At 40.3% G+C, this 144,162-nt stretch overlaps 7 protein-coding genes and 1 non-coding gene across 10 annotated transcripts in view; 4 read left to right on the top strand and 4 right to left on the bottom strand.

Annotated features, from left to right (window-relative positions):
- Positions 1–6,549, bottom strand: part of LOC139444179 (transmembrane protein 179B-like) — a 9,118-nt gene extending 2,569 nt beyond the window's left edge. The window contains exons 1-3 of the mRNA XM_071225076.1: positions 6,445–6,549; positions 2,803–2,996; positions 400–546 (exon numbers count right to left, since the gene is read on the bottom strand). Coding sequence (XP_071081177.1) covers positions 400–546; positions 2,803–2,996; positions 6,445–6,549 — 446 coding nt within the window. The remainder of the gene's footprint in view (positions 1–399; positions 547–2,802; positions 2,997–6,444) is intronic.
- Positions 6,550–25,450: 18,901 nt separating this feature from the next.
- LOC139443786 (gamma-aminobutyric acid type B receptor subunit 1-like) lies at positions 25,451–53,983 on the top strand. The gene is made up of 16 exons (XM_071224703.1): positions 25,451–25,657; positions 32,463–32,600; positions 33,596–33,766; positions 34,623–34,724; positions 35,367–35,432; positions 36,433–36,766; positions 38,034–38,195; positions 38,720–38,815; positions 43,208–43,358; positions 44,357–44,474; positions 45,207–45,314; positions 45,944–46,070; positions 46,764–46,903; positions 51,001–51,189; positions 52,947–53,096; positions 53,430–53,983. Exons 1-16 carry the CDS (start codon positions 25,451–25,453, stop codon positions 53,679–53,681), a joined length of 2,511 nt encoding a protein of 836 aa, XP_071080804.1. The 3' UTR covers positions 53,682–53,983.
- A 6,098-nt stretch (positions 53,984–60,081) lies between these two features.
- On the bottom strand, positions 60,082–61,730 carry LOC139444330 (uncharacterized). Its single transcript, XM_071225267.1, has 3 exons — positions 61,682–61,730; positions 60,761–60,858; positions 60,082–60,522 (listed from the first exon to the last, which is right to left on the bottom strand). Exons 1-3 carry the CDS (start codon positions 61,728–61,730, stop codon positions 60,082–60,084), a joined length of 588 nt encoding a protein of 195 aa, XP_071081368.1.
- Positions 61,731–63,408: 1,678 nt separating this feature from the next.
- Positions 63,409–63,481, top strand: Trnav-aac (transfer RNA valine (anticodon AAC)). Its single transcript has one exon. It is a non-coding gene; the product is annotated as a tRNA-Val (tRNA).
- Positions 63,482–65,134: 1,653 nt separating this feature from the next.
- On the top strand, positions 65,135–71,960 carry LOC139442873 (phosphatidylinositol-glycan biosynthesis class F protein-like). Its single transcript, XM_071223777.1, has 5 exons — positions 65,135–65,368; positions 66,738–66,829; positions 67,502–67,618; positions 68,838–68,946; positions 70,489–71,960. Exons 1-5 carry the CDS (start codon positions 65,135–65,137, stop codon positions 70,603–70,605), a joined length of 669 nt encoding a protein of 222 aa, XP_071079878.1. The 3' UTR covers positions 70,606–71,960.
- A 3,110-nt stretch (positions 71,961–75,070) lies between these two features.
- On the bottom strand, positions 75,071–87,983 carry LOC139442289 (seipin-like). 3 transcript variants are annotated; one of them, XM_071223079.1, is made up of 7 exons: positions 87,724–87,983; positions 85,069–85,144; positions 82,742–82,817; positions 81,333–81,400; positions 79,622–79,854; positions 78,650–78,855; positions 75,071–77,974 (listed from the first exon to the last, which is right to left on the bottom strand). In XM_071223079.1, the coding sequence occupies exons 1-7, from the start codon at positions 87,933–87,935 to the stop codon at positions 77,742–77,744; spliced, it is 1,104 nt and encodes a 367-aa protein (XP_071079180.1). In that variant the 5' UTR covers positions 87,936–87,983; the 3' UTR covers positions 75,071–77,741. The 3 variants fall into 3 exon arrangements, with proteins under 3 accessions (XP_071079180.1, XP_071079181.1, XP_071079182.1); XM_071223080.1 differs by having other exon boundaries at positions 75,071–77,971; XM_071223081.1 differs by having other exon boundaries at positions 82,748–82,817.
- A 227-nt stretch (positions 87,984–88,210) lies between these two features.
- LOC139442262 (poly(A) polymerase type 3-like) lies at positions 88,211–110,796 on the top strand. The gene is made up of 21 exons (XM_071223049.1): positions 88,211–88,327; positions 88,935–89,093; positions 90,057–90,123; positions 91,170–91,254; positions 93,019–93,128; positions 93,899–93,952; positions 94,158–94,269; positions 99,077–99,166; positions 99,609–99,747; positions 100,106–100,181; positions 100,669–100,789; positions 101,080–101,164; positions 102,421–102,474; positions 103,491–103,601; positions 103,913–104,016; positions 104,920–104,989; positions 105,304–105,376; positions 106,068–106,301; positions 106,736–106,855; positions 107,181–107,246; positions 108,617–110,796. Exons 2-21 carry the CDS (start codon positions 88,936–88,938, stop codon positions 108,728–108,730), a joined length of 2,043 nt encoding a protein of 680 aa, XP_071079150.1. The 5' UTR covers positions 88,211–88,327; position 88,935; the 3' UTR covers positions 108,731–110,796.
- A 2,441-nt stretch (positions 110,797–113,237) lies between these two features.
- LOC139444344 (uncharacterized) lies at positions 113,238–116,876 on the bottom strand. Its single transcript, XM_071225280.1, has 2 exons — positions 115,914–116,876; positions 113,238–115,223 (listed from the first exon to the last, which is right to left on the bottom strand). The coding sequence occupies exons 1-2, from the start codon at positions 116,874–116,876 to the stop codon at positions 113,238–113,240; spliced, it is 2,949 nt and encodes a 982-aa protein (XP_071081381.1).
- Positions 116,877–144,162: the final 27,286 nt, after the last annotated feature.

Raw genomic sequence — 144,162 nt, 5'->3', positions numbered from 1 at the left:
CTGTTGTTAGGTGGATGACTGGTGTTGTCGGGATGAGTGTACTGTTGTTAGGTGGATGGCTGCTATTGTCGGGATGAGTGTACTGTTGTTAGGTGGATGGCTGCTGTTGTCGGGATGAGTGAACTGTTGTTAGGTGGATGGCTGCTGTTGTCGGGATGAGTGAACTGTTGTTAGGTGGATGGCTGCTATTGTCGGGATGAGTGTACTGTTGTTAGGTGGATGGCTGCTGTTGTCGGGATGAGTGAACTGTTGTTAGGTGGATGACTGGTGTTGTCGGGATGAGTGTACTGTTGTCGGGATGACTGGTGTTGTCGGGATGGGTGTACTGTTGTTTTCTGGTTGATGCTTATTGTTGAGGATGAACAATTTGTTCACAACACTCTTTATTTCATTGCTTACCTGTTAATATTTCGGCCAAAGTCTCTACCCTTGAGAAAAGAATCGCAGAACATCTTTAACCCAACACTGATCATACAAGAGGCGATGAACGTCACAAAAGTGATGACTGAATTCAGCAGGATGAACAGTATCACCCACATCTTTGACCTGAAACAACAGCCATAGGAGTAGGGTCCACATCTTTGACCTGAAACAACAGCCATATAAGTAGGTTCCACATCTTTGACCTGAAACAACAGCCATAGGAGTAGGGTCCACATCTTTGACCTAAATAGAGCCATAGGAGTAGGTTCCACATCTTTGACCTGAAACAACAGCCATAGGAGTAGGTTCAACATCTTTGACCTGAAATAACAGCCAAGAGGATATTCTTCATATCTTTTACCTCATGAAAAACAGCCAAAAGAGTATCAACCACATTTTCTACATGAACCGCAGCCATAGGTGTATGACTCATATCTTTGATCTGGAACAGCAGCCATAGGAATATCAACCACATGTCTGACCCGAAAAAACAGCAATAGGAGTTGGGCACACATATTTGACCTGAAACAGCTATAGGTGTATCACTCAAATCTCTGACCTGAAACAACATCCATTTGAGTAGGTCCCACAGCTTTGACCTGAAATAATAGCCACAGGAATATCATCCACATCTCTGACCTGACGAAAAACAGAAAAAAGATTATTGCCCATATGTTTTACCTGCAGCCATAGTGTATCACTCACATCTTAGACTTGAAGGTATTTTCGACCTGAAATAACGACCATAATGACATCAGTCACAAAGGACGGTAGTCCCAATTAGAAGATAAACCTACTTACCGAGTTTTGAAATTGGAGGTAGTCAAACTGTAGATTAGATACCTCTTTTATAATTTGGAATAAAACTGTTAAGGGGTCTCTAATCTACATTTAGACTACCTCAAATTTCGAAACAGTAGGTGTATCTTTATTCTACCATGACAACATGAAGGTTTCAGTTCAGTACTCATTTGGAAAGCATAATGACAATTGAATAAAAATTTCGAAAGGGGCCATTGGTAGCGAAAACAGATACTGAACTTAAGTTTAAGATTAAGTACTTAAATTATTGACGTGTTCAAATAATTGTTACAAAATTCATAATTTTGTTCAAACAGAAATAATGAAGTAACCCTCTATAGATGTAGAGTTTCATCGCAACATGTTGCATGTACTGCACTGATTGGACTCAACCAAGTCATTTCTTGGAAATCAACATTACAACCAAGTCATTTCTTGGAAATCAACATTACAACCAAGTCTTTTCTTGGAAATCAACATTACAACCAAGTCATTTCTTGGAAATCAACATTACAACCAAGTCATTTCTTGGAAATCAACATTACAACCAAGTCATTTCTTGGAAATCAACATTACAACCAAGTCATTTCTTGGAAATCAACATCTCCATTGTAGGGGTGACTGGTTGTGGAAATGGTAACTGACAAAATATGTTATTTATTTCTAAAAATAATAAATAAAAGGATTTGGCTTTCTTTCCCAACTCCCTAACAGTAATACATATTCAGAATTACTGTCTCTCCACCCAAAACGTCGATCTGGCTGAACTTGACCTACTTGTTGTTCACTGGGTTGTATGTACTTTTTGCATGAGCCAGAGGTTGCCCTGCGGATTTACTGGTGGAAATGCGCCTGCTCGCGCAACCATCGGGACCAGTCTGAAGTATGTCTGAATATCTTCGGTTTTGAGCTGAGTACGAGCCGTACTTGCGCGACGTGAGAGACTGCTAATTTTTGTTCTACTTAATTGTACGTGATACTGTAAGTTCCGTAAGCTGTTGTGACCAAGTGCTCAGGAGAGTACCGGTAAGTGAAACATCTGATAGTGTTAGGATATCGAACGTATACATATCTAATGGGTTATCGGCAATGCGTGTGTGTGTGTGTGTGTGTGTGTGTGTGTGTGTGCGTGCGTGCGCTTGGGTATGTGGCTGCTTGTACTAGTCCGGAAAGATGCCGATTTATAGTGCAAGCTCATTGAGATACCATGCCACAGTTTAACATGCATACTCCACTCAGACACAGTATACTAACTCCGAGCGGGCCGGTCCTTCTCTTAGACCCATTATGCCGAGCGCCAGACCGGGTAACAACAAGTACCATCTTTTAACGTCTTTTGTTATCGACCCGCGCTCTTCGGGCGGACGCTCTACCACTAGACCACGGAGGCGGTCTGATATTTTCAAGCATTCTTCGGTGTTATGGTAGAATGTTTGATACCTAGCGAAGCCTTGACTTTCAGTTTACCAAAAAATATCATTTCTGAGGAGATGTTTAAACAGCAAAAGTTCAAAAAAACATCAGGTTGAAGTTCCACATTGAAATATGTAAGAGAGATTCGTCATAAACCTTACTTACCCAATTCTTGGATCTTTCCTTGTCAGGACGTACACGTGATAGCTGAGCATACCAAGGCCATAGAGTATACAAAAAGAAACACTGACGGAGATTCCAAACTTGCAGTTGATACCATGTGATAGCAGGTACAACGGCCTAGGCTTTTTAGTCCAATCCATGTCCGCATAGAGAATACAGCCTCCATCAAAATCTCCCTGAAAACATAGATCACTTGATAAATAAACTGCCAGACAAAACAAGTAAATGTCTTTACACATTCACACTTCTCTCTGTTAATTACAATGCACTGTTGACAACCTCCATGTTCCTTGAGATGTCCCGTGCACGTCACCTATTGTGAGATTGAAATGCTGCATGTAATATACCCGTAACAAACACACCACCCTCGTATAACCATTTCTTGTTTGTTTTATTTTTAGCCATTATCATTTTTGGGTGTGTACTTTTGCCCGGTAGTTTGAATATTTTTATTTACAACACCACTGATCTGTGCTGAAAGGGTACACGGACTTTAGTTTCTTCATTTGGGCATAGACCGCCTCCGTGGTCTAGTGGTATATCGTCCGCCAGGAGAGCGTAGGGACCGGGGTTCGACGCAGATAACCTATAATATATAATCCAAATTTATGTTACTGACATTGCTCAGGCAATGTTAACTCGCAAAGATGTTCGCCCAGCGCCAGCCCCGTAGCAGCCCGAATATTTGTTTATGCAAACAGTATTATAAGAGCATGAGTATGCCCGATAAAAGCTAACAGTGTAATTTGATATAGACTGAACTCACACCAAAAACGTTCATTTAGTGCGATGCGTGATGCATGAAATGCCCTTTGTAGAACACTCACGGTCATTGTGACATGACACACAGAGTATAGAAGAAATATTTCATAAACAATCAGTCATGGAATGCACGAAGAAAATATTTAAACATTATTTATTATTCATAGAATCAATGACTCTTTATATCTATCGATAGCATGCGGAAAGGCTACGTTAGTTATCATTACAAGGGCAGACCTTGCCTAACTAACAATAGACGGTGAGTGAGTGAGTGAGTTGTGTTTAACGCCGCTTTTAACAGTATTCCAGTTATATCACGGCGTGTCAGCTTAATGTGGGAGGAAAGCCCAAAGTGATGCAGGTCTCAGATGTTTACCACTTCGGTGAAACCCACGGGCACGGGTATGGTGTTGACAAACCTAGAAACATAATCGGGATTCGAACCTACAATCATAGGTTTCTGGCGTGTCCACGGGACGCAACTCCGCACAGCGAATCGCGGCACCTTAGACGACTGGGCCACCCGTGCCCCCTACAACAGACGGAACACCTAATTCGGCTCATCGGAGCGCATTGCATTTACAGTCCGTTGTGTTGGTATGTGAGGAAAAAATGACGAGTGACGTTGAAGCTAAACACTAGGAACACGTCTATGGATTAACTACACAGACAATATTTTCAATCGGTATATTTGAATAATGTCGCAATCATGTGCAAGAAAATGTGTTATACAAACACACCTGGAGCCATATTATGTTTCTATTTTTTTTCTCTTTCTCCCTGACCTATATTATTTATAACGGTGACATATTCGCCGGGACCGGGACCGCCTCCGCGTCTGCCCGGAGATTATTCTATATTTTACAGCAAATTAATTTCCCTCATTGTCATCATACTACTCAATTGGTGTCATCTATGCGATGTTTTCACTGTCATCGGGTACCTCACATCAGCACGTACACAAGTACTATTGAACTCGCCATAGAAACTCGTTGTTAGCCGAGACAGGACACAAACATATTGTCGCGTCAAACCAGAAGACGTCAAAAGAGGGTTCTTGTTGTTACCCTGTCTGGTGCTCGGTATTAAGGAGCCAAAACAAGGTCACCTCGCAGTCAGTCTGAGTGGGGTATTCATGTTAAACTGCGGCATGGTATCTCAGTGAGCTAGCACTCTAAGTCGGCATCAGTCAACACGCACGCGTGTCGCTTTTTACTGCAATAATCTTGGACGCGACGCGAAAGCACATTTCACCCTCTCACTATGATATGACCATCTCCATGTTTGGCTCTATTGCATATGTAAAATACCAATATTTATAGGGATTTGATAAATGATATTAAGAACCGGGAAATGTTTGATTGACATTCGAGAAGTTGTTGAAGTGTTGGTTTACTGCGTATAGCAACATTTCGATGTAGATCCTTACACCCTTACCAAGCTGGAGTGGCAAATGCATCAAAACAGAAGTTGTTACCCATGAAGTTGTACCTTTTCTTGTTTACCCGGGAAAAGATTTAGAGTACCTTACACTTATCACGTCTCACTATTTGAGTGGGTGTGAGTGAGCTTGATTTTAGGCCGCTTTTAGCAATGTTCCAGCAATATCACAGCGGGGGACACCAGAAATGGGCTTCAGACATTGTACCCATGTCGTCTCACTATTTGACGTAACACACAGAGTTGCACAAGTCTTCACTTTGAAAGGGTATGGTTTGTAGAAATCTCATTAAAATCAGATCTAAGTTCTCGCTGTCGCTAAACAAAGATCTGAGGACATCCCATTACGGGTCACGTCAGAACGACATTCGCGAACTTTGACCGACCACTGAAATGACTAAGAAGAAGTCGACATCAACCAATCAGAAAGCAGCTTTCTCAAGCTTTACGGCACTCGTTTCAACCTGGCGACTCCCATTTCAGACTACGCTTGAAAAATATCTTGACACAGTTCCCGATTAAGATTTTGAAAACTGAACAAACGAACATTCCGGAATGTCTAATATGTGATTGAGATTGTATGGCAGTGCTTCCCTCGTACTGTGCAACGCCTCCTTCGTTCACATGTTTATCTTACGGAAGCGAGAGATAGAAGACAATTGTGACGGAATCAATCGTACGTGTCGTTCGGAATACACCGTGTTAACGTTTTCGAGGTTGCATAATTATGATTATGACACATTCCGATTGTCACTTTCATGATCTGGTAAGCGACGCTTTGATTGCATGGTCGCATGAAAGGTTGATCTGATCTATGAGATTGGGGTTGTAACAGAGAGTTTATAGATTTATATATTTCCTGGGTCAAATAAGTTGAATAATTCTAAATAATCACAGTGTAGTTAATACAAATCACATAAAAAAACATCTGCACTACTGTTATCGTTGCCATCAGCTCTGAGCCGTGTCCAGGTCATGTGTCTGTCATCAAAGTTACAGAATCACCTGTTGGTCACTGAAGCATGACTTTGGAAATGAGATCCGGGGAGAACTAGAATCACGAGACAAGTGTCTTAACACGACACAGCAGTCGGAAATTCGCCTTGAGGGAGGCTGAATGTGGTATGCTTTGCGTTCAGCGTGTCTGACACTACGCTTGACTGCACTTGTGTTACAGGGTAAATATAATGCATTGGGTTTATTGAAACATTAGAAATATTTTTATCATCTACCCGTATATTAAAAGGAAATTAACGCGTTACTCATTTAACAGCATGATATTGAAAGTTGCAGGTAGGTTGTTTAGAATGTATCACAAATACAATGGGGCTGTCACAATGGGGCTGTCGCAATGGCAGTGTTGTAACACATGGGAATATATTCATGCAATTTACAAAGGAACACACGGATACCAATACCTACCGTGGTAATCCCGAGGGGTACGGCGACAGCAAACCCCAGCACAACGTTAGCAGCGTATAGGAATGTCTGTAGGAGAAGCTGAACGTCCATAATTATACACGGCATTTTGTGTTGTGGGCTGGCGGAGCTCTTCCTTGCGCAGTGGCAGCTCGCAAGCTCGCAAGGTCAAGGACGACTTACTGCCCGATGGATTTCTGTATTGAACTCAGCTGATACCGGATAACTGCAATTGTGCATACATGTAAGCTGTCAACCACTGGATTACTGGTGTATACATGTAGTCTAACCCTCTAGTGGACAACTGGTGTATACATGTAGGTTTCTCGCTGTGCAGAATTGCGTCCCTTGGGCACGCCAGAAACCTATGATTGTGGGTTCGAATCCCGGTTCGCCCCGATTATGTTTCTAGGTTTGTCAGCACCATACCCGTGCTGATGGGTTTCACCGAAGTGGTAAACGTCAAAGACCTGCATCACTTCGGGTTTTCCTCCCACATTAAGCTGACACGCCGTGATATAACTGGAATACTGTTAAAAGCGGCGTTAAAACCAACTCACTCACTCATACAGCACACGACTACGTTCATATATGTTGTATACATGTAGTCTGACCCTCTACTGGACTACTGGTGTATACATGTAGGTTTCCCCTCTACTGGACTACTGGTGTATACATGTAGAGTTCCCCTCTACTGGACTACTGGTGTATACATGTAGTCTGACCTTCTACTGGACTACTGGTGTATACATGTAGGTTTCCCCTCTACTGGACTACTGGTGTATACATGTAGTCTGACCTTCTACTGGACTACTGGTGTATACATGTAGGTTTCCCCTCTACTGGACTACTGGTGTATACATGTAGAGTTCCCCTCTACTGGACTACTGGTGTATACATGTAGGTTTCCCCTCTACTGGACTACTGGTGTATACATGTAGAGTTCCCCTCTACTGGACTACTGGTGTATACATGTAGAGTTCCCCTCTACTGGACTACTGGTGTATACATGTAGAGTTCCCTTCTACTGGACTACTGGTGTATACATGTAGGTTTCCCCTCTACTGGACTACTGGTGTATACATGTAGTCTGACCTTCTACTGGACTACTGGTGTATACATGTAGGTTTCCCCTCTACTGGACTACTGGTGTATACATGTAGAGTTCCCCTCTACTGGACTACTGGTGTATACATGTAGGTTTCCCCTCTACTGGACTACTGGTGTATACATGTAGAGTTCCCCTCTACTGGACTACTGGTGTATACATGTAGAGTTCCCCTCTACTGGACTACTGGTGTATACATGTAGGTTTCCCCTCTACTGGACTACTGGTGTATACATGTAGAGTTCCCCTCTACTGGACTACTGGTGTATACATGTAGAGTTCCCCTCTACTGGACTACTGGTGTATACATGTAGGTTTCTCCTCTACTGGACTACTGGTATATACATGTAGTCTGACCCTCTACTGGACTACTGGTGTATACATGTAGGTTTCCCCTCTACTGGACTACTGGTATATACATGTAGTCTGACCCTCTACTGGACTACTGGTGTATACATGTAGTCTGACCCTCTACTGGACTACTGGTGTATACATGTAGGTTTCCCCTCTACTGGACTACTGGTATATACATGTAGTCTGACCCTCTACTGGACTACTGGTATATACATGTAGTCTGACCCTCTACTGGACTACTGGTGTATACATGTAGGTTTCCCCTCTACTGGACTACTGGTGTATACATGTAGAGTTTCCCTCTACTGGACTACTGGTGTATACATGTAGAGTTCCCCTCTACTGGACTACTGGTGTATACATGTAGAGTTCCCCTCTACTGGACTACTGGTGTATACATGTAGAGTTCCCCTCTACTGGACTACTGGTGTATACATGTAGAGTTCCCCTCTACTGGACTACTGTTGTATACATGTAGGTTTCCCCTCTACTGGACTACTGGTGTATACATGTAGGTTTCCCCTCTACTGGACTACTGGTGTATACATGTAGGTTTCCCCTCTACTGGACTACTGGTGTATACATGTAGAGTTTCCCTCTACTGGACTACTGGTGTATACATGTAGAGTTCCCCTCTACTGGACTACTGGTGTATACATGTAGAGTTCCCCTCTACTGGACTACTGTTGTATACATGTAGAGTTCCCCTCTACTGGACTACTGGTGTATACATGTAGTCTGACCCTTTACTGGACTACTGGTGTATACATGTAGTCTGACCCTTTACTGGACTACTGGTGTATATATGTAGATTTCCCCTCTACTGGACTACTGGTGTATACATGTAGTCTGACCAAACTCATAAGAAATCTCTTCCAAAAGTACAATTGTACCATTCCGACTATAGCTACCATATCAGTAATTGAAACATTGAATCACTTTAAAAATAAAACTTGTGATGATACCAGGTGTTCGCGAAAAGATGAGCGTTCCCTGTCCTACCGGCGGCACCCGTCAAGGGGAAACAGGAGGAATCCGGGGGTCGAACACAAGATCATTTAACTCTGGCACGGCTTAGGGGCGCACTTTATTGCTGTTCCTTAGACGTGTCCCCTAACTAGGTAAACCATTACAGGCCAAACGAATATTTTGGTATAGGTACACCAATACCCTGCATTGTACTCTTTGAAAAGACCGACCAGTATGAAATGATTAGAGAATAAGCAAAAAGCTACGAGGAATTACGGATTATCTGCCCCCTGTGATTAAAGGGTGAACATCAGTCAATCCCGACAGGCAGGTAATCCGAAATTCCGAGTTTCGAGTAGGTTAACCTGTGTTTTACTCATTGACATTTTAAGACAGTAAGTGAATAAAACTGTATGAAATGTCAACCCTACAGATAAAATTCACTGAAGGCAGTCTATTTTTCAGATAACGTTATGATCATTGGATGAGGCCATACGGCGTCCAGGCTTTCCAGTCCAGAGTTTTCGGAATTTCAAATCTGGTCTGTTGCCCGACGCTCGGGATTGCGGGCTGTAGGTTGCGGAGGATCCCCAGGACAGCCTGGAGCGTCCAGATGAAGAAAGATGCCCAGGACGATGTCTGGAAACACATTGTGAAACACATATGACAAATATATTATACGTTCATTTTACAGTTCTTGAAAATATCTTATAAGTTTCCTCGATTGTCCAGTGTGTTATATCTTCATTCTACATGTATATTGATAAATACCCTGGGCCCATTTGCAACAATAGCTTTGTTGGGCCGGATATGAAAGGTGTGACACTAAAAATCAAGTTACTATCATGAACGAAAGACATCATGTCTTGAGTTAGTGAAAGGATCGATAGTGGTAATGACGTCACTTCCGAAACGAAGCTATGGTGTAGAATTGGTCTTCTGCAACTCATGCTTGTCGTAAGAGGCAACTAACGGGATCGGGTGGTCAGGCCCATTGACTTGCCTGATGCATGTCATCGTATCCAAATTGCGTAGACAGATGCTCATGATGTCAATCACTGTATTGCCTGGCCCAGACTCGATTTTTACAGACCGCCGTCATATAGCTTGACTATTTCTGAGTGCGTCGTTAAACAACAAATAAACAATTTCAAATATTCAAGGACGCCAGATTTTGCTTAGGCAATCACCGAAGCAGGCTTAACCTTGCTCGTAAACTAGGTCGATAGCAATGTTGAAATTGACGGATAGCTCTGTAAATACCAACCTGGGCAACCGCCAGATATTCCTGGAAGTTCGATGCAGACACGTTCCAGGTCCATCGCTGGTTCTCTTCATCAATACAACTGAAAGGATCTATGATTTCTGATAAATTCAAAATAAATATCAGCGTCTTCGGTTGGTGTTAAAGGATTTATGTTTACAACGTATCGTCTGAAGATTTAATGAGACATGTGTCAACTATCTTAGGCATAGAACCAGATCCTGCAGTCACGTTCCGTGATATAACTCTCTAATGGGTTAAGTGAGTGAGTGAGTGAGTGAGTATGGTTTTACGCCGCTTTTAGCAATATTCCAGCAATATCACGGCGGGGGACACCAGAAATGGGCTTCACACATTGTACCCATGTCGGGAATCGAACCCGGATCTTCGGCGTGACGAGCGAACGCTTTAACCACCAGGCTACCCGACCGCCCCTAATGGGTTAAGTGGATGGTGTATAAGTTCAGGAACAAGACCGTTATGTGAAGTTTACACGTTATACCGCTTTTCCACTGTACGAAATGCCGTTCACGTGACCCCGAAACTACGTTCCTAAACGACACATTTTGACGTTCATAGGTTTATCAAGCGGCTGTATTCTTGAAATGACGAAAGCACTGACTGACTATTTCCACATTCCCGAGGAAAGGCATGGGGATTTCCTGGTACGAATGAATACAAAGGCGTTGATCCTGATCATTTAGACCTCTTAATCGTGAACTTAACGTATTAGCAAATATCGTGACTGCATGCCCGTGTACGAATATCCTCACCACACCTACTACAGTGAACAAAACAAAGAAATGCACAGCTCCACTATCGAGTCAGTCCGTTCCTAGACTGATAGTGACAGTTTACAGCAATATTTCAATTTACCTCAGTATCTATATCACACGTCTATATGATCACCTTCCACTTGTAATCGCCACAGGTTTATTACAAACATTGATTGTGTCGGCCATTTTGACGTCCTGAACTTTGATGTAGATTATCACGACGCACTGTCTCTGTGATTGCGGTACTGAGATAGTTCTTAAAGACTTTTCTCATCTCATGATAATATTATTTGCATCTTTTTGTTCTAACCAAACTGGAACATATTTGAGCATACATACGCTCACGTCACCTCTGTCCTTTACAGGAACTATTTTATTGCGCGATGCACCTGGTTAATGTGTGGCATTCAGAGTAAACATATACTACATGTAAGTATGTATACATGATTCAAGGAATAAATAGTGATTTAGAAAGATATAAGAATTGACTTTAACTATGTGCGAGTTGTATGAACGTAGTCGTGTGCTGTGTGAGTGAGTTGGGTTTAACACCGCTTTTAACAATATTCCACTTATATCGCGGCCTGTCAGCTTAATGTGGGAGGAAAGCCCAACGTGATGCAGGTCTCAGACGTTTACCACTTCGGTGAAACCCACGAGCACGGGTATGGTGCTGACACACCTAGAAACATAATCGGGGCGAACCGGGATTCGAACCCACAATTATAGGTTTCTGGCGTGCCCAAGGGACGCAACTCTGCACAGCGAATCGCGGCGCCTTAGACGACTGGGCCACCCGTGCCCCCGTTTGCTGTATGAAGGTTCAGACTTAAATAAACTCACATAAAGTAAAAGTCAGTTCTGAATTTAACACCCTTTCAAGTCTATTAAGTACGTCAGACCTAGGGGTTTTCATATTTGTCACCAAAAGAAACAAAACATTGTCGTGCAAACACAATTGTGGAGGAATCAAAATTCAAAATACATGTAAATGAACATTTTAAAATAAAAACCCACTGGTAAATACTGATATTCCTAGTGGTTTATATTTTTCTACAAGATATGTAAGCAAAAAAAATATATTCCGATCATGGCATGAAATCCAGTGCAGACCAGTAAGTGTGTGAGTAGAATGCCACAACGTGAAGGCACAGAATACTGATTACATTTAAAGTCAGGTGATTGGTGCTGGCAGAGTAAAGATCAAATCGAACTACAGTCCATGTCACCATAGCCTTTGGAACGTTAGAGAGAGAGTGGGTGAGTGGGTTGTGCTTAACGCCAATTTGAACAGTACTTATACACTGCCGGGCAAAAGAAAGCATACACCCATGTTCGATGCTGGCTGAAATGAAACAAATAAGAAATGGGTATTCGATGGGGATGTATTTGACAAGGTATCATTGTTGTGTTTTGGACCTTAAGTTGCAGTATTTCGGCGACTGTTTTCGGACTAGAACGTTTTGATAACGTTTGTAATTTTGCAAAATCTAATTTCCAAGTAGACAGAATTTATGGATAACAACTTCTTTAATACTGTAAAAAGCGACGTTTGGGTATAGATTCGTATACCGTTGTCAAGCAAGACTGAATCAGGGACATTAACTCTAGATGATTAACAGTAACAACAACTGCATGCATGAGTGGGATAACATGAGTAAGTAATAACAACAGAAGGATAATACTGTCACAACATGATGGACAGAGAACACATGGGGTGCCAATGGGACATGAAGCCAATTAAACAGGATAAGTGATTATTGCTTAATGAGTTCATAGTAGGCGGATGGGATGAAATAGCCTTGATCTCTGTTGATTGATGGCTTGTGGCGGCAAATGTGGACTGCTTCTGATAGTTTTCTTTTAGTCAAATCATGGGGTTTGTTGGGGAGGATTTGGACGTTGTTCATCTTCCCGAGGCAAGGGAGTTAACTGACTTTAAAAGTGAAGTTTCCATCCTTGCCGAACTAGGCTGGAATTCCTCGGCTCGATCGTAGCGCCACCAGTGGCTATTACGAGTTATGTCCCTTCTAAGTCTCTCCTATGGGCCAATCAGATTCCACCTCTCGTATCACTTACATTTGTTTCAAACAAAACGGTGGCGCCCAGTCAAGACGATCTGATTGATAATCAAGATCTATATTGTGATAAAACGGGTCTTTCGTTACGAAGTACATCAAATAACATGAGCACCTTGATCAAAAACATGAAAAGACTTGTAAAATTTCTGTTGACAACGAGTTAGCGGTGCACATGCTTTACAAATCCTGCACGGCACTTTACTAACCGGATTTCGATTTCGTTGCGCGACTTTGATTGGACTATGCATAGACTCGTTAGTCCAGCCAAAATGTAACTCCATAACACCAGCCTAGTTCGGCAAGAGTGCCTCATGAAGATGGACGTTGTCCCAGTTGATGTTGTGATTAGGACAGTTGCTGACATGGTCCGAGATGGCTGATTTACTGTCAGATTTGATGGTTGAGGTTTTGTGCTCTTTGATTCTGGTGTTGATGGGGCGGGATGTTTCACCTACGTAAGATTGTCCACAGCTGCAGTCAATTTCGTAAACTACACCTTGGGGTTTGGTTGTGTGGACAATCTTACCTAGGTGAAACATCAGTCACGGTCAAGCAGGAAGTAGGAATGTTTAAATAAGACAAAACAAACAACGTTCGCTGTCAAAGTCAATATTTCCTTCGGGAACAAATATGTCAACCAAACTACAGTGGAAAGGTAGACTGGAGAACATATACGGTGCCATGCATGAGATATGCTACAATCAGACATCGCATGGTGTACACTGAGATCATGTCAGTGGTGCTATCCTGTAGCATATTGGTCGGCGTCCTGTAGACAATTCAACTTTCCATCTTACTATCAGACAAAAACATGTAAAGCTCGAAAGTTGAACAATCATCCCATAATCCAGCAGCTGAACTGTTTTTTCGAAGAAGAAAAGCTAAAAAGTTCAAAATCGTTGTCGTATTCTGTGTGAGGAAACTTAAAGCTCAAAATGCCGTTATTTCCTGTTGTTGAAATGTAGGATAATAAGACCAATGCATTGTCAGGTCATCTGTCTCTCCTCTCATAGACAACATTTCCTGCTATGTAGCTCTTTTAGAAAGGCGAAGAGCTCAAAAGCTGAAAGTAGTTTTAGGGTTTATGTTTAACAACTCAGATTTGAAGATGAAAAGTTCGAATTCTCATTTCATGTTGAAATTCAGACCACAAGACACATTTACAGGCAAGTATCGCCCTGGTAAAATATTGTTCTTTCACTTTTACGGCATTCATTCAAAATGATAAATGTTATTGTTTGAGAAAATATTAAACATAAATAATTTGGCCTCGAGGTTACTTCTGTAGTTTCGAAAGTAGTTATACAAAGTGCCATATGTCCTCAGACAGGTCTGGGTCACCGCGAAGTTGACTTTACCCCGTCATTGTTCGGTTATACGTGCAGGCTGGTTGTGTGTAACAGAGAAGGAGGAAGTAAATTACGTAGTGTCAAATTTCAGTTCTGTGCGTCCATCTTGTGTTTACCTGTCAAATATTTGTAAGTCAAGACAAATAGCAAAAAAAGTGATTTGGGTACAAAGTGACAAGGGGATCTGTTTGTTCCTTTTGATATATTAGATCGTCCAAGGTTCCGACTGGCCAAGAACGCGACTGAGGAAGTCAGGTTTTTGGTGAGTGAATATGGTTTTACGCCGCTTTCAGGAATATTCCAACAATTTCACGGCGGGGGACACCAGGAATAGGCTTCACACATTGTACCCAGGAGGGGAATCGAGCTGGGGACATCGGCGTGACGAGCGCACGCTTTAACCACAAGGCTACCCCACCTCCCCGTCTGGTATTAACGAAAATTGTAACTGGTTGTCAGCACATGTGTCACATGTTTTGGCCGAGACATTTAAAACTATTTCAAAACGTCACAAACTCTTACCCTTTAAAAGAAAATTGCGTGAGTCGCGCGTGCTACTGGTATAAGTGACATGTCAAATAAGGCCACATATAAGGCCAGTATGTTAACTGAGGAAGAAACCTGTCAACCAGTACTATAATAATCTTTCTACTGTCAAACGATTTGAGTTTTCAATGTTATAAATCGATCTTTGTGAAACGTCGCGAATTCTTTCGAAAACAATTCGCAACCATCGATTTCGCCATCGATTCTCACCGACGGTCAAATCGATCTCCAACGAAAACTTGTAATCTTTTTGATTTGTAATTTCGGGCTTGTTTCACGGAGAAATGGTACCTTTTCCTTCACGTGAATTGTATGGGTTGTTTTATACGCGAAAATATTTCGTAAATCACCCGAATCCGACAAACAGTAATATTAGGGAAGAATTTTCATTTATTGATCCATGCGGCATCTGGTATTAAACGCGGACACCATTAGTTACATATCTATCTTCAGAGTTTCAGGACATTTTGTCAAAAATATACAATATGTGAAATGCTGCAATGCCTCATTGATAACATCTATGTATAATTTGGGGTAAGACATTTAGGCAAGACGTGGGCATCCCCATTGGAACCAGTTGTGGTCCCCTCCCTGCTTGGTCCACAGTTACATACAAGAACGAATAACAGTATCGAACATAACTGGCATTGTAATGACATTCAGTACAGTGTACGCGGCAAGATAGATTCTTGGGTTATTCATTACAAGGACAAAAACAGGCTAGATGAAGAGGTCGATTTATGGACGTCCTTAACAAGAAAGAGTGCCTCGGGATGCGACAGTTAATAAGTACCATTACTGATCTTTACCTCATGCAACGATGGTTGATATTGACTATTACCATTATATTCTTTTAATAACTTGGCTGCCATGATTATTGTTCCTGGTGCATGTGGATAATATGCATATGTTGTTTTTGTAAGGCATAAGACCAAAAATATCTGAACTGATTGAATGGTTTGCATTACACTGAAACACTGCAATCACAAACATGTCAATGAAGCAGTGTTATTGTCATCGTGTTCAGTTACTTAAGCCTTCAATTACTCTCTGTTGCATAGTTGGCCCAGTCGTCATAGGCGCCACAATTCCCTGTGCAGAGTTGCGTCACTTAAGCGTGCCAGAATCCTATGAATGTAGGTTCGAATACCACATTCGACCTGTTGTGATTGTTGGTTTGTCAGCACCATACCCGTGCTAGCGGTTTTCATCAAAGGGTGAATGTCTAAGACATGCATGTTGTGATTGCTGGTTTGCCAGCACCATACCCGTGCTAGCGGTTTTCATCAAAGCAGTGAATGTCTAATACATAATGTCATGCATAAATTTGTGTTTTCCTCAAAGCTGACGCTACGGGACATACCATAGTCACTCACCTCGTCAAAGCCACTTTGCACGAAATAATGACACGTGTCACACTCGTCTATACCTCTCATACAAACCCACGGCTCTGTAGCTCACTTCCCAGATACCAGTTTACACTTCATATGAACTAAATGACACTGTTGGTACGGGTTGCCCAGAGGTTGATTCTTGGTTTATCGGTTGGATGCGAATGCGTGCCCTCCGTGACCGGAAACCAGCCTCATAGAGTAGAAACGTTAACGCTACTGGCGTTCCGCGGGTCATTTAGGAGTGTGGTGGCAGTCACGAAGTCATGTCGTTTTGCTGCAGTCAGGAGAAACCTGTCTTCACACTGTGAGGTGGAATGCTGTCGATCACCTGCATGTCGCTGGGTAGCTGATCCAAACGATTAGATGCCCTGCTTGCGGACGCCAAAGACGTTTGCAACGTCACGCTCGGCACCGAGCTTCAAGCATGCATCTGTCTAATTCTTCGGTCGTCACATGATTTCTTTCACGCTGAGGGGCTATTCAGTTGTGCAGTCTGTATAGCAAAATTGTTGTGGTTTCTGATAATGATGTGCAACGATTCTGTCCAAACACAGGTTCATAAGGACCTCGTACACATCTTACCAATGACCGCATGCCTCTGTGCACTAATCGTGAAATTGAAGTACTATAGGTGTTCCCCAAACATGTTGTCAATTTTTATTTGTGTGATGATTTTTTCATATCTTTAAAACCTGATCTTCCACAAACTTTGTGTAAGAAAGAAAGGTTATGGATGGCAACTTCTTTATTATTGTCATAGCGACTGATTTACGACAACCATTATCTGAAGAACATTTGATTTAAGAGGCTAATTACCCTGTAGCCATGACACGTGCATGTCTCCATAACATAATGTCATGTATTAGGCGCTAATCCCCGTTGTTAATCCTCACCACCATTTCATTGTATATTGACTGTCAGCCGACCTTGGCTACTATATCTCTTCCCGTAAATTACTGTTATTTATAGTATGATATTTACTGCCTTAATTGTTCATCCCCTGAGCAATGTCGGGTCATCGCCCCCAGAAGTCCCATGTCCAGAGCAACGTCATTGTCTGTCCATTATTGTTCATTACTATACATGTGTTACCATTACACGGTGTTAGAAAAGCTTGGTATTCCGAGCGCTGGTGTAGGGACGACCTCGAGCAGGATGTGCCGCTCGTAGGAAACGCCCTGAGGTTGAGCTGGAGCTCCGCTCACCTCTTGTACGTCTGAGCTGGAAGGTCCGCTCATCTCTGTGTTTGTGTTGTCAGAGCAGGTATTCCGCTCATTGTGCAATTGTTGTTTATTGTTAACGTGTTGTGCATAAAGCGTTCCAGGAGTGATGTCGATTTTGTCCTTTATTCTCCCAAGAGCTAATTCCCCGTCAACATCCGCGTTGACTTTATGAAGAACACGTCTTTTGGGGTATAACTTATGCCTTCATTAGTTGAATACATGCTGTATAGCAGAGAAAATATAGATGTACCTGTAAGAAGAAGAAAGTAATAAGATAACAAAAGTGGAAACCTAACAAGGGAAGCCAACAGTTAACTGGCGCAGATAGGTGATTGGTAAAGGACAAATGGAAGCCAACACTTAACAGTTAATTTGCGCTTATAGGTGACATCGATGGGCAACTGTCAACAAACTAGACCTGAAACCTCTGTCAACAAACTAGACCTGAAACCTCTGTCAACAAACTAGACCTGAAACCTATGTCAACAAATTGGACCTGAAACCTCTGTCAACAAAATAGACCTGAAACCTCTGTCAACAAACTAGACCCGAAACCTCTGTCAACAAACTAGACCTGAAAACCCTGTCAACAAACTAGACCTGAAACATCTGTCAACAAACTAGACCTGAGACATCTGTCAACACGATATTGGAATCCAAACCAAATAGGATCAGGCTAATTGGCAGTGCTAGCTTCTGTGGTTATGGTGTAGTAAAGCAAGCAGTTTAAGAATAACCTAATTACAGAATGACAGTTGACAATGGCAAAGTATCTTACATGGCCCTAATATCAACATTGGGCAGGGACAGGAGGTAAGTATCAGTGTCATGGGGGCATAGAGACCTCTTCAAAAGTCTCACCGCCATACTGACACTATATATTGTCTTGGAAACAGTGAGAGAGTGAGTATTGTTCACGCCGTTTTAAGCAATATGTCAGCAATATCACGGCGAAGGATACCATCGATGGGCTACACTCATTGTACCCATGTTGGGAATCGAAGGACGTCCTGCTATTACTACAATATGGATGCATTGGACGAATATCTCATCTCATCAGCGAAGATCCTAGTTCAGTCCTTGATACTCTCTAGACTGGATTATGCCAACATTTTACTTATGGAATCAATACATCTTCACTTCAAAAGCTTCAGCAGGTACACAATACTGCAGCTCGTATTGTATCCAGATCTTCCAAATTCTCACACATTACGCCAGTACACATAGCTCTGCACTGGCTGCCTATTGAATTCTGAAGTAATCTGCCTCACATACAATTGTCTGGCATAGCTAAGCACCAAAGCAACTTTGGAAACATCTTCCTCTTCAAATAAGACTCCCCCAGTGTTGACACTTTCAGATCTAATCTTAAGACATACGTATTCAGAGAAGCTTTTGTTGCGCTTTGAGCGTGCTCTTAGTGCCTGGAGGCTGGACCGGAACAAGTACACTTTACTATAATTAATCTTATTATACCATTCTAATATCAAGAGTTGACTTTAGGTTTTTAACCAAACACGTCTCTCTGATTTGTACAATCTAAAAGGTAAGGTGATAGAATGTTATGCCAGAAGTACCAATGTAGCAGTCTTAATTTGCTAAATGTGAATTGCAATATGTGTTATAATAGGAAAGTATTTAGGTTTGAGCGAACTACTTGATTGGCAACCAAGGGGTCTCGATTATCGGGCAAGTTTTACTGTCGCTACTAGTATCCTCACCTGTTTACATCGTCTTCTTTAGCCCTTTGATCCCAGTTTTACGATCTTGTTTTGGTTTAGTAGTTGGTTTGGTGATCTCATTTACATATTTATCGGATCATAATACCAAATGTATCGGATTGGTTTATCGCATCTATAACACAATCTTTATATGATGAAAATCATTAAACAATCAAAACAGAAAAAAACAACCAAAATGTTATGCCGCAAAATCTGTGCTCAGAATACACGTAATGTAAGGAGGTGACATTTTGTAAAAAATAATGTGTTGTGTGTTAAGAGAATCGTATGGCTTCTACGTATAGATGATATGTTTTGAAACGCTGCAGAAACAATATCACCAACACCCCCAACACAAACACACACGACCGCCCGTATGCACACACACGCCCGCACGCACGTACCGACGCACGCACCCCCCACCCCACCCCCACCCCCACCCCTTAACAAAAGAAAAAGAAAATATAAGAAAAGGAAAATAAGGAAAAAGAAGCTAGCCCCTCCTTGAAAAAAACTTGTCCGGTCCCAAAGTTTCTTTTCAAGAAGAAGACAAACAATCTGAGTCTGTAAGTACTTTGGGACAGTTTTATTCTGTAATCAATGTTTCAATGTATTCATCTCGAGATAACATTTTACTGATGATATTCCCACAAACTAATTCCAGCTGATCCTTTGTTACCTGTCCATCTGGAGAATGATTGTGTGTATGTGAATAGTTTTTGATAACACTTTGCGTCTTTCATGATGCAGTAATAACCAAGTGGTAAGCGTCGGCCTATAGATAATCCATAGTATAGCCTGTAGGTTTTGTAACAAAATCTGTATTCTTGTTTATCTTGAATCTGTAACCATACGTCAGACTACATGCGACCATGTTTATTGTAAGGGCATATGTTGGGCGCGTGGTGATTCATGGCGGTTTCTAGCCTTGACTAGCTACCTTTTATTGATCTGTTAATGGACCTACAGAACTGACTGTTGTCGTTGCGAGACAAGTCCTCTTACATTTTGTTGCTTTCATGTAAGAGTCAATAATGTGGCGTGAAGGGGCAGCTAGCCTTGACGGCAGGATACGGTGCCCCGTGCCCCTACTATAAATGAAAACAATTCTAAAAAATCTATATCTACAAAAAACTACTTTAAATAAAACAACCTCAGTGCATCAAACCACAGTCAAACACCTTCGTGTCGAAGTTGAAGGGACCTAAATATTTCCTAGGTTCGACACAACCGAAAATGATGATTAAACCTGATAAGAATCATCTTACATGATAATTGTAACATGAGGATCATCTTGTAAAATGATTATGTGATAAAAAATGACTAGATTTTTATTTGAGCTCGCAAAAATGTCCCTTTTAAGCTGCCATATACAACTCTGTGCGCTACGGTTTTCCTGTTACCAATACGTACCTAGATACTGGATACTGACTTGGATGTTTACGACACACGTAATCGTTAAAACCTGAAATCCACAATGCAATCCAATCACATGAGGGGTGAGGGAACAAACTTAACTATGCTTATTGCTTTTGCACAAGGAAGTTTGCCAGCCCCTATCGCATGTTTCATACAGGTATGACAATTGCATTGGCATGTTGGTCTCCTATATCAGGGTGACCTGTATTGGTGACAGGAAACAGGTCACGTGTTCGCCGCTGATGGGGTAACAAAGAAAGAAGAGAATAACAAAGACTGAAATCAAAGTCTCTCTAGTAATATTTTTCCTGAACCGAACACACCCAGTGTTTTTTACAATTCAAGTAGAATGTAGATAGCTGACATTTCAGGGTTCGATTAAAATACATAAAACCTGCACTTGTGCAACCTGATATTGACAAATGCAACCTATTATTTATTACAACATGCCCCCGGTGTATGTCAAAGTTTTGCAAATTTGATATTGACTTTCTGAACAAGTTGTCTACTCAACATCCATTTAAACTCAATACTCTTCATTTACCAAACTACGCAATTATTCCCAGTGTTGTGTGGAATTTGTTTTCAAACTGTGGTCACTACACAATAATGTATTCCGAAGTGGCTGTAAATAGCTTGATTAAACAGTGTTGAAGTTCATGAAAAAAGTGACATTCACAGATTATCTTAAAATGCTAGTATTATTGCAGATACTGGATATAAATTCCGGTCAATCTGAAACGGATAATGACAAGAAAGCAAGGGAATGTATTGGATGTTTATGTGATTCCATTCAAAGTGATCTTGTCAGTGAACTGAAAACTTCAGAATAATACTGACACTGATCTGGGATCTGAGATTATATTGTTTTCTAATTATATACATCTATAGGGAATAGGTACCTTTATGAGTGCAACCTGGTTTAGTCTGGCGCGACAAGGTTTTGATGTCAACATGTACCAGGTGCAAGCTATGTATAATTCCTTCAATCGAACACCGTGTTTACATACATGCCTGGTGCTAGTTTAAACATGGTTTTATGTAGACAGGTCGAGGGCATTTCCAAAAGTGAGCAATGTCGGGTCATCGCCCCAAGAAGTCCCATGTTCAGAGCAACGTCATTGTCAGTCCATTATTGTTCATTACTATACATGTGTTACCATTACACGGTGTTAGAAAAGCTTGGTATTCCGAGCGCTGGTGTAGGGACGACCTCGAGCAGGATGTGCCGCTCGTAGGAAACGTCCTGAGATTGAGCTGGAGCTCCGCTCACCTCATGTATGCCTGAGCTGGAAGGTCCGCTCATCTCTGTGTTTGTGTTGTCAGAGTAGGTATTCCGCTCATTGTGCAATTGTTGTTTATTGTTAACATGTTGTGCATAAAGCGTTCCGGGACAGTGATGTCGATTTTGTGATATACAATCCGATCGGTGATCCTATTTCGAATGACTTCACAAATATGATTCCAATAGTAGATGACCTGGTCGATTAGATAATTGAAAGATTTGACATTTCATCCTTGACAGACAAACAGGATGACAGAATACCACAGTAAAGATGTCTATTTCTGTCACAAATAGTGGCATACAGACTACACAGTATCAAGTAAAACTGTGCATCATGGTAACACGAAACGCTAAGATGAGGATCGTCTAAAGATAGCCTGCATCTCAGTCACTGCCATAAGCGTCCTGACGTTTGAGTGAAAAAAAACCAATGAAGTTTAAGACTCAAATATATGAAAGTACTTGGGCGAGTTGGCTGAAAATTTTGAGCCACTTTGAAAATGTTTGTCTTTTCTTAATTGGTAAAGTTCGAAACTAGACTTAGGCTACTAATATATAGGCTACTGGACACGCTTGCCTCGGGAAGATGTATGTTGTCGTGTTTGTTCAGTCAGATGAACACTTGACTTACCTTTGCATGTGTTTGTAACGGTTGCCACCACTGAGATACGCTCATCTTTTCGCGAACACCTGGTATCATTAGTATTTGATTCATGAACACAGGTGTATGATAAGCTCGGAATCGTTCAATGAACTCTACTTTTAGCAGAAATTTCTAAAGATTATGAAAAATGAATTATCCCCTTAATAGTATAGGTAATTGAATATTAGCTTTCATTTAAGAAACAATAACTGTTTTATGGTGAGTCAAAACCACATGTTTATGGATGTATCAAAATGTAAAGGTTTGTGTGCGAAATAACGGTACTGTGTCTGACACATTTGAAAGCAAAATTGGAGTTAAGCAAGGGTGCATTTTAAGTCCGTTTTTGTTCTCCTTCTTTATTAATGAATTAGCTCAACAAAATCAGCAGAAGTGTTCTGATGGCATCCAGTTTCACTATAAAGCATAAACTATATAATTATTTCTTCTCTTGTTTGCCGATGATATAGTAATGTTTTCAAGAACAATACCTGAACTACAAAACAAATTAATCAGCTGGAATGTTATTGTTAAAGAATGGAATTTATCTGTCAACAAGAATAAGACAAAATTATTGTTTTTAAAAATGTTGGTACTCTACCTAGAAGGGAGAAATGGTTTTATCAAGGACATTCATTAGATGTTGTATCGTTTGATTAGTACTTAGGTGTATATTTTACAAACAGATTGTCATTGAAGATGCATATGCATGCTAACCAAGGTTCTGTACAAGCTAAGAAGATCCTAATTGGAATTCAAAGACAAAGTATAATTTTTTTTCGATGAAGTCTATCTAAAACACATTACCTAAATACAACAATAGTGTATGCAGAAAATGTTAATCGTCTGTTACATGTTTGCGAGATAACACGCGAAAAAGTGAAAAACACGCGCACCCCGGACAACTGCAAATGCACGAGCGGGTAAGGGTATAAAACAATTGCAACGGCAAGTCAGACATCCACAGTGATAAAGAAACACAAAAGAAATGCCACGACTCACAGTCGAACAACGTGAACGAGCCTTGGCTATGGTACAGATGGGAGCCACCCACGCCCGTATTGCACGAACCTTCGGTTGCTCTCGTGTTGCCGTTACCAACTTGATGCAACGTTACAGACAGACAGGGTGGACCGCTGACAGGCCAAGAACAGGCAGACCTAGGGTGACCACGCCCCATGATGACCGGTACTTGCGTACCTTGCACCTCCAAAATCACTTCCTGACAGTGACGTCATCGGCGACAAATACCTTAGGTCACAGGGTTAGTCGACAGTCGGTGGCCAGGAGACTCAGGGCTCATAGAATCAGGGCTTTTAGACCATACAGAGGACCGCTATTGACAGCGCAACATCATCGTCTGCGATTGAGATGGGCCCGGACTGTACGACGTTGGCAACGACGTGACTGGAAGAAGGTTGTCTTCACTGACGAAAGTCGGTTCTGTATGTTTAGGGCTGATGGAAGAAAACGTGTTTACCGCCGAAGGCGTGAACGAACGGCGGCGTGTTGCATGCAGGAGGTCGTACCATATGGTGGAGGGAGTGCCATGGTGTGGGGAGGGATCTGTGGGCAGGAGAAGACACCACTGGTCATCGTTGACGGAAACTTGCCAGCTCAGCGTTACACAGATAACATTCTTCGTCCAGTTGTCCTACCATTTCTCCAACAGCAGCCACGAGGTGTCATTTATCAGCACGACAACGCTAGAGCCCATGCAGCCAGAATTGTCACTAACTTCCTCGCAGCCAACAACGTCAACGTCCTGCCGTGGCCTGCACGTTCACCCGACATGTCCCCTATAGAACACCTCTGGGACTTGATGGATCGACAACGACCACACTCTCCAGCCAACCGGCAAGAACTGATCTTGGCCCTCCAAGAAGAATGGCGTCAAATCCCGCAAATCAAATCAAATATATATATATATATATATATATATATATATATATATATATATATATATATATATATATATATATATACTTTTTCTGTGCGTATATATATATATATATATATATATATATATATATATATATATATATATATATATATATATATATATATATATATATATATATATATACGCACAGAAAAAGTATATATATATACGTGTAGGAACACCAATTTCCATATATTAGTTTTAAAGTCTTAAGGTTTTAACTGTCTTGATCTCATTGTAATGTTGTATTGACTGATTCGGATTCCTGTTTAATAAAATCGTAACATAATTCGTAGTAATAGTAATAATTACGGCAGTAATGTTCACGATATAACATTTAATACTTTCTTTGGTAAATTTATGTGTTGCATGATTAAGTGTGACAATTCTCTGTGTCTGTCGTGACCAATTACAAGATCCGTCAGCATATACTGTAACTAACCCATCCATGTGAATTATGCCTGGTCAAATACTACATGCTTCATTATCTCACGACACTGACAACACTTCAATTGATTTTCTTCAACAAACAGCTCCTTAAGACACTACGACGAGATTTTATGACACTAGAAACATAACCTTAAATTGTTGTCGATATTGTCTGTAATAACGTTCTTTTTCCAACATGTCAAATATTCTTCATATTCAAGGTTTTCCGTTCCCACCTGTTTTGAAGACAGGGCCAAGTCAAACGCTATTGGTGGAAGCGATGACGGACAAAATCAATAAACGAATCGGGAACTGATCAGCCTGTGTTTGAGAACAATAACAAAGAGTTGGAACTCACCTGAGGTACTGGGGTGATGCTTTCACTGGTATAATATTGCAAATATTTGATATTCATAATAGGTATTGATTGTATAACCATTAGCACCGGTATTATCAAAGTTTCAGAGCGTGGTGGAGTTTTCCTGGATTACCAACTGTCGGTGTACATGTTGGGTGTGGCGTGGATTCTGTCGACCCTGGGGATGGTTGCAGGTGTCAATGACCTGTACCTTCTAGGGCTCTTCCCCCTAGAGGGGGCCTGGAGGGGAGGGGCGGGGCAGGTGGTGGCTGTAGACATGGCGCTGGCAGAGGTGAACGCTAGGGAGGATATTCTACCTGGGTACAGACTCAATCTCATCTGGAACAATACCAAGGTAGGATTACTATTCTGTACTTTCTGACGTTCAGCTTTTAGACAATATGTCGACCATTGCTAACGTGAGAGTTCCTACTTGTCCCTTGATAAACGTTCAGTTTCCTGTCGATCAGTGCTAGCCTAAGACTTACCATTTCATTTTCCCTTGATAAACGTTCAGTTTCATGTAGACCAGTGCTAGCCTAAGACTTACCATTTCATTTTCCCTTGATAAACGTTTAGTTTCATGTAGACCAGTGCTAACCTAAGACTTACAATTTAATGTCCCTTGATAAAAGTTCAGTTTCATGTCGACCAGTGCTAGCCTAAGACTTACAATTTAATGTCCCTTGATAAACGTTCAGTTTCATGTCGACCAGCGCTTGCTTGAGACTTACAATTTGTCTTTAAATAATCATTGAATTTCATGTCGACCTGTGCCAGACCAAGACTTTCTACTTGTCCCAGATAAACGTTAGATTGCATATCGACTAGTGCTAGTCCTGGATTAAGCTTAGATGCTAACGTCAGTGCTAAGGTAAGACATATTTTTGACTGCATCTTTGCCAGTGCTAAAAGTGAAATATCCAGTCCGAGTTATTAAGTCTTGTGTTAACGCTTTAATCACTATGTCACACCAACATACACGGACACACGGTTATTCTCCTGGTAAGTTCAGAAATGTTCCAACACATAACATACCATTCCTATGTGTTTGGTGCGCTTTGTACATGTTAACATAATGATTATGAATGAAAATATCTTAATGTTATTTATCATACCGAAAGATAATATATAAATCATTCTGAACATGCTTTGCCTATTTGACAGATTAAAAGTGGAAGTATTTTAAGAATGTTTTAATGTAAATCAATAACGTCTAAATGCTTTTGTTTCCGCGGTATTGAATACAACATTCGCAACTTAATTTTATTCATTTATTTATTTATCCACAGCAAAGGTTTTGAAAATTTATATAGGAGCGATATCTTATTGTTCATCAGTGTAATTTGACTTTGACAGATTAGTGTGAGAGAGTGAGTATAGTTTTACGCCGCTTTTAGCACTATTCAAGCAATATCACTGCAGGGGACGCCACAAATGGACTTTACGCATTGAGCCCATGTTGGGAATCGAAACCAGGTCTGCGGTGTGACGAGCGAACGCCACCCTCTTATGATAAGAACAACAGAAAAAAATCAGAACCCAACAACATATATACACAAAAATACCCACCCCCATCCACCCCTTAAAAAATTAAGATTAACAAATATACGAAACGAAGCCAAAAGACAGATTAAACACCAAATAAATCAAACTTCATGATAACCGAAACAACAAAGAATCTAACTACATCATTAAATAATACCCTGGAACATATTCAAGCATCCATCGTGTGTATACAAGTATATATTCAAGAGTACTGATAGTTGCTGTGACAACTGCACCGCGAGTAAACATGCGATCACTTTCTGTGAAAGGTGAAACAAAACCCTTTCAATAAGAAATGTCATAAGAGAGTCTACTGTCCGAGTCCGACTATATCATCAGCATGTGTTTATGATATCATGTGTTCCCGGAAAGTTGAGCGCATCCTTCCCCTCCAATTTTACCCGTCACAAACTCATGCAAAGTAGGGAATTGCATCGGACATCATATTTGTCACAGATGCGTCAAATTTCTAAATGCCCTTGACATATCTACCATAAAACTTTTTGAAAGCTTAACTGGGGCTTTGAATGTTGTAACCCTTATCAAACAGCTTTTGCGCAAGAGTCGTATGCTGTTCTATGAATTCTGTGTGTGAAAGGGCAAGTTCGATTGTGCCTCAAAAGTTCTTAAATGTAAACACCAAAAGCTGGAACTGCTGAAACATTATTCTACATAAAGAGGAAATGATTATTGGAAAGTTGAAGTCACCTCTCTTGTCATTAAGTCCTAGTGATATATTTTGTCACCCTGAATCATTATGCATAGACCTAAATATGAAATAGGTCATGCAGTTTTTTCTCTGAGTGCAACAGTTTAAGCAAAGCCTTGTAGATTTTGAGAATCCACATGATATTAATTCCATTTGTCTCAAACACCCATGGATATATAAAGAAAGCTTTTAGGAGAATAGGGTAATGAAACTGTTGGTGGTTCTTGAAGTTTTATATATCTTGGGGTATTTAGGTAAACATTTTTTTGATTTGAGAATGTTCCTTCAGTTTATAGCATAACTTTTCTTGCAAATTTCAATGTAATTAACATGCGGTCTTTTTCTTTTTAGGGGAATGTGCTGGAATAGCATATTTTGTATCCTTATCTTAATTAGGATGATCGTAATGTCGGGATGAACACAAAGGCTGGCAATTAGAATATCTAACTAACGAGGTGTCATTCCTCCTTATCACACGAATCTAATGAATCCAACTATCTATAACAGTCAATACCTGTCAGTCCCTTGAAGATCGGGGTTGGAATTGATATTCAGTAACCCATGCTTGTTGCAAGAGGCGACAAAGAAAAGAACCTTTAATACCTGGTATCTTCACTATTGATAAGGTTCATTAACAGATGCTTATGATATAATTGTGGTTGGAATTGTACAAAGGACTCTGCCATTATAGCAGAGGTTTCTTATGATCATGGAAAGGGGTTTGTCGCTTCTACTTAACTACTTGACAGGCAATTCGTTTTAAAAGATAGCAATATTTCGACTCCTGGCCTATTGTACAGCAACGAAAACAAAAGTATAATTTGATATCACCTTAGCATCCAAATGAAACGGGATTCACACATTGGAAAAATAAGCATACTGAATATTACGATAACAAACACTGATATTGTTAAATCAGTGAGAGGAATTCGAACCCACAATCAGCGGATCCTGACACGACTATGGGACACAACACCTACATTGAGAATGGCGGCGAGTGCTATGCAATCCGGTTCTACGTTTACTATTTTGTCCCCAAATCTTCATCCATCTTGTCAAACCAGCAGACATTAACAGTCCTCGTGTATGATTGTTTCAAGCTGAGCGACTTATCAAATACAGTTCGCCAATGCATCTGTCTATTTTTAACACATTTATGTGATTATTATCGATATCTCTGCACCACGCCATTTCTTAATATAATAGACGTAAGATTGTGTAGTCAACTCACAAAGGGCGTAGTTTCTGTACGAAAATATCAATTTGGTCATTCGACAGCTTACTCATCAAATCAATTTATTTGCGGGGGACTTTTGAGGGATGTTGGTCTTGCATCTGATCCACCAGAACATTAAACTGTTTTTTATTACCGTGGTAGGAGCTGGTATAGTGGATCTGTCAGGCACAATAACATTCTTGTATTTCATCTTGTAGATGCATTGCGCGGAAACACTAGAGAATTTGATACCCAAACACTGTAACTTAAGGTCCAAAACACAGCTGTGATACGCGTATCAAATACAACAACATCGAATAACCATTTCTTGTTGATTTGATTTATAGCTACCATCAAACATGGGTGTGTACGTTCTTAGCGTGTTTAATTTGTGCAAATCCCGTAACATTCATATTTATGCAGTACCTAATTGGGGATATATAGTTAATAAATAACAGCTGTTGATATGTAGTGTACATTAACACAAGTCACCCATCTGGATGTGTAGCGTACATTAACACAAGTCACCCATCTGGATATGTAGTGTACATAACACAAGTCACCCATCTGGATATGTAGTGTACATTAACACAAGTCACCCATCTGGATGTGTAGTGTACATTAACACAGGTCACCCATCTGGATATGTAGTGTACATTAACACAAGTCACCCATCTGGATATGTAGTGTACATTAACACAGGTCACCCATCTGGATATGTAGTGTACATTAACACAAGTCACCCATCTGGATGTGTAGTGTACATTAACACAAGTCACCCATCTGGATATGTAGTGTACATTAACACAAGTCACCCATCTGGATATGTAGTGTACATTAACACAAGTCACCCATCTGGATATGTAGTGTACATTAACACAAGTCACCCATCTAGATATGTAGTGTACATTAACACAAGTCACCCATCTGGATGTGTAGTGTACATTAACACAAGTCACCCATCTGGATATGTAGTGTACATTAACACAAGTCACCCATCTGAATGTGTAGTGTACATTAACACAAGTCACCCATCTGGATATGTAGTGTACATTAACACAAGTCACCCATCTGAATATGTAGTGTACATTAACACAGGTCACCCATCTGGATGTGTAGTGTACATTAACACAAGTCACCCATCTGGATATGTAGTGTACATTAACACAAGTCACCCATCTGGATGTGTAGTGTACATTAACACAGGTCACCCATCTGGATATGTAGTGTACATTAACACAAGTCACCCATCTGGATATGTAGTGTACATTAACACAGGTCACCCATCTGGATATGTAGTGTACATTAACACAAGTCACCAATCTGGATGTGTAGTGTACATTAACACAAGTCACCCATCTGGATATGTAGTGTACATTAACACAAGTCACCCATCTGGATATGTAGTGTACATTAACACAGGTCACCCATCTGGATATGTAGTGTACATTAACACAAGTCACCCATCTAGATATGTAGTGTACATTAACACAAGTCACCCATCTGGATGTGTAGTGTACATTAACACAAGTCACCCATCTGGATATGTAGTGTACATTAACACAAGTCACCCATCTGAATGTGTAGTGTACATTAACACAAGTCACCCATCTGGATATGTAGTGTACATTAACACAAGTCACCCATCTGAATATGTAGTGTACATTAACACAGGTCACCCATCTGGATGTGTAGTGTACATTAACACAAGTCACCCATCTGGATATGTAGTGTACATTAACACAAGTCACCCATCTGAATATGTAGTGTACATTAACACAAGTCACCCATCTGGATGTGTAGTGTACATTAACACAAGTCACCCATCTGGGAACCAATCTCATTAAAATCACATCTTAGTTCCCGCTATCGCAAAACAAAGATCTGAGGACAGCCCATTAAGGGTCACAGCTGACACGCCGTGATATAACTGGAATAATTTTCAAAGTTGCCCTCAACAACTTATTGACATGACAAGAGCCATAAAATATTGGACTAAACTACTTCACCTCAACAGTGATAGACTACCATATCAGGCTTACATTGTGCTTAGCTCCACTGATGGATGCTGGCACACAAGGGCTACTTTGATAAAGAATGTGTTATTTCGCCGAGGATTTGGTATAGTCATCAGAATAGAGGAGATGCTGACATGTCTGTTATGCGAATATAAGCAAAGGCTTCCGACAATTTATATCAAGACTGCCACTCATCCTCGGTTCATCAAAGTCTAGTTTTATATAACAATACACATACAGTAAACGGGGGCACGGGTGGCGCTGCGATTCGCTGTGCAGAGTTGCGTCCCTTGGGCACGCCAGAATATGATTGTGGGTTCGAATCCCGGTTCGCCCCGATTATGTTTCTAGGTTTGTCAGCACCATACCCGTGCTCATGGGTTTCACCGAAGTAGTAAACGTCTGAGACCTGCATCACTTCGGGCTTTCCTCCCACATTAAGCTGGCACAGCGATATAACTGGAATATTGTTAAAAGGGCGTTAAACCCAACTCACTCACTCAACATACAGTAAACTACGGTTATAACGAACTCAAAGGGACCACTAACTTTAGTTTGTTTTAACCGTAGTTCGTTAAAAGCATATATACAGCATAACTACAGCAAATAGTCAGGACAAAAAAATCAGTTCGTTATATCCGTCAGTTTGTTATAAGCGTGTTCGTTATAAACGTACTTTCCTGTAAATATATCATATCTAACAATAAATATACCTCAATATATTAAATGGCAGGTATCAAAATTTAGATGTAATAATTTTGGATAATTTGTTGAGATTGGAAGACACTATAATATTCCTCATGATGAAAGATATTGAGAATTTTGTTTGAAAAAAAATAAGAAGATTGTAGAAGATGAATACCATGTGATGATGATATGTTAAGGCTACTCCCAACTGAGAAAGCAATATATACATCCATTTTAAACAGATTATCCAACAACTGAAAACAATATCTACCTTACGAATTCTACCGAGAGACTTGCGATATTTAACAGTGATCTGTTCGTTTACAATGACAAATGAGAAAAACAGTTGTTTAATAATACCCTTGTATGCAGGATATTACTATTTAATTATTGTATTGTAGGCCGATAGCCTATATTAATGAATGGATGTCTGTTCAAAGTGGCTTTAAACCAAGTTCATTCACTCACTTTTAGCCTACTCCACACATTTCACTACTCCCATCACGTCACGTCATATCCTCATTATTAGGGATATATGTTAGCTTCGTAATTTGTTGGGTTCACTGTATTCAGCATTGAGGGCATAAAAATAAAGTTGATACAAACCACATTAGCGTTAGTGAGTGAGTGAGTATTATTTTACGCATATTTAGCACATTTACCCAAGATTCATTAAAAAGGCGAGGTCTAAGAGATAGGGGTAGGGCTAAAATATATTCAGATAAATATTCTGGCACAACATACGTTTTATATAAATGTCAGTTTGTAATAGTATATCATTTACAGAACTTTTATATTCATAGTCAGCACTTTATGGTTGCTAATCAATCAAAATACATTCTTATACCACTATTGTTATACCATTACTGTTACACATAAATTATTATTAAACCATACTGCAAGTTTATGGTTGAATTGCTCATCATGATGGATGGTATGTAACTGATCCTATGAACTGAACGCCTATGCGTGTTGTGGCCAGTGTGATCCTGGGATCGGTGTGGACATCATGTACAAGAACCTCATCTCCCCACCCACCAAGGTGATGATCATCGGGGCCGCATGCTCCATCGTCAGTCAGGCCACGGCGCAAGCATCCCACCTCTGGAACATGGTCCAGGTAGGTTATATACATGGAAAGACAATCCCAGGCGAGTTCTGCGATTCCGCAGAAATTTTAACTTCCGCAGAAATGCAGAAAAACGCGGAATTTGTCATTTGTGTCCATCTATACTCTATTTTTCATTATGTTTTTCTATGGAATTTTGCACTCAAATGATACCAAACATTTACATGCGATTCAAACATACAAACTATAACACTCACTTTTAATGTTCTTACGACTACATAAATTATGTTAACATCTAACCATAAATAGATATCAGAAACCATGCATATGTAATTGCATAATTTCATGACTTTAAATGCAAAAATGTAAAATATAAAACAATCTAAACAAGAATTTTGAGTTTGAGGGGAATAAGGTTATGCTTTTATCGCAGAATTTAGTAATTTTAGTCGCGGAATGTTCGCACTTTTCTCGCAGAATTCGTCTGGGACTGAAATGACACATTTTGCTCAATGCTAAGCTTTTCAATCAAGTCTTCTACACAAAAAACCTGATCAGATCATTCGAAAAGAATTATTACACTGCTTGTCAACACAATGCGCGACGTTTTTACACCTCTCTACTTTAATGGATCGGTAACCTGGTTAACAGCTTGTTGTGAAAGATAACGAATAGTGGATACAGTCATCTCTCTCCGCTTTTGAAGCAATTCATTGCATTTGGCTTTCATTTTTCCTTACAATTTATAACAAAGAAAACCTTCCTTTGATAAAGTTACTTCAAACAGTCATTAGCAAACTCTCGCATTGCTGCTTGAATTTGTTTCCCGTCGCTAATGTGTCTTTACGAATTCATCAATGGAACTCTATTTATTTAGTATTAGTCCATTAAGTATGACAGGTAAATATACATTCCTTCGGTTTCCAAAACAGTGTTTCATGTACCTAACATACTGTAAAATATTTATATCATTTCAAAACTTTATTTGTCTTTTGCAACTTCATCCCCAGTGAAATATCATTTGCCGTATAATTTCATCTTTCTAGATGTCCTACATATCAGTATCACCGGCTCTATCAGACAAATCACGCTTTCCACGTTTCTTCCGTGCAAATACCCCGGATGTAGATGTCAATCCTGCCATTGTCGACATTTTCAAGCAGTTTGGTTGGTCGAGTATTGCAACCATTCACCAGTCGTATGAGCTGTTCTCGGCGGTGAGTTTTCAACATTTAAAGAGGTGCATTGTAATAATTATATATTATGTTTTGAACGGTGTGAACAGTAAAGAATAATGTTGGAATTTAAAACAAAACACATACATAAACTGCAAAAGGATTTATTATGAAAAATGTTACGTTACTCGAACGTCCTTTTGATCTAACTGTAACTCTCACATTGTTCTTTGCTGATCCTTGATAATCATTCACTTCACAAACAACGAACTTATCCCATACATAATCTGCAAGGCAAAAGAAAGTATACACTTGAAAACGATATTTTGTAGAAAAAATCCAAACGTTATCCAAACGTGATTAAGCTCAAAACAGTCATCGAAACACTGCAAAGCAAAGGTCCAAAACACAGGTATGATACCCACATCAAATCATAGCTTTTTCGTTCTTTTTCCCTTTCAGCCACTATGGGTGTAGATTTTATTTTGTTTATTTTTAAAATGTAAAGAAATGAAGTGTTTACCGACATCCCCTTTTTAAACATATGAACTTGTTATAAATAGAACAAGGTGCAGTTCTATGCTCCATTTACAAATATTCCGTCAATATAACGACGATCGACATCAAGAATGGCCTTGACAAATGGTACCTATGTTAGGGAACGCTTTAACCACTTGGCTATATCACCGATTTACCATTTACAGTCAGATATTTCTCCTGATATTGTGCTTCAGTGTGGCCGGAAACTTGTTCGTTATAGTGTGGGACTCTTGGGTTGTTTGGACCTCATTACATAGGAAACCTGACTATCCGGACGATAATGCCAGGAACTAATTTTCTTACCTCAGTTTCCATGTTGTTTATAGGATGTTATCTTTATGTTATGTATCCGATCCAGCCAATAGCTGACCTGATCAAGCGCATGAAGGAGGCCAACATCACCATCGTAAGGTCAGAGATCATCAGCAGTACCCCCCAGATACAGGTGGAAAACCTCAAGGTACCCACCCCGGTGCTGCGTTCTACATCTCCTATACCATTTAATTACAGTCATGTCCCGTTAATCCGACATTGTTGGTTGCATATGATTATGTCGGATTAACGAGTATGTCGGATAAACGAAATTAGGTAGTATCAACGTTCGTGATCGAAAATCGGACAACTACACGATAGATAAAGATACAAACACGTAATAAAAAAATATAAATGAAATATTCCTATTGTTGTGTCTCGGATTAACGAGACTGATTAATGAGTGATTTCAGTATTTCGTTGAAAGTTAGGTGTGTCGGAGTCGGAGTGCGAGACTGTCGGATTAACAGGTCTAAATAGCACTGATTTAATCGGTTCCTATCATTAGTGTCGGATAAAGCCGATTGTCTGATTAACGAGACTTGACTGTATTCAGCGAGATGTATGCATGAAATGCAGTAATGTATCCTCATTGGCAATGTCTTGATTCTTGTTCAACACTGAAATGCGAACACCTGGTATCATCACTATTTGATAGTGAATCACAAACATTTGCTTATGATATAGTCGGAATCGTACAATCTGATTTATGCCGAGATATGTTATGAATATAGAAAGGGTTTTGTCGCTTTTATTTACTATTTTCAAATGTATCGTTTTCAAATTTCAGACCAATGACGTCCGAATAATCGTTGGAAGTTTTTATGCTGATATGGCTCAGCAAGTGTTTTGTCATGTGAGTAAATCTGTACTGTCCGACATTGTGGCTTTAACAAATCGTTCTGATAAATAAGTGATACACTTACCTCATTCGTGAAATGTGGGACACGGTTTAAGCAAAGTGGGAAACGTCTAGGACCTGCATCACTTCTGGCTTTCCTTCCACATCAAGCTGAATACTGGAATACTGTTCAGAGCGGCCTTTAACCCCATTCACTTGTTCATGAATGAAAACATGTCCAGTTAAGGGTAATGCTCAGTGTGTTACACAAAGAAACCCAGGAGGGCTCTCGCTATTAGATCGAACACCCCGCCTTTCTGACTGCTGGAAACTTTACACATATGAGATGTGACATCACTTCCAACACATGGTTGGCTCTTGCGGGCATTTGTCAGTGCAGAGGATTTCGTTCATTCATTTGTTATTGAACGCCGCACAGAGCAACATTGCAGCGTCATGACGGCGGTCTATATATAATCCAATCTTGACCAGACAATCCAGCATCATGAGCATCGGTCCACGCAACTGGGACACGATGACATACAATCACCTTAGTCACCGAGCCTGGCTGAATGAATTTAGTCGCCCCTTACGACAAACTTTGCATGCTGGAATCTGCACTGATGCACGGAGTCCTCACGAGTCCTGGGCGGTCGGAACATTACTGTCCGGATTAACGAGGCTCCGTGTTCGTTTAGGGTCCGGTCAATCACAGCAGGTTTTGAATCGAAACATATCCCATAATTTGGGGGCCCGCAGTTACTCTCCTGGGTTTGGTTATGCAAAGCGACTGTAGACTTACGACCGTCTTTTCAAGAATGGGAGTTGGTGGTACGGTCGCTTTTTGCAAGTGCGCCCTCAATATCACGTTCGGCTATTTCCGTAAAGCCTGGCCAGCGTCCTTTGTTGGCAGACTGGTAGTCCCTGATATGCAAAGGTGAGATCCATCTGTCCATTTGAACAGAAGTTGACGTAACGTTGAAATAACATACAACCACATTTTCCCTTTTCACAGGCCTACAAGGTGGGGCTGTACGGCCCCAAGGTCGTATGGGTGATTAACGGGTGGTACGAGACAGCATGGTGGAAGGTGGCCAACCCATTGATGGACTGCACGGAGGAACAGTTGGCTGAAGCTATAGAAGGGTATTGGGCTGTTGACAGAATCTACCAGAACCCCCGGGGAGAGAAAGCGTTGTCTGGCCTTACCCCTGCGGAGTTTCTGGACCAGTTTGCTGCCAGGACGACCCCTGACATGCCGGGTCTGCGCTTTGGTCCAATGACGTACGATACAACCTGGGCGATATGTCTGGCACTGAATGGCACTCTCACGGATCTCATGAATAACGGTCTGTATAGCACAAGTAGTCGATAACTGCAGGGTGCTCTCTTTTGAAAGAGTAATTTGATTGGAACAATTTTGGAGCTGATATCAGTTAGATATGACATTAACTTCTGATCTGTCAATATGTCCCAAATAAAGGCAAACAGAAGGGGAAATTATTCACTGTTACCCACCGCGATATACTATATCTTGCTATGTTCGTGTGATAATCATTTAGTTGAGGTGCCCATGTAAAACATAGATAAAATGTCCCATCTTACTATACCCAGGCGTGATATTGTTTTAAAGATTGACTGTGTATTTTTTTCGGTTCTTTGAGGTATGAATCGAAAAACCGATGTGCAAACTGTATGAGTCCGCGTAGCGGATTCTTACAAAAGTTTGCACATCGGTTTTTCGATTCATACCTCAATGAACCGAAAAAAATATACAGTCAATGCTTATAATTAAATTCGACAATGTAAAACATGTTTTATCTACAATAGTTTAACCCCAAACAGTTGCATATATCAAAACAGACAAAAATGACGACATTGATAAACATTCCAGGTGTAGGAAAACATACTGTGGCGTGACATGAATCAGGTGATCGTTTAATTTATGCACATAACTTGACACGCCTACACAGTCAGTAGCCAATCAACGGAGAGCAGGATCAAAACAATGTTCATTGGACCTGTCAATTAAGACAAAGAGGCGAAAAGAACTGCAACAGTCAAACTGTAATGAACCAGAAGAAATATGTCCGGGAGAGGGCGGCTGTTTCAAATTGCATGGTCAGTTACCGTCAGATTCAAACATTACTTCCCTGATTATGGTAAAACAGAGTTTGTAAAATGCTAGTTAGAAATGAAACCCGATGACATGAAAGTTGAACCGAGGCGAGCCGAAAAAAAACAGGGCAGCGAGCCTGCACGTTTGCGGTTTCATTCATTCTCGGCCTTCGGTTTCAAAGGTATGTTTAGACAATGAACATGCATGAAAGTCGCTAAATGTCCTGTGCATGACGATAAACGTGAGCAGATAGGGAATTCCCTCGGCTGTAATATTGGGATTCCCCGACATTCCGAAGTAATAAAAGTAGTGCGCCTCGGTGGGCGTGGCTTAATTTTTTACATTCATTGGGAAATGAATGCAATAACACGTGACCAATTCAGCTAATCAGATCACAGGAATTTTAATGAACACAACGAAAATTTAATTATTATAACAATGATATCCATTCCTAAATGACACTGCACGTCAAGGCCATCTGCTACGTTGTGCTTCAGGCAGCAGCAAGGGCCTGGAGGACTTTGACTACTCTGACGACGACCTGGGAATGCTTCTTCTGGACAACACGAGGAGGGTCAATTTCTTGGGGATCAGAGGGCAGTTCAGATTCAACGAAAAGGGGGACATGGTGTCACTGTACCGCGTAGACAGGCTGCAGAGTAAGTTGCGAACATATCCAGTATGACACAACCTTGATGGTTATCTAGACCTTCCTTCGTGACGTATACCTATTGGACAAACCATATGCGTTTTTGAGCTTGCAAGTACGCAGCATCATGGGGTTCAGAGAAGGAGTTTAACTTGGCGGCGTGTCTTATTGTGTCCATTTAAGTATGAAACAACAGTAAATTTCACTGTTACATATTTCTAAAGAACGGTTGCATTTTACATCTTTTCGGTGGCTGACCGTCAATGCGGCATTACAACCTTTTTCCGCAAGTTTAAGGTGTCCATTTAATTTTGAATCAACATTAAATTTTATTGTTACATAAAACTAAGGATGGCTGCATTGGCATCTTTTCCGTACCTGACCGCCAACCCGAAATTACAGCCTTTCTCATATTGACTGCTTCTCGGATCTCTGTCCCATTTAATGGTTGATTCTTCTCGAGATCTGTTGGAATAATCTGTGTAAGCAGACTTCCGTCAGATGAGTGTCCTCAAAGCACGTTTCATGTTTCAGACAGTAAGATCGACATGGTGGGGTTGTACGACGCCAACCTCCAGACTGACGTCAAGATCGAGTGGCTGGTCGACTCCGCCCCCGTCGTCTGGAATGGTCAGTCTCTCCATCGCTATCCATTGTTTGTGACTTATCCAATTTAGCTTCTTCAAGATCGCCTCTGTCGTGTAGTGGATGGAGTGGCCTCCCGGAGAGCGGAAGGTCCGGGGTTCGATGTACGACCGCGTCATACCAAAGGACGTTAGAAGATGGTACTTAATGTTACCCCGCCTTACGCTCGGCACTAAGGATATAAAATAAGGACTGGTCGGTTCATAGTCAGTATACTGTCTGAGAGGTTATCTAGATTCAACTGCAGTATGGTATCTCACATGTTCAAGCAAGTCGCTATACAAGTGCAATAATCTTGAACGCAATGTTAAACCCCATTCACCTCACCCAACCTCACCTCACCTCACCTCATTCAACGTATTTTCGTTTCCTTTTTAAGAGAAGGGATATTCCGCGTCTTTGTCCAAACATGACGTTAGCTATGCATGTTGTTTCCTAATTCGAGAAACAAAAGCTTGGGAAAAGTTGGCTTAAATCGCAAGAAATCTATGAAAATATTGCTGGAAGCAGCTTAAACCACAATTTACACACTCTTGATTGTGTCTCTTAAATACGCCATTGGTCTTTTCCTTTCTTGGATTAGCAGTGAATAGACAACCTTAGGACATTTAAATTTGGACAGCTGCTAACTAGGTCAAATACTGCAAATGCGTAAATACAAGCGACACAACTCTTACCATAAACAATAGAAATCTCTGAAGACATTTCAGATTTACGCTTACTTCACACAGCAAACCTGATATTAATATAAGGTTACTCGTGTAATCTGACCCGACCTGTTTCATTTGAATATGCCCTATTTGGAATTTCCTACTGTTTATTTCATGGAAGTTAAGGGGGCACGGATGGCCCAGTCGTCTAAGGCGCCGCGATTCGCTGTGCAGAGTTGCGTCCCTTGGGCACGCCAGAAAACTATGATTGTGGGTTCGAATCCCGGTTCGCCCCAGTTATGTTTCTAGGTTTGTCAGCGCCATACCCGTGCTCTTGGGTTTCACCGAAGTAGTAAACGTCTGAGACCTGCATCACTTCGGTCTTTCCTCCCACATTAAGCTGACACGCCGTGATATAACTGGAATATTGTTAAAAGCGGCGTTAAACCCAACTCACTCACTCACTCACTCATGGAAGTTAGATCACATGTCAAGCAGTTGAAGTTAAGTCTGTGAAGTCAGCAAATGATATTTATCAATCGAACTGCTATCACCCCATACTGCATCATGGCGTTACAAGTCTACAGTCTTGGTGCTATCGTTTACTGATAAGTGATGACTTTTAGCCTTGAAAAGCAGGCCTATTTGCATTAATTTAATGATGCGTTTTAGACCAGGAGTTGATATTAGCATTAATTTGGTGATGCATTAATTTCATGATTTACAGACAACTAAATTGTAAATATACTATTTATTATTTACACTATTGTACACTTGTCAGTAATGGTTGGGTAATTTTTAACCCAGAACAATAGGTGCCGGCAAACCGAGGTGTCCCCTTTTATATATGTGTTTAGACATTCATTGTTCATGGAGATACAAGATAAATGGATACCTGTATTTTTATATACAATTTTTCGAGGTACTTTTGTACACATGATATAGGGGCCAGAAGTAGCCTAGAAACTTTGTGTATAAAACAGACTTTGAAATCCATATGCCATGTTTTCCTATGACAGGGGTTAAAGTTTCCTCATAAAACGTTCGCCATCAGTGTCCTCTTACAGAATGTGATATGTTAGAAACTTTACAACAGTTTTATAGTGTTCAGTTTGCGTTTCGCACATCCGTAAAGGGTGAGAATTTCAGCAGCAACGTATAAAACCTGAAACAACTGTAGTCTTGTTTAAACAGAATTTCTGGCTTCTTTGTCGTTGCGGGTTAATGATTTTTTATTTTAAAACAACAAAAGTTGATTTTGACATTTTGAACGCATATTAATGCTATCTAAATTCGTTTTGAATTTTTGAAAAATGTGCTTTAATAAAGGTATAGGAATGACACTCCGCCGAATTTACATGAAGTGGGAGGGGCCCACGTGCTGAGTATGGTGCATGTGCGTGTGTGTGTCCTTACTTTTGAATCATTAAGCATAACTGTACTACACAGCTGTGAAAGAGTGCACAGAAAGTATGTGACATAGCGGAAAGGCTACATAGAAAGACGAAAGAAGAAATAAACACAGAGAAAAAAACCCATGAATGGTAGCCACCAATAGGAGAGTTGCCTTTATACTATCATATGGATATATACATCAAGCCTCTGTTTCATTACTCCTTCAGAGTCACCTGCAGGCTGTGGTTGACATTGAGTGAGTGGGTGAGTGAGTGAGTGAGTGAGTGAGTGAGTTGTGTTTAACGCCGCTTTTAACAGTATTCCAGTTATATCGCGGCGTGTCAGCTTAATGTGGGAGGAAAGCCCGAAGTGATGCAGGAGTAAGACGTTTACCACTTCGGTGAAACCCACGAGCACGGTTATGGTGCTGACAAATCTAGAAACGTAATCGGGGCGAAACAGGGTTCGACCCCACAATCATAGGGCAAGAGGTTCTTATTCGCCCAGTTATAATGGATTTTCTTAATCTGTAATCCTAAATTACGGATCGACCTTATCGAGAACTTCTTACTGTCAGCACCCTGTTTCATATAAGGAACGCTTATTGCAAAGAGCGGAACTGTGAGAACACTTCAGTTACTGTGTCTTTGAGGTCTTCACATGTTGGTCATCTTCTCGAGGCAAGAGAGTTAACTTCCCCCTAGCCTCCGGAAAATGCATGTTGGTGGGATTAGCTCAGTTGGTAAACGCACCAGTGACCAAAATGATGTCCCATGCAATTCTCTATTTTGACTTATAAAGACTTACGTTATGTTCCCGTGTTTGATCAGGTGAATAATTGCCTTGCCTTTGCATGTATTTGTGCGGTTGCCACCGGTTAGACAGGACACGCCATCCTTTTCGCGAACACCTGGTATCGTCACTTATTGACAGTATTTCATAAACAACTGCTAATAATATAGTCGGAATCATACAACGGACTCTGCTTTAAGCAGAATTTTCGTATGGTTATGGAAAATATATGTGGCTCTATTCTCATAATTTGCAAAGTACCCGACATATAACATCCTTACCAAAACTATTCAGCTTCTGCCTCCCCCCACTTTTGCTGTTCATGCTATCCCTGTTATTTTGATTTGTTACATTTAATACTTGATACTTATCACTGATAACTGTCGTCAAAAATACTTTTTAATATTTTATGATATATTACGTAAGATGTTATATGAATAATCATAGCTTATTTTATGAACTACATAGAAATGGAAAACCCGTAATTGACTGCTTTGGACCGTTCCTCGATGTAACCTTAAGAGAACCATATTGTGAATTTCATGTCTTGTTTCAAATATGAACAAGGAGTAAGTAACCAAACAGTAGCTTCAGGAACACAGACTGAAAGAAATCCATTCATAATGAATGAATGCACGGATCTTTCGGAACGTGGATGAAACATGTATTTCGATTAAACGCACTAATCAATTACAGCGCAAATACACAATACGCGTTCTTAGTGGTATAACTATTTATTTCTGTAGCATGTGGGCTTTAAAAATAACCCACCCACACTTGCTGACAAAGTGGAGTAGTGGGAACGTGGCACCTCGTCCCGTACAACAGCCGGGTTCAGTCCCATTCGCATGACACAATATGTGACACATAGATCATTGCTGATGAGAATGCCATTAAAAACATGTATTGCTGTATCAGCGCAATACGCTTCTTACTCACCCACACTTCTAGGTGCACCAGAGTGAGTGAGTGAGTGAATATGGTTTTTCCAGCAATATCACGGCGGGGGATACCAGAAATGGGCTTCACACATTGTACCCATGTCGGGAATCGAACCCGGGTCTTCGGCGTGACGAGCGAACGCTTTAACCACTAGGCTACCCGACCGCCCCTAGGTGCACCAGAAGCTTGCCCTCTGTGTAGCTTCTAGTCAATTCAAAAGGATTGGACACAGTTAAAATGCTTCCAGATTCCTCTTCTTATATTTACAATTATACATGTAAACTGTCGGACAAAAGAAAGCCCATGTTTGACGGTAGCTAAAAGCAAACAAGAAATGGTTATCCGATGGGGATGTATTTGATACGGGTATCATAATTGTGGTTTGTACGGAAACTCAGTGATTCTGCGACTGTTTTCATCCTTTTGATAACGTTTGCATGTTTTGTCAAATTCAATTTTCAAGTTTATGGTTTCTTTTGATATATATACATTTCTTGCAAATAGCATAAATGTTATACCCGTAAGGGGTTTGTATAAACAAGAAACGATCTATGAGTAACTTGCATTGTGTGATAATATTGTGTGATATATCCCATAGGTGACAAGGTACCCAAGGACTCGGTACAGGTCATAAGGAAGCTGGAACGTCTCCCCCTCCCCATGTACATCTGTATTTGCGCTCTGGCCGGGCTGGGCATCGTTCTCAGCTGCCTCTTTTTGGCATTCAACGTGCTCTTCCGGAAAATTAAGTTAGTATCATTAATCATATCTGACAGAAAAATTGAACATTTTTTTAAACTTGATTATTGTCTAGAGAGCAATTAGTCTTGCTGGTTGAACAACACCATAAAGTTTTTATCACATAATGGATTGTGTTATGGATGCAATAAACATGTTCGATAAACTCGGTATCACGGTCCGATAAATATACAAATGAGGCCCCCTGACACGAACTACTTTCAAGCATTTTTTGGGACAATATATGTTTTTCGATAAAAGGTCGGTCCGTAAGACGTCAATGAAATACTAGTACGCTATGTCAGCGTTATACGCTTTTCACCCATCCCACGCCCAGGTGGATTTGAAACTGTCCTTGAATCTGTGTAGTTTCTAGTCGGGTTTTTGATTTAAATAATCTAAAAGGATTGGACAAAATTTGCTCGCGTAATAAAAATCTATTCCTGATATTTGACATTTGCGATACAGAAAGTTATACACTGAGAGACAAAAGAAACCATACCGAGTTTGTTGTTTATGTAATTGAAACTTGAAAAAAGACCCTGTTGATACATTTGATTATGTCTATTGAACCATAATTCATTCCTGAAACAGTTTGGTAAAAAGTAATCTGTGAATTTTGTATAAAAATATTTTGCTCAATGAATAATGGGGTAAGAAATGAATTTGCAACCACATGACCCCTAACGTGTTTCAAATGTTGTAAATTTGTTCCGAAAATTTATTGATTTTCAAAGATAACATGTCTGAGAAACCCATCAGCAGTTGTGTATTATACAAATTATTTTTTAAACTTTAAAACGTTTGAAATAAACTTAATATTTAAAAAACTAAAACCATGTGGAAGTATTATTATTATGACTTAGCGCCAGTGCAATTGATTTTTTTAATATAATATCACTAACTTAGATATTTCCATTTCCAAATCAAACATATGATAAAATCAGCTGAGAGGTGTGGTTTCTTTGGCCCCTCAGTGTATGTGTTCATTGTCCATCTATATTGCCAGAATCGTGAAGATGTCGTCCCCGCGTCTAAACAACCTCATCCTCATTGGCTGTCTCCTTCTCTACTCCACCGTCTTCCTGCACGACATGACATCGACTGTCGTCAGTGCCATCTGCAAGGCATGTGACTGTTTTCAGATGCGGTTTTAAAGACAAAGATATCACTCAAAATACACTGTCTCATTAAAGCTTAATCAGAATAGGGATTGATCCCCCGTGGTCAGGCTCGGTGACTTGGTTGATAGCGTGTCCCAATCTAGCTAAAATCAGATCTTAGCGCTCGTTACCGCTACACAAAGATCTGGGGACACTACATTAACTAGGCATAAAACTGTCACACGCACAACTTGTACAAAATAAAACATCAAACAAAAAAGAGTGTGAAGTGCGTTTAGCCAGACATGGGCTTATGAGACACTTTATACAATAAAAAAAGTATCTACCTATAATGTGAGACGTGGGGAGTTTAGATAAGAATTCTGAAGACTCATAGGAAACAACAACAAACTCGTCGATTCAACAACGGAAGAAAGGGAAGAGAGGGAAAGATGGAGAAAACGTTGTAATTAAAGAATCGTGACAACTGTCGTCTCTTAAACATTTCAAAAAGCGCTGAGGCAAGCATTTCTTTCTAAAACGTTATAATAATCAAGTGATAAATGCATTTTCCTTATAGATTTTGGAAATGGTAAAATCGCTTCTCTTTTTTTCTCAAAATAATTCTCGGAACCTTTTTTTATGACGGGGGGTCACACACGTCGACATCTTTTTATCTGTTTAATCCTTCAAAGAATACACATATATACATATATAATATAATCATTCATGCCAGTGCTATTTTCTACAACCCAGGCTAAAGTTCTCTTCTTGGTCATCGGGTTCTCCATGGCGTTCGGGGCCCTGTTTGCTAAAACCTGGCGGGTGCATTATATCTTCACGAACGCCACCAAGCAGAAGAAGGTAAAACAGTTATTTACACTCAGGTGATGGGGAGACATCCTCGAATTTCAAGGGTAGTTAAATGGCGGTATGGACTCCCTTTGAATTAGTCAGACAGGCCCCTTCGTGTGACAAGGAGATGGCGAAATGACAATTTAGGAAATGGAATGAATTGTGGCAATATGTAAAGAAGTGCAATAAGGCAAGATGGCAAAATGCAATGCTATGTTAGCGAGTCCTCAACTGATAGACCATATTAGTAATTTCTAATCCAAGAACCAAATACATGTACGGTTTAAATGCATATACCCTCTTGCACCGTATAAAAAAAACATCCAATTTTATGCCAGATGTGATATACCCGGAACATACCCGAAAGGATGAGTCTGATAACTTAAAGCATTAGAGTGAGTGAGTGAGTGAGTGAGTGAGCAAGTATTGTTTTACGCCGTTTAGCAACATTATAGCAATTTCACGGCACCAGATATGTACTTCACACATTGTACTCATTTGGGGAATCAAAACCCGGGCCTCAGGCGTGTCGAGCGAGCACTTCAACCACTAGGCCACCCCACCGTCCCTTTAAGAATGAGAAGAGTATCTTTCGGGGTTAGTGATACTGTACTTGAACAGCCATCGTATCCCGCCAGATACTGACCGACACTCAGCTGTTCGTGATGGTAGGCGCACTCGTGGGTCTCAACTCCACTGTGGTCGTCGTGTGGAACCTCGTCGATCCTGTCGTCGTCGTCAATAAGGACCTCATACCCCAGGTAGGTATATTCCTGACCACTAAATCATGCACTCCTTAAAAAATACTTTTTTTCAGGCTGGTTACTTTAATATGGGTTTTACTGATGTTCAAGGTTATGAAATGGTAAGGGTAGCTGAAAACTTCCTTTGCTTTCTTTGGACAAGTCAATACACTTTTGCAAACTTCTTCCCGAATTTCAATCACCGGTCTACATCAAGACACACTGAAAACCAATATGTCCTTGTTATTCAACGAACACCCTTTAACTGAGATGTTAAAAAATTCAGGCGATTAAAGAAGGTAAAGCTTCAAGTTTTTCGAAAATATCGGTCTGAAGCTTCAGTAATCTGCACGAAATTGTTGGGTTCCAACATGATCAAGACTGTTTTAACGGATAATCGCCTTCTATAGAATGTCACATGACCAGCACTAAGCGAAACGATAACTTCTGATGCAAAAGAATTCAAACATTTCTAAAGTATCTTGAAATCTCTGGGTTAGGCAAAAAAAGCCAGCCACAGTGTCGCCTGAGAGTTGACTTCTTGGGTACAAGTTGCTCTTAGCACGATTATGAATTCATGTTGAGCCTTTCTTTTAGCTGAGTGTTTAAGGATTATAAAAACATCTCTAAAATATGTTTCGAATCTTTCTGAATACGGACCCAAGTCGTTGAGAATAGCAAGGTTCCACTGTACAGCACATGTTGTTGCAGCGAGACGAGGCGCATGACCGGGAGACCCGGGGGTACGTGGAGACATGCGAGTCCCCCAACCAGATGTACTTCCTCGCCACGCTGTTCGGTATCCAGGGCATTCTGCTGCTGCTGGGGACGTTCCTGGCCTGGGAGACGCGGAAGGTAGACCAACTTTGATAGACTGATGGGAAGAAGATAGATGACAGCTTCACTTGGATGACTAGAGACTGTGCATGTAGTTAAGACACCAGATACTTGTATTCCCGATAAACATGTGTTACCTTATGTTTTCCAAGAAAAAATATTTATGTGACTAGATCCGGTCTGAATGAATTTTAGTGATGCTTTATATGCACTTTGGTTAAGCATTGGAGTATCAGTTATATTAGTGTCTACAAAACAACCAATCCTACACACATACTGTACAAGGCTTGCAGATTTTTACGATCTTAGTCTTGGAAATTAATTATTAACCTCATAAAAATTGATTATTTTTACAACAATCGTGACATTGTGTCCCTTCCTATATCCATATCTCCGGGTCAGAAAAGGTTTCTATACTACTACTTCTTCTTCTTAGAAGATACAGTTACATATCTATCTTCAGAAGTGCAAGGCAATGAAATCAAATGCCATCTGAAGTTTACTGAGAAATCAATATGTGACATGCCGGACTTCCTCATTTATTAAATTAATTAAATTACGCATTTATATAGCGCTACTTATCCAGACAACTGCCTGCTCAAGAGCGCTCAGTCGTATGCTCTTTTGAAGAGGATGGTCTTGAGTTTTGATCTAAAGGTGTTGACATCTTCAGATCCCCTGACATCAATGGGCAGTGCATTCCATAGAGTTGCACCTGCTTTTCGGAAGGTTCTGTCGCCATATGTTGTTCTGCCGGTTGGTGGAACAGCAAGCTGTAGTTGGTTTGCAGATCTCAGTGTTCGGCCAGGTTGGTAAAGGGCAGTGAGTTCATGGAGGTATACTGGGGATAGCCCATGGATCGATTTGTAGACAAACATGATCAGCTTGAACACGATCCTGAGTCTCACAGGTAGCCAGTACAGCTCTTTCAGGACGGGTGTAATGTGTTCACGCATTGATAACATGTATGTAACATTTGGGCAGGAAGTAGGCATGAGTACTAATTGTGCTCCCCTTCTTGCGGATCTGGTTTTTTAATGCATATTAGTCGGAAAGTCTGCTCTCCACTATCCACAAGACTGTATGACTGTATGACTGTATGACAAAAAGATGTTTCCCACTTTCCAATAATCAACTTTTCCTTTGTGTCGAGCAATATTCCTGCAGCTCCAGCCATTACTGTCTACATTTCACAACTTTTGAGGTACAATCGGGCATGCTCTTTCTACCAAGAGCTTTCGGGGAGTTTAATGGAGGACATTTCCAGATTTAAGTGACGAAAATGATGTCCGATGCAATTCCCTATTTAGATTTGTGCCATGTGTTCCGTGTTTTTTTTGGGTGAGCGGTAGACTTGCCTTTGCATGTGTTTGTGACGGGTGCCACCGGAGGGGCAGGATACGATCACCTTTCCGCGAACGCCTAGTATCATCACTATTTGACAGGGATTCAATAAATACATGCTCATGATGTTTTCGGAATACTCCAGGTAATTCCCACAGTAGTTTAAGTATTGTCCTTATATGGGACATACCAAAACTATATCTGACGTCACTATTGTTGGCAGGTATGGTAGTCAAGAAATTAGCGCAATAAGATCGTAACGCCGAAGTCCCGGGTGATCTGATAATCAGCAGTTGTATGTAAAACATACTCATTGTGCGATCATGTCGGCTTCTTAACTAACCTGTCTGGCAAAAATGTGTATACACTTTATAATTGGATTTGACCGAAAACTTACAAACTTTATCAGCACGTAATAAGAATGAAAACAGTCGTCACAACACTGCAGACGTAAGGCCCCAAACACAACTATGATACCCATATCATATTCACAACTATCGCTATCGAATAACCATTTCTTGTTGGTTTTATGTAGAACGAACAGTATATATTTTCTTTTGGCCGGCAGATTATAAAGTGACCTTTACCATTTTCTCAGAAATATTGATTAAGTACCCCCCTGAAGCGCAAATGGCGCCCAGATGAATGGACAGAGGAAAGCATAAAAACACTCACGCATATGGGTCTCAGGAAAAAACCCATGAATATTTGTGAAAACAATTACGTGAGATCCCTGGTAATGGAACGCCTGTTATCAAAACGACTTTATCGGGGAAAGTAAGTAGCGTCTGGTTGAAGGGAACAGCTGTGTCATCATGTATTTGCGACTAACATGGGAATAAAACAATTAGAAGCGATGGATCATTAAAGCTTTGAAGTTAAGATCAATACAAGCACTTACTACCGAGTGATAGAAAGATGACGTATGTTAAAGAAATGGGCCAATTATGTTGTGACGTGTCGTAATGGATCCGTACTCAGTGAACGGAAAAATTACATTATAATTTCGTAAATGTTTTGATTGAAATCTGAACCATCATTAAGCATCCATTTGACAATCACGCAAGGAACTATTTTTAACCAAAGTTAGAATATATCTAAAGTACTTTGAATATATCTGACAAGCGGCATTCTTTAAAACCATTGTTGGTGAGGTGGGGTGAGGTGAGGTGAGGTGAGGTGAGGTGAGGTGAGGTGAGGTGAGGTGGGGTGAGGTGGGGTGAGTGTCACATGTGCCACAGTGTAACATGAATACCCAACTCAGACAAACTATACTGACTTCGAGCCGACCAGTCCCCTCCTTAGCCCCTTAATGCCGAGCGCCAGGCAGGGTAACAGCAAGTATAATCTTTTCACGTCTTTTGGTATGGCGCGGCCGGGGATTGAAACCCCGACCTTCCGCCTTCCGGGCAGACGCTCTATCCTCTAGACCACGGAGACGGTCAAAACCATAAGGGACATTAACACAGCGCCTCGGATGTTAATAACATAAGGGTAAACAGCATACAGAACATTTATTTATATACACATATATTCCTTGGGTTATTGTGTCCATGGACCAATTTGGGGCGGTGGGGTGATCTTGTGCTTAAAATCCGAGATCGATTCTCCACATTTTCGCACGCAAAGCGGTGTAAATCCATTCTCATTCATTCGCATATAACTATCCTGGATCTATCGGGACATAGTTTCCCGACCAACTGTACCGTGACCTTCACTTACAACGGCTGCTACCCGTGTTCTGGGTTCTCGGTTTGTCATTACTGTAACGTTACAGTTATGTATTAGTTGAGGTGGCTTCTACTTGGGCTGTCTTGCTCTCATGTTTGATAGAGACACCAGTATTAACATGGAAATTACTATAATTTTGCAAAGTAAAACCTCGTTTATCCAGCATGGACGCTGATGTACCCAGTAAAACCTCGTTTATCCAGACGTGACGAAGGTGTACCCAGTAAAACCACGTTAACCCATACGGACGCTGATGTTACCAAATGAAACCTCGTTAATCTATGTGAGGTGAGGTGAAATTGGGTTTAACGTCGCGTCCAAGATTATTGCACTTATATAGCGACGTGCATGTACGTGTATGTGTGTGTGTGTGTGTGGCTGCTTGTACTAGTCCGGACTGATGCCGATTTATAGTGCTAGCTCACTGAGATACCATGCCGCAGTTTAACATGAATACCCCACTCAGACACAGTATACTGACTCCGAGCCGACCAGTCCTTGTTTTAGCCCCTTAATGCCGAGCGCCAGACAGGGTAACAACAAGTACAATCTTTTAACGTTTTTTTGTATGACGCGTCCCGGGATCGAACCCCGGACCTTCCGCTCTCCGGGCGGACGCTCTACCATAAGACCACAGAGGCGGTCCGTTAATCTAGACGGGACGCTGATGTACCCATTGAAACCTCGTTTATCCAGACGCAACGCTGATGTACCCAATGAAACCTCGTTAATCCAGACGTGACGCTGATGTACCATTTGAAACCTTGTTAGGCCAGTGAAAGGAATAATAGATCTCTATATTCACACATCATGTCACTTGAATAGGTTGAACTGTACATTTGTATATATAAAGTAGATAATTTCATACAGGTTACACATATAGTAAGGACTTATTCGATCAGCGTGTGAAAATACATAGTTAAATATACTAGTAACTACTTATTAATTCATTGAACTGTAATTGTTTTCTTTCTTAAAGGCAAGCATAAGTAACCAAATAAATACCTGTCACATACGGTGTTTTCATTCCTTTACCCAAGGTGAAGGTTGAAGGACTGAACGACTCCAAGATGATCGGCGTCTGCATCTACAACGTAGTCGTCCTCAGCGTTCTGGGTGTGACTGTTTCCATGGCAATGGGGGACAAGATCAGCCTCAACTACTGTCTCTCCTCCCTCGTCGTCATCACCGCCACCACCGTCACACAGTGCCTCATCATTGTCCCCAAGGTATAGCAGGAGTGGCTGGGCACCGTGTTCACTGTGGTTTGCGCACTGGTTCGTTCTCTCGATCGTTTTGTGTCAAGTCCAGATTCCATTCCGAAAAGGGGCCAAATATAAAAAAAACCCCATTAAACTGAAACCATTAAACAATAAGGAAACGTTAAAAAAAATGGCTTTTTCGAAGGCGTTCTTAAATTGCATGTGTCAAAAAGGTCAGTTTAGGTCGAGGCATTTATTCATTATTTCAACGGGAACATTTTTTTACAAGTTATGATTTACTAAAGAATGGTAAGAAAGTTTCGATGATGTTCGATGATTATATTATCCGGTTTGCCCATCGTTACATTTCTCCAGAAGATCAGACTTATTCAAACATTTTAGTCCCATCTCTACACGTGTGTTATACGTTTGTGATTTAAAACAAGAAGTGTTATTGAATAGGTTTTACTCAGCTTACAAAAATGCACATTCCTGTTGGCCATATGCTTTATGATTACTCATCGACCCGTGAAGATCAGTGGTAGAATAGATCTTCAGCAACCCATGCTTGCCGTAAAAGGCGACTATGCTTGTCGTAAGAGGCGACTAACGGGATCGGGTGGTCAGGCTCGCTGACTTGGTTGATGCACGTCCTCGATCCCAATTGCGTGGATCAATGCTCATGATGTCAATCACTGGATTGTCTGGTCCAGACTCAATTATTTACAGACGCCGTCATATAGCTGGAATATTGCTGAGTGCGGCGATAAACAACATACAAACAAACAAACAAATAGCATTACTCATCAAATTGTTTGTTCAGGGCGTCTCTTCAAGAGAAAATCCAAATGGGATTACTCTTTGAACAAGATAAAAAGATATGTCTCAAATAGAGCAGCAAAAAGTCCCCTAGTGATCCAGATCGCTGATCGTGGTTGAGAGATAACGTGTTATCTACAGTCCCTCTTTGATATCTATAAAATGACGAGCGAAAGCTTTAACCACCAGGCTACCCGACCGCCCCTCCTTATGTTCAGATGTAATCCATTAGTTTGGAGAGGGGTTATGACATTTGAGTTATTTCTTGTCGGCGGAATAAATACAACAGTGCTTTTCATTTTTAAAATTTGTTTTTCACATTTCAATGTTTTTGTGTCGGTGGATTCGTAGTCTGCCCTAAGCGGATTGAATTACTGGTGTTGGACAGTAATGTTTGAATCTTTAATTGTGCATTTACATGGTAACAAACTCAATTAACTGAATTATATTTAATTATCCCATGAAATTCTCCATCATCTTAAGGTAATATAAATGTATCTTAATTATTTAACTCCGCCTTCAGTAACATTCCAGATATATTACGTCGGTCTGTAAATAATCCAGTGATTGATATTGTGAACAACGATCCTCGCGATCTGGATATCTGGGGTTACCATTATCGAATAGTGATTATTGATGATCCCGGTGATAGCACCTCATTGTCTTGGAGGTACAGTAAGCTAAGGTTATAACGAACTCAAAGGGACCACTAATTTTAGTTCGTTATAACCGTAGTTCGTTATAAGCATATATACAGCATAATACAGCAGATAGTCGGGACAAAATGGTGAGTTCGTTATTTCTGTCAGTTCGTTATAAGCGTGTTCGTTATAAACGTAGTTTACTGTACAACCTATCATACATAATGAAATATTTAGCCTCCAGTGCAAGATAATAGTTCAGGACTTTCAGTTCGACAATAGAAAACAATGCAAATCTGACTCTAAATACATAATCTGTTCCAGATAACAGCATACAAACAGAACAAGACGAAAGTCGGGGACGATGATGTGGGCACCGGGACAACACGAGCCCCCACTACAGTCAACACCCACCTCGCTCCACCCACAGCCACAGACGCCAGGGTGGCTGCTCTACAGGCACAAGTGCAGGAGGTGGGTAGAGGTATCAAGTATCTTGGGATTTCATGTGGCAGTATACCTACTTCATTATGATCAGATGTTAAACTGCGGCATGGTATCTCAGTGAGCTAGCACTATAAATCGGCATCAGTCCGGACTAGTACAAGCAGCCACACAAACACACACACGTACATGCACGTCGCTACATAAGTGCAATAATCTTGGACGCGACGTTTTACCCCATTTCACCTCACCTCACCTCTGAGAATAGTGTTTCACACAGCGTATCATGTACACTGGACACAGGTCTGTTGGCCTCGAGGATACGTCGTGTATTCGGTCACATGTTGTTATTGCTATTTTCAGCGAGACAAGATGATACTGGTTCTCAATACCGAAGTAAGACAACTGAAAGGACAACTAGAGGAAGCTAACACTATGAACAAGACAGATTCAACAACGAATGACCCAACGGATGTACACGCGTCACAGGTCAGATTGGATTCCAAACCAGCGGAAGAAATGAATAACACGGGAGCGGTGACAGACACGATCAAAGCTGATACACAAGTTGACCCAGACACTGAGAACAAAACTACGACCAACGTAATTGACTAGCACTCTGTTCCCCTGGCATGGCCTAGGTAGTGGGCATGGTTTTGTAGAACACGGTAAACCGTTGTTATGACTACGATTCCCATGTGGAAAAAACGACGTAGATGGGATCGTTAATATTACTTGCTTTTTTGTCAAAGATTCAGTGACAATACGCTCTTCACAAGAATGTATGGCAAGAATGACAAGAGGGATGACTTCAACTTTCCAATGGTCAACTTCCCCTTAAAGCCGAACAATATTCCTGCAGCTCGTCCTACATTTTACAACTTACAAGGCATGCTTTTACCACTAAGATTTCACAAAACGTCCTACAATTCCAGCTTAGAAGTTGTTTGGTCAAGCTTACAATATTCAAAGCCTCAGTAAAGCTTTAAACAAGTTTTATGGTAGACATGTGGAGGACATTTCCAAATTTGGCGCATCAGTAACAAGAATGATGTTCTATGTAATTCCCTATTTAGTACCATATCTTCCCGTGGTTTTTTTAGGTAAACAACTTACTTGCCTTGTGTGAGTTTGTGACGGGTGCCACCGGTAGGGCGGGATACGTGTCGTAGAACGCAGACAGCTTACGAGATATGAGTACATCTATGAGTCTCAGTTGAAATGTTTCGCTTGTTGTTGGGCTGTTGGACATGTAAAGTATGAAACATCCAATAAAACCGTCCTTGTCCGTATACACTCACTGGCTGATACGGAATGTGTGGCCAATTTTAAACTCATCCGATTTAATACAGATAAATTCGTATGAAGGTCAATAAAAAAAATTCTGTTTCAGCTTATTCTCACCAGTAAATTGAGATCGGATACGGGGCGGTTGTATACATCTGAACATTATTTAAAACATCGTGTTTGTTCGCAATTTGTATTAAGAACAAACTTAATAACTGAAAATATTAAATGCCACATGTTTATAGATTAGTATAGTCCTGTATATTAAAAACCCTAAATAACAGAACTATAAACATACATTTGTATAAACTTAAATTTTATTTTCGAAGCGTGAGGGTAAAGTGAAGAAGTCGTGCATAATTGATACAAGGTGATTTCAAGAAAGATACAATGATACCGATTAGCTATAGCTGGTGTGATGAAGTTTTCGGTGGATGAAGCTCTATAGGCTGTGCCTCATGTTTAAAACTAATTCAGCTTTTGGTGGTTTCTATGCGTTGTTCTTTTCGTATTACCGCGTGCATTGTCTTTATAGTGGTCTATATCACAGTTTGAGCTCATCAATAAGTCTCTTCCGAATCTGCCTCAGGGGCGAGCCGAGATCAGAACCGGAACCGGAATCTGAATCTGAATCGGAATCGGAATCATCATTAATATCCAGGAACAAAGTTGGCGGTGGCAGAGTGTAGCTGTCGTTTCTGACAAATAACTGACTCGGTGTTGCTGGGGTGATGGGGTACGGCGAGGGGACAAGTGAGTCTGCACCGTAGAGCCACGTGATGTCTGACCGGGAGGGGGTCCCCGGGGTCACGGCAGCAGGAGTGGGGAGAAGAGAGTCGGTGGCGGAAGACCAATTTGCCTGACATGCAGGGGAGCGTTCATTTTCTGGGATGATGGCGCAAGGCGAAGAGAGGGGTGAGTCTGTGACAGTGGACCACGTGGGCTGGGACTCTGGGGTTGGAGAGACCGGAAGTCGTGGTGTTGTCAGGGTCGTGTGGTAGGGTGAGTTGGGTAGGTACGACCGCAGCTCCTCTTCTGATGAGGAATCGAGAGAGACGAGCTTGGGCATGTACGGAGATCGGGGTGTCGTCGATGGAGGTAGGGGAAGAGGGGAATCCTCCAGGTACAACACGCTGATCTGGTCCTCGAGTGTCACCTCCGCTGATGCTGATCTCGATGACGCAGACGATGGTGATACAACCAGCCACAGAGGCACCCCGTCGTCATCAGATGACTTTGGACCGTCGCTATGTTGATCTGCCGTTGGTTCTTGTGCAGTGGAGTGGACGATAGAGATCACCAAGTCGTCCGGTTGGACGGTAGCAGATGCTGTTGCTGTGCTGACGAAGGTGCTGCCATCTTCTCGCGTCGTCTCTGACGTTACCTCATTTAGTGGTGTGATTGCGGTTGTGGGAAGATGTTCTGTCAACCTGCACACATAGCATGGCCAGTTGTCAAGAGTTGTCTCCCCTTTCACCAACTGCCGGTAGAACGCCTGAGTCAAACCTGCAAACGTAAAACGTGAATATTCATACGATGTATCTACATCCTTTAAACAAGGGATCTACAATCCTTATCAACATACAGTCGATCATTTGCATGACCAAATTACAGGCACAAATCACGACAAAAGAATTGCAGCATTTTATATATAAAGAGAGCAATCAATATATTATGAATACAAATTGTATTGTAATATATATAATATATTCCTGTTTTAGCCTGTAGAAGACATTTACAATACGGACAAACCACGATGGTAATAACCTGTTTATCATATATTCTTAAAGGTCTTGTAGTTAAAGATGTATTTTCACTCAACGAAGTAGCCTTAAAAACCTGGTATGAATACACTGTTTAAGCTAACCGCCGATTATATAGTGCCAACTGACTTGCAGCTATTTTTTTTAATACGGCTGCACATTGGGAAACCCCTATCTGGGCTTAGTGGGAACGTAATGCAATAATCTTGAGAAAGAAGGCATTGGATCGATGTGTTTGCCTTGAAAGTAGTTCCTGCTCATTTGCATAGTAATTGAATAGTGATATAATGTGTATCGGATTGGTTTATCGCATTTATAGCCTTTATATGATAAACCTTATTAGGCGTTGCTTACCTGTCTCGCATGTGCGATGTTGCCAGTGGAAGCAGAAGTCGCACTGGAGGCACTGTTGTCGAGGACGACACACCTTGCGACAGAAGACGCACAGATCTTGGGGTGGGGCGAGAGATTCCATGATGAGAGATAGCAAGTGATGATGTGGGTTGCTGTCCATCGATATATATCTCGTATCACTGACATCTTCTCAGTACATGGAGACGGTATCAACGTCTCCGCCACATGGAGGCCAGTAGATAGTTGAATTAGATTTATCATGAGAAAGGGTGTCCATTATTCACGGCTAGTTGTTAAAACAACAACTACCGGAAAACAACTGGACCTAGATCTTTTTGTAATCTACACTTATTGTTTCCAAGTTACGGCTTGAATACGGCGTGGACGGCCATCTTGGATCTCCACAAAAGAGATTAATCGAATGGATCGTAAAGGAGATTACGATTACCTGTCTTTAAAACAACACTTTTTGTCATTCGTGACCACATTGTTTATTTTATCGCCCTGTAAACAGGAACACCATGAAGCTGAAAGAGCATCAGTCATGTTACAGAAATTGGATTCAGTGTTAGGGAGTCTTCCAATTCTCCGAAAAGTTTTCTGTGGGTTTGACTAGGAAGGGCTTCCTGGGAGAAGTCCCATTCGCTGCATTGATGCATGTCATCGATCCCAATTGCGTGGATCGATGCTCATGATATCAATCACTGGATTGTCTAGTCCAGACTCGATTATTTAAAGGCCGCCGTCATTTAGCTGGAATATTGCTAAGTGCGGCGTTAAACAAAAAAAAACAAACAAAAAAACATTTGATTTATGATCAACTTGTATTGTGTCTCTCGTCTTGTGCAAATCTACAAATATATGTACTTGCATATAGTAATTTGGTAAACACCGCTGTGAGTGAGTATGGTTTTACTTCGCTTTTAACAATATTCCAGCAATATCACGGCGGGCGACGCCAGAAATGGGCTCCACACATTGTACGCATGTGGGGAATCGAACCTGGGCGTTTGGCGTGACTAGCGAACGCTTTAACCAATAGGTTACCCCACTGCCGCCATAGCTGTGACAATAGTTTTATCACAGTTGATATGTGTACTGGGGAAAACTACACACATCCTAATTAGTGTGGCCACACAGTTAGCGTTGATAACAATATGAAGTGCATTACTATTAATATCTATAACATATGTTAAATCAGCTATCATTCTAATATTTTATGTATATTTTATGTAAAGTTTTGTCAAAACTATGTATGTGGATGGGTAGGTTGTGTTGTCTTTCTCCATCCGTCAAGCTGTGTGTGTGTGTGTGCGTGCGTGTTTGTGTGTGTGTGTGCGTGCGTGCGTGCGTGCGTGCGTGCGTGCGTGCGTGCGTGTGTGTGTGTGTGTGTGTGTGTGTGTGTGTGTGTGTGTAATTACATAACTCACATCAGAACGCACAATTGATAACAACCATACAGTTCAATAAATAGAGAATTGTTACATGAATCTTAATTACAACAATTGGGAGCGACGTTTCGGTGTAGGTTCTAACACCGTTTTCAAGCAAGTGATGTGCTGAGTATAAGTTACGTTGACAAGTATATATACTTGTAGGAGGCAATAGTTATACAGTAGAGTAGATAAAGATGTAGTTACACTAATATTGACCAATGAAGCCAGCAACATAAACAAAAGGTGAAGCCTCTTTTATGATTAAAACGCGACTATGCTTGTCGTAAGTGGCGACTAACGGGATCAGGTGATCAGGCTCGCTGACTTGGTTGATGCATGTCATCGTATCCCAATTGTGTAGATCGATGCTCATGATGTCAGTCACGGGACTGTCTGGTTCAGACTCGATTATTTACAGACCGCCGTCATATAGCTGGAATATTGCTGAGTGCGGCGTTAAACAACAAACAAACACTAAACAATATAGGAAAGAATGCAAATGTATGATCTGATACCGCTTAAGCATCAAAATTTAGCAATTACAAATTGTACCCATTATAGGGAATCAATATTTTGGCTTTAACCACGAGACTACATCTTCCTTCGATCTTTCATATTACATCTTAATTTCATTAAAAATACTACGCACGTGTATTTTTTCAATGACAAAAGCAATCCCTGTGATCTTTCATGTTCAAAATTGGTTTCATAGTGTCTGAAAATATCGGATCGAGTTCTATTATGTGTTTTGACAAAATTCATTTATGAGTGTGATTTTAAATAATCTGATAAAAGACATACATGTATTGCCCCTCACAGACTAATATAACAATATAAACCCAAATCCGTGTGAAACTATGTATCACGAACCAATGCTACGCGTTTATAATAACCAATACTGTCATGATACATCAACATATTATGAATTTATTTAGGCTTTTGCTGTCGTGAAAAATATTACAAGTTACAAATAAATGAACGAAATATTTCTTCTGATGCCGCAAACGCAAGCCGCAGAAACAATTCCCAGTATCTTTGAACACGTGATTTTAAAGTAAGGAATGTAGCCCTGAACATCAACTTCAAACGTTTTGCAAACACTTGCTAGTTCTTTAAATCTGGTAGGCGTTGTTCCAGGCTGTTCATCATACATATAAGGTTCATTCAAACACAGATCACCAAATATTCACGCGTGTGCGTGCGTGTGTGCTTGCATGCGTGTCTCTCCTAAAATGTGTTAAGCAAAACGGAAGGGCTATTAAAAAATGAATTACAAATGTTCTAATAGGATTACCGGAGTTTTCGTCATTCACTTTTCGGGATTTTTCATGGCCGTAGTCATGTTGTAGAAACAACGACTGTTCGCGGATGTAGCTTGGACCATTACGGATTTGATAATTAGTACTATCGATAAACTAAACAGCTACACAGTACATATGTTGCTAGTCTGATTCGCGCAGCCAAATCTCGGCGGGAGCTGACTACAATCCAAATAAACAAAGACATCGCCATGAATCTATTATATGAATATATATATATATATCTGTATTGTACTCCAGCATGCGTGATTTAACATCCTATATTAATGTATTATGGGCCGGTGTGCTGTCATTGAAATAAATTGTCTGTCTGTATGTCTATCTTCGTCCAATTCTGCATCTTCTACAAAGACATTCAGGTACTTACTATATATGGCACCATCCCACCTATAGCATATCTTTCCTCTAAGCAGCTACGACCACACTAACAATCGTTTATGTAACACACATAGGTACAGAAATACTTTTTCTATTGCATGCAGATAAGACGCCAGTCTCTGAACAAGACACAGTTTAATAGTGGACGGAATCTCCACACACGGCTATCTGACTGTGCATGCCAAGGAAGACAGACAACAAACCACCTCACGTTTCATTCATTCCATTTAATGTCTGCATATACCAAACTGGCAATATCAGACTTCGGTTATCAGAATGATGAAATAGTATTACTTTGGAGAATTTTCATTTTACAAATAAAAGAGGATTTACAGAAATTGTATATTTTTTTCCAGGTAATGAATTACAACATCATGATTTACAAAGAAGTATAACGTCAGACAATATGTACAATTTCAAACAAATCAAATTAGATATACAGAAATTCCAATAGGTTTTACAATACATGTGTATGTTTTCACACAGGGAGAACCTGGTTCTTGCTGCTGGCGATATTCCTGATACACTGCACAACACGACCAAAGACAGAGTTGTGGCCAGGTGTGTCTTTGACATGTGATGTGGCAGCAGAAACGTCTGTGGGTTTCACCTTGTTTTTGGATGCGATAGATGCCAGTCTAGTACGGACACTTGTGATGAAACGCCTGAGCTTCCCGGCTTTTGGGGGCAGGGTCGGGGGGACAAGTTCTCCCTGGACGAAGATGGGTGGCGGGAGAAGTCGCGAAAGCCTGTAGTGAACGGCGGCCGATGTGACGGCGTTGTGGATTTCGATGAGTGAGTTGCGCACGCTTGAGTGGCGATCATTGCTGAGGAAAAGTTTGGACATCTGTGTCCAGCCACAATCAACCTCTCTCTGTAACATCCACAGATGTCGCTTGCCTCTCTTGTTCTCAGTCACCTGTTATAAAGAAATAAACACACACATTGCACAGATCCATACAGTAAACCGTGTTCGATGACAAGAATTAACTTGACATATTTATGATGACGAATGGTATTCTAAAAACATACTTGACAAAATAAGTTTAAACCGTTAGGTACAATGAAATATGTTACACAACACAATGAACAGGATCCTGGTTTCCCTACGATGCAGTTTTATTCCGGTCAAAACATCCTCATGTCGTAGTACTCACCTCATTTTCCTGGAGAATGGCAGTCCGGATCAGATGGAGCCAAAGGCGGATGGCGTCAAACTCATCCAGAAGTTCACTGGTGAACAGATGCTGCAGGTCTGGGAGATGAAATAAGTCTACAGTCTTAAATTACATCCCTTTACATTCAAACCCGCTGTCATAAAGTCACAAATCACAATACAATTCAAATGTATTACTATTACATTGGAATAAGTTTGAATAATGAGACGTTCGTTTTAATTCTGTTTGCCTTCAAGCTTGTCACACTCCTATTTAACATTTGCTTTACGATTCCATGGAATCTGTTTCGGGAGATAATCAAGACTGATTATTCTTAGGCGTGGCTATAATATAGTTATTAAAACATCTTTCATTTTGACAGACCGCCTCCGTGGTCTTGTGGTAGAGCGTCCGCCCGGAGAGCGGAAGGTCCGGGGTTCGATCCCGGGCCGCGTCATACAAAAAGACGTTAAAAGATTGTACTTGTTGTTACCCTGTCTGGCGCTCGGCATTAAGGGGCTAAAACAAGGACTGGTCGGCTCGGAGTCAGTATACTGTGTCTGAGTGGGGTATTCATGTTAAACTGCGGCATGGTATCTCAGTGAGCTAGCACTATAAATCGGCATCAGTCCGGACTAGTACAAGCAGCCACACACACACATACACGTGCATGCACGTCGCTATATAAGTGCAATAATCTTGGACGCGACGTTAAACCCCATTTCACCTCACCTCACCTTCATTTTGACAACCTCAAGCTAAACTATCCTCTATGAGATTTCAATTAAATATATACATAAACACTCTTGTGACTTATCTGATTAATTATTGCTTTTTGGAAGACCAAAAATATAGATGAGTTCAATCGTGAAATAAGTTTCTCGTTTTAAAAAATCACATTAACTGTAAAATGAAACTAACCTGGAGCTGCTCTTGCTCCTCGGAGCCAGTCGCGGCCACAATACGTCATTTTCAACAATTGCTTCAAGTAAAGATTCGCAAATATTCACTGAGCAAAACTGGAGCGTGTTGACATTACCGAATCAATATCGGAGTGATTGTCGATGACGTCATGTCATTGTGACGTCACGTAATTGTGACGTCATAGTACCACGGGAGGTAATTGGATTCATTAAAGACACGAGTACCGCTAAATAAAACCTTGTACAAGATGAAACACTGGCAGTTCCTTCATATTACAGGCAGTGGTTTTTTTAGGATAACTGAATCCAAGTTTCCGTGAACAAGACACAGAAACTGTTCCACTTAAAATGAGCCTGTATATTGGACATAAGGGTGCAGGTGGCATTGTGTAGTTACTAGCGACCACTGTTGTTCTTTTCAGGCACACCCACTTCACACAGATGATAAATATCATGGACTCATTCGCCAGTATAGTTTTGTTACGAAAGTGATGTCACCACCTCCATCGCTCCTATCGTTAACTTTGCAGAGAATTACTCTCGCTTGAGAGAGTAATTTGATTGGATGGCTATCAAAGTCCTGCCATTCTAGTCGGTCTGAAAACGAAGCTGTGGTAGCGAATCGGTCTGTGTTATTAATAAAAATGGAATGGAAATATAACACACTTCAGGATGCGTTGGGCACGGTGACGCTCACTCAGCGAAGTCACTGAGCCGAGTCGTAATTTAGTCGGGGCGGTCGGGTAGCCTAGTGGTTGAAGCGTTCGCTCGTTATGCCGAAGACCCGGGTTCGATTCCCGACATGGGTACAATGAGTAAATCTCATTTTGGGTGTCCCCCGCCGTGATATTGATGGATATTGGCGTAAAACCATTCTCACTCACTCACATAATTTAGTCACCTCCTACGATACGCGTGATCGAGGTACCGGGAATCTCTACTAACCCGGAATCCCCACAGGAGTTCATATATTAAACGTTTCATTTCGTACACGAACAATGTGGACTGAAGCAGTGACGTGCGCCTGCACGGGCAGCATACGGCGGGTTGTGGTCAATCGGAACAATCAACATATCTTCGATTTTGGGACAAACTTGTTAACAATGCCAAGTACTTTATTGTTCTAAAGTACATGTTAATTAAAATATCTTAATCTCCAGAAAACTATTTTGCTTATGAGTGTTGTCACACAGGTCTTTTTTGTGTAAAATATGACAGATTTTACGAACGCTTTAGATGAATAACTTTCCACGAGACACGCTATTAAAAGATATTGTACATTTGTCTCAGTCAAAACATGTGGTCCAGCTGTATATACCAGATATAGCATTATCATATGCCAAACTGTTCTATTGGATATGCTTTGGTTACATAAATGTGTTAAATTGGGTTTGTAGAGCGACTACTCATCTATAGACGGAACCCAGTCTAAGCAACGTCGCCTGCGCAAAGATGAAAAGAAACCCATTCGTTACCACTCGTATCTTTCCGTAAATCTCAGTCGGGTATTTCCGAATTACTCCGGAGTAGCACGATTTGTGACGAATGAGGTTTTCATGGTAATGTTTGAACCCCTGCAAAGCAGTAAACTGCATTGTTGTCTCATTTTCACTTAGAAGTAACATCTTTCATGAAGCCGTATCACCGTAGAAACGAATTTATGCTGAAACATGAAACATATTATAATCTATAAATATCAAAATGAACACATAATCCCTCAGCGAGGGTTCCGTGGTGTAGTGGTTATCACGTCTGCTTAACACGCAGAAGGTCACGAGTTCGAGCCTCGTCGGAACCTCTTTTTGCTGAAATCATTATTTTGAATCAACCTTTGACTGCGTGTTAAACTAGCAATATAGTATCTGAAATGAAACTATTTTAAGTATACTTTTGTGATTTGAAAAGCAGATGTTTTTGATGCACTAAAGTATTGAAAATAATGACCGTCCCCTAATATGCTTGTCATATTTTTGGATAACCCTCACCAACTCCTTGAACACTTCTTTTCATGACCATCGATTAAAAGAAATTATATCATATGAAATGTCTATTATGTCGTGATCCTCCCAAAACATGTGTATTACTGTTTATGATCCTAGCCTAGAGACTGTCATACTTTTGGGGGGCCCTCCAAGATTCCCTGTGACCCAACCAGCCTTTATAAAAATGACCGGACCCAAATATCCTTGCTTCTTTATCTCAGAAACTCATTTTAAATAAAATATCCACTCCCTGTGCGTGTCGAATATGACTACTGTGAGTGTTTTACTGTGTACTGGGGATACAAGTGTGAGCAACGACGGTTGGTTGGTTTGTAGTTTTACGCCGCACTCAGCAATATTCCAGCTATATGACGGCGGTCTGTAAATAATCGAGTCTGGACCAGACAATTATGAGGATCGATGACATTCTTCAGCCAAAACAGCGAGCCCGGCCACCCGATCCCGTTAGTCGCCTCTTACGACAAGCATAGTCGCCTTTATGGCAAGACCAACGATGGCAATTTTAAGTTACTACCACTTTCGAAAAATCTCTGACCACTACTACCTTTGGTGATTGTCGCAGCCAATAGAAAGTTAAAGTGACCACCAAAACTTTGACTTCAACAAACACAGCCTATTCAAGCTTCCCTTTCGTCAACCTCTATGCCTGGTTCACTAGAAAGTAAACCCATTTGGCAACATTTACAATGTTCCATCTAATTGTCGTGTGCATATTTTGTCATGTCATACTTAATTTAAGTATATTCGAAACCGAGAGAGCAACAAGATATTACCGGGAAGTTACCACTACTAAAATAAACACTAGAACGTGCTTCGAAAACAAATATTTGATGTTATATCCATGTACATATTGTAGGAATGTAATGTACGAATGCCTTTAAAATATGAAATCTGCTCCCGACTGTGAGGAGCTTGCGTTCGCGGAGCTCTCTATACTATATCCTGTTTCAGTTTGTCGAAGACTACATGTGAGCAGAGACCATAAAATATAATTTATTTCATGGTCTCTTATGTCAGAAGGAACATGCATAGGTCTTCTTGTTTCAAAATTAAAGCAATTCAGAAGTGATTGGAGCCTGTGTTTTATGTTTTAGCCATGTTTTATGACTTGGTATAGGTCAATGGTAAGAATGTGTGTAATTACAGTATGACTTTTTCTTCTTCATCTACGTGTGCTTACATTTCCTCTTAGATTTTCCGGTTCAGCTTGCTCTCAATGACAGTCGTGAATATTGGTATATTTTATATTTTTCCGCCCGCCCCCTCTGGGAAAACTTTGCAGATGAGAAACACAAAAATAAGTAAAGACGCCCTAAGCAATGTTGCATATATTCTCTTCTATTCCATTTCTTTCAGAAGGAATAATTAATTACACATATTTACCATAATGATAGCGCCGTGGTTTGGCTGCAAGGGAAAAATCTCGTGACTTACCTCCCTTGACAAATATGGCTGCTTCCATGGCCGGGCATGGGATATCAAAACAATCTGTGTCAAAACAAAGTTTGACAAATGTCTTAATTTTTGTGATTCTCTTATCGATTGTATATATCCCTGCTAATTCTAAAGGGCCTCTGGATTTGATGCAACATGCGCTGCCTCTGACCTTAGTTTATTGTGGAATAATTGCACTGAGCGAGCTGTTGTTTTGGCTTGTGACAAAACAAAACAAACATTTCAAGGCAAGTTACTCTTATTGATTTATGACCAGAGACTACATACATATATTAGTATACATACCCTTTTCTCCAGTAAGAATCTATTGAAAAACACCTTAAACGGGTTGGAAGTGCAGGATTCCACGATTCCATTGAAGTGTAAAAATTTGATTGGGAAAACATATCCCTTAGGTTAATTGGTTATAAATGTATTGTCCAGTCCCTTGTGGAGAGCAAGTGATGGGTAACTATTCAGTCCTGAAACTAGCCTTATGTTAAAAACAGATTAACCAGAATACTGCTTATTATTTAAAGTGTCTACACATATACATCATAAACATGATACAACTCATATACTGCCTAGAAATAGGGTGAAACGATCCAGCAAGGTCACAATATGATACGTATTGCAATACCCATATCTGCATCAAATCACATGGAAACGTCTTGACCTATGAATATTTCACAGCAGATTCAAAAAGAAAAGCTAGCTGTAGACACGTTTGTAGTGGCAATATTTAGTAGTGAACTTGAAACGCTGATTATAACTCATTTAAGGATATTTGGCTAACAAAAATGCTGGAGCTTTTTAAACGAGTAGTAAGTAATTTATTTCAGCAAATGTATCATTTTGTATTGATACAGAAAAAAATGAAGCGTGTATCGTATCGTCACATGAAAACTCACGATGCACCAATGTATCAATTAGCCCCTACCTTGAACCAGTCAATAAACAGCTGCACAATAGCATCTCACTGCGGCACAAGCCTACTCATCACGTGTTGGATACTACTTAAGTGCTTTATGAGAGATGAGTATATCTGGCCATGCACTGCGGTTACCACTGTGTCAACAAGATCACTTGTATTCTCATTTCATACCAACAAACAAAATATTAGTTGAATAATTTCAACCTACAAAAGTTTCATTCCTTAAAGGGGGGCACGGGTGGCCCTGCCTAAGGCGCGCGATTTGCTGTGCAGAGTTGCATCCCTTGGGCACACCAGAAAAATATGTTTGTGGGTTTGAATTCCGGTTCACCCTGATTATGTTTCTAGGTTTGTCAGCACCAGTGGTTAACGTCTGAGACCTGCTTTCATCCCACATGAAGCTGACACACCGTGATATAACTCAATACTGTTAAAAGCGGCATTAAACCCAACTCACTCACACTCATTCCTTAAATCTAGGACTTACTGGTTGTCTCAAGAACATTTGACCACATGCTTTATTTTTAAAGTTTGCTTGTCTACAGTCAGTAATGAACTGATAGGTAGAGACAAAAAGATTTAAGTGTACAGATCCAACAGCCTTGAGTCAAACAAGGCAGCCCACCCTATGGTATAAATGCTGTACATTACGATGCTGTAAACTGACATCCGTCCTGCTGCAGATCCTCCATGTTGTTCAGGGGGCGGGGCTGTTCGTGTCCAGTGTCCTGCTCTTCCATGCTGTGGCAGTCTTGTACGGAGCACCATTCACAGAGTAGGTGCACCATTTCCTCATATGGATGCTTTTTATATTTTTTGCTGACCAATTAGCAGTCAGGGATGCCTCTTATGGACCCCCAATTTTTGTAGTTTATTTTTCTTTTTCTTGTCCATCAAAAGTTGAAGACTTGGACAAAACAAGCATTATTTGAAAATATTTTGGTTGAATGTTGTTCTCAAGTGTGGCTTGATGTTACCAATTTGAATGGTGTTCATGGTGAACTGTTTCGGTTTCAGTTTAAAGAAAGTTTTTACAAATTTCTTTTTGCGTGACTGTCGACAATAACCTGATCACAAGAACGACAATGATGATGACATATCTGATCACAAGGACGACAATCATGATGACATATCTGACTACATTAGTAAAGTGATAAGATTCTCATCACTTGACATGGTTGTAAGGACAATGGGGGGTGGTCGGGTAGCCTAGTGGTTCGCTCATCACGCCTAAGACCCGGGTTCGATTCCCGACATGGGTACAATGTGTGAAGCCCATTTCTGGTGTCCCCCGCCGTGATATTGCTAGAATATTGCTAAAAGCGGTGTAAAACCATACTCACTCACTCACTCACTGACTAACAATGTCCATCGGTAGTACGAGTAAGCATAAGGCATCTCACATGCTGTGTAACTCCCTAAGTTGAGTATATGTGATCATCTTCAGGGCCACAGCTGAGACATTTCACTTTGCGCTGTTGTTGTCAACAACATCTGTACTGCCGGCATGTATGTTCCTCGGACCACATCTCAACACTTGGATCAGGGTGTTCGCCCACATAAAGTAAGACATTTTATTTGTATGTTTTACTCTTACATTCAAGGATGTGTAAACAAAAATACACTCCCCTCCACCTTTTTTAAAATTTACGTCAGCCTGATAATCAATATTAATCACACTAATGGCAAAAATAAATCAAAAATTTAAGAATGATTGGTTTTTTTCATATAAACTGTTATGTATGGTTTTAAAGTAGAAAAATTCGGCAGCACCATTATTTTGTTGTGGATATTCAATACATTCTGTTGTGTCGGAAGACCATGCCATATTTGTGTTATATCTCAGACGTTAATGTATCTTAGAATCCAACCTTTTTAGACCCAAAATCTATCTTGGCTTTAATTGACAGTGTTATCATAACATAGTTAATATTCCAATTTTGTGTATTGACATAACAATCTGTCCAAGTTCAGCCTCGTCATCTTCCCGAGGCAAAGGAGTTAACTGAATATAAAAGTCCAGTTTCCACCCTTGCCGAGCTAGGCTGGTATTATGGAGTTACGTTTTGTCTGGACTAACGAGTCTATGCATAGTCCAGTCAAAATCGCGCACTGAAATAAAAATCTGGTTCGTAAACTGTCGTGCAGATTTTCGATCGATTGCAGGATTGGCAAAGCATGTGCATCGCCAATTCGTTATCAGCAGATATTTTCCAAATCCTTTCATGTTTTTAATCAAGGTGCTCACGTGATTTGATGCATTTCGACCCGTTTTATCTTGATTATTGATCAGATCGTCCTGACTGGGTGCCACCATTTTGTTTGAAAAAACGCAAGTGATACGAGAGGTAGAATCTGATTGGTCCATAGTAGAGGCTTAGAAGGGACATAATTGGTAATAGCCACTGGTGGCGCAACGATCGAGCCCAGTAATTCCAACCTAGTTCGGCAAGGGTGGAAACTGAACTTTTAAAGTCAGTTATCTCCCTTGCCAGGGGAAGATGAGCCTCGTGGGATGGATTGATCTATTCATTAGGATTAGAAATGAGTATGTTGTGGAAAGACTTGTAGTTGTGCCGATTCAATGGGTTACAAAGTTGCACCAATAAGTAGGAAGTCTTTCTATTGCTGATATAATATTATTGGCATCCTTCTAATAACTACCCCAAATACCTGAATATATAATATATAGATATCTTGTAGGCTGGCATAGTCCGTCAACAATTACAATACCATATGCATATTCAGTTTATTTAGTGAATACTAATCTTTTGGTATTTCAGTCCTGATCTAGGGAAGGAGTCAGTGGTCTTCATTACCTCCATTGCCAGTGTGGTGGGGGCGTGGCTGGGGGCGTTCCCCATCCCCCTGGACTGGGACAGGCCTTGGCAGGTTGGTAGAGCAGGCTGAACAATGATCTTATATAGCCAGTGTGGTGGGGGCGTGGCTGGGGGCGTTCCCCATCCCCCTGGACTGGGACAGGCCCTGGCAGGTTGGTAGAGCAGGCTGAACAATGATCTTATATAGCCAGTGTGGTGGGGGCGTGGCTGGGGGCGTTCCCCATCCCCCTGGACTGGGACAGGCCCTGGCAGGTTGGTAGAGCAGGCTGAACAATGATCTAATGTAGCCAGTATGGTGGGGGCGTGGCTGGGGGCGTTCCCCATCCCCCTGGACTGGGACAAGCCCTGGCAGGTTGGTAGAGCAGGCTGAACAATTATCTTATATTGCGTGTTGTGGGGGTGTGGTGGGGACGTTCCCCATCCCCCTTGACTGGGACAAGCCCTGGCAGGTTGGTAGAGCAGGCTAAACAATGATCTTATATTGCGTGTTGTGGGGGTGTGGTGGGGACGTTCCCCATCCCCCTGGACTGGGATAAGCCCTGGCAGGTTGGTAGAGCAGGCTGAACAATGATCTTATATTGCGTGTTGTGGGGGTGTGGTGGGGGCGTTCCCCATCCCCCTGGACTGGGATAAGCCCTGGCAGGTTGGTAGAGCAGGCTGAACAATGATCTTATATAGCCAGTGAGGTGGGGGCGTGGATAGGGGTGTGGCTAGTGCCGTCCCCTAAACCCCTTGACTGGGACAAGCCATGGTGGGTTAGCAGAGCAGACTGAACAATGATCTTATATAGCCAGTGTGGTGGGGGCGTTCCCCATCCCCCTGGACTGGGGCAAGCCCTGGCAGGTTGGTAAAGCAGGCTGAATAATGATCTTATATAGCCAGTTTGGTGGGGGCGTGGCTAGGGGCGTCCCCTAAACCCCTTGACTGGGACAAGCCATGGTGGGTTAGCAGAGCAGGCGGAACAATGATCTAATGTAGCCTGTGTGGTGGGGGCGTGGCCGGGGGCGTTCCTCATCCCCCTGGACTAGGAGAGCAGGTGGGTATCCTAGATAAGCCATGATAATGATTCAGCACCATCTTACCCAAGTTCGTTGGCCACAACAAAATGGTAATCATCTAGAACATTCATCAATATAGTCTTTCCTCCCACAATAGGTGGAAGAGCCTTGGTTGAACGGAAATACTGTTCGAAGCCTCAGATCTGGGTTAGAATAGGTCTTCAGCAACCCATGCTTGCTGTAAACGGACACTATGCTTATCGTAAGAGGCGACTAACAGGGTTGGATGGTCATACTCGCCTACTTGGTTGATGTATGTCATCGTTTCCCATGTGAGTAGCTTGATGCTCATGATGTCAGTCACTGGATTGTCTGGTCCATACCCGATTATTTACAGACCACCATCATATAGCTGGAATACTGAGTGCGGCGTGAAACAACCAAAAAAAAAACCCCAAAACAAACACAAGTACCTCATGCCTGTTGAAAGAGTTCTTGGGTGGTTGCAGTATGTGATCTGGCACCATAATCTCCTCACCTCAGTCACTAGTCCTCCCAGCCAATGATAATGCTCGATGTTCATGCATGTGTTTCAGGTGTGGCCCATCAGCTGTGTGTTGGGGACTCTGATTGGCTACTGCACTGGTCTGATTGTGTCAGCTGGTCATCTATACTACAAGTACACAGTTCTCAACAAGTACAAGCTCACATAGCCAGCAGTATAGCAGGAGCATGTGTGTGGGTATATGCTGGCGTCGTACAGGCCAGGGCAGCATCAGGCCCCGATGAGAACCTCAGAGGCACAAGATGTTTGTACCTCTAGGAACATGACTCTCATATTGTCCATGGAGCTCATTACGTGTCTCCGGGAATGGACTAGTTAAATTTTACTTTTGGGGTCAATTGGGGGCGGGGTATATCATATGAATTCGGAGCACACTAGGGAAGAGTGAGTGAGTGAGTGAATATTGCTTAACGTCGCATCAGCAATTTTGCAGCTATTTGCGGCGAACACTAGGGAAGAGGAAATATACATATCTGGGGGACTGGACATTTACTTGGGGAAGGGGATTGGTCTTGGGACTGTTTCATATTTTGCTGATGGCCCCATTTTATGTAACATTCTTCATTCCCCTTCCTCACCATAATAAATGAGCATAGTTGCGTCCCTTGGGAATGCCAGAAACCTATGATTGTGGGTTCGAATCCTGGTTCACCCCAATTATGTTTATAGGTTTGTCAGCACCATACCCGTGCTTGTGGGTTTCACCGAAGTGGCAAACATCTGAGACCTGCATCACTTTCCTCCCACATTAAGCTGACTAGCCGCAATATAACTGGAATACTGTTAAAAGCGGCGTTAAACCAAACTCACTCACTCACTCACTATAATAAATGACACACACTCCTTAAATCTCACCGACCAACCACCAAAAATGAACAACTAGTCCCTAGAATTTTGTATATTATTTGTTAATTTATATTGGAACGGGGACTGCTTCCAGTCTAGGTTGGGAAGCTGTAGTGACTTCAGGGAGGAGTGATGAAGATAGTGAGAGACACAGGGTCATTAAAATGATGATACCATTCAAGGGATAGTGACGGAAAGATAAGTTAATGCTTATTTGATTATCATCATGATAAATTGTTTTAGCAATTTGCGTCCAAGGGATTGTCATGTGATACATTTGGGAGGATTTGTACTCCTGTAGTTATGACAGTGTATTGGTTAGCCCAGTGGTTAATGTGCTGCTTCACACGACACAGATCTGGTTTCCATTTCCCGCATGGGTACAAAGTGTGTTACCCTTTCTTGGTGTGCCGACAGTGGATATTGTCGAAATATTGTTACAGTGGACATATGCTCCAACTTGTCGACAATTGCTTGCATCTCCTAAAAAGATTTGCAGCCATCCCAAAGATGGACCTATTAACATAAAATTATTTGAAATAAAGGTACTTTTAATGGGTTGTATTTTGAACACTTGGTGAATATATGTGTAGATGCTAATGATGTGAATATTTGGAAGAATAACTTGTGTTTATTTTGTAATAAAAATCATTTCAAAACAGGAATATATATTGTATGGTTTTCTTTTACAAAAAAATCTATCAGTGGACTTTGTTCTGGTAAACATCTATGACCGGCATCACTTCAGACTCTCCTCCCACATCAAGCTGACATCATGGGATGTAACTGAAATACCATTCCAAGCAGGCGGTGCCCTAACTCACTCACTGTTTGATCACTTATTAAGCATCTACCTACAATAACCTGTGTCACAACAGTGACACAACACTAGATTCAGTGTTTGCTCATTAGGACCAATGCTAAGTGACCACCTCCGTGGTCTAGTGGTAGAGCGCCCGCCTGGAGAGCGGAAGGTCCGGGGTTCGATCCCCGGACTCGTCATACCGAAAGATGTTAAAAGATGGTACTTGTTGGCATTCAGGGGCTAAAACAAGGACTGGTCGGCTTGGAGTCAGTAAACTGTGTCTGAGTGGGGTATTCATGTTAAACTGCGGCATGGTATCTCAGTGGGCTACCATTATAAATCGGCATCAGTCCGGACTAGTACAAGCAGTCACATTAACACACGTGCATGCACGTCGCTATATCAGTGCAATAATCTTGGACGCGACGTTAAACCCCATTTCACATCACCTTGTTTGTTTAACGCCTCACTCAGAAATAATCCAGCTGGATGACTGCGTTCTGTAAATACGTAATCGAGTCTGGACCAGACAATCAAGTGACTGACATCATGAGCATCAATCTACGTGATTGGGATAAGATGACATGCATCAACCAAGTCAGTGAGCCTGACCACCTGATCCCTTTAGTTCCCTCTTATGACAAGCATGATTGCCTCTTATGACAAGCATAGTTGCCTCTTATGACAAGCAAGGTCGCCTCTTACGACAAGCATGGTCGCCTCTTATGACAAGCATGGTTGCCTCTTATGACAAGTATGGTGGCCTCTTACAAGCATGGTTGCCTCTTATGACAAGCATGGTCGCCTCTTATGACAAGCATGGTTGCCTCTTATGACAAGCATGGTCGCCTCTTATGACAAGCATGGTCGCCTTTTATGACAAGCATGGTCGCCTCTTATGAAAAGGATAGCCGCCTCTTATGACAAGCATGATCCTTGTATGACAAGCATGGTTGCCTCTAATGACAAGCATGGTTGCCTCTTAAAACAAGCATGGTCGCCTCTTACGACAAGTATGGTTGCCTCTTATGACAAGCACGGTCGCCTCTTATGACAAGCATGGTCGCCTATTATGACAAGCATGGTCGCCTATTATGACAATCATGGTTGCCTCTAATGACAATCATGGTCGCCTCTTATGATAAGCATGGTCGCCTCCTATGACAAGCATTTTTGCCTCTCATGAAAAGCATGGTCCCCTCTTATGACAATCATGGTCGCCTCCTATGACAAGCATGTTCGCCTCTTATGACAAGCATAGTCGCCTCTTATGACAAGCATGGAAGCCTCTTATGACAAGCATGGAAGCCTCTTATGACAAGCATGGTTGCCTCTTATGACAAGCATGGTCCCCTCTTATGACAAGCATGGTCCCCTCTTAAGACAAGCATAGTCGCCTCTTATGACAAGCATGGTCGCTTCTTATGACAATCATGAAAGCCTCTTATGACAAGCATGGTCGCTTCTTATGACAATCATGGTCGCCTCTTATGAAAAGCATAGTCGCCTCTTATGACAAGCATGGTCGCCTCTTATGACAAGCATGGTCCCCTCCTATGACAAGCATTGTCGCCTCTTATGACAAGCATAGTCGCCTCTTATGACAAGCATAGTCGCCTCTTATGACAATCATGGTCGCCTCTTATGACAAGCATGGTTGCCTCTTATGACAAGCATAGTTGGCTCTTATGAAAAGCATGGTCGCCTCTTATGACAAGCATGGTTGCCTCTTATGACAAGCATGGTCGCCTCTTATGACAAGCATGGTCGCCTCTTATGACAAGCATAGTCGCCTCTTAAGACAAGCATGGTTGCCTCTTATGACAAGCATAGTTGGCTCTTATGACAAGCATGGTCACCTCTTATGACAAGCATGGTCGCCTCTTATGACAAGCATTGTCGCCTCTTATGACAAGCATGGTTGCCTCTTATGACAAGCATGGTCGCCTCTTATGACAAGCATGGTCACCTCTTATGACAAGCATAGTTGGCTCTTATGACAAGCATGGTCGCCTCTTATGACAAGCATGGTTGCCTCTTATGACAAGCATAGTTGGCTCTTATGACAAGCATGGTCACCTCTTATGACAAGCATGGTCGCCTCTTATGACAAGCATGGTCACCTCTTATGACAAGCATGGTGTCCTCTTAAGAAAAGCATAGTTGCCTCTTATGACAATCATGCTTAACTCACCTTTTAGAGCATTAATTACTTTGAGCTAATCTAAATGAGGTGAGTTTGGTTTAAACGCTTTGAACAGTATTTCAGTTATATTGCAGGATGTAGTCAGAAGTAATGCAGGTCTTAGACGTACACCACTTTGGTAAAACTCCTGAGCACAGGTATGGTACTGACGAGCCAAGAACCATCATCAGGATGACTCTGTGTTATGACACCATGATCGTGGGTTTCTGGTGCAGCAAAGGGACATAACTCTGCACAACAAATTGATGCCCTTGTCAACAGGGCCACCCTTGCCTTGTTTCTTCCTAACCACAGGCTAAGACTCCATGCATAGGACTTGCACATTCCCATAGGGTCATTAAAACCTTGAGTCATCTGCATGACAATATATCTTCGTAGTAACTAGGGCTGGCTATCGATCCAGGTCATAGAAATCAATAATCATTAAGTAAGTATTGATCAATTATTGATAAATATGGGAAAGTAACTTTGAGCAAATATGGAAAAAAGAGTCTGAAAGAAATCAACATATTTCACACCACTGGTTTTGGTAAATCTAAACTTGTTTTCTTTAAAATAGTTTATGTAAGATATTATCAAAGACACAATTTTCATATCGATAATCGTAAATATTTCTTCCCATCAATAATTCCGATTATCGATCTTTGTTTGCCAGCCCTAGTAGTAACCCTAAGTATATCCAGAGCTCCATATTAGAGAGGACATCATTGTTCAATAATGCTTTTTCATTTGCTGAAGAAATAGCTAAAATATCCAAATTGCTTATCATTTTATTTTCATAAAACAATATTGACAAAATAGTTTAAAAATATAAAGTTAAAAATAGTTGGAAGTGTATTAAAAGCAAACAGTTGAACTCTGTGGAGTTGGCCCTTTTTATCACACAGCACACTCTCCTCACACAAGTTGGCCAATCCATGTTGTATGTCCCTGGCAGTAGACCACATCACCTCCTATTGCAGGACTACTCCCAGCAAGCAGCACAGCACAGCACAGCACAGCACAGCACAGCACAGCACAGCACTGCACTGCACAGCACAGCACTGCCACCACAGAAGCAGTTGGAAGTAGGCTCAATTTTCACGATTTCATGCAGCTAGATATTATTGTGAAAATATACTCTATCAAACTTCGTAATGCAGCTAAAGCTAGCTGTCATCTAAGCTAGCATGCAGAATTAACCCTATCACCAGACTCGGCCATCACTGAAATATGTTGCTATGTCCATACCCTACCTTTCATTTATTAAACCATTATGCTGATGTCGAACTATTGCTGTTGCATTTGATTCTGAGCCAGGAATTTACAGGGTATTCAGAACGTGCATTTTATCAAGTAAAACTGACGCAACTATAGTTCATTATGCAAAATCAGAGACCATATTGGTACCGGTATATGGTCTCTGGCAAAATTATAGATAAATTCCGTATCAACCATGATATGGTTTAAGTTGGAATCACTGGAATCTGTTGATTCTGTAAGTAGAATCCACAGATTCTCATGGTGTCTCTGATACAGAACTGATTGGTCAATGATTCTTCCGGCATATATATCTCCACTGAACTTTATAGACAAGAGAATAGCAACCCATTCATTGTACAATGTTTCCCATCATGTTACCATTTCAAAACAATGTAGCTCCATTCTTGAAGATAATCAAAGACTGAAACTTTTGATGATTATTTTCATTTTCTTACTTGGCGAATACACCAATCTTGTCAGCTGATTGGATTTTGGTATGGGGGAAGAACCATTTTAAATAATTTGTCCAACTATCACTACTGCAAGTATAATTAGTTTAAACTAATCATGGCTGATTTGCAGAATAATACTCTAACTCTACACTCTTCATTGTGGCAAGAAAAATATACTGGCAACACTTTGAAAGCAAATGCATATATATTGTACCAACGAATGTGCACAAAATACTTATCTAGATATTGGTGTATACCATTCCACTCTTCAGCACCCAAGAGAAACTTTTCCAAAAACTACAAGTGGTTCCTCTTTCTAACAATGGATATAAACAGTATCTCTTGGGTTATATTATAAAATATACACAATTGTCAAAAGAAAACTTCACACTGACAACCATATCACAGTCATAACATTCTATAACAAAGTCAAGTCAAACCGTACACACACTTCATATCATACTATAACAAAGTCAAGTCAAACCGTACTCACATTTCATATCATACTATAACAAAGTCAAGTCAAACCGTACACACACTTCATATCATACTGTAACAAATCATACCAAACATATCCATTGCACACACGAGCAAATAGGGGAAACTATCATTCAAATGGAAGAAACTGTATGTTGATTAATATTTATATTCATATTTTACAAAATATCAAAATTGAATAAATTTACATAAAATTTTTAAGACCTGTGTTTGAAGTCACATGGGGCTTCTACCCTTCAGTGAAGCAGAATCTGTATCAGGTCATTGCTTAATGTTGATACCAGTGTTGGCAATCATACATACGTTGTCAACGTTACTCACTGTTCCCAGCAGTTCTGAACTTCAAGGCTAAAATTATGGTCATAATCTCATAAGGTTATTATGACAGTCCTGATATATGCACAATCAGATCCATGAAATGAAACCTAACTTAATAAATACTCTTCAATTTCCTAAGAGTAAATCACTTCCCAGCATTTCTTTTGGAATGAGTATGATGACAACATAACTGTTTTACTTTGCTCAAATTTCCAAGAAGGAAAGAAATGCGGATCTGTATTAAGATGAGGACTCTGTCAGTCCCATTTGTCCGTATGTATTGCTGTATGTATGTATTACCGTATTTGACGTAATAAGCGCCCCGCTCTAATAAGCACCCATGGTGATATTTGCTAATATATTGGCAAGTGAACAATCCCAATTGATCAATGTACACAAGACCTATTTATTCGCGTATAATACACACTTGTGTGTTACATGCACCCTTAATTATGGGTAATTAAATTCTGGAAAAATATATCTGTCATATATAAACAGTTCAGGGACCCGTTTCACAAAGTGATCTTAGCACTACGGCTGTCGTAAGGCTATGTTTAAGTATGGGAGTTACGATCATCTTACTGCTAAGATCGATTTGTGGAACGGGTCCTGGCTGTCAGCATAAACCACAAAAATTTATCTTACAACTTTGATTTTTCAACCAAAAAAATATTCTAATAAGAGCCCCCTATTTCTAATTTTGAGAGCGTCCTGGGCGCTTATTACGTCAAATACGGTACATGCACACACACCACTGCTAGCAGGAGAGGTAGTTTGGTATTTCTGCTCATGTGCATGAATACTGCTCTTCATTGAAACTATACTCTGTCACTAAACCCTGAAACTCTATTATGAGGAGTAATGGCTGATTTCAAATACTGTTGATGTTCTTCATATATGCTCCACCATCACCCCTCTCAAAGAGTAGCATGGATGTTGCTTGGATGTCGTAACCTGAGTGTGTCGTCATCACTTCCTGGTAGCAGTGTCACGTCAGATGACATCAAAACTATATCATCATCTCCTGCGGCAGCCATTTCTCCAAGACTCTCATCCTGTATATCATGTGACCCTTGATAGTCATATGACCCCATAAATGACTTGGCTGATGTTTCGTCCTCGTCTTCTGGGGAGGAGCTGTCTGCTGCTGCTGCAGGAATGAAAACCAGCAATAGAGAGTGAGTGAGTGAGTTGGGTGTAACGCCGCTGTTAGCAGTATTACAGTTATATTGCAGCATGTCAGCTTAATGTGGGAGGAAAGCCTGAAGTGATGCAGGTCTCAGATGTTTACCACCTCGGTGAAACCCACGTGCACGGGTATGGTGCTGACAAACCTAGAAACATAATCGGGGTGAACCGGGATTCGAACCCACAATCAAAGGTTTCTGGCATGCCCAAGGGATGCAACTCTGCACAGCGAATCATGGCGCCTTAAACGACTGGGCCACCCGAAAAACAGCAATAAGTCAGAAACAGGTTAGTCAGTGCTAGGGCATGATGTTACACCCTCAACTCAGCAACAATCCTGCTATAGGATGGGCCTGTAAAAAATTTAGACCGGACCAGACACTCCAGTCATTGGTATTACCCATTATGAGAGGATCATTCACTTGAATATGTCCGATAATTTTGATAACATTTCAAAGTTTTAAAGTTTGATCATTACCAGCCCGCAAATGAGGGACCTTATCATAAAGCCTACCTCTAATACATCACATACTAACCCAACAGCACACAAAAATCACCATTCTCTGTGAATTGTATCTGACATACAAACTGAAATATTGAGAGAAATAACAGACATTTATAAACGGAGTAATCTCACCTCTCTCCCGCTCCAACTGCTCTCGGATTCTCTGTCGCCTCACATCGAGCGACATCCTCCTCATCATCGGCACAAACTCCTCCTCCTCCACAGTGTCTTTCTGTGAGTACTGATACCATGACAACAACGCCATGAACGACAGGAACATAAAGTTTCCCCCGATGCCACTCACAGCGCTCAGCTTGGGCCAGTAGAACATGTAATACCTGGTAAAAACACATCAAAGCTAGGATCAAAACACACCCAGGGAGGATTTCTGTTGTCAATGGAAACTTGAATGATTCTAGTTCTGGCATACATGCTTTAGTAGGTGTTGCACTGCAGAAAATTACTTTGGTACTACGGTTTACTGAAAGAAACATAAATTGAATATCATATTGAGATGCCAAGAGATGGGTAATATATAGTACTCCAAAGAAGTTAAGGACCACTCAAATCTTAACATATCAACAGTGAGTGAGTTAGTATGGTTTTACGCTGCTTTTAGCAATATTCTAGCAATATCACGGCAGGAGACACCAGAATTGGGCTTCACACATTGTACCCATGTCGGGAATCGAACCCGGGTCTTCGGCGTGACGAGCGAACGCTTTAACCACTAGGCTACGTCGGGCAGCCTAGTGGTTAAAGCGTTCGCTCGTCATGCCTAACCCCTAACATATTAACAATAGTAATATGAAAGAAGTGGATTGTCCTTAACTTACTTTTGAGTAGTATATATCACCTTACTTCATGTATAGATATTTGCTTTTGTTTTGAATGGATTTGTTATCAGACTTGGTCACATCATGGTACATGTATGCGTAAATGCTTAAACGAAAGTAGTCAAAATAGTGTTTCTCAGTAAAGCTTATTGATAATAAACAGTGAAGTATTTGCCTTGTAGCGGAAGGAACCAATTTCAAAGTAAATGCTGAGCCTTCAACCCTTGTTTGACTATCACATACAAATTAATTTTCAAGAAAAGTTTACCTCAAACCAGTAAAATCTGCAAAGATCTTGATTTTGGAGGAGTATATATCTATCTTCTTGGTCTGTATCTGAATGACAGCTCCAACAGCGGAGTCAACCAGATCGTCCACGTAGTGGTTGAACAGTTCAATGTCAACCACCTGCTTCTGTTCATCAAGTCCGGCCAGGAAGAAGGGGGCGAAGATGACTGTGTACATCGTCCTCAGCAGCACTGACCGGTAGTGCAGGATAGCCTGGATAGAATGAAGCCAAAACAGTGAACCTCAGTAGTCAACACCCTGGTAATCTGGAACCCCAGTATTCCAGGCAATTACTGGTACGAACATCTATATATATCTGAATGGACATAAATATAGAATACTAAACGAGCTCCCGTGTAATACCAATTTTTTTTAAATGAGTGAATAGTTGTGATATCTGACGAGCGATTAATTATACTGTTGAGTATGAATAGGCTGACACCTACACGATCCACGGCATAGACCAATTGAGTTTAACAGACGAATACTGCAAACACGTCAAAAGTTGAAACGTAGGAATTTAATACCATACAACGGTCCACCTTTAGAATTCACAAAATTATCGTAGGGCTAAGACTATCGCAACTCACATACTTTAACTTAGACTAACGACTGTAGTTGTGCTACAATACGATCGCCTTATGGAACGGGCCTTGCACCTCAAAGTTTCCAATAACGTCACAATACCCGATGACGTTATTTGTGGGATTTTGTTGCAAGATCCATCGGCGAAACAATGCCATGTGACGTCAGCCTAGCAACAAGGTTGCTGGGGTCATCGAGTGTGCATTAGATCCTCTCAGTGATCTGTCAACACCACACGCAATGTCGTTGAATAAGCCAAGGGATGTTGAGAGCTTTAAATATTTGTTTGTGAAACGTGTTCTGAGAGTACATAAGCACGCGTTTTGGTATTACACAATGTGTAATACAGCTGTATGTTTATTAAACGGATGATCTCTTCACAGGCAAGTAATAATAAGCCGTAATAAATTAATCATTAGATTTTCATCCCTGCCTTTCTCAATACTAAACACCCAGCAGGGATTTATCCAGGGTCTAAACTAAGTGCACCTGGCAAGTGAATTTGGAAAAAAATTGTCATTTTTGTTAAAAATTGGGACTTCTCTAAGTAAATATTTTAGATATTCAGAGGTATTTTAACATTGTATTTTGAGATCGTATTCAAAATCAGTAATAAACTAAGCATTAAAATCTCTTGCTATTTGTTGGTCCTATCATCTGTGAATTATCTCTACACTGCCATAACATGTATTTATTAGTTACACTGCATATATTTTAACTGAAATTTTTAATTCCAGTTTGGGAAGTTTTAATGACACCAGCTGCACACTTTGGGCGAAATATCTGCCTCTGATCAGGTCTAGATAAATCCCTGCCCTCACATCAATTTGTTGTCCCCATGTTCCTACAGATGAAGAGAATCGTTCCGTCTATTCCCTTCTTTCTCTACTTGATTAAGAATGCCATAGGCGTAGTCCTACGAAACATTCATGCATCCTACGAATCACATGTCAACAGTTAATGTACACAGATGCCTTGAATAGTTTGTTACAAAATCATAATGATAGTTTCAAAATACTATGCATGTAATAATTTGGATGAAAACCTAATAAAATATTTATTGTGGCCTAAAGATGGTTTGATGAGTATCATGCACATCTACTCACAGATCTGTCTGACTGCTGGATCACTTTCCCCGTCTTGTCATACATCTGCAGCTGCACCATGAACATACCTGTGGACAGTGAGTTTAACCAACAATCACATGCCTGTGGACAGTGAGTTTAACTAACAATGACATACCTGTGGACAGTGAGTTTAACTAACAATGACATGCCTGTGGACAGTGAGTTTAACTAACAATGACATACCTGTGGACAGTGAGTTTAACTAACAATGACATACCTGTGGACAGTGAGTTTAACTAACAATGACATGCCTGTGGACAGTGAGTTTAACTAACAATGACATACCTGTGGACAGTGAGTTTAACTAACAATGACATACCTGTGGACAGTGAGTTTAACTAACAATGACATACCTGTGGACAGTGAGTTTAACCAACAATGACATACCTGTGGACAGTGAGTTTAACCAACAATGACATACCTGTGGACAGTGAGTTTAACTAACAATGACATACCTGTGGACAGTGAGTTAACCAACAATGACATACCTGTGGACAGTGAGTTAACCAACAATGACATACCTGTGGACAGTGAGTTGAACCAACAATGACATACCTGTGAACAGTGAGTTAACCAACAATCACATACCTGTGGACAGTGAGTTTAACCAACAATGACATACCTGTGGACAGTGAGTTTAACTAACAATGACATACCTGTGGACAGTCAGTTTAACCAACAATAACACACCTGTGGACAGTGAGTTTAACTAACAATGACATACCTGTGGACAGTGAGTTGAACCAACAATGACATACCTGTGGACAGTGAGTTGAACCAACAATGACATACCTGTGGACAGTGAGTTTAACCAACAATGACATACCTGTGGACAGTCAGTTTAACCAACAATGACATACCTGTGGACAGTCAGTTTAACCAACAATGACATACCTGTGGACAGTGAGTTTAACCAACAATGACATACCTGTGGACAGTCAGTTTAACCAACAATGACATACCTGTGGACAGTCAGTTTAACCAACAATGACATACCTGTGGACAGTAAGTTTAACCAACAATGACATACCTGTGGACAGTCAGTTTAACCAACAATGACAAACATAAGCATTTCATCCAATTCCTCTTTTCCATGCAAACTATTTAGATGCACAAAAACGGTCTACCATTGTAAACTGATTGAACCTCCATTATCGTCTGGTTCAATCAACCGAATCCCATATTTTAGTTTGAATGTATAGATTCCACTTTTTCTCGCCGAGTCAGAGTTACATGTGCAGTAGAACTTCCATTATAGGCTAGGGAACTTGGTCATGGGATATTGGCTGCAGGATAATAGTTCTGATAGAGAACTACTGGATCCCTTGGCCCAGCTGCATACAAGGTTGAACTCTGGTGCCATGCAGATAAGAGGAGATGAGTTTTACCTGTACCTCGGTTGGTTGGGGATTCCGGCATCTCAAGCTCCAGGTATATCCTGTATGCCTGGCCCTTGTGGAGGATCTGGGAGAGAGCAATAGTACATCGTTCTTAGTATCTGTTGTCTTGTTCTCGACACCCTGAAACCACTTGCACAAAAAGACATTAGCACTACAGCTATTGTAAGTCTTTGTTAAAATATAGGTGTTACAATAGTCTTAAAGCATCTTCCTGTGTAATTGGTCCTTTCTTTTCTACTATCCTTGACTCATTTACTATCATCATGATCAAAGTATTGTTTTCAGTGGTTTGAATGACACAATACTAAAACTAACCATCCAGTCCATCCTCTATATCTCCAGGACTCGCATTTTGGTAAACCTACACTCAATCTCATTAAAATCAGATCTAAGTTCTCGCTGCCACTAAACAAAGATCTGAGGACATCCCATTACGTGTCACGTCTGACCGACCTTGCGCAAACTTTGACCGACCGATGGAATGACTGATCAGAAGGCAGCTTTCTCGTGCTTTACGGCACTAATTTCAAATTGGCGACTACCCTTCAAAACATACTTTGACTAATCCTTGATTAAAAATTTGAAACCTGAACAAAAGAACTTTCTGGATTCGTATGGATTCAGTTTTTAAACCCGTAACTATCTTTCGGAATACCCCGAGTTAAAGTTTTCGAGGATGCATGATTTAAAATCACATTCCGACTGTCACTTTCATGATCTGGTAAGCGACGCTCTGATTGGTCGGATGAAAGGTCGTTCTGACCTTTTTAATGAGATTGACCTACACTAACCCCTGGATCCAAACTCAAATTACCAACCCTTGATTTTCATTAACATTTTACCGACCAATCAAATTTCAAGACAAGGAAAAAGGAAAGGGAAGGACTTGCCTACACCTATTAATGGACAGGAAAATATCCTTTCTGTCAGAAATATTGTGAGGGTTTTCTTTTGCACGTCAGCCAGTTTTTCATGTTGAATTTTTCGCATACTCTATCGTAATCAATGTGACTGGCCACTAAGTTGTTGTTATCGCCAACCCAACATTGAGGCTGGTTTGCACCTCGCATTCTGATTGGTCCAAATGGTTGGAATAAGTAGCAAATCAAATTGGCTAATTGGAGAGTAGGTCAAGGGGTTAGTGTAGGTTAACTGAAATGCGAGCCCTGGAGATATAGAGGATGCATCCAATGTGGATGAAACAAGCGTCAGTAGTCACCTTGTTGCAACCCATCTCAAAACCAAATGCGAATGTTTTGCCTCATAAGTACATCCCTCCCCTGTTTTTATACACATTAAACCTTTGTTCCAGCTAAATGTTCATTAATAGCCTCCTGAGGGTTGCCTTCTGAGGGCACTATTTTGGTCCCCAAACCAGAACAAATATTTTTTCCTTCTTACGTAAGTTGTCGAATAAAAAACGGTCCACGCATGCGCAGTTGGTTATAAATGGTCGAAGCGAGAAGTTATTGAGGCCGCCATTTTTCTCCTGAACGCTATCTGTAGATCAATATATTTTCTTTCCAGGGGCTGTAACCCCCCTTGTCGCCATTTATAGTAGAAAATGGTGGATAAAGAGGGTGGAACACAGGAGGGAATAGGATACGATGTGGTGTTTTATAGTTACAAGTCCATATGAGGAATGTCCCATGATCAGGTATGTGATAGACATGATCAGATGCATGATAGCATGTGCACATTTATATACAAGCAAAGCTGCCTTTGGCAGCTTCCGTACTGAAAATGTCGAAGGCAGCGTTTCCCTTAATGAAACTGACAAAGTGGTGAACCCCCATTACCTATACTACTTGGTGACCCAAATGCTGCAGTTGGGTACTCACCTTCTGATTTGATTGATAATATTGAGAGCTAGTTCATACGAGGCTGCATATTTTGAATGTAGATCTATAACTTGCATTCAGACAACGCTGTTGAAGTGATGGGAAAAAAAGAAAAAAAAGAAAAGAAAAAAGGTTGTTGAAGTTGATGAACAAGAGAAAGTCTATGCTCTGTCAGTGATGAAGAGAATGAGATGGAGATGAAGCTATGGCGGTGAATGGAGATATACTACACTGGATACTGGAGGACATCACTGCAAGGAACGTCAAGAAAAGGCTTCACAAATAGTACTTGGACCATCAATGAGCACAATAAGTCAGGTAACAAGTAATGACTACCAGACCCTCGTTTCCATCACCTTTTACAACTATCACGGGGGACTGGAGACAAGCCTCTGAAACCCAAGGGGTCAAAGATCACAGCTGATGATACAGGTGACCAGCGGTCCTGAACTAAAACAGACTGATGTAACTTACTTCTTCTCGTCCATCTTGCCCAAATGTTAGGTTAGCTTGTGGGAATGTACACATCCCAGCTCCCTCTGGGCACACACTGAAGCACAAGATATACGTCATACATGAAGAGTATACTACAGTGTTTCACAACAAATGGGACTAAGTTTTGTTTTCAAGTTGCTTTTGACATGACAAGTTATGTCTGTAAAGTTAGTAAGTCATGGGAGGGCACGGGTGGCCCAGTCATCTAAGGAGCCACGGTTTCCTGTGCAGAGATGCGTCCCTTAGACTCGCCAGAAACCTATGACTGTGGGTTCGAATCCTGGTTCACTCCTAGGTTTCCAGGTTTGTCAGCACCATACCCGTGCTCGTGGGTTTCACCGATGTGGTAAACGTCTAAGACCTGCAACACTTCGGGTTTTCCTCCCACCTTAAGCTGACACGCTGTGAAATAACTGGAATACTGTTAAAAGCAGCATTAAACCCAACTCACTCACTTGTAAGTCATGTGGTGTTTAATGTCATAGCAAGGAGGCTAACAGCTAACACAGATATCCAACAAAGTACAATCGCACATGGAACACACAAACCTGTGGCTGAATTTGTGAGCATGGAGTCACACTGACTGCAAACACACAGCCATCCAGATTACAGCTAGTTGTTGTGGCAATGTCATATTGGGTTGTTGTGGTCAAGTCAAACAAAATATGACCAACTGACAAAAAAATCAGACCAGACATTCCAGTGATTGAGATCATGAGCATTGATCCACACAATAGGGATATAATGACATGCATCAAACAAGGTTGCTGAAGACCCAGATCTCCATGGGTCCCGTATGCTGGTGTATTTTTGGTTGTAATTGCTCATAACAAAAACAGATGACCAGTTTAATCAACTACACTGACAAATAAGAAAAACTGTTATCAATATTAATAACAACATATCAGCCCAAAGATCTAAGGATTCAGAAGCTGCTTGGCTCCTCCAAAAAAGGCACCTTTTCCAGTCTGAACCTTACAGTACATAATAAAACTTGTGTATGTGACTGACTTTGGTTCAATGCCGATTTGAACAGTAGCTTAGTTATATGACGACGGGTCAGCTTTATGCGGGAGGAAAGCCAGGAATAATGCAGGTTTTACATATTATCCACTTTGAGGAAACTCATGAGTATGCGTATGTTGCTGACAAACCTAGAAATAAATTCAGGGAGGACCTGGATTCCAAACCAGGATCGTACATGTCTTGCACCCATTAGGGACACAATTCTGCACAGTTAATTGCATTGCCTTAGAAGACTGGGCCACCTGTACCCCAAATAAAAAATGAGTTTTTGTTTGTTGTTTGTTGTTTAATGCTGCACTCCAGCAATATTCCAGCTATATGCCAGCAGTCTGTAAATAAGAGCCTGGACAAGACAATCCAGTGATTGACATCACAAGCATTGGGATACGAAGACATGCATCAACCAAGTCAGCAAGCCTGACCACCAGATCCTGTTAGTAGTCTCTTACGACAAGCATCGTTGCCTCTTACGGCAAGCATGGGTTGGTGAAGACCTATTCTTTACCCGGATCTTCACGGGTATAAAAAATGAACTGACAAAACAAACAAGAAGTACTATGAGTAAAGTGGTAAGAGTAAAATGATTGCTTCGCACTGCTTGACATTCCATGATATATGGAAGAACGTTTCAGCCCGTTTTACTTGACTGTTCACTGATCATAATCTCATAGATAAGGAAAGCATTCCTGTTTCGTATCTTTAATTTGTCATTTCACTGTTCTGGCAGTTTTCTTTGACCGATTCAGACTTCATAAGACATGATCCTAACTTTACAATTGACAGTGTCACATTTTCAATGTTAAAATTAATGAGAAAGCACAACTGATCGGCATCCTTTTATCAGTCCCTGAAGCAGCTAACTCAACAAAATATTTTGGAAAACAGTACAGATGGCAAAAGATTAACATAAGAAATTTTGATAAGAAGGCCTACACATCTTTGGCAAGGTCAAGAGTTTGTCTCTTGCTCAATGTCGCAGTCAGCAATATTCCATCTATACAACAGCAAGCTGTAAATAATCAAGTCTGGACTTGACAATCCAGTGATTGACTTCAATCCACTCAATTGGAATCAATTTCCATGCCATCAATCAAGTCAGCAAGCTCAGGCTCACCCGAGCCATTTAATCGCCTGTTTCGACGAGCAGAGCAATGATTGATATTGGCCTCATTTGAGTCTGTCAAGTGTTTCCTCATCTAAATCATTGTTGTCTTCATCTAAATGTATGTAATGGACATCCTCGACCGGATTCGACTCATACATGAACAGCTGACTCATGAGGCACCTGCTCAATCACACGAGTTGACAGAGCCAAAACGAAACAGTCAGATGCCATATTTATTTATGTTATAGTATGCAGATTAACTATGACAACAATGGCAACATTGATAATGGCCTGTCGTTTTCCGTAAAAACATAGCACTACATTTCTATGACTTAGCTACAGCTAAGGTTGCTGTGGACCTATATACTTACCTGGAATTAAATAGGAGTTCAATAAGTAAGAAATCATAATAATAAAAACTCACCTCAAACATGACAGAAAATAATGGCATTGGCTGTTGCATGACAAATATGAACATAAACTTTTAAGTATGAAATACTTACTCGAATTTGAAGTAAACAGGTCTGATGTGGGATGCACTTGGCATGTAGAGCCAGTAAAAACTGGCATAGAAGAATATTGACAACCATAGTATAGTTATTAAAATACCGATTAGAATAAACAAACGGATAGCAGTGGTCTTTAGTTTAGAGAAAGCAACTTGCAAAAAGATGCCTCCCCAGTCGATAATGTTTCCAAATAGGTCGATAACCATTGTGGATCAGATGACTGAGCATTGTTGTGTGTACGAAATAAATATAACCTCGGCAACCTTTAACCTAGCCCCTTACACCATCAAACAAAATACACGATGTGGCTTTTGAAATATTATGAAACATAATATTTGACTATTATTTATTGTAAACGTAATAAGTATACTTATGTAATACACTCAATCTATTACTAGCATTGTTTTAGCCCAGCGATCTTCTTGGAAATGGTATAAGCGATTTCAACTTGCGGAAACCGCGATGCAATATGGGAAACAAAGATACCGCCATATTTGTTAGTCACATTGCTAAATAGACATTTACCCTCAAAATCACTTTAACCAAGTGTTTACTCTACGAATGGGCAGTTGATACCTTGGTAAAGGAGGGCTATCAGGTAAACAATATAACGAATAAAGTCATAGAACACACATCGCATTTGACTAACGCATCAGTTGTATTTCCTTGAAGTTCCTATTTTGATTCTTGGAAAATTTTGCTAAGTTTGATGTGAGCTATGAGACAGTAACTGTATTGTGGACTTGCACGTGACAAAAGGAAAATTGCCCCGAGAAAACTAGTGCTCGCCCCAATTTTAGCACTATTTCCTTATGCGCAATTCTTATCGGACAGTCTAAAATAGCCCGTGTCCGTCGTCCAATCTGTCGCGTTACAGTTTTACACATCCAAAGCGTTCCAAGTCGAACGCTTCCTAAACAGTCCGAACCATATGTTGAAATATGAACCACAGACTTAAAGCTGATTGATTTTGGGAGTACCCTTTCGGATTCCAATTAACATTTCCATCTTAAATCTAGGCAAGGCTAATGACAACACTCACGTTATTATGGATGCTAGCACACACTTTATTTCCGGTTTTTAAGTGATTAGCACTAATAAATAGCGTTATGCACACGCAGACACATGTCAATTTTCACTGTTATGCTGTAGTTACACTCTATCCTTTTGAATATTATGAGTAATGTTGACAACTGATGTTTCAGCATGGCCCAGGGAAGCAGTGGGCAGAATCCCTACCCTGGGGTCACCTCCCCAATTAGCCTGGCTGAACCAAAAGCTTTTGACTTAGAGCTTTCTCTGAAGTTGGAGGAAACTCTTAGGCCTTTTGGGGTCTTCGAGAGCGAAGAGGAGCTGGCACATCGGTAGGAAAAACATCTTGTGACTTTTTGTTGTCTCATGTTAAGCTAATTTATTTTCACATTCAGGCCATTTTACCATTATGCTATACACTGCTTAAAGGGAAACAACCCTCCTACTTTAAATGCTGGGATTTTCTTTGTGGATTCAAAAGTTGCTTATTATGGACTATAATTTTGACCGGTTTGACTTTTGCATTTATGCTCTTCTCTCTTCACTGTGCAAAGCAACGGCTATTAGAGGATTGAAGAATGAGAAACCCATATCATAACAAGGATAAAAAATAAAGAGAGGCAGCCAAACTGACATATGTTTTTCTTGTTGATTAGTGTATAAACGACTTGAAAGGGTGACATTATTGGTCAACATTTATATATTTTGCAAGTAAGAAACTACATCATATCTCTTCCGCAAATTCAGGTTTTTTTGGTAATGATGGGTGATAACAGATTTGGTCATTAAGTTTCTTGTCACGCTCAGTTGCGTTAGCCAGCCAACTGACTCACGACAGCTTATAAGTAAAAGACAGCTGGGTAGAAGCCAGAGTTAGTCATTTAGTCAGTAATATCATTTTGACAACAAGAAATGTAACAATGTAATAAGATAACAGCTTTAAAAATTGGCACTAGTCCTTTAGCATGTTTAGCCCTCGCTAAACTGTCCAGAGGTAAGTTATGATAAGGACTGGTAGAAATTTGACATATTTAAGGGTTTTGCTATTTGTTATCATTATAAGGACTAGTGGGCTTAAACTGTTAGTTTCTACCGCTGAGATAACACTTCCATTTTGCTCTTAATAATTGATTTTCGCTGTACAAATGTGAGGAGCATAATGTTTTCACTCCCCGCTATTCTGCAAATCTCTTATCAATCATGTGTATTGAAATACAGTTCAGTGAGAATAATCAATTGTGTTGTATTGGAAAACATTATGATGGTTGCTTAACCTTCAAACTTGCTTTTTACAGCATGGAAGTTCTACTGAAAATCAATAACTTGGTTCGAGAATGGATCAAAGATGTTAGTAGGCAAAAGGTAAGATGCTTTATTTACCTGATCAATAAGTTTTTGTTCAACAAGTTTCAGTCACCCAGTTATGTTTAATAGTTACATTAACATATAATTAAAAAATGTCAATTTGACAGTCTCATTTAAAATCATATCTCTTACTCCAATATGATACCCCTCGACATGAAGATCTGAGGACACTATCATAAAAAATGCTGTCGAGTCAATCCTTAATGAACTTTGACAACTATTCTCTTGAGCCAATCAAATGTCAGCTTTCTAAAATGATTCTTCATTTCTTTACCACCTCAATTCAGAATACTCAAACTAATCCTTCGATGGTACACCCTTTTGGGTGTAGATGTCATGGTGATCCAAATGACAGGGGACCCGTGAAGAATCCGGGTAGAATAGGTCTTCAGCAACCCATACTTGCCGTAAAAGGCGACTATGCTTGTCGTAAAAAGTGACTAATGGGATCGGGTGGTCAGGCTCGCTGACTTGGTTGATACATGTCATCGATCCCAATTGCGTGGATCGATGCTCATGCTGTCAATCACTGGATTGTCTGGTCCAGGCTCAATTATTTACAGACAGCCGCCATATAGCTGGAATATTGCTGACTGCAGCGTTAAACAACAAAAAAACAAACAAATGACAGGGTGTATTAAATATCCACATTATCATGGTGCAGCCTTGTTTATCTACATTCAAAACTTGTTCCTATTCGGGATACAGAAATTAGAATTGCAAGTTGCTCATACCAGCAATTTCAAAGCCTTGATACTGATTAGCCTATTTGAAAGTTGACCCAACACACCCTTTTATGGAGTTTTCCTCAGATCTTCTTGTAGAGAGGTACTGTATCGGACTTAAAGATGTGATGGAATAAAATTAGCACACTTGTATCAATTTATAAGGATTATTGTTAAAGAAAATTCATATGAACATTGGATGTCTTAATGCATGATTTACATCTTTTAACATTAAGATTGTTATTGTTTATGATAGTCATGACTCCGATATAAATCATGACAATGGCTTATTAGGATTGACCCAATGTTTCATTTCAGAATAATATTCCGGAAAACAAAATTGACACTTTTGGCGGAAAAGTGTTTACATTTGGATCTTACAGATTAGGGGTTCATACAAAAGGTAATCCTTTTAACAGGTTTAACAACAACTTGAATGCATGTGTTCATTGACTTTTGTATGGAAAAAACATAGGTATTGTATTCGCTTTTAATGTAAATTTATATGCGTTATCTTGACATACTATTTTGTGCCTCATTTACTCATCATGCTTGTTGAATTAACATTAGTCTAGGATTCCAAGGTAAGTGCCCTTGACAGACAAATTGGGAATAAATGTTATCTTGTTTGAAATAAGCATTTGTTAGGAGCTATTATTTTCTTAATTTGGGAGGTATTCTGACATAAGATTGCATTCAGTGCAATAATGTGAAAATAAGAGTGCACCTGCATTATACCGGATACCTGTTGGCCATATCTGTTTGATGGCCTAAATATAGGGACATGCTGCAGAGAGTAAATTTGGAAAATTGGGGGATAAAGATGCAAGTAAGCAGAAAAATATGTCCCTGCATGCATTTGTATGGTTTAATATGATTAAACCACGAAATTGAGTATCAAAGCAATTAATAAACATTGAAAATCGGACGTCACAATCGAAAAATTACTCAAAAATAGAAGTTCCGCAAATGGAATATGGCAGCCTCATCAGTTGCATGCATCAGGACCATATTTCAACACACTTATGTTTTATTCATTTTAATGACATTTACTTACAAAAAAATTTATTACAAAGATGTGTAGGGGGCAAGCCCCCAAAAGCCCCTGGTGATTTAACGAGATAGCTAAAAATAGCAGCTGAAATACTAAGAAACCGTTATTTAGGAAGGAACTTGGCCAAACCCCTTCCAAAATGGCACCAGGTATCAGATATACTGCAATCTATCCAAAATAAGCATTAAGCCAGCTTATTCTATTGGTCATGTTTTCAGTGAAATACAAATCACCTCGTCCAAGCCATCACATTATTATAGTCTGGAAGGTAATTTAAGGTACCGACGTTTACTACAATATCTGAAAAACTATTGGACCTACTCCAGTCAAAGTTGGTATGAGATTATTAAACAGTCATACATAACTGGAAATTACATTTAAAGACAATCGGTGCATGAATAAAAAATCTGTCTATTTAGCAATCACTATATTTCATCAACAACCAGACCTGTTCGTCATGGGTGGAACGAGCATTCATTGAAACAGCCATCTGCATAATGCTACCCCTGCGTCACAGGGCCATATGACACAGTTGAACCAATCAACTCAACTCGAAAGGGTGCACAGGAATCGCTCACGTTGAGACGCCCAACGCTTACAACGTATTTGTGCATGCGTGATTCCCGTGCACCCTTTCGAGTTGAGTTGATTGGTTCAACTGTGTACGGAAACAATGTTCATCTGAATGGCATTGATAAAGGAAAGTTTTGAAATGAGAAATTGGCTTTTCATCACCTTTAATGGACTACCAGGGTTTAACACAAGGCAAAAATGTGCCTCCAGCGCACACAAATGTCTAGCATGGGCACAGAAAAAAAATATTGTGTCCCTCGGGATGCACAGTAATATTCATGGTTCCAAGGTCCTTGACAAGAAATATGAAGGTCCTTAACAAGAAATATAAAGGTCCTGTAATTAAAGTAATCATCACATGTTACAGTGCACTACATTATACTACACCATTTTATTACTTTACAGGACCCTTGTATTTCCAGTAAGGACCCTTGAAATTAGTTATTGGGGGGTCCCCTGGACCCCTAGCTTAGAAAGTCAAGGAAAAACCCTGAACTCAACATTGAACTGAGTGTAACTGATTACTGTGGTGTTGTGCAGGTGCTGATATAGACACACTGTGTGTGGCCCCCAGACATGTGGAGAGATCAGACTTCTTCGCCTCCTTCTATGAGCTAGTCAAACAGCAGGTCGAGGTCAAGGATCTAAGGGTGAGAATAATTTATACAAGAATCATTGCATATCATAAACCCATGCAGAATCTGGAAGAGATTGGTCCTCAGTAACCTATGCGTGTTGTGAGAGTGACTTAAATTGATTGGGTGGTCAGTATTGATGACTTAATTGGTTGCATGCCATTGTACACTGATTGGATGGGACATTGCTTATTATATCAACTGAGTTTCTGGTCAAGGTGTAAAAGGCGACTATGCTTGTCGTAAAAGGTGACTAACGGGATCGGGTGGTCAGGCTCGCTGACTTGGTTGATGCATGTCATCAATCCCAATTGCGTGGATCGATGCTCATGATGTCAATCACTGGATTGTTTGGTCCAGACTCCATTATTTACAGACAGCCGTCATATAGCTGGGATATTGCTGAGTGCGGCGTAAAACGACAAACAAACAAAACAAAACAAATCTGGTCAAGGTCTATCTAGAATTCTTTAGCAGCTGTCATGATACTGTGGAATATTTCTGCCCGGTGTAAATCAACATTCGCTCACTCATGGTTTGTAGTCAGGGTTGAGTCTTTGCTGTTGAACGAGGCTTTCAAAGAAATTCACTTGTTCTCATAACTTTTAATGCATTTTCGTATGAAACATCTGACATATTTAAAAAAACATTTTTTGCGTGCCTGCTCTCATGTTGGTTGAGGTTGGAGATGAGAAACACATAAAAAATTTGGATGGCCTTCTCATTATTACCGAGTTTCTCCATCTTTTTGGACCGATAATCATTTTTCTACATATTTCTTGCAGGCTGTAGAGGAAGCATTTGTACCTGTAATCAAAATGACGTTTGATGGGATTGAGGTAAGTGTTGCATCAACATGATAATCCTGATGCCATAATGGCATACCTTCAACATGCGTAAACATTCTCAGAAAATTAGTAATTGTTGCTCATCTCTGGGGAAATTTCATTTACCTTTCTTTCTGTTTGATTCATATGCTAGTGTTACTAACAGCAATAGATTAAGACTTTAGACGTGTTGGTTCATTTCTCTGTCTTTTTTCAGTTGGATATGTTGTTTGCCCGCCTTGCTCTCCCAACAATTCCAGAGGACATTGATCTTAGGGAAGAAAACTTATTAAAGAATCTGGATGAGAAGAGTGTTCGTAGTCTCAATGGTAAGTCAAATGCTCCTAAACTTTGCAGGGATCTTAATACAGAATAAGTTATCAAAGGAAAACAATATAAATCTCTCTTGGCTAATGACTTGTTTACCTGTGGGGACCCAGGTTAGAATCGGTTTCTAGTGGGCCAAGGCCCATTCCCCCGAGGCCAAGTCCCCCATGCCAATTGCCTGCCAGCTCAATTTCCTCCCCCAATACCCAATTTCCCCGTCAATCACCCCCCTTCAGGCCTGGTACCATTTCTAGCACCCAAGTGTCTTAACCTTTAGCCTGCTGAATTATTTTCACACTTCTTACCCCTGCCTGCTGGATTAATTTAGCATAAGGCGCTCTGAAGAGGGTGGGTGATTTCAAACATTCGGTGCTTCAATATACAAGGGCCAATTGAAGAAATATTTTGCACATTTATTCCTGATAGAAAACTACACAATACTATATAAAAATATCCCGATGTTTTCAATCATACCAAGGTTATTACCAAAGCGAACACAAAATTTGTAAATTTTCTTGAACTTACCTGAATTGCGTTATTGAAGGTGGTTTGCATTTCATGCTAGGAACCTTTTAATATCGTAACATTTGTGCAAATTGATTTCAATAATCATATCTCTGATATCTTAATTTTAATTGAGTAAAAATTCTTTTTTTTTTTATCGGCATATAACAGCGCGGTGGTAAATTATGAACCATTTCAGTAAATTTATTATCTAAACATTAAACAGCAAAATAACTTAATTTTCGAGGTCATCATGTCGGTTGCAGAAATACGAATATTCTGGTTAATCTGACGTGTCATGTTATAAAATTTGCAGGAAACAATAAATGACTTATAAATATTCACTAATCCTAATTTCAAGCGTTTTGGTTGAATATTTACGATATACAAAAATAAACTACCCGTGTCATGATGCTAGCAGACGTCCTAAAATCTAACATGGCGCGCTTCTCCGACCTCCTATTCTAATATCAACAAAGTTTACATTGCCTTTATAAATATAACTTGGCGAAACTTGACGATCTTCTCAATCGAAGAATGTTTTATTCGTCATATTCCGATTAATATGACGAGAGAAAAACGAAAATAAAGATCATGAATTCTGACAGCACTATTTCAATAAGTGCAAAGGTCACCGGATGTGATGTCACAGACAGGGGTAGTCTGCTGATAATCTTTCGTAACAAAACAATTACAGTAAATTTTGAAATAGTTCACCTATCACATACAGCTAAAATATAAGTTGATACACAGTATCAGTAATCACCACTAACATGAAATAAAAATGTGACTTTGAAGATATAATTCGCGTATTAGTTAATCCGTTTGACCTTGCATGCTACCGTGACCCGGAAACGGTAGACGATAAATCAACATGCCACATGCAAGTTTCTCGGTATCTTTTATTTGAACTTCTGTTGATATTTAAGAATCACCTTTCAATGTTACGGTGAATATAAATGGGACATGATTCATATTTCTGCGATGTACACGCTGATAAGTTTCACTACAACAAGTGTATCCCTCGTAATACGTCTATGGATATCGTCGATCAGCAGGATCACCCTCTACAACAGGTGCGCGAAAATGGGCTTGACAAAACGTGTTTCAAAATAACATCCCCGCGTTGCTGAATATGATAGGGTATAAATAAGCAATAAAATGCTACATACATATTTTCGGTGTTAGTTCCACATTACATTTGGGATAGTTTTCCTTTCGGGAATACATTCATAGATTCTAGCATGATTTTAGAACAGTTTCACGAAGGATTTCTAAATTTATTCCAAAAATATGAAGACCACCATGATTGCGTATTGATGATAGATTTGTAATTGTTTAATTATTTGCAGTTGTTTACAGGTTTTAAAATTTTAAGTTATATTTAGTAGTTATTTTTTTCCACAATGATTGTGTGTGTGGACAGTAAGTATTAGTCTTTGCATCAGCACAGAGTAACTGATCAAACTTCAATTATTATCTTTAGTTTAAACATACTTTTTCAACAATTTTCAACAATTATTATCTTTCACTCTCATCATTTTAATTTTAGTATTCCATAAATAATGAATAAATCAGATCCTTAACATACACATACTAAACTCATATGGACATTAATCTTGTGCATTATGTGGTTTGCTTCCAAATAAAACAATTCTGAAATATGATTTAATAGGAATATGATACATTAATTACAGTAACAGTACTTGTAACAGTACATGACATTTTGTTTGTTTAATCACATGAACCATGGTGGCACATAAGCTGGTAAGTTAGCCATATGTTTCTCAGAAAATGCTATCTCAGTCTTCTGGTTGTAATGAAAAGAAATGTGCCTGTGTACATGTTTACCCTTGCCAGATGTATTTTTTGCAGTCAACCAATCCATTACTTTTGTTCACCTTATGTGGTCTATTTTATACATACAGGTACTGCTTCCAACCTATTTTTCCTTTGTCTGCAATATCAGTATCACAACTTCCTCAGCTGGTGTGTATAAAAGTTCCCCTGTCATCATGAAAAAGAATTTTAAAGGAAAGTCATATTTTCATTCAAAAACATATCTGTCTTTCTTTGAATACTCTTTGTCTAAGTGCCAGAAATGTCAGTGTCATAAAAAAATTTAAAAAAAAGATTTTCATAAGGTCTTTTCTTAGATAGACCTAAGTCAAACCAACTTTATAAGCCCTCATTTCTGAGGTGTCCATAATTTTTCACATTTTTATATATTTTTAGGACAAAACGTGATCCGTGTAGATCTGCCTGTTTTGTTATGTAAAACAAATTCTTTTCTTAAAATGAGAAAAGGAACCAAGTTAACTAGCCTCTTCTTCAGTGACAAGACGTCAATTTTCTCTCAAAACTAAACAATCAATTTCAAGGATCAGTCATATTCATATTATGAACTTGATGAAATATTTTATTATGTGTTCTGTTCATCTACATGAAAACATAAATATAATTATAGATCTATTGTCTTATTTTCTTAGGTATAGATTCACAAAGTATTTTGGGTACAATTTCATTTGTTTTTGGTACAAAATCACATATAGGAGCCTAGAATATATTAGATCTATATATTTACACTACCTCGTCGTGTACCAAAATTTTAATCGGTTCAGAGGACGGGTGGTTGTCAGAAAGTTTTCAACATCTTTAATATTTTAAATTGTTCTTTTTGTAATGTTAGACCAATAACAATATCATGTTGTTATTATTATGGCACATCAATGCGTTATATCGCTCTCATTGCTTTCGTTTTCAGAAAATATTTTAAAATTAAAATCATCGAGCGTGAAATCCATTACAGTTTCGGATTTAGACTTACACATTTGATGGCGACAATCACGAAGAAATATGAAACAAATAGGAGTGAAGACTGCTCTCCAGATCAATAAATAGTAAATAGTTGACGAAAAATAGTAAATTATGTATTTTCTATTGAATTTGAATCTATTTCGGAATTTCTTTACGATAGCTTACCAATTAACTTTTGCATATTTTGCTTCCATGTGTCACATGCGGTACGTGCTTCCAGTTTCAGAAATGATAGCTAAAATTGCAAGTTATTTGATTATTTCTCGTAAACTGCATTATTTTGCTGTTAAATGGTTTACCTAGAATGTATATCAGTTCAGATTTTGCGTATCATCCAATATTTGTCCTTTTTCGCAGTGTTTGTTGACTTTGTTCAACTCAACAAATCGCGAGTTAGGCCAAGCCCAAACGTATCACTGACGTTTGTCGGCTTGTCAATGTGTCCAAAAGTTTATCAAACGAAATCATTTGCAAGCTCTATAAAACTGATTCTTTTTTTACAAAGATTTATACATACGTGTCAATAATTCTAGAAAATTAAGTTAGATGTACCAAAATGATTGTAATAGTCTAACCGGATAACTATGCATGTGGAGTTGTTTGTTTACCGCCGTTGCCAGGATCGTACAAGTTCCATCCAATCAATGATGTTACGATTCAGATTGTTTTTGTTTACAATTAGTTACACCGAAATTTGCTAATTTTTAGAAATTAAGGAACATGAGTGTTTTCCTTTCGTCAGCAAACAAAAATTTATGATCGAATAGGAAAAATGATGAAATTATAAAGAAAATATCTGACTGCATGCCGCTCAATGTGAAGTGCCTAAAGTCAACAATGGCCGTTTCTGGTAGTGGTGTGCCGAGAAGTTTGGCCGAAACTTTTTTAACTCGCGATATTTTCTTTTTGAGGTAAATAAATGACTGAACGTTTTTATATTGAGCAAGCTGAGCATTTATGCATGTCATACGTAATTTAAATGTTACGCAAAGCCTTCTTGGTAAATAGATATGGCGAGTTTTATTTTGGGTTGTCGTTATGCTATTTGCCTTTCGAATGGGTTCGACATCAGATGCACAGGAATGGACACCTCTGTCGAATGGGTTCGATGTTAGCTTGCAGAGCTTTAAGAGACTAAATTGAATTTGATAGCTAGATTTGTTGACTTAGTTGATTGGGTGTCATTGTACCATTCAGTTATTTACAGGACACGTCAAGAAGCTTGAATATTGTTGGAGTTAAACAACACTTACACTCACTCACTCACTCTCACTCACGCACGCACTCACTCACTCACACACTCACTCACTCACTCACTCACTCACTCACTCACTCACTATGGCCTGTTTGATATTGCATTATGATGTCTCAATATCAATATCCAATGTGACTGATAGCATGAGAGTAAGTACTCATTGGCTCAAAATTTATCTAGAGCCCTGGTTTCTGAAATGCTATACACTGTTATCATGGTTGCCTTTGCTTCAGGTTGCAGAGTCACTGATGAGATCCTGTATCTTGTGTCAAACAAGGAAAACTTCAGAATGACACTCCGTGCGATAAAACTTTGGGCTAAAAGTAAGTTCTCTTTTTCTGCCTTGTAAGACATTTAATGGGAATTGTCAGTTTACTCACAAAAGCTTTTGAGAAATGTAGAGAAATTTTGAAAAAACTTAAAGGGAGACTAGACAGTCTGATTTTCAGTGTTGGTCTAGACATTTAGATGTTGCTATGTAATCAGTGTTGTCATTTCCTGGTAGATATTACAAAACATGACTTGAGTCTTAAAGTAATACATTTAAAGAAACTTGATATAAATTAAAGTACTGTTTGTATGCTGAAACTTACAAAAAATGTGTTATATGGGTGCCGACAATATTAAGTGACATAGATTCAATCAAGATACGGAAAAGGTGGAATTTGTTTTCCATTTTTTATGACATTTTAGTGTTATATTTGCTCTGTTTTGTGTTTGGTTAATACTTTTGATGATAAATGGTGGTTGGTTCTGTTATTGCAGAGAAAGGTATCTACTCCAATGTCCTTGGTTATCTGGGTGGAGTGTCGTGGGCCATGCTGGTAGCCCGGGTGTGTCAGCTTTACCCCAAGGCAGCACCTGCCACTCTTGTACATAAGTTTTTCCTTGTGTTCTCCAAATGGTATGTGTGCATGTGCCTGTGTCACAGATATCTACATCTCATGGGTTAATGGTACACTTATTACTATATTTATGCTGCATCTTGTTTACAATACTACTCTGAAATGGCTAAACAGTTTATGTTGATTAAGCAACCCTATTCACAAATGTGTCTTTGCACTTTACAAGAGTCTTTTCTCTTAGAATGTGTTTTGAAAATGAGTCACCTCAATCATTTCTGTGGCCCATTTTGAGTTCTTTCATTATGGGCAGAGTTTTAATCAACCCTGTTTCCCATCTGTCGATACCATGAATGGCTTATTGATTTGTTCCATTTAAATGGCAATGGAATTCAAATAATGTTTGCCTTACTTTTGCAGGGACTGGCCAAATCCTGTACTTCTGAAGCCTCTTGATACTGAAAACAAACTGGGTTTTCCAATTTGGGATCCTCGAGTATGTTCACCTTTCTTTATGATTTGGTGAATTGAACCATTTAAGAGGTAGAAGAATGATTTAGAGTGATTTAGGAAAAGGTTTCATGCAAACAAGGAAGCAGTCTCATTATATATTTTTGAGTCCACTTTTAGCTGACAATTATCAAGAAATGATACAAGTTAGTTATTTGATTGTGGGGGCAGTGGGGTAGCCTGGTGGTTAAGTGTTTGTTTCCAACATTGGTACAATATGTGAAACTGAGATTCCCCTGCTGTGATATTGCTAGAAGAATGCTAAAAGCAGTGTAAAACCATGCTCTCACTTACACGCTGTTTGAACGTTGCTTTATGATATACTATCAGTCACAGGACCTGATTATTATCAGGCAACCGTCATATACATAATATTGCTGGAATATTGCTGAGTGGGGGGTTAAACGATGAACAAATCAAGAGACTTGATTATTATGTGAAAAGAGACTTGACACCTGTTCTTGTATGTGCAGGTGAACCCATCGGACCGGTTCCATCTGTTTCCCATCATCACCCCAGCCTACCCCCAACAGAACTCCACCTACAACGTGACCAACTCCACACGAGCCATCATGAATGATGAGTTCCATGAGGGTAGGTACCACTGAGCCTGTTTAATATTAACTAGTAAGTCAAGAATATGTTCGGGAATGCCACACAAGTTGTATAAGCATGTTGGAACAACAACTTCTGCAGCCAGGACTTCCCACAGCTCCGTCTTTCTAGTCAGAAAATAGAAGTAAAAGCATTAAGGTAGTAATGCAGGATAAGTATCCAAATGTAAAAAATATTAAGATTTTACTAATTATTTAAGTGGTACCTACATTCAAATACAGAAGTGATGGTATGCATAAACTCAACTGTATCTGAAATAACTACTACAGGTCTGGCAGTTGTTACAAAGATCTATGAGGGAAAGGCAGACTGGTCAGAGCTCTTTACACCCTCAAACTTCTTCCAGAAATACAAGTAAGTGCTTCTCTTTGTCATACATGTATTGTAATTATGTGATAAATATCCCATTGTATGTCTTCCCCTTCCCGTTATGACTTTATAGGCCCTCCTTTCTATTTGAATGAAAAGAAGCACTATCAGAATTAATGTAAGCAATATCGTGTGTACAGCTACCAAGTGCAAAGGAATACTTTCAAATACGATATAAATGCAGTAACTTTTGTCATAAGATTGGTTCTCATTGGAATCACCCACAGTCGCTACTGGAACCGACAGCATCAACAACCGAACACATTCGGTCATATCTGTTTAATTTCGCAATCGTTGCATGATTTAACTCTAATTTAGAAGTTAGTGTGCACTGAACTTAAATTATTATTCCCCTTTGATACAGATTACACATTTTCAGTCATAATGTATTTTGTTGGCATTATCGATATATTTTGACGGGAGTCAAATGAAAAGGTGAACAGTCATAGAGCTAGATAAATTACTTCACCCGTAACTCAATTTTCTGTATACGTCTGAGAGCTAGGTATAGTATTTGCCCAATAACTTGATATAACAGGGCTAATAAACAATTTTGTCAATCAATGTCAGCAGTAAGGACTTCATCTGCGGCTGATTGGCACTTAAACAATTATATTAATTTATGTGTTTAATTAACATATGTCATTAATGATCTCGATGTGTGTGTTTTGGTAACCACACAGTTGTCCAGATTGCTGGAATCTGGTGGGCGGATGGCCCAGATGTCAGACATCTGCAGCGTGTTCGACGACCATACCGACTACTGCCCACTATTTGCAATAACTGGTACAAGAAAACACATTTCCAAATTTAGATAACAAATTCTGATACATTTGAATACCAGTTGCTCAAAGCCATATGTTTTATGCTTTGAGTCAGACTAACCAAAAGAAATTACTTTGAAGTCACTTATTGCTGCCATTTCTAGCACCCTTTTTTCTGGAAAAGATGTCAATTAACTATGATCGGCTGATTAACTTTTGACTGGTAGAGCTGAAGTTATTCCGCTAGATTGAACCTGAGCTTTCCAAAGCGGCTGTGCACATATTCTGCTACAGACCACTGTCAAATCCGATAATGTTTCTTTTCGTTTGAATAATAAATGCATTTGGTTCCAATAAGGAAGCTATGCTACCAATACGCCTTCTTTTTAAACCCAATTAACACTTTTTATTCAAATAGATATAATAGGAGTGCCTGACATTGCTTGAGAAGTGATGTACTTAATGTTTCTGTTGCAGACACTATATTGTACTGGTTGCAAGGGCTGAGGAAGAGGAACACTATCTAGAATGGTGAGTCCTCACTGACCCTCATTTCAAGGACTGTGTTGTGGACCACGATTCGAACAGGTCCCCAGCACTTTCTTGTCATAAGAGGTGCCTGAATGGTATTGATTGCTTGTCATAAGAGGTGTAATAATTGTATTGCTTGCTTTTCATAAGGGGTGTTATAATTGTATTGGTTTCTTGTCATAAGGGGTGTTATAATTGTATTGCTTGCTGGTCATAAGGGGTGTAATAATTGCATTGGTTGCTTGTCATATGGGGTGTAAAATTGTATTGGTTTCTTGTCATAAGGGATGTAATGATAATATTGGTTGCTTGTCATAAGGGGTGTAATAATTGCATTGGTTGCTTTTCATAAGGTGTGTAATAATTGTATTGGTTGCTTGTCATAAGGGGTGTAATAATTGTATTGCTTGTCATAAGGGGTGTAAAATTGTATTGGTTTCTTGTCATAAGGGATGTAATAATAATATTGGTTGCTTGTCATAAGGGGTGTAATAATTGCATTGGTTGCTTTTCATAAGGGGTGTAATAATTGTATTGGTTGCTTGTCATAAGGGGTGTAATAATTGTATGGCTTGCTTGTCATAAGGGGTGTAAAATTGTATTGGTTTCTTGTCATAAGGGATGTAATAATAATATTGGTTGCTTGTCATAAAGAGTGTAATAATTGTATTGGGTGCTTTTCATAAGGGGTATAATAATTGTATTGGGAGATCAGACTCTGTGACTCTGTGCTTGATCTCGTTCCATGATGACAGGGATGTTTCTCATGTTATTGGGGGCAATGAAGGTGGTCTAGTGGTTAAAGCATTTGCTTGTAAGGTCAAAGGCCCGGGTTCGTTCCCCACATTGATACAATGTGTGAAGCACCCACCCTGAATAAATACCTGAATGTCCTTGAACTTCACATACATGAAGACATCATAAGGTTTAATAGTTGCAAATAGTTTTAAATTGTGTCCCAAGTTAACCTGTATATGTGTTGATTGTAAAATAAATTCTGTATGTTTTTCCACAAGGCATGGCTATGTGGAGTCAAAGATCCGTTTACTTGTCGGGAACCTGGAAAGAAACCCGTTCATCAAGCTTGCTCATATCATGCCAGAGTCATTTGGCCCACTCAATGAAACGTGAGTTACTTACAACATGTACAAGCGAAAAACTAAAGAATAATTTCAAGCAATAATTGTAGTTTATCACTGTTCATCACCCCAAATGTCACCAGTGCGTGGCCTGTATGTGACCTAACAGAATTTGATTGTTTAATCCTCTTAACAACATACTGTATTATTTGATTTTAGAGATAACCATCAGAGATAATTTGTCTGTCAGTTGCCTCTTGCAATTGCTCCCAGTTTGTCTCCCCGTCAGTGTAAGCTTATCCAGCCAGACTATTGTCTTTGATTGAGAGATGCTGAAATTACATGTCTGTCTTTTACAGAGAAGGAAAGTTCATGTGCAAGTGGTTCATCGGCCTGGTATTCAACAACACTCCATCAGCCAATATTGACCTCACATTTGATATACAGTCCTTCTCTGATGTTGGTAAGTATGTCAGAGTGTCAATGCTCTATTCGGTCATGGCATGTCATCAATATACAAATGGCGGAGTCAAGATATATTCTTTTACCATCTCAATTGTGAATAAGTGGCAGGTTTCAAGATTCATGTCTAGTGGATAGAGCATCTGCCTGGAGAGTGGAAGGTTGGTGGTTGGATCCACGGACGCGTCATACCAAAAGATGTTGAAAGATGATACTTTTTGTTTCCTGCCTGGCTACCGGCATTAAGGGGTTACAACAAGGACTGGTTGGCTCAGCGTCAGTATAATGTCCCTGAGTGGTATATCCATGTGAAACTGTGGCATGCTACCTCAGTGTAATACTGGCATTAGTCTAGAAAAGTAAAAGCACACAAACATGCATGCATGCACACACTCACACATGGTTATGTAAGTGCAGTAAGCTTGGAACATGACGTTACACCTCACCACACCTCATGATTCATGGACCCGTGAAGATCCGGGGTGGAAAAGGTCTTCAGCAACACATGCTTTCAGTAAAAGGGGACTGTGCTTGTCGTAAGAGGATCAGGGCCCCGTTCCACAAAGCGATCGTAGCGCTACAACTGTTGTAAGTCTATGTTAAAGTATAGGAGTTTAGGTCGCCTTAGCGCTACGTTCGCTTTGTGGAACGGGGCCCAGGTGGTCAGGCTTGCTGACATTGCTAATGCATGTCATCGTATACCAATTATGTGGATGTTCGATGCTCATGATGTCAATCACTGGATTGTCTGGTTCAAACTTGATTATTTACAGGCCGCCTTCAACTAGCTGGAATATTGCTGAGTGCGGCGTTAAACAACAAACAAACAAACAAATCATGATTCATGACTTATTTCAATGCTTTCCCGACTGATACATCAATACATGAGATGTCATGGTTTCAGTTCACAAGCAAGCCATCCATCTGAAGTTGTTCAAGGATGACATGAAGCTGGAGGTCACATACGTGAAAAGGTCAGTTATCGTTTTAATGATGGGATGTGTTAATTCCATTCAGTATGGTACACTTGGAGTAGCCACAAAGTCGTGGCTGCCCGATACCTTGATTCTTCTTCTCCTTTGGAAACCTGATGCCATTAAAACAACTGCTGAGTGCAACAGAAAAGCCAAAAAAACTCACGGTAAAGGATTGAATTGTTAAATTTATATTTTAATTAAATTAATAATCATGGCAGCTCCTCAAGGCGGCTCCTCAAGGCGGCTCCTCAAGGCGGCTCCTCAGTGCCTAATCAGACTACTGTTTCAGTTCCTAATTTGATGGTTTACAGAAAACAACTGGAGCAGTATGTTGCAAGGGAGATAATAGAAAGAGCAGGCAAGATTGCGCGGAAGGAAAAAAAGGTATGTTTGTAGCTTACGATTGACTCGACTAAGAGTTTCATATTGGCTGACGTTTTTCATGGAAGAGTCTATCCATGTTCTAGAGAAGGTTTCTGATACCCTGTTGGAAAATGAAGCCATGAATGCCTCATGCCTTACCCAGTGTATATTATTTTTAGTCTATTACCAAGGAATGAGAATTTTCCACAGATTTTGTTACATCAAGGATCACATTTGTGATTACAATAGACTCATTAATCACAGACCCCCAAGATCCTCGTGTGATTTTCAGTGGTTTGTGAAAAACCACATTCTCATCCCTGATTACCCTAAATACACTGGACTCACTTTCCACATGTGTCGTCCCCATCTCATTCTTGCCTAACACAAACTTGATGCAGAAATTCGCTTGAAATCAACAACCAAAGAGAATGATAACTTTTCTAAATCTGAAAGAGTTTGTTATGAATCTGCATTCAAATTTGTGGCCTCTAACAAATAAGCCCTCTATATTCTTTAACAAGTTCTTCAATGAATCAGAAGAATGTTCTTGGCTATTCATTTTGTTGGAAGAAATGTTTTCCTCATTAAGAAGGAAATTTTTATGATACATGTATTCCCAGTTGTATTGAGCAGTAAGAAGAAGAAATATCATTATGGAATATCATTATTCGTATCTGTATAGCAGTATTTATCATTATACTCTGTATAGGACCCAACAAGGGGCAGCAGCACAAGCAACCTTAGACGGTCAAGCACTGAGAAGACAAGTGGGTTAGCCACCAGCAAGTCTGACACAGATCTCCTCAAGCAGGCATCAGTAACGACAGATGATGACACGTCCCAGGAGTCCCAAACACCATCATCATTAACACCGCAAAAGGCTGAGGGGGAGAACATGCAGTGTGAAACCACACCTGCCACACCCAAGGTTGATGGGGAGAAGGTAGGACTGCCTGGGACAATGGAGTACAATGAATACAACATTGCAGTTATTGCTAAGATGTTGGGTTGCCTCATTCTCATTAGCCATGTCTGTTATAACAAGCACAAAAACAATCTAATACTTTGATAGTCCTAACAGTAAGTAAAAGGCAAAGTAACATTCAGCAACTGTAAATAAAAGGCAAAGTAACATTCAACAGCAGTAAGTGAAAGGCAAGGTAACATTCAGCAGCGTTAAGTAAAAAGCAAAGTAACATTCAGCAGCGGTAAGTGAAAGGCAAAGTAACATTCAGCAGCAGTAAGTAAAGGGCAAAGTAACATTCAGAAGCAGGTATTATGACCTTCATTTAAAATCAGGGAACAGTATGTGATACAGCTCTCGGGAGCAGTGATTCCAGCTTCATAAAGTGTAACAGTGTGTTGCTCTGATGGTAGGAGAGTAACTCCACAGTTGAGGGTGAGGACCTGGAGGCTGGAGGTGAAGGCCGAGCCAAGAGGCCGGCCTCGCCCATCGAACAGACTACACCGAAGAGAAGTAAAATTGAGGAAGATGGGGTGAGTGATGAGTTGATGGGTGATGATTGATGAGTTGGTCTCCAAGCATTCTTTCACTCAAACTGAAAAAATCTTTGCCAGTTTTAATTTGTTTATGCAGTTGTTATAAATTATTCTGCATCATGTATTTTCAAAAGTAATTAACTTGTTGATAACACTGGATGCAACAACAGTCCAAGGAAAACTCTGGGCATGGTACTGAGACTGCTGTTGTCTTGAAAGAATAAACCTCCCTGTATATGTCATCTAGATAAATCATTTTTTGGTTCGGATGGCCAGGACCTACATTACAAGTCTTCATTTGTAGAATCCTTTACTTTTCCAGAGAGAAGAAGCACCTAAGCAGGTTGATGACAAAGTTACCACAGACAAAGTAGCCAGTGTAAATAAGGTAGGCAAATTTTGGAATGTATGTTACATCATATGTGCATAGCCATAGCCATGGTACACGAGATAGTCTGTAGTTTAAATGTATACAAGTTCTTTACACTTGAGAGAGATAGAGGGAAACCATTTGTTAGTTGAGATATTGTGTGTTACCAAACTGCCCAAGATCTAGTGCTTTCATACCAACAAGTCTACGCTATTATAAATAAAACAAAGATGTTAGGGGTCGTCTCAAAAATGAAACTGGTATGTAAAAGGATGTAAAAGGATATATGGGTAATTATGGCATAAAGTGTACAAGACCGTACCCCCCTGAATTGAAGAATTCGGGAGGAAACTAAAGACAAATTTAGTCTGCCCGGTGGTCGATGGAAAACATTCCATCCTGTTTATGGGGTCACATTATCTCTGCACCATTCACCCTGCAGTCAGGGCTTCCAGATCTTTACCTTGATGAAACCTGGGTGAATAAGAATCATTCCACAGACTACATGTGGCTACTGTCAGAAAGAAGAAAAGTCCAATGGTACCATCAGGTAAAGGATATCGTGTCACTGTTTTCCATGCCAAAACCCGTGATCTGGGGCTTATTGATGGATTTGAGCTAGCTTCCGAGGCAAAAAGAAAACTGATTATCAAAATGAAATGAATTGTGATGTCCTCACAGATTGGGCAGTAGCTGAAGTTCCACCCAATCTAAAGAACCCCAGTGTCATTGTCATGGATAACGCCAGTTATCATAACGTCCCGGGAACCAGATACTCGTGTGACAACCATTACTAGTCTGAAGACAGCCATGCTGGAATATTTGATATCTTGCAATGTCAACTTCAGATGTCTTACATACACCAGTCAGACTTGTGAGCTCATCCCCATTGAGCTTATCTGGGCTAACTGTAAAGGGTTCATGGCAAGACTTAACACATTATTCAAACTCACACATGTCAGGATTGAGCGACAGCCTTTGCTAGAATCACACCAGAGGTATAGCCAAAGTAAAGCATATTCCAGTGAAGTACAATACTTTGAGACCAACCCCAACTCAGGTGAGATTTGCACCTGTGAGAATGCACTGGCGGTGTTAGGTAATTACCTCAGGCTATAGGCTGTTTCATAGATGCATGACAACACACAAATAAGTTGTCATTTTACCTGTAAAAGTACCTTTTTATGCTAATCCTAGTACCAGTTGGTACAGGCTAGATTAGGTAGACTTGCGTTATTTTGAAATATACTATTTCCCCAGCCCTATGATTTGTATTTATTAAATGTAGCCAGAAAAGCATTTTTCTTGCATTTCCGACAGTATTTAGTTGATGAGACATCCCTCCATGAGGCTCTCATATCATTGCAATGATCTCCCTTGTCTTGCAGCATGTGAATAGACTGCCCAGCAACGATCTGCCCGACATCACCAGCCCACAGCCCATGTCTCAAGGTGTACCGTTCCAGCTCATAAAAAATTCAATAAAGTTAAAACTAAAATGAACATAGGCGTATCATTGTATCAGCGTATAGTGCTAACAATCACCCAAGGCTGGTTAAGAGCCACTATTCTCTTTACCAGACCAGCCAATCAGGAGAAACAATACACGTTACCAGGGGAGACAACTCTCGACAGCATGTCGGGGGGCGACAACTCCTGGTAGCATGGGTAACCTAGATATGGAGATGCTGTTTAGGTGTATGATCTAATAGATGATGAATGTTTGTGTCTGTACTGGTGTATGCTGGAAGTGATGGTAGTCGGAGCTGAGGTGTTGTGACATGCATGTACGAGTGTCTTGGGTTGGTGAAGCAATAATATCTACGTGATGTTTCTGGATTTCAGAAGATTTTAAGTAAGTTTGTGATGATTTTATATAAGAGAGCATATTTTCATGTGAGATGAACAGGCTACATTATGGAAAGAAACGAGAATGATGTTGAGCTGGCTTTTAAATTTTCTGAAATTCAGAACTTGCTTTTATGTTTTCTAAGTGTTGTACGATTCAGTGGGAAAAGGGTGAATATATCGGTGTTTTCATTTAAACAAAAATATGTTCAACATCTTAAGAATTAAACATGGAGACTGTGATTTGGCTTTAGATAATTAAGATGCTGTATTTTGATTGGGGTTAATTATGTTATGTTAGTTCGATCTTTTGAAATTCCAACTGGGGCAGCAAGAGATTATTATTTTCATTAAACATCAAGGCATTATATGTATATTTGTTGTAATATAGGACAGATGTGAGCAATGCAGTTTGTCAGCTGACAGAGGCTCAATGTTTATATGGATATCCCTTATTGTAACGGTAATGCTATTTTTCAGGGCATTATCATTTGCAGAAGCCTGAAGACCGAGGGCTTCTGCAAATGATAATGCCATGAAAAATAGCGTTACCGTAATTATAGCTAATATGGATGGAATTTTTTATCAAATAAAAAGAAACAACAATATCGGGTTTGAAACATTTACTGCAATCAACACGAATGTCACTGACCCACTTTTACAAATATGGAAACGTCATAGAACAAACCAGATGACGTTAATATTGAATGTGACGTCACCTAAAATATCCTATGACGTCACCTAACAACGGGCATGATAATGGCCCGTCGTCAAGCAATATGAGGGCATTATCAAGTTACAGTGGCCCGCTCATTTCTGATAACATGCGGGCAGTTTATTGATAATTCTATCCATTTTAGCTATACAGCTCATTAACAGGTTACTGCAGGTACCAGCTGTGTGTGTTGAAACATACTGAACACTCATTATTGTGTTGTGTTTTTTTGTGTGAAATGTTTAATTTTCAAAAGTAATTAAAGGATGGTAGTTTGATTTTACACCAGTAAGCAGGAATATGAATTTATCAAACTGATGTAGGATTACTGATTGTCACTGGTTTTAAATGCTTCTTTATAGCCATGTTGGTCACATCCCTGACTACTGTAAAGATGGAAATAAGTGATTGTTAGGCTGCTTGGGAGGTGGAAATGGTTATTGTTGAGCTTGTAAATCACTCACACTAGTACACAGAGTAGTTTCAGATTTGACTCTTATTGTAGATACCTATAAACATAGTCTGGAATTTCTCTTATGTTTGCGAAGAAATGTCATTGATTTTCTGCTATACATGCAGGTTTGATTTGTTAACATTGCTGATCATTATTTCTGTTCATGATGTGTTCCATGTAAGAATTCCTCAATACATACATGGTCAAAACCATTCACTGACAAACACAGCTGTCAATGTCCCATCTTGTGTATAAGTATCAATTAATGTTGGTGTTTACAAGAATGAAAGGAATCCTTCTGATCAAAGAAATTGTTGTTGATTGCAATGTTCATGTAAACATTTTAAGACACTGGTGGTTGTTTCAGTTTCTGTGTGTATATATATGTTGGGAGATGTGTGTGAAGCCGCTCGGCTACACAGCTATGCCATTCATGCTGCTGTACATGGGCAGTTCATTTTGGATGGAATCACGCAAATCATTCTTACATTGTATAAACCATCTCACTCTGTAGTCCTGTGGTATTTATCATGTATCATCTGTAAATAAAATTTGAGTTATCTTTACAAAATATTGTGCTTTTTCTGTTTTGTTAAAAGGATGTTGTTTTCTGTTGCTCAACTGGTGTACTCTAAGAGCTGCATCACTTCGGTATTCCTCCCACATGAAGAGGGGCAGTTGTCTAGGCACTGCAATTCGCTGTGGATAGTAGTGTCTTTTGGGCATGCCGGATACCTACCATCATGGGTTTGAAACCCGGTTCAACCCAATTATGTTTCTAGATTTGTCAGCACCATACCTTTGCTCATGTTTTTCACTGAAGTAGTAAACGTCTGGGACCTGCTTTCCTCCCACATTAAGATGACCCATGAAGATCCATGGCAGAATAGGACTTCAGCAACCCATGCTTCCTATGAAAGGCCGTAAGAGGTGACTAACGGGATCGGGTGGTCAGACTTGCTGACTTGGTTGATGCATGTCATCGTATCCCAATTGTGTGGATCGATGATGTCAATCACTGGATTGTCTGGTCCAGACTTGACTATTTACAGACCGCCCTCATATAGCTGGAATATTGCTGAGTGCAGCATTAAACAACAAACAAACAAAACCATTAAGATGACCCTCAGCTGAACTGCTTGAACTGGGATACTGTTGAAAACAGTGCTAAACCCAAGACAATCAACCACACGTTGATCAAGCTGACTCTGAAATACTGTTAAAAGTGGCACTGATTCAAACTCACTCACGACATATTTTGGAAATGAGAGTTCAACTCAAGTTCCTGCTGGGTTTCTTGTGTTGAGATTGCAGTTGGTGACCTGAAGTTGAAAGTGTTGCCTGTTGTAATGAAGCAGTCATTTATCCTTGAGCAGTTATCTTTAAGAACAAGTAATCACTTGATAAAGATGTTAGAATCTAACATGTCAGTGTCTCAATTGTAATGAAGTTCCTTAAATCTACGACTAGCCATCACCCAGAGAAGTGAAATACATGTAGATGGAATAGGCGTTCAGTACTGAGTCGTTGGTCTTAAAAAACAATTAAAACTTAAGTAACACAACTACTAGTATTTCACGGTAGCTTTCAAAATGGATTTTCCTCTGGAAGATCTATTTGATCATTGTCTTGTTTGGTGCACAGGACCTTGTGATAAGATAATGTTTTCATATTTTGGGCCTATTCTGCGCACCAGGGGCGGTCGGGTAGCCTAGTGGTTAAAGCGTTCGCTCGTCACGCAGAAGACCCGGGTTCGAATCCCGACATGGGTACAATGTGTGAAGCCGATTTCTGGTGTCCCCCGCCTTGATATTGCTGGAATATTGCTAAAAGCGGCGTAAAACCATACTCACTCACTCACTATTCTGCGCACCAATAGTGAAGACCGGTTTAACGCCGCTTTGAACAGTATTTCAGTCACATGAGCGAGAGTCCGCTTGATGAGAGAAAAAAACCCAAATGATATAGGTCTTATATGTCCCGCATGTTTACCACTTTGTTGAAACCCACGTACGGGTATGGTGATGACAAACCTAGAAACCTAATCAGATCGAAAATTGGATTCAACCTCGCAATCAATGGTTTCTGGTGTCCCCAAAGGACGCAAATATTGCCGTGATATTGTTAGAAGCGGCGTAAAACATCACTCACTCACTCCCCCATATTATGTTAACGCGCCATGATAAAACTGAAGTACTGTTCAAGTTAGTCTTTTCCGCAAACCACATACCTACGAAATTTTAAGTCTGTCATCGCAGACATAAATATACATCAAAACAAAATGGTTTATTTCGTGTTTTCATACAAAACGTTTTATTATGTACACCACAAATAATATTGTATGAATATAAAAAAAAAAGAATAGAAAAGGAGCACAGAATTGTATGGCAATGGCAAACGTTAAAATAATGTCAGTGTCTGAAATCACCCATCTTCCCGAGGCTAGGGGTTAACTGACGATTAAAGTCCCGTTTCCACTCTTTCCGAACGAGGCTTGAATTTCGGAGTTATATTTTGGCTGGACCAACGAGTCTATGAACAGTCGAATCAAAATCGCGTAACGAAATAGACATTCGGTTCTCAAATAATATGGTGACTGCAGTGCGGATTTCGGTCGACTGCAGGATTTGTGTACCGTCAACTGGGTGTCGACAGATATTTTCCAAATCTTTTCATGTTTTTAATCAAGGTTCTCAAGTGATTTGATACACTTCAAGAGATAAGACTCGTTTTATTACAAAAAGATCTTGATTATGATCATATCGTCTTGACTGGTCGCTACCATTTTGTGGTGCAAGTGGTGTGAGAGGTGGAATTCAGTTAATAGGAGGGACAAAGAGGGGACATAACTCGTAATAGCCACTGTTGGCGCTATTATGATCGAGACACGAAATTCTAGCCAAGTTCGGCAAGGGTAGAAATTTTACTTTTATAGTCAGTTAACTAAGATGGAAATCACTGAGTCTTTCATATCTGTTAAAATATAAACTCTTCACTTAAACACAGGGTTAAACATAACATTACAAGGATTACGAATTTCCTTAGTAGTTGAATTCATCAAAAGTCCGTAGTGGTCGTCGTCACCAGCGGGTGTGTGCATGTCAACAACGTGTTCAGTATCAGCAGCACCCCGACAAGAGGAATTTACTTTCAAAGTGTCACAGTCGGAAGTACCTCTTGAAGCGTCATCTTCATCCTTGTAAGCCCCAATTGTATTGTACGTATCGTTATCGACGCCGTCCTGATTGACGCTGACAGACTCCGTGTGATCTCTCATTTCTTTGATAGAAGCGTAATTATTGTCTTTATCCTCTTCAAGCTCCTCAATGTCCAGTTCCTTTTCACTGAAGGTCATTTTGATGTCATCAGTCACCATGGAACTGGGCTCAAGGAGAGATCTACCCATGCAGCATCCTCTCATTAAGTCGAAGACCCTCTTAGTACAAACGAAGGAGACGAAAATATAAACACCTTTAACCACGCATAAAATGACGAAAATGTACTTATAGACCTCCGAGTCCACAAGAACAGACACAAGCGCAAAGAACCAGGTTATTCCTGTCAGAATGGAGAGCTGTGCATATAGACTGATGCTGGACTTCTTGCTCTTCAGCTCTTGTTGTTCCTTGGCCAGTTTCCTCATGGTAAGAGCTGTTGTTACGAAAAGACCGCCGTTGATAGCCATGATGATAGCAACAGGGACCCCGACTGCTAGAAGCACAGAGAGGAAGTTGGACACATAGCAAATGCTGGTCCCATACCCAGTGTCCAGACCATCACTCAGACTGTGGTTGACTGCTACCGTTCCAGCAACGATGGCGCCAGGGATGACGATGCTGATGAAGACGTAGAGGACGTACCTCTTTCTGTTGCTGTAACCGGCATGCCGTGATAGGAGGAGGTTCTTGAAGGCGACGTACGTGTGGATTGTACAGATGGACATCCAGGTGAAGGAACTCAGTAGGAAGAAATGTGTGACCATTCCAGTCACTCGGCACATCATGGGCTGTTCAACTCTTGCACTGCCTAACGTGTATAGCAAGAGGGCTACTAGCAGTGTGAAGACGAGTCCCATTGTATTCTTACCGGACAGAGTCCTCAGTGGTTTGTAGATGCAGTAGACAAGGAACGTCAGAAGGAGGCAGATGAGGGTTAGAGTCAGGCAGACCATCGAGACGTAGAAGAGAGTCCCCGAGGACATACTTGTTGAGGAGAGGGTGACAGTCTCCCCGCAAGTTGTACCATTGTCAAATATTGCTGAATAGCAGACAAAACCAGAGTTATTAGTGTAAGGCTCAAATTGACTGATATCAATAGTTTGATTGGAGCCAGTACGTTGCATGGTGTTAGTGACCTCATCATATGTGTAGTCGACATCTTGGAAGACCTTCACTCTTGGGCACTGTAGAGTGGCTGCGACGTAGAGAGCGTTGTTGGTCTTTGTGAAGTCTATGATCTTAATGATGTCAAGTGTGTAGATGCTTGTAGTCTCATCTAAGGTTTCTGTGGTAAGCTTTGGGTACGTGTTGTTGTTATCGGGATCTGTCCACACTGGCTCAGCCGTGAATGTGACATTGGAGACGCCAAGTGTCACTGACCAAACTGACTCACGTAGTTCCAGAAGTGTGGATTCCATGTCGCCTATCTCGCTCTCCCAATTGATCAGGAATTTTGTGTGGAGGGAAATGTACTGAACTGTGCTGGCAGAATTTCCCGACTCTCTTTTGACATGAGCCCTGAACCGAAAAAGTCCAATAGCGAATGAATCAATGTCTAGCACAGCTTTGAGGTGGTCCTTGAGTTGGTCTGCAGTGGTGGTTAGCCATGTCTCGATGTTGTCCTGAACCACGAGGCTGGTAGTGGGTCTAAGAAGTACCTCTGAGTAGTACACCATACCTTTAGCCGACCTGATGACCGAGAAGCATGTTTCATCTCGGAGGATGCGGTCCCCAGTGCACTGTATCTGGCGGCACTCCTCCTGCAATACAATATACACATCGTATATTGAGTCAAGTTATCTTTACATTTTTGTGTTTCGTGGTGGCGAATTATTAAGTGGAAACTTTTGTCCGGAAGTTTGGAGAAAATGAAATGAAAATATATATTTGTGTAAAAGTCTGAATATGTTGTCAGATATTAAACGTTCTTTTAACTGGTATGGCAGTTGTTTAATATATTAATGTATTCATTTTAGTCAACCGCCCAGGTTAATTAAAAAACCCATCGTCCTTGTTTCTGTGCATTAACTTTGTAGCCAACTACACTGTCCATTTCTATTAAAGGAGAGAAATACTTATCTGATCATATTTTGTAGACAATATTGATATTTATTTGGTTTCTCAGATATGTTAGAGAGATTAAAACCCCATCTTGCATGCCTTTCCTGGTAATTCGAAGTGGTTCCTTTTCAAACGGCCAGTTTTTCATGGTGCAGTCAAGAATGTGTGCACATTTCTATGAATTCAATAAAGACGTGCAGAATTAGTCGGCAATTATTAGGTTTCGTTCGGATTTCTATGTTCACCAAAGTGGTTAACGTCTAAACCTGCATCACTTTGGGACTCACCCAACACCAAGCTTGCACGCCATGAAATAACAGAAATTCTGCTCAAAGCGGCGTTTAAGTAATATATATTATCACGTGAACGTGATTATGGTGTCTACTCACTGTGTTGTTGTCATATATGGTTCCCGCTGGACATTCGCAGGACAGAGCAGTCGTTTGCTGTACCATCTTGATGGCCTCGGGATCCATCACTACGGAGAACGGGTAGGGCATGTCGAACGGACAACTGGGCATTGGTAGGAAAGTATCGTCCAGGTCGCCATGGTTACACATATAGCAGAAGACATTCCGGTAGGTATCCCCGAAAAGATGAATCGGGGCGGAATAGCCAAGGCAGCTTTTTTCTGTTGTGTCATTGTATTCCTGCCATTTGCCTGTGATGTTACACGAAGAAGTGATCTCAATGGGCGTGTAACACTGCCTCATGTTCGAGTCTTTTGGCGGCTGAAGGAAGATGGCACAACCGATATCGTCTATGAAAGTTTGTATGATCTGAAGTGAGGTCATTCCAGGCCTCAACCAGACAAGCTGGGTACACTGGGCTTTGATTGCCCAGAGTCGGAAGTCAGTATCACCGTTACACTCCGCACAGAACTGATTCCGATACAGCTCCGTCGCTGTCTCAGCAGGAACAGCTAGAGTGATGTTGCTTGGGTCTGGGCTTTCGCAAAGCTTCACCAGCTCCTCATCAGTTCGTATTGAACATTTTTGGATTGAATGGAAAGCAAACCCTGCTTTCTTGTCATAGATGAGTTTGAAGGCGTTGCTACTGCACCGATATCGGGATGGGTGAAAATTTGGAGTTCCCAAATGTTCCAAAGCTTTGTCAGCACAACAGTCGCCATATTTGTCGCACTGGTCATCACAATGGCAACCTGGACATATGCGACAAGAACCAATATTTGTTACGCTGGATTTCGAACACATGCGGTCCTGTCCGCAGAATTTCTCATGTATATATTCAATATAGTTCTTCTCGGTTTCTGTGAATGATATGTCGTCTGCTACAGCCATCATTACTAAGGCGGTGATGCAGACGATGTGTGGGGTGATGATACGGATCATGGTCGGCGAGGACGCTGGTCGCTGTCAACTGAAATATACGACATGTTTCGATACAGTTGCCTTTATAGAAGATGTTCCTAGAAGTGTTTTATGTGGTCGTGATTCAGGGGGTCGTGGATGAATGAAGTAAAATCATTTAGTAATGAAACAAATTCAACAGAATGACTCGAAGCAAAACTGCATAATATTTACTTTGAATTTTAAGTCTATAACGCCATTTATGTCAACAGAAAAATACACAATTATTCCCAAAATTGAAAGTGGATCAGTTACATATGTTGTTAAGAAGTATATAAAATGACATATTATAAGGATTTACTGAGAAAACATAAATCCTTCGCCAATTTTGAAGAGTGTAACATTTTAGCGACAAGCAAAGCAAATTGTTAGAGCTTTAAAAATCTCTTCTGAAAAGTCAGAAGTATTCATGCTTCCATTATCTAATACTGACCAGTTTTGTAAAATGTTGTTACTTTCAGTCTTCTGAGGAGCTTCTTCGAAAAGTAGGCACACGTCTTGACACTTCGCACGTGTAACGATAAATGAGAGAAATCACTTTCAGAATACCTTTATGCTGGTTGCCATGTTTGTGCCCCGGGGCTGACGACGTGCGGGACGTCAGTGATGCGAGTCAGGACGCGCTAGATATGCGGTCATGACGTGAGAGGTAGTGATTCGTATTAGTTGTGCAATTTGCGTACAGGGACGAACAGAAACAATTACCATCGTTCAGTTTCGGTAAATGAGTTCAGATTTAACGTCCCATTGACAGTACTGCAGCCACATATCGTTAGCCTCTAATATCTGTGGGTTCGAATCCCGGTTCGACCCGATTATGTTTCTAGATTTGTCAGCATCATACCCGTGCTCGTGGGTTTCACCGAAGTGGTAAACGCCTGAGACCTGCATCACTTCGGGCTTTCCTCCCACATTTAGCTGACACGCCGCGATATAACTGAAATACTGTTAAAAGCGGCGTTAAACCCAACTCTCTCACTCACTAACCTCTAATATCACGTTGAAACAAATAAGTTTTGTTTGTAAACTAATGTAGGACAGTCTCTCGAGCGTAAGTACTTCGGCGTATACTCGTATCAGAATGGGCCGTATGATCCATGGCGTGTAATAGTGTCAGCATGGACCGTATGATCCATGGCGTATACTCGTGTCAGCATGGGCCGTATGATCCATGGCGTATACTCGTGTCAGCATGGGCCGTATGATCCATGGTGTATACTCGTGTCAGCATGGGCCGTATGATCCATGGCGTGTAATAGTGTCAGCATGGACCGTATGATCCATGGCGTATACTCGTGTCAGCATGGGCCGTATGATCCATGGCGTGTAATAGTGTCAGCATGGACCGTATGATCCATGGCGTATACTCGTGTCAGCATGGGCCGTATGATCCAAGGCGTATACTCGTGACAGCATGGGCCGTATGATCCATGGCGTATACTCGTGTCAGCATGGGCCTTATGATCAATGGCGTATACTCGTATCAGCATGGGCCGTATGATCCATGGCGTATACTCGTGTCAGCATGGGCCTTATGATCAATGGCGTATACTCGTGTCAGCATGGGCTGTATGATCCATGGCGTACACTCGTGTCAGCATGGGCCGTATGATCCATGGCGTGTAATAGTGTCAGCATGGACCGTATGATCCATGGTGTATACTCGTGTCAGCATGGGCCGTATGATCCATGGCGTGTAATAGTGTCAGCATGGGCCGTATGATCCATGGTGTATACTCGTGTCAGCATGGGCCGTATGATCCATGGCGTGTAATAGTGTCAGCATGGGCCGTATGATCCATGGCGTACACTCGTGTCAGCATGGGCCGTATGATCCATGGCGTGTAATAGTGTCAGCATGGGCCGTATGATCCATGGTGTATACTCGTGTCAGCATTGGCCGTATGATCCATGGCGTGTAATAGTGTCAGCATTGGCCGTATGATCCATGGCGTGTAATAGTGTCAGCGTGGACCGTATGATATTGACGTTAAAATGTGTCAGCGTGGACCGTATCATATTGACGTTAAAATGTGTCAGCATGGGCCGTATGATCCATGGCGTGTAATAGTGTCAGCGTGGACCGTATGATATTGACGTTAAAATGTGTCAGCATGGGCCGTTGGTTTTAGAAATTAAATAGTCTCAACATAGAGCTGATGATCTAGACATTCAATATTGTCAGCATGGAGCTGATCCACAATGTTTATGTCAGTTCAGCAGTATCGACCGTAGGATCCACGGCGTTTATAGTTTCCCAAATTTGTGTTGATTTGTGATGAGTAAATCGATAATTCCTAGTTGATAAGCGTGGAGCCTTGGTAACTGGTTCTACCCAGAGGAAAAAGGAAATGTGCCTATAATTCAATGTAGCTGTGTTGTAGCGATATATCTCACACTATCGCCGTAGACTAGCCAAGAGTCGAGAACGGATAACATTATTCCCTAATTTGTGTAAATTCCCGGGGAAAAGTAAATATACACCCATAAAAATGAATCAGACAAATAAATAAAGCGACAAAACACTTTTCCATATCCAATGGAAATCTCTGCATAAAGCAGAGTCGATTGTGCGATTCCGACTATATCATGAGCATGATTTTATGAATCACTATCAAATAGCAATGATACCAGGTGTTCGCGAAAAAGGTGAGCGTATCCTGCCCCACCGATGGCACCCGTCACAAACACATGCAAAGGCAAGTCAATTGTTCACCTGAAACATCACGGGAACATATGGACTACGAGTCAAAGTAGTGAATTGCATCGGACATCATTTTTGTCATTTTCGTCAAATTTGGAATTGTCCTCCACATTGTCCTACTGAGGCCTTGAACGTTTCAACCTTATAATGTTAAATGTTGTAAGAAATAGTTATTCCACGGTGATGAACATGTATTTGCTAAGGGTATCATAGTTGTGATTTGGACTTTACGTTTGCAGTGTTTTGGCGACTGTTTTTCAACCTCGTAACGTTTTGATGACGTTTTGTTATATTTTGGTCAAATCCAGTTTTCAAGTGTATACTTACCCTTACTCGTCAGTTCATGCCGTATGTCTGTACTGCATAAACAATAAACAACCCTATTCAGAAGTAGGTGTCAGTTTGACAGTCTTTTAGTATCCATTATACATCACTGATGAATGTATCATGGATAAAATCAGCTTTAAAATGCGACTTAGCTTTGCGCAGTACTGTAGTTGAACTGACCGTCCCTGTCAATTAGTAGATCCCTGGTGATCAATTACTAGTCATGGCTGCACGGATCTCGTAAACACATCCATATCAATCAGTGGTCCCTGTGTCAGACCTATTAATTAGTCACGTGGCCAGCCAATGGTATTAGTTGTTTGTGACTCTCACACTTGTTTACGTTTTTTTCACAAATTCTTTACATGTTGTACCGTACAAATCTAATAAGGATTGTCTGTTTTCTTGCACCGTTGACCCACTGACTTATATAGTTGTACGTACCACGTGGAAGACATGAAGGAAACGTTAGAAGATTGAACTAATTTAATAAACTATTACAATTGCAATATATTTTTTCTTCTGTGAGTCCACTTTTGGAAAGGAACAAAACGGTTCAAATAACACATTGATACGGGAATATTTTTTTCTTGGAAAATATATTTTACTTCCTATAATTTCCCTTCACTGTAAAGTGAGTGAGTGAGTGAGTGAGTGAGTATGGCTTTACGGCGCTTTTAGCAATATTCCAGCAATATCACGGCGGGGGACACCAGAAATGGGCTTCACACTTTGTACCCATGTCGGGAATCGAACCCGGGTCTTCGGCGTGACGAGCGAACGCTTTAACCACTAGGCTACCCGACCGCCCCTCACTGTAAAGAAATACAGACAATGTTGTACAAATATACAGCTGCGTTATATATAAATGTTCCGTGCATTCACAAAGTTGTTGTTCTTGAACAAAACTACACATGTAATACTCACTGAGTGAGTGGGTGAGTGAGTATGGTTTTACGCCGCTTTTAGCAATATCCCAGCAATATCACGGCGAGGGACACTAGAAATTGGCTTCACACATAATACCCATGTCGGGAATCGAACCCGGGTCTTCGGCGTGACTAGCGAACGCATTAACCACTAGGCTACCCGACCGCCCCTAATACTCATTGAGAATGGGCTCAAAGTCAAAACCTTCTTTTGAGGACGAATTCCCATGAGTTTTCTCCTGGTCTGTAAAACGTATCCAGAAATACTAAACAATAATCGCGAATGATTCAAGTGCTTATATCAAAACAGTTGTCATGGATTCATCACAACAAAGCGTTAATTTTGATAGGTAAACATGATGCGAAAACATGCTTAGAACTTAATGTATCTTGCATCGTCTGACAGGCTTACACTAAAAGCACGAGAACGCTCCTGTGTGAGAGCTTTCGCCACATCGACGAGTTTTCAGTGTATAATCATACAGTCTTGTTACTGCTCCGCGGTAATAGGTATTTGACTACCCTCTTAAGTTTTTCCCCTTGATTCTTTGTATTACGATATGACCCCATGCTTGTGACATACGGTGTTCAGGTTTTGGTGGTATCTTGGATATTTAGCGAAAGGGGATCAATGACATGTATAGACCAATTTGAGGACTGCCGAAGGAGTGTTTGTATCCTCCCCAGTCACAAGGGGATGTTGCAGAGGGCGGCAGCAAACTCTTCTCACTCACTCATCAACACACGATATGTGTACGTCTAGTGGGGTTTGTATGTGCACATGCAGTAAACTACGGTTATAACGAACTCAAAGGGACCACTTATTTTAGTTCGTAATAGCCGTAGTTCGTTATAAGCATATATACGACATATACACAACAAACGGCCGGGACTAAAAAACTAAGTTCGTTATATCGATCAGTTCGTTATAAGCGTGTTCGTTATAAACGAAGTTTACTGTACGTGTAAGCAGACGGGTTAAATGAAATTATACCTCTCAGCTGATTTTATCATATGCTTGATTTTCAAATCCAAATAATGAACTGCACTGGCACTTCGTCAGCACTTAAAGAATACTTTTACATTTAAAAAACCCTTTAAAGCACAACAAATGTTTCGCATAATACACAACCGCTTAGGGCATCTTAGAATCTTATCTTTGACAACCAACAGTGTTTCTTGTTTGTTTACTGGTATATGCAGCAGCTAACGTTAGCACAATATACACAGCCCCGTGCCTCAAAGCGACATCCGTAAGTCAATGATGTTGCACAGGAGTTACCATCGTCTTCAGAAGCTAAGAAACCTTTATGGAACGGGGTCTAGATAACAGAGCATAACACAGGTGTGAAGAATTCGATCCGTTACTTCTCGCCATCACTCACAGTAATTATACACCATTTCTTGCGAACGAGGCTTTTCCCCGATGAATTGCATTTGTTATGTGGTGCTTTGCAGATTTCCGTCGCTTGACATAAGAGCAAAATGTCTACGTGAGGCTTCAGGCTAAATATACTCAACAACACATGTTCCTGTGACACCAATATTTTAGTGTATTTTTCAAACAAGTAAAGTTTGGTTTTCAGTATTGTAGTACATGTATGGAATCAAATCACAAAACGCAACTGCTACAGACAAGCATGCATTCCATGCAAAAGTTGACTTTTATGCAAGCCCCATGCATTTCACTACCCAAGAATGGGTATAAAAACATGTGCGTTAACGGGATTCCTTATGCATTGTTTACCATCGTGCTGACAACAACCACTCAGAAAAACAACAAAATAACGCAATTATTCAACATTATAAAATGCCACGCCTGTCCGAAAATGAGCGTCTGCGAGCCATTGGTATGCTTGAAGCAGGATCGAGTCAACGTGATGTTGCAAGACAATTTAACGTCCACAGAAACACCATTTGGTGTTTATGGCAACGTTGGCAACAGACAAATGCAGTCAGAGACTATCCTCGGAGTGGCAGGCCACGCGTAACCAATATTCGACAAGACAACTGGATTCGAACAACACACCTACAAAATCGATTCCAGCCAGCAACAGTGACTGCAAGAAGCATCCCTGGCCTTCGACGAATATCTTCACAAAGCGTACATCGTCGCCTCAGATGTGCAGGGAAACCACCGTCAAGCACGTCTACAGTGGTGCAGACAGCGTCTACGCTGGCCGGCCATGCAGTGGGGACAAGTTCTATTCACTGACGAGTCTCGTTTTCACCTCAGCCACAGCGATGGACGGATTCGAGTGTACCGACGTCGAGGTGAAAGTTACGTCAATCATTGTGTCATGGAAGAAGATCGATTCGGGGGCGGCAGCGTTATGGTATGAGGTGGTATTACAGCAAGACAGAGAACCCGTTTGATGGTGGTAGAGGGAAATCTCAATGGACAGCGCTACCGCGACGAGATCATCGGCCCTGTTGTTCTACCGTTTTTGCGTCGTCATGGCCCAGGCATTACCTTTCAACATGACAACGCCCGGCCTCATATTGCTCTACTTGTTTAGAATTCTCTTCAATAAAACAACGTGAATGTCATCCCCTTGGCCGGCTCGCTCCCCTGATCTCTTGCCAATCGAGCACATGTGGGATGAGATGGATCGGCGCCTTCGACGTCAACCATGTGTTCCACAGACACTCCAGGAACTTCGAAACATGCTCCAGCAGATATGGAACGATATCCCGCAGGACTTTGTGCGACGCCTGGTCCATTCCATGAGACGTAGATGTGTTGCTTGTATCGCAACCAGAAGTGGACAAACACGCTATTGATTTGTAAATTGGCATGTTCATGTGTTTTTTTTAATGAAATCACGCATTTTCTGAAGTCAGTATGGCAAATTAAACCATTTGAACTCTTACAGGAGTCTTTTATCTTTAGCAAACCGAAAATGTTGGTAAAAAACATAACTTTCTATTAAATCTTGTTCAGTGTCACAGGAACTTTTGTTGTTCAGTATACGTTTCTCTTATAACTCGCTTATTGTTAAAAGTCGCTATGTGGAGATCCGGTGGCGTCCAGTACTGCTTATCGACATGTTGAGATTGTTCATGTTTACGTTATTGTTTGAATGTATGCATTATTAATGAATGCATAATTTGTTAAGATGGAATTTAAATCCACCAATTAGTTGCGTGTTTGGCTGAACACCTCCTCACTAGCCAGTATCTGATGAACAGATGACAAATACAAATATAATCAGTAAAACATAAAGTTCCAGCCACTCCCCTGCAGTAGTTGTTGAGCTCTGGAACATCGATCACCTTTGCCCATCTCCACCCCTCCCTCCTCACCAAACACACCGTTCATGTCCCCATATTTTAACACAAACACGCACGCACGCACTCACATGCATACATGCATTTGTTATCATATGATCATGATATCATATATTACACACTATATATTAATACAGTCCTATTAAAATCAGATCATAGCCCTTGCTAACGCTGCACAAAGATCTGAGGACCTCCCATTATTAATCGGCCAGAACGACCTTTCGCGACATTAGCCAGAAAGCAGTTTTCTCGAGCTTTACGGCACAAGTTTCTTACTGGCGACTTCCATTCCAGGCCACTCTTTGAAAAATATTTTGACAAAGTTCTCGATTCAAAATACGAAACCGAACAAATGAAAATTCTCGAATGTCTAATAGGTGACTGAGATTGTATGGAAGCCTGTGCCAAGGGCTGTGAATAACCTCTTCCGTTTCCAATGTTTATCCCATTGAAGCGAGAGACAGGCGATGTTTGTGACAGAATCAGTCGTGCAGCCGGTAAATTTCGTTCGGAATGCCTCGTGTTGACCTTTTCGAGGTTGCAGGATTAGAAAACACATTCGGATTTTTACTTTCGCGATCTCGTAAGCGACGCTCTGATTGGTAGGATGAAAGGTTTTGCCGGCACGAGCTGTAATTGGATGTCTTCAGATCTATGTGTAGTGGCAGCGAGCAATATGTTCTGATTTTAATGAGATTGTACTTTAATGATGACATTCAGGACAGCTTGAGTGTGTACATCCACGTCGTGTAGAAATGAAATCAATTTCGCGGGAAGAAAATTATATTTGATCATAGGAAAATGATATTTCTAGAGAACAACATATTAATTCATAGAAAATAATCGAAGTAAAGAGAAGAAACCCCGAAATTTCAAAAATCAATAATTAATTGAAATAACGAGAAAATAATTGAAATTGCAAGAATAAACTCGAAATTTCGAGAAAATAATGAGAAACGAATAACAAGAAAAATACTTGAAATTTCGACTTAAAAATATTATTATGCTACAAAAGTGGCAACAATAGGCATTCGTAATTACGACTATGATATTTTTCCTAACCTGCCTTCATTGAAATAGATCTTCAGCAACCCATGCTCATCGAAGGTGATTATGCTTGTCGTAAGAGGCGACTAACGGGATCGGGTGGTCAGGCTCACTGACTTGGTTGATGCATGCCATCGTATACCATTTGCGTGGATCGATGCTCATGATGTCAATCACTGGATTGTGTGGCCCAGACTCGATTATTTACAGACCACCGTCACAAAGCTGGAATATTGCTAAATGCAGCGTTAAACATCAAACAAACAAACATTGCAATAGACACCGTTTGGCTGGTCAATGGTATAACTCTTATGAGTGGTATTTGCAGAGAAGACTAATGCGAAGCGGATTGCAATCAGTGAACAATACCACTATGCAAGGCATCGATACTTATCCCTAGAGCACATGGCACAAAAGCAAGCGTAATGATTGGTAAATAAGTGGAAGGAAGTTGAAAACAGCATCAAACAAACAACATGATCTCTTTGTGGGTTTAACGCGGCAGAGCTTCGTGTGCTAACGTTTTAGCTCCGATAGATGTGAACTTTCGAACGAGGTGATTCCTGTCTCTTTGGTCTTCCCTATAGAACATCACCTACTGGAACTTGGCAAGTATTAAAGACTGGGATATATGAAGACGGCGTTTGAGAGTTTTGTGGGATGCAGGAGTCTATAGCTGTATATCCCTGCTCAATCATATCTTATAGTCAGACATAGGCATATCGCCACGAACATATTCCCAGGGACCTAGTGGTGGAGCTGGAGCTAGGGCGAGACGCTTGTAGGATGAATGGAAATTGATAAACGCGTTCGTCATGTTAATCTGTTTGATGCAATGGTGTCCAACTGTCACCAGAGTTAGTGAGTGAGTGAGTATGGTTTTACGCCGCTTTAGCAATATTACAGCAATATCACGGCGGGGGATACCAGAAATGGGCTTCACACATTGTACCCATGTCGGGAATCGAACCCGGGTCTTCTGCGTGACGAGCGAACGCTTTAACCACTAGCCTACCCGACCGCCCCCTAGAGTTAGTGAGTGTGTTGGCTTGATGTAGGCGGAAAGCCGGAAGTGATGCAAGCCGAAACGCTTACCACTCTGACGAAACCCACGAGGAGGGCTATGGTGCTGTAACGAACCTAGACGCATAATCGGGGCCATCCGGGATTCGAATCCACGATCAAAGATTTCTGGCGCATGAAAAGCAGTGGTATTGCATGACTGTTTTGAATAACATGCTTAGGGAACAGTTTCTTTCTTACGAAAGCTTCTGTTTTTGGAACTTATTTTCTAAAACGAGAAACTGCGAGTGTATTATACTGAATCAACACCTTATTACAAATGAACCATTTTTCCATTACATTGTCGACGAACAATTAACTGTATATTAAGGTTCACAGCTAAGAAACCCGAGGTGATTCTGGGTTAGAATGTGTCCCAAGTAACATCTAGATCGGTGGTCATGTTCGGTGATGGCTTGGGTCGTTGCTCACAATATCGATCACTGGGTTGTCCGGCCCAGACTCAGTTATTTACAGGCCGCCGTCAGATAGCTGGAATATTGCTGAGTACGGCATTCGACAACATACAAACATATTAACACAGCTAATAAACATACAACATTCACGTATCACCACAACGAAATGAGCGTTTGTACCTCTGTTCACAATACCGCGGAGGTGGACACCAAAAGTGACCTTCACACTTTGTCCCAATGTAGTGAATTGAACCCGTGTCTTCAGCGTGCCGAGCGAACGCGAACTATAGGCAACCCCACCACCCCTCCATTTAATAAAATTTCATTCCCTGAAATGTTTCATTGCCCCGACACACCTGTCGCTATGGTGGTATTGCTCCCACTCTCACTACCACGTGGAAACAACTCGACTTTGAGTAAAACAAATATTGCTTTACGAAATAATATCTGGAGGGAACGAAATAATTTTTTACTTTATTGTCATTCTCATAGATGGGATCCGCAGCGACGGGCTGAGGTCAAACAGTTGGAATTGTCTTACATTCGTCGTGTAGACCTAGCCGGGGTGTTTTTGTCCCAACATGTGGGAAGCCATTTTCAATGAGTACGAGTAGTGACTGTCCAAGCAATTCGTCACCACATCTCACTTACAATTCAACTGTCAATGACCCAATCAGGCCTGAAACATTTGTTCATGTAGATAGAACACACACATGCCTGATTACCTACAACTCGAACGAGTTTGAATGAACCGGAAACAGCCGATTCTGTAGGGGCGCGTTGCAAGCCACCAATCGCTTAGAGAAAGCAACTTACTCGCTCACCCAGGGGTCTGCAACAGTTCGAAGCGCTTGCGCACTCTTCCAAAATGGCGGCGCAACCACCGCTTGGTTGCCTTGACGTAATGAAGAACGTAATAGAAGAGGCTCGATGACGAGCTGATCAAATCTATGACTCCTTTGAAGATGTGGATCCGACCGAGGATGATGGGGCGTCAGCTGCCTTCGCTCATTTCCTCGTTGATCCAGTCAAGAATTTCTTCTTCCGCTGTCAAAGTCAGCCGCCATTTTGGTTTGACAACGAAGCGACTTCAGCCAGCAATTGTTTCACTTGCAAGCGGCGTAAAGTTAGCGCACTGTTGTAAGGCGAATCGCTGTACATCGCTTGCAAGCGATTGGCGCTTTGCAACGCACCCTAGATGTGATACCTTCCTGATTCCTGATGTTTGGCGCTGTCTTTTCAGCAACTCAACAACATGGACAGTTGACTCGCTTTGCATGGCGGCGTCAGCAAAATATGCTACAGTCCAAAGACCAATCTTACAAGATTACAATTCTGAAAAACATTTAGAAAAGGGGCGATTTGAAGTTAAATTGCTGAAGAAAAATATTATCAGGTTATTTATGCACATAATTATTTTTTAAATGTTGACTGCGTACCAAATATTAGGCTAAGTACTGCAAACTGGCATATAACATACCTATCTTAAAAAACAAACACATTTCAGTGCATGATGTACAAAAACTCTGATGTCAGTAAATCCAGCTCTTACAAGTCTTTTTTCCCCTCCTGAAAAGGATAACGACGTTTTCACCTGTAAGCATTATAATACTTTACATTAACTCTCTATATAATGAACAAGTGTTCAGAGTTCAGATACCGAATCAGAATACAGCATTAACTGTATTCCAATCTAAGCTACTTCCTTCGAAAGTTTGGATCATGGAAAACGAGAATTATGTGTTTCTTGAATATGTGTCTGTGTATGAGTTGGTTTAACGCCGCTTTTAACAGTCTTCTAGTTATATCACAGCGTGTCAGATTAATGTGAGAGGAAAGCCCAAAGTGATGCAGGTGTCAGACGTTTACCACTTCGGTGAAACCCACGAGCAGGGGTATGGTGCTGACACCAATGAAGAAACATGTAATTAGACAGTGTCCGAGAATATGTCCTCCATGATTAATTGAAAGAGAAAATATATTCTCTTATCAAGAGGGGTTCGGTAATATGATTTTATCACATGTACGTGAAATTCCCTTCGTTTCTCAGTTGATTACGTGTTCCAGAGCATGTACATTTGGTTCTAATTTCATGAAAAGACTCGTTGTGTTTGTGACCAAGCCTTCCAATGAAGGTCTCACCATGAAAGGCCTGGCTAAGTTATTCGCGAAATTTTAGGGAAGACATTCAGGGGAATGTACTAATATGCCACGTTTCTTGTCACATACAATGGATGCTATCCCTTCACATGGAGATATCACGTTTACTTTCTACCTTTCACTTGAGTAGCGTGTGCCACCTGTAGAGCAGGTAATACTTACCCTTTCAACGAACACTTGGTGTCACCACTGATATTCAGTGACGCATTCATATTATTTTTGTCACTAATTTGCATTTGAAGCCCCATGGAATCTGTTTTGGCAGATACTCGAGATATTACTAGTATTCTCCGGTGTTTACATGTTGAGTATACCGGATTGTATCTTGTAGTGTTACATATATCTCAATCAATACTTTATTCAAAATAAAGGCCACAGGCCCATATACACATAAAAATTTACAAGTCAATATACATGATTTTAAATAGTGTTTAACAAATACTTTCTTCTACCATAAACATGATAAATAAACAAACATAAAGCTTTTAATTTTCAGTGTGGTATTTTTAAATGTATGCATATTTACATTAGTGACAGGCTTTTTTACTTCTAATAGCATCAAAGGTAGCACAAGTTAAAGATGATATAAATATATAGTTCATGTACATCAATCATTGGATTGTCTGGTTCAGATTCGATTATTTACAGACCGCCATCATATTGCTGGAATAGCGAGGCGTAGAACACCAAACAAACAAAAACAAAAAATGTACATGGATTCTGAATGGAATTCCTTATATGGCTATGTTCTGAATATCAAACTCTGATGACCTCAAGCGAGGTCATAAACAGGTCAATCAGGTCGAACAATTTTGGCATGTTGACGTAAACAGGTGAAGGCTAGGTAAAATGTCAACAGGATATCCGTGCTTGCGTTCACTGATGCATTGAATTTCTGACAGTGTGTATTTAAAAATGGGATTGACTTTAACTCAATAGTCTCGTTTTGAGCTGCGTCATTTTTGTCCGCAGTTGCTTAGATTGATTTTTATCTTCGGGCGTTGTTAAGGGAACATATGATTTTTGGCATTATCATTATATTTAGTTATATGTTTTCATGCGAAATTTCTTTTTACCGCTTTGAACCTATATACACACCGATAACATACATTCTTTCTATCACCATCCATTCAGTATGAACAAAAGTTATTGTGCTGAGCACTATCTACCAATACTGGACCTCCTCTGTGGTCTAGTGGTAGAGCGTCCGCCCGGGGAGTGGAGGTTCGATCCCTGGGCGCGTCATACCATAAGCCGTTAAAATATGGTACTTGTTGTTATCCTGCCTGGCGCGCGGTGAGTATACTGTGTCTTAGTTAGAGATATCTTAACGACAAGCTGGTATAGCGAAGATGTCGGATCATATATTGTGCGATGCAGAGAGGGTGCATGTTGTCGATGATCTGGTATAGCGATGATGTCGGATCATATATCGTGCGATGTAGAGAGGGTGCATGTTGTCGATGATCTTGTATAGCGATGATGTCGGATCATATATCGTGCGATGTAGAGAGGGTGCATGTTGTCGATGATCTGGTATAGCGATGATGTCGGATCATATATCGTGCGATGTAGAGAGGGTGCATGTTGTCGATGATCTGGTATAGCGATGATGTCGGATCATATATCGTGCGATGTAGAGAGGGTGCATGTTGTCGATGATCTTGTATAGCGATGATGTCGGATCATATATTGTGCGATGTAAAGAGGGTGCATCTTGTCGATTATCTAGTATAGCGATGGTGTTGGATTATAAATTGTACGATGGAGAGAGAGTGCAACGTCTTAAGCTGATATTTGAAAGAGGAAATAGTGGGAGCTGATTTCCGATTTTACGACTGAATGTAAGAGTTCACTGACGTAGGCAGGTGCAAGGTTGTTACAACTCTTGTAGGCATCACTGAGGATCTAACAGTTGAGTCGTGCAGCAGCTGGCAACCGGCGGAGCTCCATTAGTTGGGAGACAGGATCAAACTTGAAAGATCTGAATATAACCCAAGCAGCTGTATTGTTTATTCACAAGTCACCACCGACGGGGGCACAAGAGCATATGTTTATAACAATAACAAAACAATAAACAACATGATCGAAATAGCACTTACCTTTTAACATTTAGTTCAATTAGTACGATGCACAATTGCATTAAATTTATACATTTTTAAAACATGGAAAGATGTAGATGTAGAGAAGGTGCGGTCTTATTTATGTAGGCTGTTAAAGGAACAGTCATTGATTACTATTTTTTAAAATATATTTTTATTTTCTTTAGTTCGGTTGGTGTTTATATTCATTGCAATAGTTACAGGCTGGGAAATAGTATGGGTTCACTCAACAGATTCAAGGTTTTATGGATGGACAAACATCATCATGTGGCAATGTACAAGAATATTGTGAAACAGATTGACCGTCCTCATTAAGAATTGTAGTGACATAATACATATACAGTAGCCTTTTCAAGACATGGAAACATTTGCGTCACCTGTCAAATTCCTCTTCTTTACAAAAAACTTCATTGAACTATTCTTTCTTGCCCTGTTTATATTTCAATTTTGAATACGCCACTGACAGTTTTTATAGACTTTTTATAGTCGAAAGACAAGCTATATTTATTGATGCTTGAAACATGAATATAATTTTTTTTTCAGAAGAAAATGTGATTCAAAAGAAAATTGATGGTTATTGAAACAAAAACATCTCTCATGAAGTGTTCTCTTAAAGGAAATTCTACTTGTTAAAAGTTTACAAAAGTTTCACATTTAACCCATAGTTTCAAAGACATAATTTTATCATAGAATAATCTAGACCCTTTTGCTGATGACAGCCAGTCCGGCGGGGTTGAGTTTATGGTTTGGCTAGTGATGGTATTGTAAATTGTCACTTTCCATTGTTTTGGAATACTCAGTAGCATCTGATTATATTTAAGTATTGTTCCTGTAATGTGATAAGATTACTTTATCCCACTGAATAATTTAAATCCTCAATTGGCTTCACATATGTCCTTTACAGAATGTATTTCATTCTTAAACCAATTTTTGATCATTTAATTAGGGTTTCTGAATTGATGATTAAGCCAAATAGGTTCGGATAATATTTCATTTGTGAACGGCAAGTCTGTTTTGTGGTACCTACAGTATACTCCCAAGGTAGTCAATATATTCTTCCAGTAAAGATTGTTATTTCTAATAACATTAATAACATAATAATATTTCAATATTTGCCCCGAGAAGGAATAGTGAATTTATTGGGAAGTTATAATAAACTTGTTATTGGGAAGTTGCTAGAGTTGTAATTAACTTGTTTTTGTACATATTTTCTTGAACATGATAGCTTCACTGAGTCAATCACGTTTTTTAACTCAGTCAATCTAGGCCTGCCTCAGTCACTGATTATTGGTGATCACTTATTATTGGTGATCTCATGTAGGGATGGTGTGTCGTGTTAATCTTTCTGAAAGTTCTGTGTTATGTAAAATATCTCATGTAAATAATGTAGTCATCAAACTGTGACAAAATAATGAGGTCACCGCTCTCACCTATACAGTGTAGGACAGTTAAGAGACGAAAGGAATGTCGCCGAGTTGTTAACTCTGTGAAGAGTTTACGTTCCCGTGTACCGATAAATGATCACTGTTGCCTGTAGGGGTCGCACTTGGGTCGCCGTCTGAAGCTTGACCCCAATGACGTAAACTGACAACTCTTCCAGGAAGAGAGATCTGTCTTCATCCTCGGCAACACGTCACCTGCTCAACATTGAAATGTAGATAGTTTCACTTATTTGCCATTTGTTTGTGTTTGCAAATTATGTTTTTGTCTTGAGTTCATTTTGTGTTCATTTTCAGAAAAACGATAAGCATCTACATTTTCCACTTTTTCACATTCTTCCATATTACACGAGGATGAAGACAAGGTGATCCCCTTTCTCCATACAGTTTCTTCTGTATGCAGAATTTCTTGCCCATATGTAACGTGAAATTGGACAAGTGAAATGAATAAAATGCTTGATATTGAACATATCGTAACACAATTTGCAGATGATACAAAAAATATATTAGACGGATAAAAAAAATGTTTCCAAACGACTATGAACATATTTGACACTTACGCATCTTTTTCGGGACTCAACACGAACACAGAAAAAACTAAAATGACATTGACTCAAAACAGTTTTGAAGCACACAGTATAGATTGTTCACTTATTCTACTAGGTTTTCAATTTCAACATAACAAGGCAGAAATTGTGGAAAGAAACTACAAAGATGAACTAAGAAAATGGATAAAATCATGATGTAGTGGCCTCGTCGAGACCTGATGCCATTTAGAAGAATAACAGTATTAAACAGTTTCATTTTACCCATGTTAACCCATCTTTTTACAACGCTTCCTAATCCTAAAACAAGTATAATAACTAATCGTCAACACAAGTGTTTCTCTTTTACTTAGAAGGGTGAAGGTCCAATAGAAATATACTGATTAAAGAATACTAAGATGGTGGGCTTAGTGTACCATTGTTCTTAGAAATGATTCTAGAACACAAAATATCATGGATAAGACGAACATCTCAAATATTTAATTGAAATATTTATTCCAAATGATTCCTTGCACCCAACAGTGATGGGATCATATTATTAACATTTTACATACAATCAGAAATCCCTTATTGGGAAGATGTTTATGAATCGTTGTCAAAATTAGTTACTTATCCAAACAAAATGTAGATAGATTCGCACACAACACATATTGTCAAATGATAATATCCAAGAAGAAATTAAGTCAATTCCTATACAAGCACTATTTGAAAGCAAATGTTAAAATTGTCATCGATTTGGTGGTGCGTCTTTTAGTTATTTTGAATTTACTGAATCGTATCAACAACAAAACATTTTTTTTCTAGAATATGCAGGATTGTTTAAGCAATAATGGCTACCAAATCGATACATTTTTAAAAGAAGCATATATAATTACATAAGGCACATAAAGGATGCAAGATATTATATTCAAATTTAGTGATCAATTTAAAGGTAAAGGAAAACGTTCCCAGTGAAACAAAATGTGGACTCTGAAATAACGGATGATTTATGGAAAACATATAACTGTTTCGGGCAACCGATAGCACCAAACTAAAATGGTTCCAATACCGTGAAGTCCATAGCAGTCTCACAACTAATAAAGATTTATACATTAATACAATTTAGCCTTCATCATTACGTTCTTTTTACAATGTTGAAGTTGTTTAACCCACTGTGGAACATCTTAATGAAATGGATAGAAAATAATACTGGCATAAAACTGGATATAATGAAACCAAATGTCATATCTGGATAAAAGAAAAATCAAAATGAAGTACTCATCTTGATTTATATTCTACCTAAATTAAACATCTACAAAAACAAATATTCGAATCGCTTACCGAAATTTTTTATTAACAAATTCGTATCATTTCAATATTTTCAATGCATATTCAGAATGGAAATATGGAAATTTCAAGTCACAACCTATTAACATAGTAAACAATGTCCAATGTTTACACAGCAATATTAACATGATGTACCCCACGTCACTAAATTGACATCAAATTGTCTCTTTTAAATGTGTCAATACCCACAGATTGTGCCTGTAGAAATAGAGTGAAAACAAATATAAAAGACGATTAATCAACAATTCCATATACAACATATTACACTGCAACATACGTCCAAAAACAGACGATTGTTGGGTTAGAGGTTTAAGCGTTGTTCAAGTAATGCTTAAGTCAAAGACTAAAATTACTGACTAAACTGATCCATGTATTTTCCCATCGATTAAAAAAAAATAACTTACGTCACAGCGTCTTATAACGACAATAACTCTTGGGATTAATATGGTTTTCTTCAATTATTTGTTATATATCATTGATTAATCTCCTTTTTCCTGTCCTATGCGGAAAATGCTAAAACGGCAATACTTCTTTCAGTTTAGTAATACAGTAACTCTGTAATATCTGTTTTATTCCGTCTGCACTGAATAGAATGGTAAACTTCGGTGCAGCTTTTATTGTCGTTTGTTAAGATTTCATCCAAGCTAAATAGTTTGACATGTTCTGTTTAGCAGGATCATTAAAGAACCCATTAACCAATTAGACTCATGTACCGGACATGTTCTTGACAATAGAGGAGGTTTCAGGCCATATTAACATTATGGGGTCACCTTATTATTGTTCGAAAGTGGAAGCATATATTCCAGCGTTCGGGACCATGTCAGCCAGGAACAGCCCGAGACGTTGTCCTCCACTTGGTCTTCCGTCCAAAGAAAATATCATAAAGACCGGTCGGTGTGGCCATCTCAAACAATCCATTTAGTCGTAGGATTCCTGCACACCTAAGGGACGCAACTCTCCACGGCGAATAACGCCGTCTTATACGACCGTGTCCTTTTATACGGTGATTAACAAATGTGGTAAAATAAGCGAAGAGTCAACCTGGGATGAGGTGGTCATTTTGGCTCACAGCAAAAGACCATCTACAATTGTCACTGTGTTCTTGCTTATAAACGGTAGCCTAGTGGTTAAAGCCTTCCGTCTTCCTGCCAAGGCCCTGAGTTTGATTTCTCACGAGCTCAGCAGTGACTGAAGCCAGTTTTTGTGTTCTCTGTCCCTTTCCTTATAGCTTGTTTGATGGCGAACACGGTATTATCATTTCTGTGTGTCATCGACGTTACAGCTCTTTAAGACACGCCAAAGTAATCGTAAGGGACAAAGGGACAAAAAGTTCAAACATAGTGCAAGCAAACACTCAAGAGTCTACTTTCACGGGTAACTGTAATTGTTAAAGCGAACGGGAGTATGTGCTGCAATATGATTGGTTAAAAAAATACTGCGCATGAATACTTTTTTTCATCAATATCTAAAATTAAAAACAACAACATGCCATTCGGTTTGGCCAAATGGATACAACGTTCTTCACATTTTAAGTTCGATCAATATTTATCAGAGCTACTACAGATTTAGTCATTCCCCCAGATTCTGCTAACCAGGCGGGTTCATTTATCAATGCTTCAAAAAATAGAGTTTGCATATTACAATCTTGATAAACATTACGTGTTTTCACATTAGCGCTGTTTATGGAGTATTCGATGCCGGGGAACTTTACCAGATCTTTGGTCTGTCAGTACCATACCGGATCTATGGATCTATGCTCTGTCAGTACCATACAGGATCTATGGTTCTATTGTCTGTCAGTACCATACCGGATCTATGGATCTATGCTCTGTCAGTACCATACCGGATCTATGGATCTATGGTCTGTCAGTATTATACCGGATCTATGGATATTTGGTCTGTCAGTACCATACCGGATCTATGGATATTTGGTCTGTCAGTACCATACCGGATCTATGGATCTATGGTGTCAGTATTACACCGGATCTATGGATATTTGGTCTGTCAGTACCATACCGGATCTATGGATCTATGGTCTGTCAGTATCATACCGGATCTTTGGATCTATGGTCTGTCAGTACCATACCGGATCTATTGATCTATGGTCTGTCAGCACCATACCGGATCTATGGATCTATGGTCTATCAGCACCATACCGGACCTATGGAACTATGCTCTGTCAGTACTATACCGTGCTCGTGGATTTTCTTACAGGGTTTCACAGCTTCGACCTGCCTTCTCATCCAATATCAAGCTGACGCGTGGTGATCTAAACGTAAGAACGGAATATTACAGTGATGTTTCAACGATGTCTTGTGTCAATGTCGCACATCAGCACTCTGGTCCAGATTAACGTCTAACGGATCTTCCCCTACCAACCTACCTAACTTTTCATAGAGCCCACTGGTAGCCGCCATTTTGAACGAAGTCTCGCACTCGCGCGATCTCGTTAGTTGTGGACTAATTTAGTAAAAGTGGCCTAAAATGTTAATTTCGTTTAACATGTCAGGCAACCAAGAAATATTACTCATTTCAAGCTGCCCATATGTTCTATGTACATAAACCAAAATGTTCTTAAATTATCTCCCTTAATCGTAAGTGTCTGGCCCGTACACAAACTGTTGACTTCCTTTTCATGTTAGTTCCACATTGACAAGTCAAAATAATGACAGATGGTCATTTGTGGAGTTTATATCGCTTCTTGTCTTTGTTATTCTCTTGAGAATGTTTCGTTATAAACTGTAAATTTTAACTCGTCAATCGAGACTGTTCGTTTCGCAAAGCCAAAGTTTGTTACTTGACCAGCGTATATTCCTTCACTTCCAACAGCGGCCTCGTAGCTTTCAAGAATACTTTAAAAAAAGGTGATTTAATATATCATATCCAAATGCATGATAAAGAATTGTAGTGACCTGCAATATTTTTTCTTACCTTTATATTTTTATATTTTGCAAACTCGGAACTACTTTTTAAGTCGCAACTACAAGGAATGGTGAATCTACGTTTCAAGGTTTTACATTTGTAATGAAAAAATGAAGACAATTTCCGTTCGACAACTACACAAAAAATATATAACAAATAGGATATTCCATGTCTCGTGAAATGTCTCGGTTTCTCTCAACTGGTGACGGGTGAAAGAAGATATTTTCACTCGTGGCAAATAAATCTAAAAAATAATCTACTACTTATACTCAGATATCAGATGTTCTCTTCAAAATCTATCACGACTATAAATCAAATGAAAGTCAGTTACATGTTTTTAATGAATATTTGAATTATTTTTTTGACGGAGTTATCTCCCTTTGCTAAATATTTAACAAAAAAATTCTACTAGTGTTTGGTGCATATTACTACATGAAATAAATTTCTATTTGAGAATTCATTGAAGGCGTGTAGGACATTAACTATGAATTTAGATGAGGTATTTTACAGATCATTTGTTTCAGACAGCGACATATCATATCAAAGACCTTTGCAAGGAACATAGCTTCTTGAAACACCCACTGTACAGCTTGTTACAATTTGTGGATGAGCTGCCAACAGTGTGCCTGTCTGAATAATTAAGTCTCCAGCTGTGATCTAAAGGATTTTAGTGAGATCAACATCTTTCATCTCCCCGAGGCAAGGGAGTTAACTGACTGTAAAAGATGTTCTTGGCTCGATCGTAGCGCCACCAGGGGCTATTACGAGTTATGTCCCTTCTATGTCCCGCCTTTTGACCAATCAGACTCAATTTCTCATATCACTTGCATTTACTTCAGTTCCATCAGTGGTCATCTGTTTTATTGACCTTTTCTTGGCTGCATCAATTTTGTTTGTTGTTTGTTTGGACGGTCAGTGTATCTCATATAACGCTTTCCGTGATAGCCCATGTGGGGATGCAAGTAAGAATGTTCCGTGGTTTCAGAGACAAGGGTTTGGCAGTTGCTGTGAAATTTCATTTTCCTTCCCATGAAGTTTGAGCAAAGAATGCGCGGATTCCTTAGTTTTGGAGAAACTTGCCGGAGAAAAGTGTAGAAGTGGATCATCTTTCCCAGATGCCACATGAAAGCAGCATTCCATGGAGGCAGACATATTGGAGTGTCATGGCATAAAACATACGCCGTGATTGGTCAGTATATGTTTCAATAAATAAAGCGAAAAAACCCTTTCCATATTCAATAGAAATATTTACATAAAGCAGAGTCAATTGTACAATTCTGACTACTAGTATATCATGAGCATGTGTTTATGAATCAATATTAATTAATAATGATACCTGGGGTTCGCGAAGATGTCACAAACACATGCAAAGGAAAGTAAATTGTTCACCGGAAAAAAAAACCATGGGAACATATAAATTCCGATTCATATGCATAATGAAACAGATTCGCAAGAAGGTGGGGCACAATTGGCACCCATGGGGATGTCTACTGCTTGCCTAAATGTCTTAGCCCCTAATTTTACGTCGATTTTATTGATGAGGTTCAGCATTTCGCATATTGTTTTCTCAGTAAATTTCAGATGATACTTGCTTCTGAACCTCTGAATATAGATACGTAACTTTCTACCAAGGAATTTCATTGGAACAGGTTGGAATTACAAAATGGTAAATTAAAATGGAATCTGCATAACTTTGACACTAATTGCAAGTTAATGTGCAACTTCTGAGTCAGGATCATTTTGTTCTTTGTTCAACATCATTTCAACTTAATTGTCTTGCAGAAAGTTCGTGGTTCCATGAATTGTTGAACGAAGAGTCCTGATTTGGGACATTGGTACGTGGCCTTTGATAGATTTATAAAGATAACTAAAATATTGTTCGAAGCGGCGTTAAATCCCAACACACTCACTCTTCGCATGATACAAAGCGGCGTTAAATCCCAACACACTCGCTCTTCGCATGATACAAAGCGGCTGTAAAATTCCCGAAGATAGTCCTGTCTAAGCAAGATGCACAGGGATGCTCGCTCACAACCTCAACCTGGCCATGTTGTATATGGTGTCACTTCAACACGCATGTGATTGGACGTTGATTGAACAAACTACATGAATGGCTTCCCCAACAGTGGAACGAGCGAGAACTGAATGATTACTGACAGAAACGCAATTCTCTATTTTCCTCTGTTGACTTGGAGGAAGTGTATGGGACATAGCAGCAGACAGAATGTCGCTGATTGATTGACCCCTCAGAATAGAGGACATGGAATCTGGGGATTATTTCCCCGTTAATTCATTAAAGTTACCAGCTGAAGGAAATGTTGGATCTATTATAACTGAATGGTTAAGATTGCCGACGGGAGATTATCATTTGATAATTCTCCATACTCGTTAACCAATGAAAATGTGTCTACAACGTAACTGATGACACACATCTGTTAAAACATTACAGATAAAAACATTAAAATGGACACTTCTCGCTTTTTTATTTTTTGTTTTCTTGTACAATATCCGTTAGGTGTCATTTTATCTTTAAGAAAGGTACAAGACATTTTTCTTTGTTCGTGTTTTTTTTATTTCAACAAGGATATCGCGTGACGTTCTTACGTTTTTTTTCATTTCTGTAAAAGACGTTAGCCTGGCCGACTTGTGGCGTTTTCATAGCGAATAGCAGAAATATAGATATGATTTTTTTTCATTACAACAACGGTCCGGAGCCCTTGTATAAGCTTAAAATACGGAGTATATCGTCATGAACCATTCATGTACAAACTTGATAATTACCAAAGCTCGAATCCTCATAGCTGAAGAGTTTGGTCATTTCTAAAGAGTGTTAGAATAGATTTCCTGCAATATATATATAAATAAATTGTAAAGGTCACAAGAATTCGACTTTCCAGTTTCCTATGGACCAATCAGAGTCCACCTCTCGTATCACTTGCGTTTGCTTCACATAAAATGGTGGCGCCCAGTCAAAACGATCTGATCGATAATCAAGATCTATGTTGTGATAAAACGGGTCTTTCATCGCGAAATCACGTGAGCATCTTGATTAAAAACATGAAAAGATTTGGAAAGTATCTGCTGACAACGAGTTGGCGGTGCACATGCTTTGCAAATCCTGCAATCGACCGAAATCTGCACGACAGTTTACGAACCGGATTTCGATTTCGGTGCCCGAATTTGATTGGACTAAGCACTGACTCGTTAGTCCAGTCAAAATTTAACACCATTATACCAGCCTAGTTCGGCAAGGGTGGAAACTGGACTTTTATAGTCAGTTAACTCTCTTGCCTCGGGAAGATGGGAAATAATGATCACCCTCGCCTCCCCAACCCTCTGAAGATAACAATTACCTGAACCCACCAATGACATCTGTAGATACCCGACCACCAAAACCAACCTGGAAGATAGCCAGCCACCTCAACTTAGGTGTGTAGTTACCCTAACGCCCCTGTCCATCAGGAAGACACCCTTCCACCTCAAACAACCCAGAAGACACATGTCTAGCTACCATTCCACCCCATTGCATCAAGAAGACACCCTACCACCTCAAGCCACCCAGAAGACACGTGTGCAGCTACCATTCCACCCCATTTTATCAGGAAGACACCCTACCACCTCAAGCCGTCCAGAAGACACGTGTGTAGTTACCTTTCCACCCCATTCTATCAGGCAGACATCCTTCCACCTCAAGCCACCCAGAAGACACGTGTGTAGTTACCCTACTGTCCCAGTCCATCAGGAAGACATCCTACCACCTGAAGTTACCTGGAAGACGCGTGTGTAGTTACCCCACCGCCCCAGTTCGTGAGGAACACACCATACCCCCACCCCCCCACCCACTCCCAAGCCACCCAGAAGACACATGTGTAGTTACCCTTCTGTCCCAGTCCATCAGAAAGACATCCTACCGACCCAAGCCACCCAGTAAACACATGTGTAGTTACCCTACTACCCCATTATATCAGGATGTCATCCTACCACTACAAGCTACCGAGAAGACACGTATGTAGTTATCCCAACATCACCTAACAGATTGGTTCTTATATCACTGAAAAAAAAGGAAACTGCAGTGCAAAAGTAATCCCCTATGCTTTGAGAGATGTTCAGATGTCAGTGGATAATGTCATGCAACATCCTCATGTTGCATTTGTCTGGCAGCCTTGGACGCATCTACTCGATGATAAACAACTGTGTAGGAGAGTTACCTATACAGAAATTAACATAACATAACAAACAAGCAATGATGACACCCAGAAAACACATGTGTAGCTACCCTACTACCCAATTTATCCCTAGGAAGACATCCTACCACCCTCAGCTACCCAGGAGGCACATGTGTAGTGAACCTACTACCCATATCACCAGGAAGATACCCTACCACCCTCAGCCAAACAGAAGACACACGTGTAGTTACCCTACTACCCCATATTATCAGGAAGACACCCTACCATCCTCAGCTACCCAGAAAGCACATGTGTAGTGAACCTACTACCCCATATCATCAGGAAGACACCCTACCACCTCAAGCCGCCCAGAAGACACACATGTAGTTACCATACTACCTCAACCAATATGATCATAATAATAACCCCATAATAACATCACCTAACATATTGGTACTTGTATCGCTGAAAAAAAGGAATTTCCTAAGCATTGAGAGATGTTCAGATGTCAGTCGATAATGTCATTCAACATCCTCATGTTGCATTTGTCTGGCAGCCCTGGACGCATCTACTCGATGACATGCATAAAACATAGTACTTGGAAACTAGGTATTATCTCACGCTGTTCCGCTCTTGTTATCATTATTTAAATTGATAAAACTATCCTGTCTTCAGATCCATAAAGCCTACGGTTAATGTACTCTCAATGAAGTGAACACTACAATTTGTACAGTTTTATTCACGACAGAAATATATTCATCTCAAAGGCAAAACCGACAGACCGCGCTGAAAGACGTAATTAAAGCGCAAAACTCTCAGTCGCTTCATCTTGAAGTGGCATTTTAGAGCTATGGTAATAATGAAGACAGAGTTGGGTCGTGGATTTCAACTCCTTTATAATTCAGCGCGACGTCTCAGTGCAGATGCTCATACAACAAGTGATGCACAACTGTGTAGGAGGGTTACCTATACAGAGATTAACAAAACAAACAAACAAACAAACAAACAAACAATTGTGACCAAGTGACGATTGTGTCAAACACTGCCGACAGTAGCACTGCATTGATAGCAGTCTCTAAGCCGGATATGTCTCATGAAAATGTTGATATTTCATGTTTATATTACGATTTAGTATTGAGGTAGTTAAAAACTATTCACGAAGTTAATACCCTATGGTATGGATAATTTGTATACATTTATAAACGACATCTAGGATGTTATAAATATACGAATTTTAAAGTATTTTGAGGATTTCGTGCCCTTCATATTCGATTATAATCCGATATTGTTTTGATATATTATTAAAAATCCAAAAAACCCATGATAAACAATTGTGCACTTTGCATTGAAATGTAAAACATAAAAAAACGTATATTTCCCTTAAAAGATAATTCATAGATGACATAGATAACAATCATTAGTGCCATATTGATCAACATGCTTCCTTCCACATGAAGCTGTTGCTGTTCAAAGCGGCGTTGAACCGAATCACTCACTCACTTTGTCATTAACGAGACGGCTTGTACATAACAGTAACGGATGTCTAACTGTATGGGAGGGTTTCAGTACTGTTTCTCCGTTTGTCGTTTACCAGATCAATTTATCTGCTCAACATCAGCGAGGAAGCGACCTTCACAAATAATAGAGAAAGAACTGACAGAGGACCGATTTTTGTGACATCAATAATTGACGTTGATATGAGTGACTTTATCCCTACGTTTGTCATCGCTTTGAGGTGAGTGACAATTACCCTACGTGTGTCATCACTTTGAGATAAGTGATGTTATCCTACGTGTGTCATCAATTTGAGATGAGTGAGGTTGCCCTACGTGTCATCACCTTGAGATGAGTGACGTTACCCTACGTGTGTCATCACTTTGAGATGACTGACGTTACCCTACGTGTGTCATCACTTTGAGATGAGTGAGGTTACCCTACAAGTCATCACTTTGAGATGAGTGACTTTATCATACGTGTCATCACTTTGAGATGACTGACGTTACCCTACGTGTCATCACTTTGAGATGAGTGAGGTTACCCTACAAGTCATCACTTTGAGATGAGTGACTTTATCATACGTGTAATCACTTTGAGATGAGTGATGTTACCCTACGTGTCATCACTTTGAGATGAGTGACGTTACCCTACGTTTGTCATCACTTTGAGATGAGTGATGTTACCCTACATTTGTCATCACTTTGAGATGAGTGACGTTACCCTACGTTTGTCATCACTTTGAGATGAGTGATGTTACCCTATGTGTGTCATCACTTCGAGATGAGTGACGTTATCCTACGTGTCATCGTTTTGAGGTGAGTGAGGTAACCCTACGTGTGTCATCACTTTGAGATGAGTGATGTTACCCTACGTGTATCATCAATTTGAGATTAGTGACGTTACCCTACATGTGTCATTACTTAGAGATAAGTGATGTTACCCTACGTGTGTCATCAATTTGAGATGAGTGAGGTTGCCCTACGTGTCATCACTTTGAGATGAGTGACGTTACCCTACGTGTGTCATCACTTTGAGATGACTGACGTTACCCTACGTGTCATCACTTTGAGATGAGTGAGGTTACCCAACAAGTCATCACCTTGAGATGAGTGACGTTACCCTACGTGTGTCATCACTTTGAGATGAGTGATGTTACCCTACGTGTCACATTCGCTTTATACAGTTGCGTCTCTTCGTTATTCTCCACCTTCCTCGTGCTCATTGTTTTCACGTAAGTCTAGGGCCTGCATCACTCACACGAAGCGCAACTCGTTCTTTGAAATTAAATTTTCAACATTAGTATAGCATTAGGGACTATACTTTAGTTCAACACAC

This window comes from Haliotis cracherodii, unplaced genomic scaffold, assembly GCF_022045235.1.
Source record: "Haliotis cracherodii isolate W230 unplaced genomic scaffold, xgHalCrac1.p SCAF_5, whole genome shotgun sequence".
Taxonomy (NCBI): Eukaryota; Metazoa; Mollusca; class Gastropoda; order Lepetellida; family Haliotidae; genus Haliotis; species Haliotis cracherodii.
The sequence above is the reverse complement of the archived record's forward strand: the minus strand, read 5'-3'. Positions and strand labels throughout refer to the sequence as shown.

What these genes read in the sequence shown, in the direction of transcription:
- LOC139442289 (XM_071223079.1), bottom strand. Translation starts at nt 87,935, where the DNA reads ATGGTTATCGACCTATTTGGAAACATTATCGACTGGGGAGGCATCTTT. An exon ending in GCAGATTTTACTGGTTTGAG is followed by an intron (nt 78,856 to 79,621) that starts GTAAACTTTTCT and finishes TGTTTTTACCAG; the next exon opens with GTATTACATGTTCTACTGGC. An exon ending in GCAGTTGGAGCGGGAGAGAG is followed by an intron (nt 77,975 to 78,649) that starts GTGAGATTACTC and finishes TCATTCCTGCAG; the next exon opens with CAGCAGCAGACAGCTCCTCC.
- LOC139442873 (XM_071223777.1), top strand. Translation starts at nt 65,135, where the DNA reads ATGGCTGCTTCCATGGCCGGGCATGGGATATCAAAACAATCTGTGTCA. An exon ending in AACAAAACAAACATTTCAAG is followed by an intron (nt 65,369 to 66,737) that starts GCAAGTTACTCT and finishes GTCCTGCTGCAG; the next exon opens with ATCCTCCATGTTGTTCAGGG. An exon ending in AGGGTGTTCGCCCACATAAA is followed by an intron (nt 67,619 to 68,837) that starts GTAAGACATTTT and finishes TTGGTATTTCAG; the next exon opens with TCCTGATCTAGGGAAGGAGT.
- LOC139444330 (XM_071225267.1), bottom strand. Translation starts at nt 61,730, where the DNA reads ATGACGTATTGTGGCCGCGACTGGCTCCGAGGAGCAAGAGCAGCTCCA. An exon ending in AGGAGCAAGAGCAGCTCCAG is followed by an intron (nt 60,859 to 61,681) that starts GTTAGTTTCATT and finishes TTCATCTCCCAG; the next exon opens with ACCTGCAGCATCTGTTCACC. An exon ending in CCATTCTCCAGGAAAATGAG is followed by an intron (nt 60,523 to 60,760) that starts GTGAGTACTACG and finishes TCTTTATAACAG; the next exon opens with GTGACTGAGAACAAGAGAGG.
- LOC139444344 (XM_071225280.1), bottom strand. Translation starts at nt 116,876, where the DNA reads ATGATCCGTATCATCACCCCACACATCGTCTGCATCACCGCCTTAGTA. An exon ending in CCATATATGACAACAACACA is followed by an intron (nt 115,224 to 115,913) that starts GTGAGTAGACAC and finishes ATTGTATTGCAG; the next exon opens with GAGGAGTGCCGCCAGATACA.
- LOC139442262 (XM_071223049.1), top strand. Translation starts at nt 88,936, where the DNA reads ATGGCCCAGGGAAGCAGTGGGCAGAATCCCTACCCTGGGGTCACCTCC. An exon ending in TTTGGCCCACTCAATGAAAC is followed by an intron (nt 103,602 to 103,912) that starts GTGAGTTACTTA and finishes TGTCTTTTACAG; the next exon opens with AGAAGGAAAGTTCATGTGCA. An exon ending in TTGCGCGGAAGGAAAAAAAG is followed by an intron (nt 105,377 to 106,067) that starts GTATGTTTGTAG and finishes TACTCTGTATAG; the next exon opens with GACCCAACAAGGGGCAGCAG.
- LOC139443786 (XM_071224703.1), top strand. Translation starts at nt 25,451, where the DNA reads ATGTTGGGTGTGGCGTGGATTCTGTCGACCCTGGGGATGGTTGCAGGT. An exon ending in ACCTCTGGAACATGGTCCAG is followed by an intron (nt 32,601 to 33,595) that starts GTAGGTTATATA and finishes TCATCTTTCTAG; the next exon opens with ATGTCCTACATATCAGTATC. An exon ending in CGCCCCCGTCGTCTGGAATG is followed by an intron (nt 38,816 to 43,207) that starts GTCAGTCTCTCC and finishes TATATCCCATAG; the next exon opens with GTGACAAGGTACCCAAGGAC.